We start from the raw sequence: 144,179 nt of genomic DNA on the forward strand, positions 1-144,179 counted from the left end.
GCTAGCATAATTGTATGCATATCTAGATGCTTATAGTACAAAAGGCCCGCTCCACCTAGTCCGAACGCCATGGAGCTCACAAATCTACCTAAGGGCACAATCGGTTGTACCATACTCTATTTCAGATGTATGGTTGCACTCTCTATACTATAACGCAACGGTACCATGCTCTGTAAATTGTTGTATTCGATCGAGGTTTGATACTGTATAATAATATTTCTATATCAATCTAACTGTTTTACCATGATTCTATATTTCTGTATAACCATGATCCTGTATAAACTATATAGCCATAACGTTGTAATGAATATATATCTGTATATTCTGTAACTGTAATTCTGTATTCTGTGTATCATGGCTCTATATTCTGTATAATCTATATTTCTGTATATCATGGTTCTATTCTGTAAATAATGATTCTATAAAATTATGTATGATCATGGTTCTGTATATTTCCGTATAATCATGGTAAATAAAAAACATTGTATAGTTACTTTGTAAAATACTATACAATCATGCTCTGAAATATACTACATAATCAAAATTCTATAAAATACTGTACAAGCATGATTATATAAAATATTGTATATCATATAAACTATATTTCTGTAAAATTCTATATAGTCGTAGCTCTGTATATAAAATTGTATAAGCTATGTTTCATAGCTCTGTAGGCTATATAATCATGCTTCTGTAAAATTGCACAACATATTCTATAATATTCTAGTATTTCTCATGCCACACAATTCAATAAAACTCTATAAATATGTTCTGTAAAACTGTAAAATTTTCAGGTTCTAATCAAATACTATATTATACTAATAATAAGGCTAGCATAACATGCATTCCCCTTACCTAACTATCTAACTTTAAATACTACTCATAATTTCACGCATGCTGCGTTCATAATTTTCAACTCCCTAAAACAACACTCATATAATTCCCAGTCACACAACTGAATTTACCAGAATAATTATCACATTCATATTTTCCCCAGCTCCACATATTCAGCATTTCTAAACTATAATTTACCTAAGTTCCTGAAAATGTACCTGTTGGGGTCCTCAACCCATACCTACAGGGGTCCCAAAAACACCCTAATCCTGAAAACATAATACCCCAGTTTTACTCCACAAAACACCAATATATTCCTATACAACACAAAATCTAAACTCATATAAGTTTGGTAATACTGAAAATACCCAAATATTTACCTTACCCTAATTTTGAGATGGTGCCCAAGTTGGCCTAACCAACAATCAACTCCAACAGACTTGAATAGAATCTTCTCAGGAGTAGCGTGGCGGCTTCCGATCATCAAACTAGCAAAGAATGAAACAGGAATCGTAGAGAGAAGGAAGGAGGGACGAGTATTAGAGAGAGAAGGGATTTTATGCATGAATTTCTCACTGAAACCTGAGTTGGACATATTTATAAAATGTGGATTCATCGATGAGACACGTCACCTCGTCGACAAGTCCATGAAAGGAGTTAGTCGATGAACTCGAATCTCTCGGCGGCAAACTTCAGGCTCTGCTAAACCCCTCTTGGTAAATTCTCATCGATGAGACATGTGTCCACGTCGACGAGCCCAAGAAGTATGCTCATCGACGAACGCCCTACGTTCGTCGACAAGACCCAGTGAGTCCCTTTTGAAATTTTCCTTTTCCTCTTTTTTCTTTCATTATTTAATTACTATAATTCTTCGGGTCTTTACAACAATTTATTTTAAGTGTTTTCCATACTTCACCATAGGACTAAGTGCTGTCAAACCTAAAGAAAAATGTTGATTTTTAGACATACAAACACACAATTATAAGTTCCTTCAGAAATCAAGTCCATACAAATTAGTCTACACAATTCACTATAGATTCTTAAGTTCATGAATTATCCCTCAGATTAATCCACCAAATATACCTCCTAGACAAACAATGTGCTATTAAGCCTCATCCCATGTTATTGTCATGATACCAAGAACCTTAAGGTGGGATGAAATCAACTTACTAGGCCAGTGCATAAAACAAAGGGTTCTCCCCCCCCCCCCCCCGGCGCAAGCTCAACTTCCAAATAGGATATTTGGAGGATATATTAAATATGAGTCAAGAGAGATAAGAGTAAGATTTCAAAGAAATGGATCAGAAATAGAATCAATTTGTTCCAAACAAGCCATTTCTAGGCAAAGAACCTTTTCTATTCCTATACACATAATCAATGATTTTGAAAAATATAGACCATTAACGTTGAGAGAAGATCCCCTTGTGAAAATGAAAGGAATACAAGTAGAATAACAAATAGCCCAACCAAGGTATGAAGAACCCCAAACAAAACCTATTTACAACCCAATCCCAGATTTATGAATGCAATGTTCTAGACAAAGAATTTGTTATAAACAAAAGTAAACTAAGAAAAGAATTTCTATCCGAAAATAATAAGAATATAAGAGAAAAAATTCTTTCAAAGATTTACTAAAGAGAAAAATGAAAAATATGCAAACAAAGACAGTATGAAGACATAACTAGAATGAAACATAATATTCTATTCTTTGGATGGTTTAAAAATAGAAAATAATACAAGAAATGTTGTTATGCTAGTAGGACAAATTTATATCCAAAAACAAAAACTATCTATCCAAGAAGCTGCCAAAACCTTAGTAATGGGATTTGAAGGATCCCTCCACACATGGCGGGAGAATTATCCAATAGAAGACCAAATAAATGTAATAATTTTTTCAGTAAAGACAAGAAGACGGTGAACCAATTAATATAGAAACTCAAAATTTAATACATGAAGGAATAACTATCTTATGCATGATAATTATGCTACCCTTGATAGGAAATCCTACTTTTAATGAAGAAAAATAATATGAACTCCTACAAAATTCAAAGTGTAAAAAATTAATAGACTTTAAGGGGTACAAAGATATGTTTTTGACAAGAGTAATGCAATGAACAAACTGTACAATCTCGTATTGGAAAGACAAGTTTATTTAAGGATTACCCACTCTTTTTGCTACCAAAGTAAAAAATAAAATGGAAGATTATAAAGGAAATAGTGAAAATCAGTATGTACAATTAAACCTAGATGGAGAAATAATACATATTATACACGCAATAGAAAAGAACTAGGAAACTAGTATGAACAGTTTGGCTTTGAAAACCCTTAAGCTTGCAATTTTTTTTTCTCTTTTTTATTATTTCATCATAAGTCATACTATGATGTTTGATCATGTTTCTTAATTGAATTTGTACATTTGATAAGCACGTGGTTCTTCACTAATAATAGATATTGAAAAAGAAAAACAATAATACTTTTACTAAATGTTGCACAAATTACAACTTACAAATTATTGATAAGACTCTAAGATGACTGGAAGAACTAGGAGGTAGACAGGACAAACAACTTCATTTCAGGATCCTTCACATCTTTTCTCCTTTCGAAGTAGTGAATGAAGGAAGTGATTCTTAATGAAGTAAGAAGAGTCCTTATATAGGAAAATTGTTTGAGGAAGAGACAAAACAACAAACAATAATTGTTCTTTACAAAAGGAAAAGAAGATGCTCTGCCAAAGCAACAATAATTGTTCTTCTTTTTCAAAGTGGCAATAATTGTTCTTCTTTTTCAAAGTGGCAATAATTGTTCTCCTACCCGGCCCACTTCACATGGCTTATTGCTAAAATGATAAAATTCCTTTCAATAATTGTTCTGTTAATTGCTTCCAAAAGCCAAAATATCAGGGAATTCCAAAGCAGTCATCTTCATTTTCAGGACCATAATCTTGATATAAACTTCTTGTTGATGAGATTGTTTCTTCATAGTCTTTAAGGATCTTCATTGTTTCTTCAATTGATTTTTCTTGGGTTAGATGGGTCTGGAGCTAGGATTTGTTTGTTAAATACTCCGCTTACTGGGGATCATCAATTTTCTTTGAAAACTGGGGATTGTTTTTAAACCATTTAACAAATTCTTCTTTTTGGAAAAGATCATTAGACGTTACTTTCCACCATCGAACTTTGGGTTGGTGCCCGAAGAACATGATTTCATGATTTTCAATTGTTTCGGTCATAAAGTTGTAATCTATCATGAGAATCCAAGTGAGACTAAAAAAAATCTGAAAAACAAGTAAAGATTGGGAAAATCAAGTCATTCATTAGAGGAACTTAGATTGTCGAGCTAGAATTCATAATTTTCCTTAATCTCGTTGGGCAAGATTTCTTGGACCAGGCCAAACTTTTCCCACCAATCATGAAACCAAATTGGAGCTTATCTAGAAAATTCTTTACCAAAGTAAATGAACTAGGAAAATGAAAATTTGTTGCTCTAAAAAAGGATTGCCTTGTACTAGGCATCCCAATAATCCCAATAATTGAAATATTGTGATTCAAAGTCGATTGAAAACCTTCTTTTACAGATCGGATCACCCCGAGATGATAACAAAATTATCTTGTTGATTTTAAATTTTGAAAACGCAATTTTGGTAGGATTATCCCTGTCAATATGCTCTAAAATCTCAATAGATTTGGTGTCCACCGGAACAAATTCATAAAACATTTGTGTTTTTTTTTTTTTTTTTTTTTATCTTCAGGAATCCTATGAAACTTATAATCAATCATCTTTTTGGCAAAATTTCTTGGATCTTGATCATTTTATGATAAGGCATCCTTGACAGAAAAAAAAATTTGAAAAAAAAATTTCTAAAAAATAAAGATGATTGTAATCTAATGATTGAGTGGGAGGTGGCAAAGCTAGTTTGGATAAAGAAGGAGTTTCTTTTTCAAGAGCAGCTTTAAAATATTGTTTCTGAAAGTTTGAAGAGATTGATGGGAAACCTTCTTTTAACGGAGAAAAACGATTGGCTAATTCAATAGCTAATATAGGCCTTGAGGTAGCCTGGGATTGAGAACTTTTTGGAGACATTGATTTTTGTTTTGTTGAAGAAATTGTTACAAGTAAACCTGCTGGGGAAATTGTTCTTTTGATATTATGTAACTACCTGCCTATTTTATCATAATTAATTAATTTTTTTTTACATTTGAAATAATAATCTTGATAAAACATAATCAACTTGGACCCATGGATACCAGGGATATACCTGAAATACAACTCTGATACCTAAGCAACGGGAAACGTAAAATCATATACATATCAAATCATCCAACCAACACAATACCAAAGTTTTACTAAAACTGCTATATACATATACACATCCCAAAATGACCAAAAAGTGCCCTAGGGTCACAACCTAAAAAATCCTTCAGACCTTGGCTTTACAACTTACCCTTCTAACAGGGTAGGACAGTCAACCTCTAATGCTGCGGAGTTCTATCCTGCTCTTCTATTTGAAGGTCCTGAAATGTTTATATAGGTAGGGTGAGACACCTCTCAGTAAGGGAAATAAACTAACATCAGTGTGTGGCAACTTGATTATATTCATGTTATACATAGAACAGTACATAAATCATATCTAGTAAAATTGTTAGTATCATATCTGTTTAAACCATAATTTATCATAACTTGGTATAACATACTGAGTTTCTATACATGAAATCATCATATATAACTATACATGAATTAACACCCTGGATAGATAGCTGGCTGGGGTCATGTCTTACCCCCACATGATTAGGTTGTGTGGCCCGAAGGCGTCTAGCAATGGCTGGCCGACCACGCTAGATCAACATAAATCTATAAGTACAATGGGTCTGCCCCTCCTGGTCCAGATGCTAGAGGGACACCTACACTACCATAAAACCACATCGACTATCGATCTCTCACTGCCCCTTATGACAAATGGTAGCACTAACATATAAATGATCGTGTTCATATAGCTACGGTACCATGCTTGGTGAAAGCCTAAACCAAGCCATCTGGGTTCTGATAACATATAGTAAATCTCAAATATGATACATAGCTGTTTTATAATAATGTTTTTCAAAATAACATTCTCATGAATTTTTGCATATTATGTATAAATCACGACCCTTACGCTGGCATAGTAAAACATGAAAATCACAGCCCTTACGCCAGCATAGCGTATCATGAAACCCATAGCCCTTACATTGGCATGTCATATTAAACCACGGCCCTTACACCGGCATATCATATCATGAAAAATCATGGCCCTTACACTGGCATATATTTTAACATACATAGTTTGAAATCTCTATACTGTTTTAGTACCATACTTTAAACATAGTTCCTGTATCATTTTTTAATACCTCTGCATCCATGCGCTCACTAGCCTCAGCCAACGCTGCTCTATCAACCAACCTAGCAAAATCTTGTATCTTCAACACTACCACCTGTTTGTATATTCCTCACCTCAATCCTCTTTCCAATTGTCTCTTCTTCTTTACTTCATCGGGAACAATATACGGGGCGAAGCGAGATAGCTCTGTAAACCACACCACGTACTGCTGGACTAACTGTTGTCCCTACTTCAAATTCAGGAACTCTTCCACTTTAACTTCTCTGACAGTGGCTGGGAAATATCTGTCAAAGAATAATTCTTTAAATCGATCTCATGTCATAACTATCGCCATCATCCTCTACTACTCCAGAAGTTTCACGGTAGCCCACCACCTCTCAGCCTCCCTTGTCAATTTATAGGTGGCGAAAAGGACCCTTTGCTCCTCCGTACACTGCAATACTGCCAAAACTTTCTCAATCTCCTGCATCCAATTCTTGGTGACTGCAAGATCAACTCCTCCTGAAAATGCCAGAGGATTCATCTTGGTAAATTTCTTTATCGTGCACCCATGGCCTGCAAATGAGCCCCCTGCTTTCTGGAGCTCCTAGTGATCTCAGCTATAACCTGCTAAGCCACACTACATAATACCGCATTAGTTTCAACCCCGCCTGCACTCAAGGGCCCTGTACCCTCACTACCACTCGCATGGGCACTGCCTCCTCTAGGGTCCATCCTAAAAAGACAATAAACATGGTTCAAAGACCTTATTCTTATTGTCGCGGCGTCCCGGGAGCGCGTGTGCCCCGGGCGGCGAAATAAAAATCATTTTTAACATTTTTAAGGAAAAACATGGAATGTCGGAGTCGCCACTAACCTTTAGTGCGGTTAGAACACATGATTACTACCCCGTTAGGGGTAGAATCGGTCTACATTACCAGAGTTGGGGTCGGGAGTTCGGTTACGCGAGGGGAAGGTATGAGCACCCCCTAGCGCCCGTTCTTACGAACGGTACCTAATTAATTTGAAATTATCCCTAAGTTAATCTAATAATTCTTTAAACTACTCCTTTTATGAATTAATAAACACACATGAAAAATGAATAAATAAATAAATATATACATATATTCCCTCAGAGCTTAGGGTACGTGATGCCCGAAGGCTCATACCCCCGCAGTAAAATCATAGGGATTGAAAAACAGGAAAGTATGTTTTTACAAAAATAGCTCTCAGGTCTTTTGAAATTTGTAAAATTTTTTAAGGAAAAAATATTTTGAAGTGACCTTAGGAGGTTTTTGTTTTTTTGATTTATTCGGGATGAAGAAGCGAGTAAAAACATTTTTCCAACCTCAAAGCATTTTTTTTGAAATTTTCTATGATTTTTTTGAATTTTATGTGCTTTTTCCAAGTATAAAAATAATTTTAATCTAAAAAATATTTTTGTGATTTTTTTTTGTATTTTTTGCTGATTGATTTTTTTTGCAAGTTTTCATATTTTTCCTAAATATTGAAATAACAAAAAGACAATTAACAAAAAATAGTAAAAGTCAAATAATTAAAAAATATATATTTTTAGAATATCATATAACATATCTAAAAAAAAAAACCTAATTAAATCGATATAACAATAACCGCTGTCCTAGGTATATAAATATTAACAAGAACCCCACATAAATATAGATAATAACAAAAAACCTTAAACATTATATATTGAATGAGTATACATCACATGATAAAAATCCGGCCATATCATTTACTATTTACAATCGATAACAACAAAAACTCTGGTAATAAATATTAAGCATTAACATAAATACAACAATAACACTACAAACCTAAATAAATACACAACACTATAAACATGATGATATAATAGCAAAAATGCCCTAAATAAGTACACGATTAGAATAATAATATAACAATGATGGCAATAATACAACTATGTTAAGAATCTTAAATACATAAACCATCTGCAATAGGATAATGAAAACAATAGTTAATAAATCTAAATAGCTACATATATCCTAAACTAAAAATGATGGATGTACGTAGTAAAAAAAAACCTAACGTGAATCATGACAAGAACAATATAATAACAATAAAAATCATAATAAAATTAAAGTACTAAAAATATCACAAAACATCACCATTAATACATAAAAAAAAAAATTCATATTAGCATAAACCTAGAATGCCTATAATAAAAATGAGAGCAACCCAAAATAATATATGGTAAAAATAAAAATAACCCTAATAATAAAATATAATAGTAACATCAACATCCTGACAAATATAGAAACAATAGTTAGTATTGCAAAAAAAAAAAAAAAAAAGAATAAATAAATAAATAAACAAATTTGAAAATAACAATAAACCTAAACACAATAATAAGTCATAATACACAAAATACAATACATACCCTAAAAACCTTACCTTTGGCGATGGAGAGGGATCAATGGTTGGGAGGATGGTGGTGGAGAATGCCGGAGTTTGAGGGGGGCTTCACGACGTCTGAGTGGCTGCAGCAGAGGTGAGGCAGAGGAACTGTGGTTGTGGACTGCTGTGCTCGGAGGGCTCTGCCCGTGCTTGGCGTGGGGGAGATACTGACAGTGGCTTGCAGAGGATTGGGAATGTTGCCGAAGGAGCTGTCCGTTATAGTGGTCGGCCTTGCTGGGTGGAAGAGCTCACGGGGGCTGGTGTGACTGCTGCGCTGGTGTGGGAGAGCCGTGAGGGCTGGAGCAGAGAAGCTGCAATGGTCGTGAACAAAGGGGGTTCTTCTCGGGTGCTGGATGTGCAGCACAACAGCAGCCACAACAACTGTGATGGGCGTGGCTGCTGGTGGTCGGGGCAGATGGTTGCAGCTGTGGAGCTGAGTGAAGAAAGAAGAAGAAGAAAGAAGGAAAAAGAAGAAGAGTAAGAAGAAGAAGGAGAAGAAGGAGAGGACGAAGAAGTTGAAGAGCAGCGGTGCGCCTCCCCTTGGCCTCTCCGGCCCCTTTTTTTTTGTTTTTTGTTTTTGTTTATGCAGCGCCCTTGGCCGGAGTGTGTGCGGCGCACCCTGGCCTCTCCGCCTGCTCCTCTTGTGTGTGAACCCCTATTATATAAAAAAAATATCCCAAAACCCTAAAACAACTTTCCTTCTTTGATTTTCTTTTTCTTTTTTCTTTTTTCTTTTTTTTTATTCTTTTATTCTTATGGTAATAATGAAAAAGGAAGTAATAATCATAATAATAATCATAATAATATAAATATCAATAAGGTAATAATAATAATACTACTAAATAAATAATTCTAGTAAAAATAAAGATAATAAAGATAAAAAAAATAATAATAATGATAATAATAAATAAATAATAGTGATAATAGTAAATTACTTATAATAATGTAAGAAAATAAATAATAATAATAATAATAATAATAAATAATAAACAAATAACAGTAATAATAATAATAATAAACAAATAACAGTAATAATAATAATAATAATAATAATAATAATAATAATACTAATAAGAATAATAAAAATAATAATAAAAAAATAATAGTAATACTAATAATAATAATAATAATAATAATAATAATAATAATAATAATAATAATAGTAATAATGGAAAATAAAATTTAAAATAAAAGTACTAGTAAGGATAATAATAATAATAATAATAATAATAATAATAATAATAATAAATATACTAATAATTTAGGAAAATAATAATAATAAAAATAATAAAAATAATAAAAATAATAATAATAATAAAGTATCAATTTTGAAGAAAATAATAATAATAATAATACTAATAATAATAATAAAATAATAAAACAGAGGGAACCCCTTGTTCTATTTGGTTAGGGCAAAAATAGGGTGTCTACACTTATAATTTACGTGTCTAATTAAAATCCCCTATCTTGACATCCTTATCTTATTTCAAGATCCAGTCCTACACTATAGAAACACAACCCGACAATAGTTTACTATGATTTTCTTAAAATCGTCACTCTAGGAAAGACACAAAAACCACCATGGAAGTTCTACCTTTAAACTGCAAGACAACATCTCAAATCCTTTTCCTATACTCTAATATTGTTTCCGCTACACTCTAGAGTCTACAGAACTTAACAACCTAGGCTTTAATACCAAATTGTAACGACCCGCCTATTTTATCTTAATTAATTAATTTTTTTTTACATTTAATATAATAATTCTGATAAAACATAATCAACCTAAACCCATGGGTACCAGGGATATACCTGAAATACAACTCTGATACCTAAGCAACAGGAAACGTAAAATCATATACATATCAAATCATCCAACCAACATAATACTAGAGTTTTACTAAAACTGCTATATACATATACACATCCCAAAATGACCAAAAAGTGCCCTAGGGTCATAATCCAAAAATCCATCAGACCCTAGCATAACAACTTACCCTTCTAACAAGGTAAGACAATCAACTTCAAACGCTGCAGAGCTCTATCCGCTCTTCTATCTGAAGCTCCTGAAATGTTTATATAGCTAGGGTAAGACACCTCTTAGTAAGGGAAATAAACTAACATCAGTATATGGCAACTTGAGTATTTTCATGTTATACATAGAATAGTACATAAATCATATCTAGTAAAACTGTCTGTATCATATTTGTTTGAAACATAATTTATCATAACTTGGTATAACATACTGAGTTTTTATACATGAAATCATCATATATAACTATACATGAAATAACACCCTAGATGGATAGCTGGTTGGTGTCATGTCTTACCCCGAAGGCAAGACCTTGCAATGGCTAGCTAACCACGCTAGTTCAACATAAGTCTGTAAGTACACTGGGTCTACCCCTCCTAGTTTGAGTGCTAGAGAGACGCCTACACTACCATAAAACCACATCGACTGCCGATCTCTTACTGCCCTTTACGACAAGTGGTAGCACTAACATATACATGATTGTGATCATATAGCTACGGTACTGTGCTTCAAGAAAGCCTAAACCAAGTCATCCAAGTTCTGACAACATATAGTAAATCTCAAATATGATACATAGTTGTTTCATAATAATATTTGGCAAAATAACATTCTCATGATTTTTTGCATATCATAATGTATAAACCATGGCCCTTATGCTGGCATAATAAAACATGAAAACCACGGCCCTTGGCGCATAGCATATCATGAAACCCACAGCCCTTACGCCGGCATATCATATCATGAAAACTCATGGCCCTTATGCTGGCATATATTTTAACATACATAGTTTGAAGTCTCTATACTGTTTCAATACCATACTTTAAACATAGTTCCCGTATCATTTTTAATACCTTCTTGAAAACAGTAATAACATGTTGATTCTGAAAACATAATATTTTGATATTACGTAAAATCATATAATTTCATACTCATGCCACACAAAAGTGAATATTGTTCTATTCATAAAATCTGTACAGAATCATATTTCCTGCTAAATTGTATTAAAATCATTTTCCTCTCAACAGCAGCATTTCCAAACTCAGTTCTATAACATACATAATTTCCTTGAAAATAAAAGCTGAATATTAATAAATAATTTCATAGAAATAATGACTTAGTTTATCCCCTTACCTGACTTATGGAAAAGCCCACAATTTACTCCAAAATTGCACTCGTGTGTTCCCTAGCTCAACACCCTGAAATTGCATTTCCCCCAACAAAACTTCAGCATAACCCATCTAATACCTTTCCTCAACCCATAAATACCAAATACCTTAATAAATATTAAAATAATCAACTTACCCAAATTTTGGGATGGTTCCCAAGCTGGCCTAACAGACGAATCACTCCAACAGATTCGTAGAGAATATTCCCAAGAGTAATGTGGTGGCTTCGGATTGTCGAACCGGTAAAGAATGGAGCCAAATTTCTAGAGAGAAGGGGAGAGAGGTCATAGGACAGAGAGAGAGAGAGAGAGAGAGAGAGAGAGAGAGAGAGAGAGAGAGAGAGAGGATTCTGTAAATTTTCCCTGCAGAAAAATGGGTTCTTGGGCTTATATAGAAAGCTTGCCCATGTGGCCTCATCGATGAGTCACATTTCCTCATCGATGAATCAATGAAGGGAGCTCGTCAATGAACACCTTCTCCTCATCGACTAGTTTCAAAGTCTAAAACAGTCCTCTCGATAACTTCTCATCAATGCGACACATGTCCCCGTCGACGAGCCCAAGAATCCTGCTCGTCAACAAGCACTTCTTCACTCGTCGACGAGACCCTACTAAAATCCTTTATGAAAATTTTTTTTCTCTCCTTTTATTTTTTATTACTATAATTCTTCAGGTCTCTACATATTATTTGAGGGTGAATCCTCTGAATGAGAAAAGGAACGTATTGTTTTCTGCATTGTTGGAGAAATTGTTCCTTTGAGATTGTTAGGAGAACTTTTGCTGGCATACTTGTCTGAGCCAACTTTCCTGGAAGAATATATCACGAAACTCCCTGTAAAAATTCTCTTGTTAGAAAATCTAGAACATAGTTGCTTTCTCCTTTAATATGCTCAATATTGAGATCAAACAAGCTGAGAAGGGCTTGCCATCTAGCAAAAATATGCTTAGATGCCAAGTTCTTCACATCTTTGGTTAAAACAAATTTTCGCTTACTTGCAGTTGACTCTCAAAAGAAATTTTTTATTTAAAAGGTCTTCTTCAAATTTGGTAACGCAAAGGACTATTACAAAGATTTCTTTTTTAACTATTGAATGTTTTTTCTGTGTTTCATTCCATGTACTAGAATGAAACCTTACCAATTGTTCCTTACCATTTTTGACTTGTTTTAAAATTCCACCAAATCTGAGGTCATTTGCATCTCTCTCAACTAATTTAAAGGCATCTCGATCACAAATGTTCATACATCGTAAACTCTTAACTTGGGTTTTTTATTGTTCTTACCACCTTAGCATGCTCCTTGGTCCAATATGGAGAATTCTATTTTAATCTTGCAAATAATGGTCCACAAATAATTCTTAATTCTTATTGACTCACTCAAAAAATGAGCAGTTACGAAACTATCCCAAGTTTAGGAGTTCTGTCATGTAATATTTAGCCCAAGGGCCACATCGTCTCCTCGAGGAATGCAGTTTAACTCCAAATTTTACATAGTTCCAATCAGAAAATAAGAAACAAAAGGGGACTGAACACAGTTCAGATTCGGGTTTTCTAGATTGTCTGAGATTTTATTTTTACAAATTAAAGTAACGTGTAATTTAAACTATTAGTCCTAACACGAACTGAATTTAACAATGAGACACGAGAATCCTACGTTAACAACCGAACAAGAATTGAAACACCCATTGAACTTCGAAATAAAAACTAAAGACGATAACTTTCCTACTTAATTTAAACATTCAATTAAAAATAAACTCATTCAAACATGAATTCAACAATAACAAAATTTCTAATACAATTAAGAATTTAAACCGAATTAGAACTTTAACAACTAAAAAAATACTAAGTACGATAACAAAATTCAAACTTTAATTAAACGAGCTTTATTCTAAATAGATCCTGACAAATTTTTATTTTTAAGAAGAAAACTAATTTAAATCCTAAAGGAGATATATTTTCTCTTTTGTATTTATTTTTTTTTCTTTTTTTTTTCTAAGGAACCAAATCAAACTTTAATCAAACAAAATAATAACTCAAGAAAAAATCGAACCTTAATCAGATAATAATTAAAAAAAGAAGATAAAGAGAATAAATAGACCTTAATAATTGTACCCAAACAAGAGTAAAAATTAAAACTTTAATTAAAATTCACTAAAAACATAACAATTATTCAATGATTAAAAAAAACTTAGAACAAAAAAATCTAAATGAAAAGAGAAGTAAAAAAAGAGAGAAGGAAATAAGAAGAAAGGAAGAGTAGCAAATCGTAGCAGCAATGGAGCCTTCTCTGTGGCTGGTTGCAACAAGGAGCAACAGCAGCGATGGAGCTTCTTGGTGGCTGGTTACAATAAGGAGCAGCAGCAGTGATGGAACAGGGGAAGCTCGACAACACACAGTAGTAGGGACGGAGGAGCAGGACAACAGCAACCATGGAAGTTTGGCAACAGCAAGTAGCAGGAACTCGAAGAAGAAGAAGAGAAAGCAATAGGCTTCTCGGCAGAAGTAGGTCGTCGATGGCTCTTTGGTTCAGTAGGGAGGCTCGGGTGCAGCAAGACAAGAGAAGGAGGAGGAGCTCGGCTAGTAGCAACAGGCTGGAAGAGGGAGAGAAGGGAGAGTGAGAGAGAAGAGGGAAGGAGAGAGGGAGAAGAGCCAAGAGGGAGAGAGAGAAAGGAAAGAGAAAAGGAGGAGGGGGCTGAGGGAGAGGAAGGAAGAAGAAGAGAGGGGGCACAGGTTGTTTGGAAGAAAATATATATATATATATATATATTTGAGGGAGAGTGGGGACGCTGCCCTACACCCAGCGCCAAAGGGGACCAGGACCCGGCTGCATAGCCGGCTTAAATCAGGTATTTATTTTTATTTTTTTTTTCTCTATTTCTTATTTCTTCTTTCTTCTTATTTTTATTTTTCAACAAACAATGGTGATTCTGACCATTCTAGAGCCCATATCTCTCGAAGCTTAAAACACAAAAGTTGTAGATAATTTTCTCATCTTTCCACAGAATTTTGAATCGTCTTGATCGAAGCTCAAACGAGAAAATTGTGTATAAATTACGATGTAGCGTTGGTTTTAGCTTCCAATAATCGCCCTGTGATAAAAAAATTACCAAAAACTCATAATTTACTTAATAAAATCCAAATATTATAAATAAGACACGATGTTGAAATATTGAGAGTAATTAGGTATTTAATTAAAAATGTAAGCTTCAATACATGAATTAAAACACTTAATTACGCAGTTTAAACGCGTAATCACACCCCCCCAACTAACGTTTTGCTAGTCTTTAGCAAATAACGTGAATGAATTCTAGGGCGGTATCCACAAATACTAACTCCAACAAACGGATGCACATGCAAAACAACTATGTCATTTCACATACAAAAATATAACCAAATTTTACACCAACTTGTTCATATTTAATGCACACAACTCTGAAGCACGTCACTCATGCAAGTTTCATCATTATATAGGAATTAAGAACAGTATACTCACGTAAAGTTAACCAATAGTACAATTCAAAGTTAATGTGGTCACATAAATCCAAGTATAAATAGGCAAAGTCTCGAGGTATGTGTAATGTGTGAGACTCATTACACCTAGAATACCAGTGGACACCTACAGAATGGTTTTTTTGACTCAACCTAACTAGTATACACTTAAAAACGCTCAAAAAGAATGGGTTCACTCATTATATGTGAGGAGGAGTGTCGCGATCAAATATCCTACATATTGTAAGGAATAAATGCTAAATATATGGAGTGGACTAGTCTAAAAAAGATCTAGCCTATCTGTGAGGTGTCGGGTCCTTCACCCTAGCATCTTCTCACTTACTCACTATATCTAACCAAGGCCACCCTAGATCAGCTTATATTCACACACACCTGGCATGAATGCATTTGAGGCATTAAACGGTTGAAGAGTCTTCATATGTGGAGAACATGTGTCGTGTCCATGACTTTTTATGCATTTCTATGGAGCAGGTATTAATCTTTCATTTCATGTGCATTTCTAATTTTCTTATTCTTTCTTCTGCTCTTCTTCAATTTTTGTCTTTTCTCAATTAATTAGGACAATGATTACGGTTGTCTTCATACCACCAATAAGAATTAAGCTCGAACAATAGTCCATGAATTAAGTCTATTTCTAAGGGTGGCTCAGCCTTCACATCTTGAGTAGGCTACAAGACCTAAGTTTCTATCTCCCCACTAGATGTCACCTCTAGGCTAGCAAGTCAAAAACCTAGACTAGTGTAAAAAGAATATACAAAAAAAATTGAGTTTCATGAGCTCTAAGCTGACGTCAAAAACTCAAAAGGACGATAAATGGCTCAACAATACCTCACAAGGTGTCATAATCGTCATGGGTGTTCTCTCAATGCTCATAAGGAACCCTAAGTGCTACAAGTCACGTGAACGTGTATTTTCAGCCTCACAAAATACCATGTAAATACAAAAGTTTATATAACCCAATTAACACAAGTATACTACCAATCAATTCTTCATGGAGTTACAAAATCATATAAAGAGAAACTACATATAATTGACTCAAGTGTGTAATTCTTAGGTTATATGTAAGTATGTGAAAGGAATAAGTCAGTGTTAATCATGGCATAAGTTAGTGTAATTCCTCAATACTCTTTCTTTCTGTTGACTCTACGAGTTCAATCCTATTTTGATAATGACAAATCACTTAGTATTTGATATGTGCATTGAGTTTGTGAACATGACCTATATTAAGCATGCACGGAAAGATAACGAGTCATGGAAGCCATATAGTAAAGCTGACACATCTTGGCAAGATCCATGGAACTCAAATAGTACGAGAATCAAGATGCAAGCGGCAAAGTTCAAGAACATCTTGGGAATGGGTATTTAGAACTCATGTACTTACATTTTCATATAATTTAATTTGAGGCTCAACATAACTTAGAATGATTTTAGGATTTATGCATTTCATATACATCATTAGGGGACTTTCATGGACTTAGAAATATTCTTAAAACCTTGGAAAGTACCTTTGTAAAAGAGCCAAGAAAGAAAGTAAAATAGATTTTTAAATTAGAAAAGGAAAATTAAGAAAAAGGGGACTTTAGTAGCCTAAACTCACCCTCAGTAGCCTGAAGAATTTCTTCAAGAGCCTGAAGATTAAGTTCGGTAGCCTGAAGATTTAATGGGAAAACACAGCAAGTTGGCCGAGGTACTTCAGTCACCTAACCCTGGAACCTCAGGCGCCTGAACCACTTCAGGAGTCTGACCCTATCCTTAGGCGCCTGACCCTACAGCTCAACTTGATTTTTTCAAAGGCTTAAAAGACTTTAGTCGCCTGGGCTTTCACCCTCAGGCGCCTAAACCTGCGAGAAATTTAAAAACTTGTTTTTTATTAAAAGAACTCACGAGCTATTTCATTGATCCAATGGCTGAGATCAATCCTAAGGGTTAGACACTATATATACTGAATATGTAAACCCTAGAACGAAGTGAAGACACACAACAAGAGAAGAACACACCTTATTCCAAGAATATAGAGAAACTTGAGCTGATTGTCTGCACTTCATTCTACTTTCATCTTCTTTGGGCAAATCTACTCCAAAAATCACAGGGCATTCATTCATTCAACTATATTTCAATCTAGTATTAAGGTTTGATCATTCAAGTTATTATTCCCAAGAACTTCTCATCCCATTACGTGTTCTTGATTAACTTTAGAAAAGTTTGATCTTGTGTGCGTTCATACATATAAAAAAATTCTTTTTGAAAAGATCATTACTTGAGAAAGTTGTTTAACTATTAATTGATTGTTTTTTGACTCAAGAGTATATATATAGTTTTCATAGAGCATATTATTGAAAAATCTATTTTTTATTAGGTATTAAAAGGTTAATCTTGAAATTGCTTATACATATACGTATTTTTTAAACAAGATCATTACTTGATTAAGGTTGTGTGATTGATTGAATGGTTTGATTCAAGTGTGTATTAAGATAAAAGATTTATATTTTAGATATATTAAAACACTTGAATATATATATCCTTAATATTCAAAAATATCTATTTTATTAAGGGATATCTTGTTTGGAAAATCTTATACTCAAGATTTTGTTCTTTAAATTACATATCATATACATTTACATATTACAAAGATCGAGTTGGGATTAAATATTTGATAGAAAGCTTTTTAATATATATTGATAAAATATTCAAGATAAGGTTTTTATCAAGTTCACATTAGATATATGTGTGCATCTTTACAAAAAGAACTAGAACCCTAGTATACTCCAAAGCATTTTAAATATATCATACATGGGAGTTTTGATTAAAGAGGGTTTGTGTGTTGAAGCATATCATACATAAAACGATTGTATCATTTTCATACATTCATGAGCTTCAATTTTAATCATATGTTAATGTGCTAGGAAATTGAATTGTACTCACAAGCTTTTGTTAGAAGCATTGTTTTGAGTGTTATTTTTCAAATTCTATTGTATACATGGTTCGGTGTGTGAACCGGTGTGTGAGGAGAGAGTTGTATCTCTTGTAAGCAACGGAGTAGGAGGGAGTTGTGCCTCTTGTAAGCAGCGGATTGTAAGGGAAGCTCCGTCCCAATTTAAGGAGGGGGGATTTAGTGAAATCCTTGAGTGGTTGCTCAAGGCGAGGACGTAGGCCAAGTCGGCTGAACCTCGTAAAAACCGTGTTTGTCTTCTCTCTTCCCTTTACTCTTTATTTTCAGCACTGCATTTAAATTGTGTATATTGCATGTATAGGTTAGATAGCCTTACACATAAGTAATTGAGTAACAAGAATTCATTGGTAAATATATAAGAAGGGTTTAAGCGGTAAATAAGTGTTAAAGAATTTTTTAAATACCCAATTCACCCCCCCCCCTCTTGGGATTATACCTGAATCAACACTTTCTTTCTTTTTTTTATTAATTAATACAAAACCCAGCAAGTAGACGTGCACAGTGTCACATGCAAATTCTCATCCCCCCAACTAAAGTGGAACATTGTCCTTAATGTGAAAGCAGAGGGGAAATAGAAAAATTTTGCACGAGTGAATAAACTAATAGAAGAAAAAATACAGAAAATCACTACTAACTAATGCGAAAGAAAAAGAAAAGAAAGATGCGACTAAGAAAAAATAAAACGAAAAGAAAAAAATGAAAAAGAAAAACAGTAAAATAGAAAGGTTAGAGGACTCCCCTAAGGTCTTGCAGAAGCAAGACCTCTTTATTTGGATCGAAGGGGATCGTGAGAGGCTTGAGCTGCTGCTCATTGACCATTAAACCGTTATCATTTGTTGGATCCACAAGTTCTACTATGCCGTGGTAATGAACGTGTTTGACGATGTATGAGCCACCCATCTGGGACCTCAGTTTCTAGGGAAATAGATGTAATCTAGAGTTGTAGAGAAGATCTTGCTAATTCAGGAAAAGTTATCCTTGATTGTATGCAGCAACTTAATCCGCTTCTTCACTATGCGAGTCTTGTCATAAACTTTCCTCTTGGGTTCTTTAAGCTCACACACCTGAAACTTTCTCAAACCTATGGCATTATCAAGTGAAAATTTAATCTCTTTATAACCCATAATGCATAATGCTGAATCTTAACAAGTACATAACATGTCTTACTGTAAATCAACTTGTAGGGAGTCATCCCTAAATTTTTCTTGAATGCAATTTAGTAGGCTCAGAGTGCATTAACTAGTTCCTCAAACCAGGTGTTTCGATTAGGATAGCTCGTCTTCTCAAGTATGATCATGATCTCTGCAAAGAACTGACGCTTATCCCGCGTTATCCCATGTTCTGGCATTCGATCGGTGGCAAGGTAGTTCACTATTAAATCAAACCAAGGGTCGCATGACATGTTAGTAGTAGGATAGATGATGTCTAACATCTTTAGAACTTCTTTCTTTATCACATACGTCATGATTGGGTTCGGTCTCCATCGAGCATCACGAACTGGTATTGCATCTATGTCTGTGGACTACCCCTCTAATTCTAGTAACTCTCTAATTAAGGGAACTTTTTCATCAAATACGTCAGGTTGCTTGGGAGCTTCATTCTCAAATGTACCATCAGAGCCAAATGCTAACAACAGTTCTAACATATCTAGGTCATCTTCCACATCTACTGTGTGTACCTCTGAATCATCACACCCAAGTGGCGTCTTATTAAACACGTTCATCTCCAGTGTCATGTTTCCGAACATGAGCTTAAGTACTTTGCTTCGACAACTAATCAAGGCCTTAGAAGTAGTAAGGAATGGTCGCCCAAGAATAATAGGTGCCTAGTAGATGTTGGAGACAGGCTGCTGAATATCCAAAACCACAAAATCTACTAGATAATAAAATTTGTCACCTTGTACTAACACATCTTCAATAACGCCTCGTGGAGCTTTCAGTGATCTATCTATCAACTATAGCATTATAGGTGTTTTCTTCAGAATCACCTAAACCCAACTGCTCGTATATTGAAAATGAGTGCAAGTTCACACTACTCCCCAAATCAAGTAAGGCTCTCCTAATACGAGATTTACCAATCATAATAGAAATAGTGGGGGAACCAGGATCTCTGAGCTTCTTAGGGGTATGACTCAATATCAACGCACTAACTTGCTCGGTCAAGAAAGCCTTTTTCTTCACGTTCAGTTTCCTTTTCACTGTGCATAGATCCTTTAGAAATTTTGCATAGGCAGGAACTTGCTATATGGCATCCAAAAGTGGAATGTTGATCTTCACCTATTTGAATATTTCTTGAATCTCAGTGTGATACTTATTCTTCTGACCAGATGTCAATCTCTGAGGGTAGGGTACCACAGGTTGATACTCCTTAACAATCTCATCCTCCTTATTATCTAACTTCTTTGAATCTGAGCTCGCTTCATCTGATTTTTCATTTCCCTCATCTGTATCGGTTGTCACTTCAGGAGTTGGAGTAACTGTTTGTTAATCAGTGGGTATTTTAGGATGGGAAACTTCTTTTCTACTCCTAAAGGTAATAACTGCCTTAGCTGTTTCAATAGAATCCCTTGAAACAGTATGCACTAGTTGCTGTTGTTGTCGATATACCTGGAGATTAGGTTGCGATTATGGGAAATTCCTCTTTTTCTAAGATATTTAGTTGTGTACTTATCTTATTCATGGTGTCTCTCAGTTCACTGAAGGCTTGATTATTATGATTATTGGTCGGGACGTGAAGCTACATGAATTGTTGAAACATGTTCGCCATCTGTGTCATATTGTCATCAAAAGATTTCTTTGATGGGATAGGAGCTAAGTTTGGTTGAAATCCCGAAGGTGCGTAGTTCTGAGAAATTTGTTGTGGTTGATACTGCTGTTGAGGAGCTGCAACTGGGTGATATAGCGGCTGCGGAGGTGATACATAAGATTGAGGAACTTGCTGATACTGTGAGGATAATGGAACAAACTTATCATTCCTCCATGATAGGTTCGGGTGATTCCTCCATTCGAGATTATAAGTGTTCGAGAATGTTGATTCTGAGATCTGTTGACCCAATTCACTGATTGTACTCAATCAAATCTACTCTCCTGCCAAACTAGTAGTAAACGACAAGCCTAAATTCTGTGGTCTGAGGTCTCACAGATAGAGCAATCATCAGCTTTCACTTTTTCTAATTCCATAACCTCTAGTTTCTTAGACAACACAGCAACAAAAGCCTATATACTAGTTTCCTCTTTAACCTCGTATTTGCCTCCACCACTGATCGCTCTAAGAGGTTATGCTGCCATTGGTGCCCATTCATGACGTGTGTTCCATTTTTGGGCACTCTCAGCTAAATAATCGAAAAAATATAGAGTCTCATCCGATTCCTTACTGAAAAACTCCCCATTGCACATGGTTTGGACAAATTGTTTACATTCAAGGGTTTAAAGTAGTATAAAAATAATTCACTAACCTCCAAGATTCAAATCCGTGGTGTGGACATATATTCATCAGGTCCTTGAATCTCTCCCTGCAAGCTTGGAATGTCTCGTCACCTCTCTGCATGAACTAACTGATCTGCTCCTGCAGGTATTGAGTTCTTTGAAAAGGAAAGAACTCATGTAAGAACTCACGCTGCATTTCAGCCCAACTAGTAATAGAGTTAGGTCATAGAGAATTAAACCATATGTTTGTCTTATATTTAAAAGAAAAAGGAAACAGACGAAGTTTGCTATACTCATCGGTTCTAGCCCTATTAATGAAAGTGGTACAAACCATCTCAAAATCAGTCAAATGTTGGTATGGACTCTCAGAATCCATCCTGTGAAACTGGGGTATTACAGATAACATACCATAGTTAATAGTGAAGTTCGATGCATCTTGTGGTACACAATACAGGAAAGTGTAGATGTGCGTGTAGGCCATAGAAAATCCTGAAGTGTACGTGGTGCAGGTGTAGCCATAACTTCCTCAAAGAATTCTTCAAACAAATTACTCAAATCAATTTCAGAATCACTCATAAAAGTAACAGGAGAATAATCAGATTATGTGCTCTTTGTATCACTACTGGTGCTAAGTGAAATTTTGGACAGTCTATATGAATTATCTCAGAACCATGACATCAATCATCAATGCAAATAATAGAAATTCACCAACACAACAGCAAACAAGCATGATCGATTTTTTTTTTCAAATTTTTCAATTTTTTATTTTTTTATTTTTTTCATTTAATGAAAAATCAAAAATAATTGGAAAAACACAAATTTTGAAATTAAAACTAGCACTCCCCAACAACGGCGCCAAAAACTTGACTCACTCAAAAAATAAGCAATTCGGAAGCTATCCCTAGTACAGAAGTTCTGTCGTATAATATTTAGCCCAAGAACCAAATTGTCTCCTTAGGAAATGTAGTTTAACTCCAAATTTTATGTAATTCCAATCAGAAAATAAGAAACAAAAGGGCACTGAACATAGTTCAGATTCGAGTTTTCTGAATTATTTTAGGTTTTCTTTTTACGAACTAAAGTAACGTGCAATTTAAACTATTAATCCTAACATGAACTAAATTTAACAATGAGAAACGGAAATCCTACGTTAAAAACTGAACAAGAATTGAAACACGCTTTGAACTTCGAGATAAAAACTACAGACGATAACTTTCCTACTTAATTTAAGCATTCAATTGAAAATAAACTCATTCAAACACGAATTCAACAATAACCAAATTTCTAATGCAATTAAGAATTTAAACCAAATTAGAACTTTAACAACTAAAAAAATACTAAGTATGATAACAAAATTCAGTTTTTAATTAAATAAGCTTGATTCTAAATAGAACCCGACAAATTTTAATTTTTAAGAAGAAAACTAATTTAAGTCCTAAAGGAGATATATTTTTTATTTTTGTATTATTCCTTCTTTTCTTTCTTTTTCTCAAGGAACCAAATCAAACTTTAATCAAACAAAATAATAACTCAAGCAAAAATTGAACCTTAATCACATAATAATTAAAATAAGAAGATAAAGAGAATAAATAGACCTTAATAATATTACCCAGACAAGAGTACAAATTAAAACTTTAATTAAAATTCATTAAAAACATAAAAATTATTCAATGATTAAAAAAAAACTTAGAACAAAAAAAATTTAAATGAAAAGAGAAGTAAAAAAAGAGAGAAGGAAAGAAGAAAAAAGGAAGAGTAGCAGGTCATAGCAGCAATGGAGCCTTCTCGGTGGCTGCTTACAGCAAGGAGCAGCAGTAGTTGGCTTGGGAAAGCTCGGTGGCTAGTTGCAGCAAGGAGTAGCAGTAGCAATGGAGCCTTCTCGGTGGCTGGTTGCAGCAAGGAGCAGTAGCGATGGAGCAGGGGAAGCTCGGCAACACGTAGCAGCAGGGACGAAGGAGCAGGAGAGCAACTGTCATGGAAGTTTGGCAACAGCAGGTAGTAGGAACTCGAAGAAGAAGAAGATGAAGAAGTAGGCTTCTCGAGAGTAGCAGGCCGTGGGTGGATCTCAAGTTCAGCAAGGAGGCTCGGGTGCAGCAAGACAAAAGAGGGAGGAGGAGCTCGGCTGGTAGCAGCAGGCTGGAAAAGGGAGAGAAAGGAGAGTGAAATAGAAGAGGGAAGGGGAGTGGGAGAGGGAGAAGAGCCAAGAGGGAGAGAGAAAGGAAAGAGAGAAGGAGGAGGGGGCTGAGGGAGAGGAAGGAAGAAGAAGAGAGGGGCCCAGGTTGTTTGGAAGAATATATATATATATATATATATATATATATTTAAAGGAGAGTGGGGAGGTTGCCCTACACCCAGCGCCAAGGGGGACCCAAACCCGGCTGCATGGCGGGTCAAATTAGGTTTTTTTTCTTATTTTTTTATTTTTTCTATTTCTTATTTCTTATTTCTTCTTCTTTTTATTTATCAATGAATAATGGCGATTTTGACCATCCTAGAGCCAATATTTCTCAAAACTTAAAACATGAAAATTGTAGATAATTTTCTCTACTTTCCATTGAATTTTGAATCGTCTTGATTGGAGTTCGGACGAGAAAACTATGCATAAATTACAAAGTAGTGTTGGTTTTAACTTCCAATAATCGCCCTGCGATAGAAAAATACCAAAAATTCATAATTTACTCAATAAAATCCAAATATTATAAATAGGACACAATGTTGAAATATTGAGAATAATTAGGTATTTAATTAAAAATGTAAGCCTCAATGCATGAATTAAAGTACCTAATTACGCAATCTAAGCACGTAATCACTTATAATATTCAGAGATACAGTTTACACATCCCAAAAACCTTTGCAATTGTTTTTTATCCTTAATTTCATCCAAAATTTATCAGCAAATTCTAAGCTTTTGTTTATTGGGGTTATTATTCCATTTTCAATATTGTGTCCAAGGAACCTGACTTTTGTTTGGAATAAGATTGTTTTCTTGGCAGAAACTACTAGCCCATTGTCCTTGATAGTCCTAAAAAATTGTTTCAAATGTTTAAAATGTTGGTCAATATTTTTTGAAAAAACTAGAATAACATCAATATAAACTATTGTAAATTGAGTAAATGGATTGAAAATGTCATTCATTATTTTCTATAACTCACTAGGGGCATTTTTGAGACCAAATGACATAACATTCCATTCATATTTACCAAATGGTACCATAAAAGCCAGTTTGTACCTATCCTTTTCAGCAACCTGTATTTTCCAAACCTAGATTTCATATCAAATTTTGAAAAAAAACTTTTGCTTTGTATACTCTTTTTGTAGAGATTTATAAAATTCATTTATGAAGAATAATACAGGTACAGGAATGAAGAAAGGGAAAAAATTTTTAAAAAGCAAACAGTAGGCTTCTTTGACGAATCCCCTGTTTTCGCCGACAAAAGTCCTTTAGTGGTTCGTCGACGAAGAGTTCCCGAATGACAAAAATTTCAGGATTTGGGTTCGTCGACGAAGTGTTTCTTTCGTCTTCAAACGTTCTTCAGTAACTCGTCGACGAATACGTCATCTCGTCGACAAGGTTGGCCGAGTCAACAGCTTACAAAAAGGATTTCTCATTTCTTACTCATTAAAAAAACCTAATTCCTCACTTTATCTCTCTAAAAATGATGCTCCTCACCTTCTCCCTTCGATTTTCTCATCGTTCCTCATCTGATTCGATGATCGAAAGCCGCTACGAGGATCTAGGGGAAATTCTCTACAGGTCTAGTAAAGTGGATTTTCGAACGGGGTATTTCCGAGCATTACCCCAAAGTTGAGGTAAGGGTAGAAATGAGTTGTTTGTCTACTATATGATTATTTAAATGAGATGTATAGGCCTGGTGATATTTAATAGTTGTTGATCTAGGGTTTGAGTTGATAAACTAAGGTTATTTAATAAGGGTTTGGGTGAGTGTCACAGGCATCTTTTTAGGGTCCTTACCGACATAGTTTGGGAAACCAGGTAAGGGGAATAGATTAAGCCAGTAGATTTGAAAATTTCATCAATTAAAATGGAAATTATTTGTATATATGAATATGATTATCCTATGAGTATTGAAAGCCAACCGTTTAAACTGAGATTTTTGAGCCTAAGGCTATAGTTATTATTTGCGAAAATGGAACGATTAAAGTAATGGGTTTTCTGAAATAGTGGAGATAATTTGATGTCTATTTTCAGTAAAACTAATGATGAACATGGGTTGGCTTTTGTTATTTCTGATGATATAATCATGAGTATTATTTAAATTGTGTGGCATGAGTAAAATGAAATTACTGTGTTGAATTATGATATATTTATGAGATGTTGGAAACACTGAAATGTGATAAAAATATATACTGCATGTGAATTGTTTAATCAGAGCAGGATGTGAATGTTAAATTGTAATGTATGATTTGAGAACTCCGATGGACCATTGTGAGGCACAGTACTGTTGCGCGTGATTTCTGCAGAAATTAGTGCACCCACACATCTTACAAAGAGTGTGGAGATGGGATGGTCGATTGGGCTAAGAAGGGTAGAGTCCCTCCTAGAGTCTAGACCAGTATGGGAACAACCAATCTAACTTATGAACTGAAGAGGTTGTTACTGATTTAACTCGGGTGGGCCGACTAGAGTTAAGTCTAGCCTACAGGCCACACAACTTGTCATGAAGGGAAGTATGACAGTGATTATCCATCTGGTAGTAAGTTCTAAATGCATAATTGTTAATTTAACCAGTGAATAAAAATGAGAACAGAATATATGAATGCAGACGAGAATACAATGAAAGTGAAATGTGAATGTGAAATGGGGAAGTAAGATTTATGTGATATGTCATTATTATGAAGGGTCTAGGGGGACGGTGATACGTAACGCCTCAATCTCGCCGAATGTGAACTGTAGTATTGTAAGTATTATATAGAGTAGCATTATATGTACTTGGGACGAAGTATACTCTCCGCCTGAGGGCTTGCTGAGAAAGGTGAGTGCCCTGATTAATATCATATGTAGCCAGACTGGGCTACTTAATGTATTAGGGCAAAGGGAAGTTACTTGTATGGACGGGTAATCTTCCCTATTCTCAGGAACTTCTACCTGTAAACATTTGTATGAATGTGTGTGAATACGAGATAAACTATCCACCTGAGGGCTTACTGAGTAAGATAAGTGTCTTGATAAGCTTTAGTTGTAGCCATAAGTTGCATAAGGTATCAAAGTAAAGGGGTGCTACTTGTATGGACGGGTAATCACCCCAATTCTTGGGAACTCTTGTTAGTAAAATATTTTGCATGTGGTGAGTAAGGATAGAGGATGATTTTATACTTGTGGGTTAATTTGTAAATGATGATTATATTTTGTACACAAACCTCATGATAGCAACACACTGGTGTTAATCTATTCCGTCTTACTAAGATGTGTCTCACCCGATATGAATTTTATCTTTTTCAGGCCCTCCACATGATCAAGCTTAGTAAGCTTGGGGCTGGTGTAGCATTTTTTAGAGAGAGAGGGTATAGACATTTGATTTATATTTTTTGGGGTTTTGTTTAAGTTTTTTGAGATGTATATATTTGAATACTGGATGTTGGAGAATGCCATTTTGGGATATATATATATATATATATATATATATATATATATAGAACTTAGGTATGTTATAAGGGATGTTAGTTTATTTTTCCGCTGCGTAATTGATTTTAGAGTATCAGATACAAGTAAATGGGAAAACGTGGCAACCAGGCCCCACTTGGTGGGTTCGGGGCATCACACTTTTAATTAAATCAGCCTTGTTTGGAATTTGATATCTTATCCATCTTAACTCCTTGTTTAAGGGCATACAGTTAATTACCAAGCGGGGTGCTCCTCGTTCAATTTTCGAAGCCTTTTGTATGTAAAAGGCAGCACAACTCCAGATAGATCTTGATTTACAAATCATATTTTTATCCAATGAATCTTGTATTTTTTTTTTTACAATAATCCAATGTTTGGGGAGACATTTGGATGGGTCTTGCTTTTGTTGGTATATTTTTATCTGAGAAGTCTTGTTCATAAGGCAACTCAATTATATGTTTCTTTATTTCCCAAAAGGCATTTGGTATATCAGAACAAATTTCCTATTTTATTTCTTGTTCTAATTTAAAGATCTTCTTTTTTATTAAGTCATTTTCTAATCTTTTTTAAAAAAAAAAAAATTTCAAAGGGTAGGTCTTCTTTAAGATAGTTTAATTGTTTTTCTTTTTCACAGATTATTGATTGGTCTTTTAGCAAGTTTATATGTTTTTCTATTGGTTCAAAATAAAATCTAAATATTATTTCTTTTTCTCCAAACTTTGTTAGAATCCCTTCATTTGTTATTTGAAAAGGGGTTAAAAGATTCAGAAACTGTAATCCTAATATTACTAGATGCGTAATTGATTTTACCAAGATAAACTTGTTTTGAAACAAACTCCCTGATTGCATATTCATGTAATGGGAACTTTATATTTTATTTGTAATCTTTGCATGTTTGCTCCATAAAGAGCTTCAGATGTTTCTTCAAAATACTTAGTAGGAATTAATCCTTCTCTTATACAATTTAAATCAACACCTAAATCTATTAAGGCAATAAACTTTTGAGAGAAGCTAGACTTTATCCTTAGTTCAATTTCACACAACCATTTTTGTATTATTACCTTGTTCATTAGATTTATAAAGGCATCTTGTTCTTCTTCTTTGTCATAAATAGATTTGTTACTCTCATCTTCTTCACTTAACTCTTTTGATTCAAATGCAAGCCTTTCTTTATGCTTTTGTACATCGCTTGTTACTTGTTTTAATAACTTAATTTCTTGTTCTATGTAACTTATTTCTTGTTGGAGGTCTTGTATAGTAGCTCTTTTAGGTTTTTTTTTAAATTTCTTAAAGACTTCATTAAAATTTGGAACTTGTGCTAATAAAGGGATATTGTTGAACTTATTAAACCTTTCAGCATTATCTTGTTCCTTTAGATGTTTGAGTTTTTTTAAGAATGCTTCTTTTTGATAAGGATTGTCAATATTGTTTACCATTTCTAAAAATAATTTATAATCTTCCTTTTCTAAAACATTAACTTCTTTATTACAAAAAACACAATTCTTTGCCATAGCAGCTTCCTTCTGATTCTGAGGACGATGAAGAAGAAGATCCTAAGTCCATTATTAGAACCTCATTATCGTTCTCATATTCCACCTCACTAAAGGAGGATTCTGACTGATTGTCCAAAAGGGTAAAAAATTTGTTTATAAATTCTTCTTCTATATCAAGATTGCATAATTGTTTCTTAAATTTACATTTATTGCAAAATGATTTTTATTTCCACAAATGTAACATTTTCTTTCTCTTTTCTTTAGGGATATTATTTGGTCTTTCTTCCCATTTTCTAGATTTTTTGGGGTGTTTTGTTTTCCTCATATACCTTTTATAAGGTTTTGGTTTTGATGATTTTGAGTCTTTTCTCTTTGATTTTTTATGACTATGCGGGGGTAGCCTTTCGAACCCGAATTGTTCGCACCAATTTCCTATCTCTTTTCTTTTGGTTAGTCTTTGTTTTTTGAGAAGATTTTGGAATCTTAGGTCATTACACACTTCTATTCCTATTATATTTATTACACGTATGATTTAACCATAAGTCCATTTGCCTAAATCCATTTGATTATAAGCGTCTACATTTTTATATTTAGCCATCTTTTTTCTAACCATAGTTGAAAATAAAGTAGGCAATCCACTAATGAATTTATCTTTCCAATATTTTGCATCACAGTCTTCTTTTAAAAGAACTCTTGTTAAAAAAGTATCCTTATAATACCTAAAATCAATTAATTTCCTACACTTGAGATTGTGAAGGAATTCAGTTTGTCTCTTTTTAAAGAAAGAGGGGATCCCAACAAAATGTTACATAATTGAAAGAGCGAGGGCAGTTATTCCCGCATATTCAGCTTGTCCATATTCATTAAAAATTACCCGTCCATTCTCATCCCCCTTTTGAGCAAACATTATTTCATGTCTTTGTTCATTAGTCATATAGTTAAACCACCAAGAATGTAATTGTCCTTCAAATCATATTACAAGGGCTTTGACTGCTTTTGGAACTATTTGTTTTTGTCTTAGAACATAAATATGTCCACCCATAAACATTTGTCTACAGACATTGACAATTTGATATTCAGACAATCCATCAATGTTCCACTGGTAGCTCATATTGTCTAAATATCCCTCATATGGGATAGGTTCTTCATATTGTAGATTCGAGGAGATGGTTTAGAATAATAGTTTTTTGTTTGGGATATTGGTATTGTAGTATTATCTATTTTGTTAGTAAATCCTATTGGATTAAGGATGTCATTTCATATTATTTTTCATGATCAGAAATTTTTTCTAAAAATGATTCAAGGTTTGAGAATGCCAAGATTTCCTGTAAATCGCTAACTTGTTCATCTAAAGGGTTGACTTGTTTTGAAAAAGATGCTTTATTTTGTTCCTTCTCTTCCATTTTCATGTTTTGAATTTCTTCCTCTAATTTCGTAATTGAATAATTTGGCTTTACTTCATTTTTTACTTTGGCTAACTTTTCAATTATTTCATTAAGGATATCATCATTATCATTAAAACATCCTTTGAGATATGAAGGGTCAGGAAAATTATATTTCTTCTTCAACTTTTCTTCTGGGACATGTTGTTTTAATTTTTCTTTCCCTTTATGCTGACTTTTTGAGTCTGATTTCTGTTTTGATGCTGACAAACCACTAGTGTCTTATGTGTGTATTTAGTATGTGGAGAGGTTTAAAATTCAGCACACATAAGATTTTAGGGAGTTGGAAGCCATGAAGCTTAGAAAGCTCGTATCACACACTTGGCATATTCCATGGATCAAAAGTGTAAGAAAGAAGATATATATATATATATATATATATATATATATCTTATCATGTAAAAGCATTTAGTTTTATATTTTGGTCTGTAATAATTGCACCATGCATGATAAGGATTATATGCTCAAGACCATCGATTGACCTTAGGGATCACCTTTGGTCGACCAACGTTGTATTTTTGGGGTTAACTCTCAAGAGACCTTAGATCGACCCTAGGTCCCTACACATCACTTGCACAAATTCCCTCTATCTTACAAATCATAACTATGCAAATAGGGGTAAACTACACTCAAAATAAGGACCTAAATAAATAATTGAAAGTCACTCGATCGACCGAACATAGCTGGTTATATTCAGCTCAATCGACTGAACCACTCAGGGGTCAACAGTTTGACCAAGCTTCAGCCAACCGAACGGTTTTGAACATATCTTCCATAGTTGATCGAACTGGCTCATGTCTAACACACAACTATTCGGCATACCGAACCTCTAGTTCATTTATGATTGAGTCGACCGAACCATATGAATAGTAGACCGAACTTAAAATATAGTACCGAACCTCGAACACTTTCAAATTTGCCTTAATTCAGTCGACTATATCTCTAGTTTAAAAGTTCCTCGGTCAATCGAACTTGACAATTGGGTCGACCGAACTTAAAATATAGTCGACCGAAACTCTCGGGCTGCCATTTTTTTTAACCAGAGTAACTATAGTTAATTAAGGTTATTTTGGGTTAAACTTTAATTTAATAAATTCAAAATACCCAATAGGTCCCCAACGGTCAGATTTCAATCCAACTCTATATATACCCCCTCATTATACATAATTAGCAAGATGATTAGTGAGAAAATTCTCTCAAATTTTTAAATCTTATTTTCATCTTCCAAGCTTAATTTTTTATCCTCTCTTTGTTATTGCTTTGAAAACCATCTCTCAAAAAGAGTGTTTTATTCATCTTGGGCATTTGTTTTACAAATCAAAAATTTATTTACTCTCACATTACATTTATTTTTCACATCATATTTTGAGAGTATTATTCAAGTTTCTCCCACATTATCTTTGGCAAATATTTTTTGGTGGAGAAATATATTCTTAGCTTGTGAATCTTGCACATCCATTGCAAGATTCAAAGGCTCACTTGATTGCTTTTATGAAAACATTTTTTTTGAGCCAAAAACCCTAATATCTATTGTGCTTGATATTTGAAAAATCTTATTGAGATATTTGTTTAGGGTTGTAGAGTATCTTTGAATATTCATATTGTGATCATACCATTCTGATTCAAAGATCTCACTCACTCACACATATACATATAGATGCACATATTGTTGTGAGTTGATACATTGTTTGACTAGTCTTTCTTGAGTATTAAATCCTTATCATATGTGAGTGTATTTACTGTGCTTTAATTTTTGTACATCATCTTCTTGTATTAGAAGCACTGTATTTGTACACAATATTTGATTATCTGTTGTATTCCCGATGAATGGTCGAAAGAGGGAGACTAGCCCTATGAATAGTCTCGGACTAGTTCAGATCCGGTTAATAGAACTAAGTGTACCAACCTGTAAGGTGTTGTAAACGGTGCCGCTCCACTCGTTAAGTGAGCAATAGTGGTAATCCTTGGACTTGTGAGCTGAGGTGGGGATGTAGGTAGTATTGGCCGAACCCCGATAACATATCGTGTGTCTACTTTTAATTTCCTGCACATGTATGTTATATTCGATATATTGTGAATGTTGTGCATGATTTAATTTCCGCATATTAATTTTATCTGCGTAATTGGTATATGCTTAGAAACACCATAGGTTGTGTATTACTGTCGCAGGTTTAGTTGAACTTAGGAGATAATTTTTTAAATACCCAATTCACCCCCCCTCCTCTTGGGAATACACCAATTCCAACACTTTATCCTTTCTATTTTTCCCAAAGATTGATTTTGGCATTGTAAAAGTGGCTGAGCTTGGGAAACTTAAGGGTGGCTGATATTGTTGATTCTTTGGATTCGACACAGACATTTTAAAAGAAGGGAAAGTTGCTAAGTGATCTAAACGTATCTCTACCCTATCTAATTGTTCCCCTAACATAGTGAGATATTCATTTGAGAAATTATTTTGTTTTACAAGTATTTCTACTTATTGTTGAGTAGCTGATATATTTGGATTTTTAAATTCAGTTTTCACAAAATGTACCCCTTCCACTTCATTATTCTTATATTTAAAATAAATTTTCTCTGGTGAAGGATGGGTGTTGTGTTAGCTACTATACTGGTTGCTGTTTTTTAAGTCTTTTTTGCTTGATCAATAGCACCGCAATTTTTCCTCCTATTACAAAACCATTCAAAAAATCTAATATTTCTTTTCTACTATTAATTTCATCACACCATTCACACTTGTATTTTTCAATTTTTTTGTAAACTATTTTTCAAAAAATTGTTTTCTTAGAGTTTTGTTTCTTTTTTAGTAGAAATCCTTGTTTAACATTCTTTTATTAATTATAAAAGTATTTTGTTCAATAACATTTATTTCATAAATTTGAGATTTAGTTGGAGATGAGAAATTTTATTCTTTAAATACTGATTGAGCTACTTGATTTTCTATTCTTATTCCTTTGATTTGTTCATATTTGGATGAGGAGCTTGATGGGCAAGATTTTTCAGATTCAGAAGTCATTCTTTTAGGCACAGAGTAAGATCTTGTTCTACAAAGGGAAGGTTGGGTTGATTGAAAGTCATCTACTGATTCAACATTCAAGAATCTATTGTTTTGTTGGAATGTAATTCTTAAGTCCCTGTCATTATATTCAATAAATCATTTGAAATGACTACTCGGGACTTCCAATCTTGGGGCAAAAACTTTCAATTTAAGCCATTATTCTGGGAGATCTATTTCATCCCAATGTAAAACTCTTGGAACCATTGTATGACTTTGATTGGTTGCTTCAAAACATATTGTTTGTCCTAGAGGTATGCTTGGGGGTAAAAATGGTGGAATTATTCCTGATGTCATTATTCTATAGTGAATCTGGAAAATTAGCTTATATGGCGAATAGCCATGGCGAAAATTGTAATTTTGAGTTTGAATATCTACAACCAAACATTTTTTTTAATGATCATAACACTTAAAATATACTGGTCTGTTTGTTAAAGATGTTTCTACCATTCCAATTATAGATTGTTTATAATCTAGAATTTGATTATCTCTTAATACTAAGAGGAGAGAATTGTTAAGTCCACTCTTTACCAATGGTTTGAGTCCTATTTGAACACAACCGATATGTAGATCATTAAATCCTAGTTTAGTATAATTTTTTGGAGTCTTTTTTGATAGAAGATTTTTATAATATGTCTTATCTACGAGCTTAACATTGATCTTTTTTGTTTTTTGGCTAATTTTAGACTTAAAATCCAACAATTTTCCCTTTTTGTATATTGTTTCCTTGTTGAATTTGGGTAGTTTCCAATTTGCTAACACTTTGTCATCCCAACATGACTCATGACCAATAATTTTTTAACCAGTTTCACTTCCTTGGGTACTGCTAGTACTTGAGACACTAGCCATTAGGAGACCTAAAACTATTTATTCTATTATGCAATTTCGTAGGTTATTCTGGACTTATCAACAAGATAATTTTGTTATCATCTTGGGGCGATCTGATCTATAAAGGAAGGTTTTTAATCGACTTTGAACCACAATATTTAAATTATTAGGATTTTCGAGATGCCTGGTACAAGGCAATCCTTTTTCAAAACAACAATTTTTCATTTTCTTGGTTCAATTATTTTGGTAAAGAATTTTCTGGAAAAGCTCCAATCTGGTTTTATAACTGGTGGGAAAAGTTTGGTCTAGTCTAAGAAATCTTGCCCAAGAAGATTAAATAAAATTATGAATTTTGGCTCAACAATCTAAGCCCCCCTGATGAATGACTTGATTTTCCCAATCTATACTTGTTTTTTGGATTTTTTTTAGTCTGACTTGGATTCTCATGATATATTACAGCTTTGTGACCAAAACAATTGGAAATCATGAAATCATGTTTTTTCGGGTGCCCACCCAAAGTTCAATACTGGAAAGGAATGTCTAATGATCTTTCTAAGAAGAAAAATTTGTTAAATGGTTTAAAAACAATCCTTAGTTTTTGAAGAAATTTTTTTATGATCCCTAGCAAGCGGAGTTTTCAACAAATAAATCCCAACTCCAGACTCGTCTAGCCCAAACAAAATCAATTGAAAAAACAATGAAGATCCTTGGAGAGTATGAAGAACCAATCTTGTCAACAACAAGTTTATCTTAAGATTATGGTCCCAAAAATGAAGATTACTATTTTGGAATTCCCCGATATTTTGGCTCTTGCAAGCAATGAACAGAACAATTATTGAAATGAATCTTTATCATTTTAGCAAGAAGCCATGTGAAGTGGGCCCGGTAGGAGAACAATTATTCCACTTTGAAAAAGAAGAACAATAATTGCCACTTTGAAAAAAAAAAGAACAATTGTTGCCACTTTAGCAGAACATCTTCTTTTCCTTTTGTAAAAGAACAACTATTGTTTGTTGTTTTCTCTCTTCCTTAAACAATTTTCCCATAAAAGGAGTCTTCTTACTTTATTAAGGATCACTTCCTTCATTCACTACTTCGAAAGGATAAAAGCTGTGAAGGATCCTCAAACGAAGTTGTCTGTCCTGTCTACCTCCCAGATCTTCTAGTCATCTTAAAGTTTCATCAATAATTTGTATGTTGTAATTTGTGCAACATGTTAGACCTAGTGGCTAAGGGTTTTCATTCCAGCCTTGTTTTGATGACATCAACCCATTAGCAGTTCTTTAAGGTTACTAACAAGTTTTCCTCTAGTCCAGCTCAGTTACATAGAACAACTCCAAAGCAAGCATAAAGAGTGAAACAAGTCTCAAATCGGCAAAGAGCAACATATGACATAACCAGAACTTTTGCCACTCAACCAAAGCATTCATGGATCCTGCATAACAAGCACAAGCTTTGGGCTGTGTGTGTGAGATTAGAGAGATTGATATTGTAATCCTTTGTGTATGGTGCGACTCAAAAGTACAAGCAAGATATAGGCAAATAACATATGCATTTAGATCAATAGCACACAAGCACAGTCTCAACAAGTCAAGAAAAACTGCTCAAGATGTTTAAAACCCTTAACTATATTTTACTAAACCCAAGACATCTTGAAATAAATTAAAGATCATCTCTTAAACAAATATGAGAACCTTTTACTGCAAAACATAAACTTGGTTGGAAAAATTTTCAAAGAAAACTAAAGGGCTCATTCCTGAACATAGGGGTTTCGTCGACGAGAACAACACAGCACCTCGTTGACATACACAGCGTACTCGACGAGAATATACTTAGAACACCAAAAAGTTTAGAGCACCTTCGTTGACGAATACATGGGACTCGGCGATGAAGTCTGTTCAAATTCGTCGACGTATATAGGGTACTCGTCAACGAAAAGAAGTCGAGACCTATCTAAATTCAGAACTAATGACTCGTCGACGACCACAAGGCTTCTTCGATGAAATAACTGAAGGGGCTCGTCGACAAAGGTGTGACCTCGTCGATGAACGTCGGGCTGCAGACGACATTTAATGTGCCATAATGGCTAGTTTTCAATTTGTCTCATATCAATAAACTCCCAACGGCTCTCCAGCGCCCAGCTTGCCCCTTTGGCCTTTAAAATAGGTCTTATGCATTGATTTTAAAGGAGATAAGATTATTGGTTGTTAAGAACATTTATTGTGCATTTATTCTAGGGTTTCACTTTGTGCCATTTTGCCCTCTTTCTCTTGCTTTTGTTTAGACTTCATTGACAAAAAGGGAATAGTGTGAAGTTTGCATTAGGATATTCAGCTCAAGAGGAGCATTTCACATTGTATCTACTTCTCTTCAAATTCCTTGTATTGTAAAGTTCTTTGTGAGCCATTGTAAGGTGACTCTAGGTGAGCACCGCTATAAGAGCTCTTTGTGAGCAACTCCTTGTATAGGCTTCTGCCCGAAAGGAGGATCACATAGTGGATTTGGGAAATCCTTGAGTTGGTCTCAAGGTGTGGACGTAGGCTCGGTGCCGAACCACGTTAACATCACTGCACTAAGCTTCTCCTCTCTTTTCTCTCTTGTGTTGCTTTGTCATTACTATTTGCTTTATTATAAACTGTGATTTAATTATCTTGTTCTTGCCAAGACATTTGTGTGATTGTAAAAAAAGTTGCATATCAGTGAAAGACGTCTATTCAGCCCCCCTCTATATATTCGGAGTAACTCCCAAGCACAAAGATCAATATGGCAGATATGTTTTCCCAAGGTCAATCCGTGGATCGTCCTCCCAAGTTATGCGGAGTTAACTACCTGGCATGGAAAGATCGGATGTCAATCATCCAAGCCTATGACTACCGAATATGGAATTTCATCACCGAAGGAGACTACATTTTCAAGAATGAGGAAGGCGATGACATATCGATTGGGAAACTTCCCAAGGCTGATACAAAGCCAGCACAACTAAATTTCAAGACTAAAAACTTCCTTTATTATGCTGTGAAGAATACAACTGAATCTGTGGATGCAACATGGTAAAGGAGATGTGGGAAAAGCTTCAAGTAACGTATGAAAGAAAAACCCAGGTAAAGAAGTCAAAAATTTATATGTTAGTCAAAGAATACGAAATGTTTAAAATGGAAGTGGGTGAGACAATTACTGTTATGTTTACTCGCTTTACACATATCACAAATGGACTAAAAGCTCTTGGTAGAGAATACTCTACGGAAGATAATGTATAGAAAGTCCTTCGCTCTCTACCGACATCTTGGCACACAAGTCCACAACAATTGAGGAGGATCAAAGGTCACTCTCAATGAGCTGATTGGGTCTCTCATGACCTATGAAATCAAAAAGAAAAACGCTACTGCAGAAGCTGAGGCACCAAAGAAGGCTACCGAAATTGCTCTAAAAGCTGGAAAACAAAAAGAGCTCATAGAGGAGGAAGAAAATGACAACAATGATGAAGTCGCTCTCCTCACAAGAAGATTCAGAAATTTTTTGATGAACAAACGAGGTGGCAAACAAAAGGAGAAAGGAGAATCAAGCATAAGGTGCTACAACTGCAAAAAGATTGGGCACTGTATGACCAATTGCCCTCTTTTCAAAAACAAAGGCAACAATCACAAAGAGACAAAAATAAGTTCAAAGCCATGAACGCAACCAAATGGGATGAACTAGATGGAATCTCAACTAACGAAGAAATCAAAGAAGAAGTTGCCAACTTCTGCTTTATGGCGGACGAACAAAATGAGGTAAATTCTGACGATGAATACCTTCTATGAAATGAAGAATTAGAAGAAAACTGTAGGAAGCTCTACATTGAATTGATAGCTGCCAAAAAGAAAAACAAACTTTTAGAAGAAACTCATGCAAGATGTAAGCAAAAAAAAATCTGCTCATGTGATACTTTAAAAGAGGAAAATGCATCTCTCAGTTTTGAAATCGAAAAACTTACTAAGGAGTGTCAAAATTACAAGGAGTCTTTTGAAAAAGAAGTTGGAAGCTTGAAAAAACAGATTATGGGAATTCTTCAAGAAAATTCAAAATTGAAAAAGAAGGTGGAAGATTAAAATAATACAATTTACAAATTTACAAATGGTAAAGAAAATTTTGATAAGCTACTAGGAGTCCAAAGAATTGGAATTTCCAAAGAAGGATTAGGATACGGCTTATCGTCATCCGAATCAATAGGTTTTGCAAATCTTTATGCTAAAAAAAGCTTCGTGTCAAAGAAAATCCCTGCACCTAAACCAAACCCCTTACATGCTAATAAAGTTTGCTTATATTGCGAAAGAAAATGTCATATATGCTTTACTTGCCCCTTCAAGGGATATAGAGGAAAAAGCATGAAATACAAATGGGTGATTAAGAACACTAACCCCATAAGACCCAAGACAATATGGGTACCAAAACAAATCACTTAATGTTGTATGCAGGTATACCTAAAGACCAACTCCACAAGAAATAAATGGTTTCTTAATAGCGGCTACTTAAGACACATGACGCGAGAGCAAGCAAATTCCTCTCACTTACCTACAAGAAGGAAGGATTGGTCACTTTTGGAGTCAATGTCAAAGGAAGAATCATCGGCAAAGGTAAAATAGGTAATTCATCCTTGACTATTGAAAACATTGCTCTTGTAGATACACTCAAACATAACCTATCAAGTATTAGTCAGTTGTGAGATAAAGGGTTAAACATTACATTCCAATTCACCCAATGTTTGATAAATGATTTAAGTGGAAATACCATACTAGTAGGAAAATGTGAATCCAACATCTACACAATTGAGTTTGATGACATTAAAACTTGTGACATTAGATGTTTAGCTGCAACTAATGAAAATTGTTGGTTATTGTATAGAAGACTAGGTCATGCTAGCATGGATTTACTACATAGGCTATCATCTAAGGAACTAGTAAATGACCTACCAAAAGATAACTATGTAAAAGACAGAGTATGTAATGCATGTCAATATGGAAAACAAGATAAATCAACCTTCAAAATGAAGAAAATGATATCCACTTCAAGACCTTTAGAATTGATCCATCTTGATTTGTTCGGACCAAATGATATTGCAAGTATTAGTGGAAAACTATATGCTTTTGTAATAGTCGATGATTTTTCTAGATTCTCATGGGTAATCTTTCTTGCAAACAAAAGTGATACTTGTAATGTCTTCATCCATTTTTGTGGAAAAATTCAAAATGAAAAGGGAATGTCAATTGTTCACATTAAGAGTGATAGAGGAAAAGAATTTAGAAACAAAGAACTGGAAGACTTTTGTAAAAAAAATAGCTATTCTCACAACTTCTCCGCACCTAAAACTCCACAACAAAACAGAGTAGTTGAAAGAAAAAATCGAACACTCCAAGAAATGGGTAGGACAATGCTTAACAACATAATCTTCCAAAATACTTATGGGCCGAAGTCATTAGCACAACTTGCTATGTTAGTAATCGCGTTATCATTAGATCCAAAATAGGAAAAACCTCATACGAGATATGGAAGGGTAGAAAACCAAACATTTCGCACTTTAAGGTTTTTGGATGCAAATGTTTCATATTAAATTATAGAGATCAACTGGCAAAAATTGATTCAAAACCCTATAAGGGAATCTTTATAGGATATGTCATGAATAGCAAAGCATATAGAGTATTCAACAAAAGAACTCAAACTATTCAAGAATCAACACACGTCATTTTTTATGAAACTGGCCTTCACACATCCAAAACAACTATTGACTTGGAAGAAGATGATCAAGTCACTACTATTAGAATTGAAAAGGAATTTGAGCAACTTAAGATAAATAATGATCAAGATAAAAACTGTCAAGACACAAAAATTGATCATCAAGAATCATCACCTCATGAAGAGTCTAGGGAACCAGAAGAAGAAAATTACAAACTCCCTGGAGCTTGGAAATTTGTTAGGAATCACCCAACTGACCTTATCATAGGTAGTCCATCCTAAGGAGTTAGCACTAGATCTCACTTAAGAAGTGGATGTAATCATATAGCTTTCGTATCCCATCTAGAACCAAAGAACTTTAAGGAAGCTGAAAATGATGAGAACTAGATCAATGCTATGCAAGAAGAACTAGACCAGTTTGAAAGAAATAAAGTATGAGACTTAGTTCCTAAACCCAAAAACACTACAATAATAGGCACAAAATGGGTATTTAGGAATAAAAAAAATGAAGATGACAATATTGTTAGAAACAAATCTAAATTAGTGGCTCAAGGATATAACCAATAAGAGGGTATTGACTATGATGAAACTTATGCACCTGTAGCAAGACTAGAAGCTATTAGGATTTTACTTGCATTTGCTTGCTACAAAGACTTTAAACTATTTCAAATGGATGTAAAAAGAGCATTTTTAAATGGATACATAAATGAAAAAGTCTATGTTAAGCAACCTCCAGGATTTGAGAGCCACACACATCCCAAATATTTATACAAACTCTCAAAAGCCCTTTACGGACTTAAGCAAGCACCAAGAGCATGGTATGAACGTTTAAGCAATATTCTCCTAGAAGATGGGTTTACAAGAGGTAAATTTGACACTACATTATTCTTAAAATATAAAGAAAAGGATATGCTAGTCATTCAAATATATGTAGATGACATCATCTTCTGTGCTACAAAATGAGACCTTGTGTCAAGAATTTGCCCAAACCATGCAAAAGACATTTGAGATGAGTATGATGGGAGAATTAACCTCCTTCCTAGGGTTGCAAATAAAACAAACGAAACACAAAATTTTTATTAATCAATCCAAATATGTTAGGGACATGCTTAGGAAGTTCGGTCTTAAAATAGGCAAATCTAAAGTAACCCCCATGAGCATCACAACAAAACTTGACACCGATGAACAAGGGAAGAATGTCGACCAAAAGCTTTACCATGGAATGATTGGTAGTCTGTTATATCTCACTTATAGCAAACCCGATATCATGTTCAGTGTTTGTTTATGCACTAGATTCCAATCATGTCCCAAAGAGTCTCATCTTCATGCCATCAAGAGAATTTTTAGGTACTTAGCAGGAACACATGACTTAGGACTCTTTTACCCTAAGAATGCTCCCTTTGATCTCACCTGCTACTCTGATGCCGACTATGAAGGTTGCAAAACCGATAAGAAAAGCACTAGTGGAACATGTCACTTCCTAGGACACTTACTTGTATCATGGATTTGCAAAAATCAAACCTCTATTGCTCTCTTAACCATCGAGGCTAAATACATTGCAGTCGGGAGTTGCTGTGCTCAAGCCTTATATATGAAGCAACAGCTTGAGGATTTCAAAGTTTTAATTAAGGATACTCCAATTCATTGTGATAACACTAGTACCATCAACATCTCAAAAAACTCGTGCCTACACTCTAGGACCAAACATATTGAGATAAGGCATCATTTTATGTGAGATCATGTCCAAAAGAGGGATGTTGAGTTAGTTTACGTTCCAAGTGAAAATCAGCTAGCTGATATCTTGACAAAGCCTCTCAATGAAGAAAGGTTCAAAAAAATCCAGCATGCCCTGGGCATGTGTACTCCCTCGAATCTATCTTAGGATCTTATAGTTGTCTCTCCTCCTCCGCTTTAAAGCTCAAACTAAGTAAACCTCAGTTTTTCTCCCGGGCCTCGTCTACGAACACAAAGGATTCGTCGCTGAGAAGTCCAATATCTTCTTCGATGAACACAAGGGATTCGTTTCCGAACTTGCCTTAATTTTGTTGACAAACACAGGGTCCTCGTCGACAAAAACTGTCGGGACGCTTCAAATATTAGCTAGCCCGCCGCGCTCATTTTCAAACCCTAACCCTAAGCCTTCAACCCCTCTCCATCCTCTCGCCCCTCTAAAGCCCTCTTCCTTCCTTCCCTCGCACCACACTCTCTCGTTCACTCTCAAGCTCTCTTCCTTCCATCACACCCGCACGCCACTACACTCCACCACTGAAGCCACTTCAGAGTTTCCCTCTCTCCCTCAAATGGCTCCCCGACCCAAACGGCGGGTTCTTCAAACTAAGGCCGATGAAGGGTCTTCTCACCGTCCCCCCACCGATCAACCCCAGTAGGCACCCACTAACATTGATCCGCGATTCGTGTCCACAGAGGCTACCTATCGATATCACAACGATATCGCCAAGCGGCACATCGTCCATGGAAAGATCGTGCCATCCGCGTTCCTTCAGCTGCACTTCCCCGCCTTGCTATCTAAAATCAAAGTCGTCGAATGGGATGCTCTCTTCGACCTGGGGGAGCTCGTATACAAGGAGCTTGTCCGTGAGTTCTATGACAATTTCATTCCATCACATCGCGGCATTACCGCATACTCCACCGAGCGAGGCACCGTCATTCATCTTTCCAAAGACACTTTCTCTCAGGTCCTCGGTTGTAGCCTCTACCCTATCCGAGGCCTTCCCAAGGCCTCCTTGCCCACACTTTATGACTGGTTCGACTCTCATACAGCCCTCAAACTAATAACCGGTAACCCCAATATCCCTCCCATCGCCCAATCGAAATCCAAAGACCTCACGGTCGAGTTTCAGGTCCTCCACCACATGATCACTTATAATTTCTGCCCTCAGACTGGTGGACGTGATTGGGTGACCCTCGGTGACATTTTCAGTATGTACTGCCCATGGGTTGGACGAGGCATCCACGTACCAACAGTTATTGTTTAAAACATAGAAGAAATTCTAAAACAACAATGGGGTTGCATCCCCTATGGTTGCCTCCCCACGACCTTCTTTGATCACTTTGGCCTCATTCGTGCCGGGATGCCCTACATTTGACTTGCACTAGATGATACCTATACCAAGGCCACCCTACGTCGCCTGCACTTCGAAAAAGATAACGACACCAACACGTGGGTCAAAACCCCGAGCAGGGTCGAGCCCCCATTGATGAGGTTGAGGTAGCCATGGAGGAGGACGACGAGGATGAGGATTCTTTAGTTGACCCTATCTTGGAGCGCCTAGATGGCATTCAGCTCGCTATGGCGCAATCCGATCTTCGTACTCGTGCCTGTTTTGACTCCATCGATGCAGCCCTTGCACTTTAGGAGAATAGTAATCATGCACGATTCAACTCCATTGACGCTTCCCTAGCCGCTCTCTTAGCAAGACTTTATCACTCATAGGATTAGTACACAGTGGCATCAACCCCCTATTTTTGATAATGGCAAAGGGGGAGATGAGGCCATCTGTAGGATGTTCGTTTCGGATGTAGTAATACTGTTTTTGGTCTGACTGTAATGCCCCAAAGCTCTAAGTGGGCTCGGAGTGCTACTAATCCATTCATTTACCTGATAATCCATATTCTAATATCATTTATGCAATGGAAAACATAACTATAATCTTCAAACAAATATAATGCCAAAGTCTTATAAATCTGTTTACACACCATAATAAACCATGCTTCGACCTATATTCACATATATACATATCTCCAAAACATAACCTACACTTCCAGTATTCACAAACACCAGTATGTTTCACAACCATCCATTTCTCAAAAGTCTTAAAACATAAAATATTTACATCCCAAAATATTATCAACATTATACCCTTTTTCTCAAAGGTGCTATAACAGCTTGAGCTCTCTAAGCTCGATCTCGTGGAGGTCCTGAAAAATATTAGTTCATATTCAGGTAAGATACATTTTAGTAAGAGAATAAACAATATATTAAAACAATGTGTGGCTAACATAAGATTTATAAATATCATTTTAATAACATTTGTAAAACGTTATCATAAACACTGAAATCATTCTCTAAACTTAATCAAACACATGCAAAATATTTAGCCCCACGAGATTAACCAAGTATAGGGGTGATTACCCGCCCATACAAGTAGCACTCCTTTGCTCTGATACATTTGGCAACCTAAGGGTCGCTACTGAAGCATACCAGGGCACTCACCTTACTCAGTAAGCCCTCAAGTGATAGATTAATCTCATACTCACACAGTTCATACAAAAGTTTACCGACAAAGGCTCCCAAGAATAGGGAAATCAACCCGCCCATACAAGTAGTTTCCCTTTGCCCAAGCACGTTATGCAACCTACTACTACACGTGATACAACCAGGGCACTCACTTTTCTTAGCAAGCCCTCGGGCGAAGAGTTTGCTTCACCCAAACATAACATGTTCTACTAGTATAAATACTTATAATATCATAATACATTATTTTATTTACCATTATTCTGCATTTCTCAATTGTTCATGTTTTCATCTTTTACTTTTCATGTCATTTCACTTTATGTGGCTCTTTCCCATTTTACATTATTCACATTTCACATTTCATTTTCATTTCATTTCATTACATACCCAACATCTTTCACCTGTTTTACCCAGCATCTTTCAATTGTTTTACCTAGCATTTTTCGGCTGTTTTACCCAACATCTTTTAACTATTTTACCTAACATCTTTATACTATTTTACCCAACATCTTTCAACTGTTTTACCCAACATTTTTTAGCTATTTTACCCAATATCTTTTAGCTGTTTAACCCAACATCTTTCAACTGTTTTACCCAACATTTTTCAATTGTTTTACGTAACATCTTTCAGCTATTTACATGGTTACATTAACACACACAAGCAGCATAATTCATATCATATTTCATTCTTAATAAATTACTTACTTAACCTGCATCTCATACATTTAACATATATTTGCACAGAATTTACATTTACTCATGCCACGAAATTTAGCAATAAAATTCATACATTGCCTGTAAGAAAAGCCAACTAGCATTTAACGTTTATTTGCTCAAAATACCTTTCATTTCTTACATAATTATCCTGAAAATATTTTCCACTTTCATTAGTTCATTTTCATATATACGTATCTAATAAACAACCCTAAATTCGGACAAATATAATTTAAATGGTTGACATTTTAAACTCATACAAAGACACATAAACGTATATATAACACAATTCAATTTTCATTAAATTCATAAAAATTCTCGTTTAATATATATTTTTCCCCTTACCTGATTTCTTGAACTACGCCAACAGGGACCTCGAAAAATACCTGTGGCGCTCACCCAAATCCTGAATTAAAAATCCTAATTCCACTAAATCAACCCTAAATAAAATAATATTTAAATATTTCCTAAGGTCATAAATTCCAAATAAATAGTTATACCCTCAAATATAACCAATTCACCTAATTTCCCGAATCTCACTCTCACTTTGGAGTGGGGCCTAGAAAATCCCAATTGGAAATTTACCCACGCCAAAATGACGACAATCACGACTAGGACCACATGGTGGTGCCCGATCGTCGATTTAGCAGTAAATTTAAAGCGAAATTGAGAAATTAGGAAAAAAGTTACCTTACCCTAGGAATGGTGCCTATGTCGCTCCTATGACAAATCCGCTCTAGTAGAAATGTCGGTAGTAGAACTAGAAATCCAACGGCACCTTCCGTTTCCCAATCCGCCACAAATCCGTTGAGAAATTGAGAGAGAGAGAGAGACAGAGACGGAGGGAGGCTGGGCGCAGGAGAATTTTCACAAGGGGGGATGCAGCCTTCTCTAGTACCTCCTGAAGGTTTATCCTTCAGGAGGTTTACTTATATATATATATATATATATATAATATTTAATTAATAATAATAAATATTTAATTAGTTAATTAATTAATTAAATTTTTAAATTTAAATTTATTTATTTATTTTTTTATTACTTTTTGGATCACTACATTCTCCCCTCCTTAAGAAATTTCATTCTCGAAATTTTACTAACTAATCATCTTTTCACATCACTAAAATTTATCAACTCATGCAGTTAGTATATATCACCAAAAACACTTCTGTATCATCTAAAATTAAATAAGATCATCATTATCTTAAACATAAATTCATACCTGCCCCATTGGCATTCACTGGTTCAGGTTGGATCAACGAGTAAACTCGTGCTGGACTACCCCTACCAAGTGGTATTGGCTGTTTTCCTCAATCCTGATTTTGTGCAGGTACTATAGGCAACGGTTCCTGACAATTCTTCTTGACATGCCCCGGTTTACCGCAGGTAGGAGTCTTAAACCAAAATTCTCCCCTATGTCTTTTGTTACATGTCTGGCATACGGGGTAGGACTGATTACCCTAATAATCAGGATAACCTCGTTCTTCGGCCTCCTACCTTAAGCCGACTGCCTCTTCCCTTTCTTTCTTGATTCTTGACTCACCAATATACATCCAAGTTCCCCATATAAGGACCAGGCTCACAGCTCAGAAACAATAAATCATCTAAGGTTTACCATGGCTTTTCTCAGGCCGTCGACTGCTTCAAAAAATCACAGGAAATCATTCACATATTTTGGCCTCTAAACTACAAAATAAAATCCTATACTTCCCTACACCAAACTTACTTCTAAATACCTAACCTAGCATATCCATCTAGCATCCTTATCCTAATTGTTTCCTATACTCTAATATAAATCATCTCTAACCTAATACTCTAACATTTCCATATCCAGGCGATGTGAAATTAATCACACATCTGACTGGGAATTGCTCTAATACCATCTGTAAAGCCCCGACCCTCTAAGTGGGGTCGGAGTGCTACTAATCCATTCATTTACCTGATAATGTACATTCTAATATCATTTATGCAACAGAAAACATAACTATAATCTTCCAACAAATATAATACCAGAGTTTTCTAAATCTATCTACAAACCATAATAAACCATGCTTCCACGTGTATTCACATATATACATATCTCCGAAACATAACCTACACTTCCAGTATTCACAAACACCAGTATGTTTCACAATCATCCATTTCTCATAAGTCTTAAAACATAAAATATTTCCATCCCAAAATATAATCAACATTATACCCTTTTTCTCAAAGGTGCTATAACAGCTCGAGCTCTCTAAGCTCGATCTCGTGGAGGTCTTGAAAAAGATTACTTCATATTCGGGTGAGACACATCTCAGTAAGGGAATAAACAATATATTTAAACAACGTGTGGCTAACATGAGATTCATAAATATCATTTTAATAACATTTGCAAAACATTATCATAAAAACTAAAATCATTCTCTGAATCTAATCAAACACATGCAAAATATTTAACCCCACGAGATTACCCAAGGATAGGGGTGATTACCCGCCCATACAAATAGCACCCCTCTGCTCTAATACATTTGGCAACCCAAGGGTCGCTATTGAAGTATATCAGGGAACTCACCTTACTCAGTAAGCCCTCAAGTGATAGACTAATCTTGTACTCACACAGTTCATACAAAAGTTTACCCGCGAAGGCTCCCAAGAATAAGGAAATCTACCCACCCATACAAGTAGTTTCCCTCTACCCTAACACATTATGCAGCCTACTGCTACACGTGATACAACCAGGGCACTCACCTTTCTCAGCAAACCCTCGAGCGAAGAGTTTGCCTCGCCTAAACATAACGTGTTCTACTAGCATAAATACTGATAATACCATAATATATTATTTTATTTGCCATTATTCTGCATTTCTCAACTATTCATGTTTTCATCTTTTACTTTTCATGTCATTTCACTTTACGTGGCTCTTTCCCATTTTACATTGTTCACATTTCACATTTCATTTTCATTTCATTCATTTCCATTTTTATTTCATTTCATTACATACCCAACATCTTTCATCTATTTTACCCAGCATCTTTCAACTATTTTACCCAATATTTTTCGGTTGTTTTACTCAATCTTTTTCAACTGTTTTACCTAACATCTTTCAGCTATTTTACCCAGCATCTTTCAGCTATTTTACCCAGTATTTTTCAGCTGTTTTACCGAGCATTTTTCAGCTGTTTTATCCAACATCTTTCAACTGTTTTACCCAACATCTTTCAACTGCTTTTTTTCAACATTTTTCAACCATTTTACCTAACATCTTTCAACTGTTTACATGATTGCATAAACACACACAAGTAGCATAGTTCATATCATATTTCATTCTCAATGAATTACTTACTTAACCTGCATCTCATACATTTAATATATACTTGAACAGAATTTACATTTACTCATGTCACACAATTTAGTAATAAAATTCATACATTGCCTATAAGATAAGCCAACCAGCATTTAACGTTTATATACTGAAAATACCTTTCATTTCTTACATAATTATTCTCAAAATATTTTCCACTTTCATCAGTTCATTTTCGCATATACGTATCTAATAAACAACCCTAAATTCAAAAAAACATAATTTAAATGGTTGGCATTTTAAACCCATATAGAGATATATACACGTATATATAACACAATTCATTTTCTATTAAATTCATAAAAAAATTGGTTTAATATATATTTTCCCCCTTACCTGGTTTCTTGAATTACGCCAACAGGGATCTCGAAAAATATCTGCAGCGCTCATGCGGACCCTGAATCAAAAATCCTAATTCCATTAAATTAACCCTAAATAAAATAATATTTTAATATTTCCTAGGGTTATAAATTCCAAATAAATAGTTATACCCTCAAATATAACCAATTCACCTAATTTCCCAAATCTCACTCTCACTATGGAGTGGGACCTAGAAAATCCCAATTGAAAATTTACCCACCCCAAAATAACGACAATCGTGACTAGGATCACGTGGTGGTGCCTGATCGTCGATTTAGCAGCAGATTTAAAGCGAAATTAAGAAATTAGGAAAAAGTTGCCTTACCCCTAGAATGTTGCCTACGCCGCTCCCACGACAAATCCGCTCTAGTAGAAATGTCGGTGACAAAATTAAGAATCCAATGACACCTTCTATTTCCCGATCCGCCACAAATCCGTCGAAAAATTAAGAGAGAGACGAAGATGAAGGGAGGCTGGGCGCAAGAGAATTTTCATAGGGGGGGATGCGGCCTTCTCTGGTACCTTCTGAAGGTTTATCCTTTAGGAGGTTTACTTATATATATATATATATATGTTATATTATATCATATTATATTATATTATTTAATTAATAATAAATATTTAAAAAATTGTAATTTTAATTTTAGTTTAACTTAATTAATTAATTTTTTTTTCTTTCTTATTTTTTTGGATCACTACATTCTCCCCTTCTTAAGAAATTTTGTTCTCGAAATCTTACTAACTAATCATCTTTTCACATCACTAAAATTTATCAACTCATGCAGTTTAGTATATATCACCAAATAAACTTCTGTATCATCTAAAATTAAATAAGATCATCATTATCTTAAACATAAATTCATACCTGCCCCATTGGCATTCACTGGTTCGGGTTGGATCAATGAGTAAACTCGTGCTGGACTACCTCTACTAAGTGGTATTGGTTGTTTTCCTCAATCCTGATTCTATGCAGGTACTACAGGCAACGGTTCCCGACAATTCTTTTTGACATGCCCCGGTTTACCACAAGTAGGAGTCTTAAACCAGCATTCACCCCTATGCCTCTTGTTACATGTCTGGCATACGGGGTAGGACTAATTACCCTAATAATCAGGATAACCTCATTCTCCGGCCTCCTGCCTCGAGCCGACTGCCTCTTCCTTTTATTTCTTAATTCATGACTGACCAATATACATCCAAGTTCCCCATATAAGGACCAGTCTCATAGCTCAGAAACGAGAAATCATCTAAGGTTTACCGTGGCTTTTCTGAGGTTGTCGACTACTTTAGAAAATCATAGGAAATCGTCGACGTATTTCTGCCTCTAAACTACAAAACAAAATCCTATACTTCCCTACACCAAACTTACTTCTCAATACCTAACCTAACCTTTCCATCTAGCATCCTTATCCTAATTGTTTCCTATACTTTGATATAAATCATCTCTAACCTAATACTCTAACATTTCCATATCCAGGTGATGTGAAATTAATCACACTTCTGATTGGGAATTGCTTTGATACCATCTGTAACGCCCTGACCCTCTAAGTGGGGCCGGAGTGCTACTAATCTATTCATTTACCTTATAATCTACATTCTAATATCATTTATACAGCGGAAAACATAACTATAATCTTCCAACAAATATAATACTAGAGTTTTCTAAATTTATCTACACACCATAATAAATCATGCTTCCACCTGTATTCACATATGTACATATTGTAACGACCTGCTATTTAAATGGGTTATATATATATATATATATATTTATATATATATACTATGAAATTTATAATGTTCTGATACTAAACTAGATTAAATCCAACCATTCACCTAAGCAGTGAGAAGCGGAAATCAAATAAACATAACCATATATAATTACATACAATACTAGAATGCTAAATTGTTTCCCAAAATATACATATATAATTGTTCCCCATAAATGTCCTCAACTGGCTAGGGCTATACAAAAATACTCACTCTAATATCAGGGCAATACTGAGGCCCCTCTAACTGCGAGCCTGATCTGTTTGCCTACCTGGATCACCTGAAAAATGTTAAAATAATTGGGATGAGCCAACGCCCAGTAAGACGAAATATACTATTGCTAGTGTGTGGCAGATGAGTTACAATATTATGAAAATCTGTTTCTATAAAATCATGTATAACTGGATCTGTAAATACAGTACAAGTAATAGAAACCACCACCATTTCCATGTTGCTTAACATATCAGTATTTTAGGGTACTATTTCAAATACTTCTAATGTACATAAGTATATTCTCTATCCCTGTAAATCTGTATATACATAATAATAACTGAAAATTTCCCTATGGATAACTGTGTGTCATGATTTAACCCCTCATGAGAGAGTTGTGCGGGATCTACTCTGGCGGGCCGACCAAAGTAAACCACTATACTCCCTCGGTCTGATCTACCCTCCTCAACCCATATCTGATGGGGAGCATGTTCACGTCTGGGGCACTATATGATCGACCTACTACGACGTATTATCTGAATAGGTGGTTGCACTCCGTAAACTGTATGTAGCTACGGTACCGTGCTTTGTAACTATATGGTCCAACAGGGTCTGATACAATATAATACCTTTCTATATACAACTATTTGATTTACCATGATTATGAAATAACTGTAATAACCATGACAATGAAATGAACTGTAACTGTAGCATCTGTATTTTTAAACTAAACTGTAATCTGTAAGTCATGGTACTGGAAACTGTATAATTATGATACTGAATACTATATAATCATGATACTAAATACTATATAATCATGATACTGAATACTGTATAATCATGGTATTCTGTAATTATTATAAAACATACCCACTGGCTGTATACTCTGTAAATCATATCCTGAAAATACTGTAAAACATGTTTCTTTACTATACTTATATTCTCAAGCCACACAAAAGTTTTAAACATATTATACATAAATAATAAACTGTATAAATTTCTATCATGAATAATCATCAGATAAAAAAGTATAATTTATACTGAAACATGGTAAAATTGCCTAGCATAGCATATTTCCCTTACCTGTTTCTTGCTAAAAAAAATCCCTTACTATAATAGGTCCAACACCCGCAGGGTTTTCCACTCAACACCCTGAAAACCATAAATCTCATAACAAAACATCAATATTTCTTGACCTACATCATTTCCTACAACTGTTAAAAAGCCAAAAACTGAATAAAATATCTTACCTTGGATTTAGGATAAATTCCAACCCGTTTCACCAACGATCTGATCCGGCAAACTTGAAGAGAACTCCGCCAGGAACGTCGTGGTGGCCTCAGATTGTCGATCTGGGAATTGATGGGGCCGAAATCGAAGAGAGAAGAGGGAGAAGCCATAAGGCCAGAGAAAGAGAGGGTTTACAACAAATTTTTGCAATTAAAAATAAGTTTAGGGCTATTTATACTGCGGGATTCGTCAACGAGCCACGTCATCTCGTCGACGAGTCCTTAAGGAATTTCATCGACGAACCTTACCCTTCGTCGACGAAATTCAGAGTAGCCCAAATTCCTCTCTCGGTATTTTCTTGTTGACGAAGCTCGCCCTCATCGATGAGGCCCTGATAAATTTATTGGGTATTTTCCCAAAGTGCGATGTCGTTGACAAACACAGAGCGTTCGTCGACGAAGTCTACTGCCTCCTTCTGTTCTTGTTTCCTTTTCCTCCCTCTTTATTATTAAAATACTATTATTCTTTGGGTCACTGCACATATCTCCAAAACATAACCTATACTTTCAGTATTCACAAACACCAATATGTTTCACAACCATCCATTTCTTAGAAGTCTTAAAACATAAAATATTTATATCCCAAAATATTATCAACATTATACCCTTTTTCTCAAAGGTGCTATAACAGCTCGAGCTTTCTAAGCTCGATCTCGTGGAGGTCCTGAAAAAGATTAGTTCATATTCGGGTGAAACACATCTCAATAAGCCAATAAACAATATATTAAAACAACGTGTGGCTAACATGAGATTCATAAACATCATTTTAATAACATTTGCAAAACGTTATCATAAACACTAAAATCATTCTTTGAATCTAATCAAACACATGCAAAATATTTAACCCCACGAGATTGCCCAAGGATAGGGGTAATTACTCGCTCATACAAGTAGCATCCCTCTGCTCTGATACATTTGGCAACCCACCCTTCCCTGGTTTCTTGAACTACGCCAACATGGACCTCGAAAAATACCTGCGGCACTCACCCGGACCCAGAATCAAAAATCTTAATTCCATTTAATCAATCCTAAATAAAATATTATTTTAATATTTCCTATGGTCATAAATTTTAAATAAATAGTTATACTCTCAAATATAACCAATTCATCTAATTTCTCAAATCCCACTCTCGCTTTGGAGTGAGGCCTAGAAAACCCCAATTAGAAATTTACCGACGCCAAAATGACGACAATTGCAACTAGGACCACGTGGTGGTGCACAATCGTCGATTTAGTGGTAGATTTAAAGTGAAATTGAGAAATTAGGAAAAAAAGTTGTCTTACCCCAAGAATGGTACCTACGCCACTCCCACGACAAATCCACTCCAGTAGAAATGTCGGTCGCGAAACTAGGAATCCAACGACACCTTTTGTTTTCCGATCCGCCGCAAATTCGTCGGGAAATTGAGAGAGAGAGAGAGAGAGAGAGAGAGAGAGAGAGAGAGAGAGAGAGAGAGAGACAAAGATGGAGGGAGGCTGGGCGTCTGAGAATTTTCATAGTTTAGGAGGTTTACTTATATATATATATTATATTATTTAATTAATAATAAATATTTAATTAATTAATTTAATTTTTAATTTTTTTAATTTAAATTTAATTAATTAATTAATTAATTTATTTATTTGTTATTATTATTTATTTATTTATTTTTGGATCACTACGCTAACGATGTAGTAATACTTTTTCCGGTCTAACGACATTTGACATATAGCAATAATGTAGTAATGATGTAGTGACGGTGATAACTTTGCATTTTATTTTGATTGCAATACATGAATTATGAATGGACTTGTGTTGAATGCAAAATGAAATATTTATCATGAAAATGCTTGTGTGGAATACTGAAACGCTTATATACTGAACTACCAAGTATAGGATATTAAATTCATGGAGGTTTAAAAATACGTAAAATGCTTTATTTTTAGACAGCATGCTGTCGAAAATTTAATTGAGCTCTAAAAATAGTTACCATAAAGTGCATACATTAAGGGGGAGGAACTGTTAAAATTTCAAATATTTATATATAGTGAGGGGGAGCATCTTTTCAAAAGAACACTAATAGATTGTCATCATAAAAAATGGAGAGAATGTTAGACCTAGTGGCTAAGGATTTTCCTTCCAGCCTTGTTTTGATGACATCAACCCATTAGCAGTTCTTTAAGGTTACTAACAAGTTTTCCTCTAGTCCAGCTCAATTGCACAAAACAACTCCAAAGCAAGCATAAAGAGTGAAGCAAGTCTCAAACTAGCAAAGAGCAACATATGACATAACCAGAACTTTGCCACTCAACCAAAGCGTTCATGGATCCTGCATAGCAAGCACAAGCTCTGGGCTGTGTGTGTGAGATTAGAGAAATTGATATTGTAATCCTTTGTGTATGGTGCGACTCAAAAGTACAAGTAAGAGATGGGTAAATCATATATGCATTTAGATCACTAGAGCACAGGCACAGTCTCAATAAGTTAAGAAAAGCTGCACAAGATGTCTAAAACCCTCAACCATATTTTACTAAACCCAAGACATATTGAAATAAATTAAAGATCGTCTCTAAAACAAATATGAGAACCTTTTACTTCAAAACACAAACTTGGCTGGAAAAATTCTCAAAGAAAAGTAAAGGGCTCGTCGATGAACATAGGGGTTTCGTCGACAAGAACAATACAACATCTCGTCGATGTACACAGGGTACTCGACAAGAATATACTGAGAACACCAAAAAGTTCAGAGCACCTTCATTGATGAATACAGGGAACTCGACGACGAAATCTGTTCAAATTTCGTCGACGTACATAAGGTACTCGTCGACGAAAAGAAACCGAGACCTATCTAAATTCAAAACCAATGACTCATCGACGAACACAGGATTTTGTTGATGAAATAACTGAAGGGGCTCGTCAACAAAGGTGCGACCTTGTTGACAAACGTCGGGATGCAGACAACATTTAATGCGCCAGAACGGTTAGTTTTCAATTTGTCTCATATCAATAAATGCCCCACGGCTCTCTAGTGCCTAGCTCACCCCTTTGGCCTTTAAAATAGGTTTTATGCATTGATTTTAAAGGAGTTAGGCTCATTGGTTGTTAAGAACACTTATTGTGCATTTATTCTAGGGTTTTACTTTGTGCCATCTTGCCCTCTTGCTCTTACTTTTGTTTACACTTCATTGACAAAGAGGGAATAGTGTGAGGTTTGCAATGAGATATTCATCTCAAGAGGAGCATTTCACATTGTATCTACTTCTCTTCAAATTCTTTGTATTGTAAAGTTATTTGTGAGCCATTGTAAGGTGACTCTAGGTGAGCACCGCTGTAAGAGCTCTTTGTGAGCAACTGCTTGTATAGGCTTCTTCGCCGGAAGGAGGATCACATAGTGGATTTGGGGAACCCTTGAGTTGGTCTCAAGGCGTGGACGTAGGCTCGGTGTCGAACCACGTTAATATCGCTGTGTTAAGTTTCTCCTCTCTTTTCTCTATTGTGTTGCTTTGTCATTACTATTTGCTTTATTATAAACTGTGATATAATTCTCTTGTTCTTGCTAAGAAATCTATGTGATTGTAAAAAAAGTTGCATATCAGTGAAAGACGTCTATTCACCCCTCTCTAGATGCATATCCGGGCCAATACAACATTTAATAAAAGTTTTGTTGTTTCTTTTTTGTTTCAAAATCTATTATTATCCCATTTCATTATTAGAATATCTTCCACATTTTTGTGATGTTTGATCACATTTCTTAATTGAATTTGTACGTTTGATAAGCACGTGGTTCTTCACTATTGTCAAATTATGCAAGTAATTTTTCTAATCTAAAAGTTGTAATTTATAAGACATCTTTTTCTTTTTTTATCAACTCGTTGCTTTGACAGTCCTAATAAGTGGAAGGATTATGATTGAATAATTTGGTTACGTTAGTGGGTCTCCTAGGTTTGTGTTAGACAAAGTACCGATGTGGGTCTGATCTTTCAAATTTTGGCATATCGGGGTGGATTGGTCTTTTGAGTCATAGGTTTTGTTAACCATATTTTTCCTATTTTTTTTGGGTGTAATCCCATTCCATCTAAATTTTATATTTGTTTAAAAAATATTTTAAAATAACTATATAATATATTTATTCATTGCAAACAACTTTGAGCATTACTTTTTTATAAACTTTACTTCAACATACTAAAAATCATTTTAAAAGAAAAAAATCTAATATATTGAGTAATAATATTTATTCACTATGATCTCAAATGCGCATAAAATGTGTATTAATTAAAGAAATTTCATAAATGCGGTTCACGTTTTTAGATACTCACAAAATAGTATAGTTTTAATTTGAGTCTCCATTTTTTTTGTGCCTGTACTTACTATGAGCAATTAATTATACAAGAAATATAAAAATTATAATGCCGTTTCATAGATTTAAATTTAAAATTTTTATTAAAAGCTTGGTTTGTTTAAATTAATTTGCAGCATCATTCACGAACCATCATCATTGTAAGGTAAGTTAAAAATAAAAACGTTAAAAAGAAAAAGAGAGGGAAACGTGTTCTCCTATTTTCGTTATTTCCAAAATACAGAAACTAATATATTCCAAAACACAGAAACTAATATAAAAATCAGAGAGAGAGAGAGAGAGAGAGAGAGAGAGAGAGAAGGAGAGGGAGGGTTTTCGGTGAGGAAACAGCGCTTGTATATCTTCTTTTGTCGCGGCGGAACCTATCGCGCAGCCGAGATAGAGAACGGAGAGTTGGTTTTGTCAGATCTGAGGTTTTAGAGAGAGAAACAGGAGAGAGAGCAGCGAGGGCAAGAAAGAGGGGGAGTGCGAGTATGAGTAGCCGAGGGGGAAGCGGCGTGAATGGCAAGGGCAACGCCGGCGGCGGCGGAGCGCTGTCATCGTCGTCAATCCCAGCGGCGTCCCGGAAGATGGTGCACAGCTTGAAGGAGATTGTCAACTGTTCTGAGCCAGAGATCTACGCCATGCTCAAGGAATGTAATATGGACCCCAATGAAGCCATCAACAGGCTCCTCTCCCAAGGTTTATTCCTAAATCTCCATCTCCTTTCGCTTTCTTCTTTATCTCCTTCGATTTGGAAGAAATTGATTTTTTAATGAGAGAAATTTGTTTTTCGCGTTGTGTTGGCGAAGAAAGGGAGTGCTTTAATCTTTTGTTACTTTTGTTTCGTTCTCAGTTAATGAAAACCTTAATTTAATCGAGTCGAACAGTTCTAGCTGTCTTGGACGAGTGAATCCATATGCAATGTCTGCTAATCGAAACTTTGGACGCAATTTTTCATATTCTTTCACTTCTCACTCTTACTTGGCAGCCGAAAAGAGAGCCTAAATTATGTGCTTAGTGATGTTTTTGGCCTCTTTATGTTCCCAAAAGCATTTGTTTATTTTATTTTTTTCTATGAGTAAACAATTGTTCGCATGGTTTTATATTTATGTTAGACGTTATATTGTTGTGCTTCTTCATATTCAGTCATGAACATCTGTGTAGATGTTCATGCCTTTATGAGCATTGTTATTTATAAGTTTAGTTCAACGATGATAAGCTTAAAAGTATTGTTTCTTCTGCCCTATGCTGTGGTCACTTCTTGCCTTTTAAAAGTTCCAATGACATTACTTTTATTATTTTTTAAGAATATTTTTTATAAATTCATGAATGGAGATATGTTGTTTCTGGAGAGCATTCATGTGTTATATTTTAGAAATCAGACTTACCCATGGAGTATTTGATTGAAATAGTTAGCACTGTGAAGATGTGCAATAGGGACAAGGACTAGCCTTACACTTATTTTTTTGGCGGCAATAGGGAAAAAGACTAGCCTTACACTTATTTTTTTGTCGGCACCTTTTTACTTCATGAAGTTTCCTCCTGAAGTTGAAGGTAATTAAAGTCCCAGGGAGCAAATATTAATTAGTGTTTTCATCAAAATACCTGGGTTTAGAATTTTCCAATTATGGTCGTATATTTTTGTCTTTGCTGGGCTTTTAAATACCACATGCAGACAAACATGCATATAGAAACGCACAAATGGTATGTATATTGAGGAAGGTGATTTTCATTTGTGATGAATTTTGCTGATTTCTATGTGACTGATGGGCAGGGCTGGCAAAATATGTCAATGCCCAATGAGTGACTACCATTTGTTTAAACCAATTGAGGTTCTTTAAAAAATGACCCATGTAAAACTAAAATTAGGTCAACACAAATCCAATTCATAAGATTATGGGTAAAGCAGGTTTGAACTGAGTTATGTGTCAGGTTACCAATATTCAGAAAAAGGAAAATGTCTCCCTAATTTTTATTTTGAAGAAATTCTTTTATTGAACACTTAGTTTTTTGAGATTGTATTTAAGAGAAAAATGGCGATGGTGCATGCAGGTCCTAACCAAATATGTTGAAATATTAAAGAAAAATATGTGACATTAGTTTATTATAATTCTTTAACAGGTTCATGTTTGCAACCTATTAATTAATTGGACACGTACCATCATACTATTGATTCATTTAAAGCTACTAATGGGGCAATGGTGTGTCGACAGTTTGTTATCAAAATAACGAAAGTAGAATGAAGAGTTGGTTTGCACTAAATTATTCTTCTTTTGAATTGTTTTTCCCATACTTTCCCTTTTTTTGTTGCAGAAAAGTGCCACTTTCTGATTGGGGAAAAATGATTTGTTTTAAAGTTTGCGTATGTCTGATACTAAATTGACATGTTTTTTTCCATCACTACTCGACAGGACAATAGTGTTCTTGACATTTTGTAATTGAACAAAATAAGTAGAATGAAGAGTTGATTTGCATAAAATTGTTATTTTTTTGAATTCTTTTTTCTTATACTTGTTCTTTTTCATTGCAGAAAAATACCTCTTTCTGAATAGGTAAAAAATAATGATTTGTTTTGACATATGCATATAGTACTAATTTCATACATTTAATGGAGTTATCCGAAGAAATCGAATTGCGCTGCTGATTTGCTTATCTGCTGCTGTTCTTAGAAATGTTGTACATGGATGAGTCTTGATATGTATCTCTAGAATATTTTTGGTTTTGGATGAGATATGGCGTCCTAAACTTTTTATTTTCCTTTTAATGGGTGAGAACTTGTTGGCATGTTTTATATAATGGGACATTGGATTCATTTGTTGAAAACAAGTTAAAATTTTAAACACAAGGGCCTCTTTCTGTTTGTTTATTCTTGTGTTTTCATGATCTCATGGTCTTCATCATCACACTCACATTTTTTATCTTTTGTTCACATGTTGGGCCACTTGCTTTGTAGATCTCTGTGTGTGCATGCATTTTTATCGATTATTTTCTACGTTTGTGGATGAGTTCACAGTCACCGTGTATTGACAGGGAGCATCTACTTTGTGGATCTCCGTGTGTGTTTGTAAACATTTATTGAACATAGAATATATAGCGTAGCTTGTGAATGATGGCTGGCCACCTTATGTATTAGGTTTCAAATTCTTTAGCTTCAAGGAAAATATTTCCCTTCTTGCTTTCTAAATGAGCAAATCGGAAAATGTTAGATGATGGAAACATTAATTTCTTTATGAAAGATTCCTCAATCCACAGCATGTGTGGATGTGTTTGTCTTTATGTGGACAAGTTTTTGGTACAGTAATGGTTTATGGGGGGTTGTGTGATACTATTGCATGCAGATTTTCCATTTTGTTTGTCTTTGTTTTCCTTTTGGTGTGGTCATTACACTACTTGGCATCGTATTCTCTTCACTAGTTTTGATTCTTCTAGCAATTTTTAGTGTCTTTTCATTCAATGCAATGATGGAGGTTTTAAGGCTTGGATCACTCACTTTTTGTCAATATTCATTCTCATGTCTAATTTGAAGTTTATGAAATGTGTAGATCCTTTTCATGAGGTGAAGAGCAAACGAGAAAAGAAAAAAGAGGTGCGTGCAAGTGAAAAATCCATAGAATTTTGCAATTCACATTGTTTGGTAGTTGAAATTCCAATTGTTGACCTTGATTTGGTTGGTTACCATTCCTTCTTGGTTGGTTTTGTTGGATGTTACATAAGCGACCGTTTAGCGTGTCAAGATTTCTCAATAGAATACAAATATAAGATAGTTGTTTAGATGCACAGGAACACATGCTCACACAGATATTTGTATATATGTGTTTATTTGCTGCTTTGTCGGACTTCTAATTTTCCAAGTGGTGAAAGATATCATCTATAAATCACTTGCTTAATGTGCTTGATTAAACCAATTAAAGCACTGCTAAGCTTATCATTTGTTGTCACTGTGCTACTCCAAATACTTGTTTTAATTTCATACTTCTCTTTTCATTTGCCTCAGAGCAAGGATATAACAGAACCTAGATCTCGTGGCATTAGTAGCACTTCAAATCGTGGCAGTCGGGGTAGTACAGACCGTTATGTTGGGCGTAGTGGCTCAAACCAATTCAGCTCCACTGGTATGTGTATGTCATAACACAATTGTATCCTGTTTATTGTGTTTTGATCTTGTAAATTAATTCTTACTATCTTTTTCTTATATTTTTTGGGGTTGTGGTGGTGTCAGAGTCTGTTGTTTCATATGGTAAACCAGCATCCAAGAAGGATAATGGACCAAATGTCTATTCAAGTTCTTCATCTTCAGCATCTGCTTTGGCAGGAAATAAATTGAGTTGGCGATCATCTGTCATCGGGTTGGTTTTGTTAGGCCTTCCTATTTGTTCATTTCTTCTTTCTTTGCTACTTTTGAAGTTCAATAGAATTTTGTGTTCAGTTTTTAAAGTTCGAATTGCATAGTATTCTCTATGTTTTTATGCATGTGCATGCTTGTAAATGTCACTGTACTTGTGATGGAGTTCTTTCTGCTGGAACTTGTTTTCTTGAAGCTTGCTGATCAAATAAATGCTGAAAAAGATTTGATGCTATTCATTATTATCTTTCCTTGGAACCATACTTTTGTTTCTACCTAGTTATTGTCATGGGCTTTTGTTCATATCTCACATTTAAGGAATTTAGTACTTTCCAAATAAAAGACTACCATGTAGCAATACACAAAAACACACAGAGAGATGCATTTGGTTTTTTTTTTTTTGGTTTTTCTATCTTATGCAGAGAAATTGGACTAAAAGATGTGGATTACAGTACATACCATGTGGTACTGGTACGGTGGTATGTGAGTTATGTGCATATGCGCATATATACATATGTACACATGCACCCATGTATAAATATTTTAATCTTAATAAACATGTTAATGGTAGGCTTCTGAATGTTGTAGCACTGCTGGAACAAAAGATATGGATTACAAGGCTGAGGCAGATATAGTGAATGGCTGCTTTAGTGTTGGACTTTAGGAAAGATGGTTCAAGTTTTGTCTGATGATTGAAAGAAACCAGGGAGCATTAACAGGGTTCTGACAACCACAACTAGAGGTTGCAACTTTTACTTTATTGTCTTGATCTGTAGTGACGGTACAGGCTGCTTGCGGGGCTTTGTATTATCCAAATCTGAAAAGGTTTTGATATTTCAACTGGGGCTAGTTTATTTCAACTAAGTGCTTTTCTGGCTCACGCCCCCCTCCCCAACCAAAAAAAAAAGAAGAGAAAAATCTCCCTCTTTTAAGAATTGTTTAACATTTCTCTCTTCCGGACATCTGCCTTGGAGGTATTTAAAATTTATAATTGGCTTGGGTCTATTGACAACATGAAACTCCATTTGTAGGGAAATGATTTTATTTTATGTGAAGAAAATGATATCATTTTCTAATTTATTTAATAGACTATAATAGATACACCTCAATGTGTAATCCTAAGTGCACAAGGCTCATGTCCTATATCCTATCTCAGGGCTTTGGGGAGGACATCCTTCACGTTTGGATATGCTGTTTTCTGCTAAACCTAGGCATTCAGCCCTTTTTTTTTGGGTGGGGGTTCTGAAGTTGTTTGATTATCAGTGTTATCAGTTGGAACAAGGCCAGGTTAGGAGTTGCTAGTGAGGGAGGTTCTGATTCCAGGGTATTGTTTTTTCGTCAAGAATCTGAGCTCGATTTGTGGATGGGGGTGTTATTAGGAGTATTTGGGGGGTTAGATTTAAGGATTGGGAATTTCTCTCAAATGGTGTAACAAGGGTGAATTATTTGTTTGATTTATGTGATGTATTTCTAGAGTTTTGGTTGATTTGTTTTATCTTTCAATTTTTTAGAAGTAAAAAAGAGCTGTTAGTGGTGTTTTACCTTGGTTTATGTTGCTTTGGGACCTACTCTTTAATCTCACTTTCGGGATGAGTCGTGTGCTGTTTATGGTCTTTGTTTCTCTAGGTGGATTGTAGGTGGTGATTTTAATGTGGTTAGATTTCCAATAGAGAGGAGAAGGGGCTTTAGGTTCACTTATAGTATGCAGCAGTTAAACATGTTTTTAATAGATTCTGGTTTGAGGGTGAAGGCTGCCTTATTTTCTTGGTCAGTTTCTGGGAAGCAGTTGATCACTTGCCATTTGGATAGGTTTTTTTGTTAATTATTTCTCAAGAACGTTATCTAGATCAGCTTGGGATAGTATGGATGGTATTGTACAAGGGATACTAGGATTTGAACAAACATTCATAGGAGCTAATTTGAATTGATACATTGGAAAGGACAATAAGGTTATCAGAGGATACATTGAGGCCGTGGATATGGAGAAAATGAGCTTGGTGATGTGATTTTAAATTTTTCCATGTCTTACAATTTGGTTATTAAATACTTGCTTTAAGAAAAGAGAAGAACACTTAATAAGTTTCAAAAGTGGGTAAAATAAAAGCCAAATAGATTTTTTCTTGACCAGGAGGGGGATCGTCTTTCATGTAAGGAACTGTCAAGTTATCATAGGCGAAAGTTTGAGTGCACAACATAGAGTCGTAATAGATATAGGTACTAAAAGATGGTAGAGAAAGAGCAACATAAATCAATGTAAGAGGACTCGGTGGCGGAGCTTGAATTTAGAAACTAGAGTAAATTTTAAAGATAAAATGATCAAAGAGGGTGATTGGGCAATAGGGGATAAAGTAGATGCGAACATTGTGGAATGGGATGGGTAGCTTTATCAAAAAGATAGCAAAAGAGATTTTAGGTGAATCTATAGGAAGATCCTCGGGTAGTAAAGAAAGTTGATGGTGGGATAAAGATGTCCAAAATGCTGTAAAGACCAAAAGAAGTTAGTATAAAACATGGAAAATTTGTAGAAATATGGAAAACTTTGAGAAGTATAAAGAGGTATGATGAAATGCAAAAAAAGGCCATTAGCGAAGCTAAGCATATAGCTTAGGATACTTTATATGCTAGACTAGATAAAAAAGAAGGGGAAAGAGACATATAAACTTGCTAAAGCTAGAGAAAGAAAGTGCAAAGATTTAGGTAATATAAAATGTGTAAAGGTTGAACACGCTAATGTTTTGATTAAAGAAGACATAAAAGAGAGGTGGTGGAGATAGTTTAATAAATTGTTTAATGAAAACCGAACTAAAAAACTTGAACTTAGAAGTGACAAATAAGGAAAAGACTAAAAATATGAGATTTATTTGCAAAATTAGAGTCATTGGGGTGAAGATGGCTTTAGAAAAGATCAAAATGGGAAATATATATAGTATCAGACAACATTGCAATTGAAGTTTGGAAATGCTTAAAGGATAATGAAGTCTATGGTTAACTAATTTATTCAACACTATTATAAAAACTAGGAAAAGATTGGAGAAATGGAGGAAAACCACGTTAATACCTATAAACAAAAACTAAGGCTTTTCAAAATTATAATAACATTGCAACTGAAGTTTGGAAATGCTTAAAATATAATGAAGTCTATGGTTAACTAATTTATTCAACACTATTATAAAAACTAGGAAAAGATTGGAGAAATGGAGGAAAACCACGTTAATACCTATAAACAAAAACTAAGGCTATTCAAAATTATAATAACTATTGCAGAATTAAACTATGAGTCATATGATGAAACTGTGGGAAAGGATAATTGAATAATGAATAAGATTAGAATTGAGGGTTTTAGAGAATCAATTTGGTTTTATGCCCGAGAGATCGGCAAAATGTGCTATTTATCTTTTAAGAAGATCAATGTAAAACTTTATGGAAAAGAAGAGGGACTAGAATGCCTATGATAGAGTACCTAGAGAAGTTATTTGGTGGATTTTAGAAAAGAAGGGAGTATGCAGTAGATATACTGAGGTCATTAAGGATATGTATGATAGAGTAACGACTAGCATTATGACTGTAGGAGGAGAGTTAGGCATACATCAAGGTTCTACTTTGAGTCCATTATCCTTTTCTCTTTAGTGATTGATGAACTCATTAGGAGTATTCAAAATGAGATCCCTTGGTGTATGTTGTTTTGTAGATGATATTGTCTTGATTGATGAAAGTAGGAGTGGATTAGAATCTAAGCTAGAACTATGGAGAACAACTTTAGAGCTTATAGGGTTTATGATGAGTAGAAATAAGACAAAATATATGAAATGTAATTTCATTCATGTACAGAGGAATATTAGAGATTCGATTTAAAGTGATACCCATGAAATTAATAGCAGTAGTAGATTTTGATACCTTAGATCTATTATGCAAGCGGAAGGAGAAGTTGAAGAGGATGTAATGCATAGAGTTGAAGAAAGTTGTGTAAAATGGAGAAGTGCTTCAGGTGTGTTGTGTGATTGTAGAATACCCTTAAAATTGAAGAGGAAGTTCTATAAGACGTCTATAAAACCAGCCATGTTCTATGGGTCAAAATGTTGGGTAATCAAGAAACAACATGTTCAAAAAGTAAAAGTTGTTGAAATGCAAATGTTAAGGTTGATGAGTGGTATTAACATTAAAAGATCAATTAAGGTACGGACATATTAAACTAGGTATACTACCAGTAGAAGATAAGATGAGGGAGGGGTGGCTTAGATTGTTGTTTGAACATTTGAAACATGAGCCAAGTAGTGCACCTGTGAGGAGTAAATGAGTTATTATTACTAGTATTAGAATGGATAGGGGTAGACCTAAAATTACATGAAACGAGATAGTGATGAAGTACTTAATAGCTCTTAAGCTAATTGAGGAAATTGCCATCGATCGACTGAATTGGTAGAAAAGGATTTATATAGCTGATGCCACCTGGTGGGGCTTAAGGCTTGTTGTTGTGTTATCTCGATCAATCTGGTCATTTCATTATTTTTCAATTTTTTTTCTTGAAGTCCAATAAGGTTAAGCGGTGTCATGCTGAATTTTTGTGAATGTATAGTTGGATCATCGCTCTTTTCATTATTTTGTTAGGGATATTGTTGGGTGAGGGGGTTAGTTTAGGAAGAAGCTTAAGCACCTTATAGAGGTTTTGAAGAAGTGGAAATTTGAGGTTTTTGGTGATATTAGGGTTAAGAGGGTTACGTGGTGATTTTTTTATGTGATATTAAGGGTTTTTTTGGATCAAGGATTCTGTGTAGGTAAAGAAGAGTAAAGGAAAATAGGAAGAAAATTTTTAGATATCTTTTCTCTCAATATTAAATATTGTCAAAACTACAAATTTATGCTAATATGATTAAAAATTAAGAAAATATCAAATGCTAACATAATTAAAATTTTGTTCATTAGTTTGCTATATACTTTATTTTCTTTCTCACTTTCCATAATGTTTTCCAAATTCAAAATGAGGCCTCAGTCTTTGATTAGAAAAGAGGATCTTTTTTTGGCTAGGCGGAGGGGGAGGGCGGAGTTTGCTTGATTGATTGTTGAGGTGATTTGTTAACTTAAAAATATCTTTATTTTTAGGAAGATTGATCAAGGTCTGTGATTGAGGGTTGGAGTGGTGTCCTTTTTCTGATGATCATGGGTCTTTGCTGGAAAGGCATTTTGAGGAGGATGAAGTGAGGGCTGCTATGTTTGGGATTGATAAGGATAAGGCTGCTGGGTTTAATATGCTTTTTGCTCTTTGGATTGTTGGGATGTGGTGTGGGTTGATTTGAGTTAGCTGGAGGTGTTTTTTGGTTAGGTTTTAGCTAAGAAGCGTTTTGGTCATTGGTGGAGGTCTTGTGGATGAGGGGGTGTGTGTCTACTGCTTCCTTCTCAGTTATTGTAAATGGGGACCAGAGTGGTGGCTTAAGGCATCGAGGGGTGTCACACAGAGGTATCCACTGTCACCTTTTTTGTTCATGCATGCTGTTGATGTTCATGGTAGGTTGATGCTGTGGATTGAGGTTTTGTGAAGAGGATCGTTTTGAGGAGTGGATGGGTGATTGTTTTTCATATGTAGATGATGCTATCCTTTTCTTATCTGATCATAGTGAGCCTTTCATGAATGTTCTAGTCGTTCTGCACAAGTTTGAGAAGATGTTTGATTTGAAATTGATATAGGTAAGTTGTATGAGTGGTATTGTCCCTTATTAAATTGAGTGAAGATAGGTATTCAGCTTTGGCTTCTTTTAGTTATTTATGATGTTTAAATTTAGCTAGGTCAAGAGTTCCTTTGGTGGTAATCCTAGGTCTTCAGTCTTTTGGATAATTGGATCCCTGGGCTGGCTGAACTGTCTAACCGCCTTGATGTGTGGAAGGGGGTTTTATTCTTTCTGAGTGGTTGTATCACATTCATTCATGTTTATTCATGTTCTTCTTATGCTACTATCCTCATTGTTTGCTTTCTATTTACGATTCCATGGGTAGTTAGTATAATGAGAAGATTTTGAGGATTTTTTTGGGTCAATGATAGGAGAGAGAGATCATTTGGTTCGTTGTTGTTTGTAGGTTCGATGCTGGTTCCTTGTAAGTTGGTGTCTGAAAACATGGTTGTGATGGGTAAATGGTTATTACAGTTTTCCTTGGAGGTGAAACTCCCTTTGGCACAAATTGAATAGGAGTAAATTTGGCTTGTTGGAGAATGATTGGAATGCTAACATGAGAATTAGGAATGCCTGTGAGAGTTGTTGGAGGTTCATTTTGCAGATGTATTCTTCTTTTCTTTTTCTTTCACTGGATATAAATTTGGGGATAATCATTTTTAGGAGGATATTTTTTGTGTGGGAGATGTTTCTTTGTCTATTATTTTACCTTATCATTTTCAACTTTTCACATTTATTTTATAATGTTTCTATTTCTTGTTTTGTGTTAGATGATGATGATTGTCGTTTTCGTTCTCACAAGAATCTAAATGATTAGAAGGTTGAGGAGATCTCTTCATTGTTTTCTTTGTTGGAGGTTTGTTGAATTGTTGCCCTTCTGATAGAAGGGATGTCTGGGTGTGGGTTTTGGTTGCATTGACAATCTTTTCCTAGGGTTCCAAATTTTGCCACCCTTGTATGAGTGAAGAAAAGAGGAAGAAACAAATTGTTGAATCAACTGTGCGATTGGATATCCAAAAGTCAAATATTGTGTGTGTTTCCACAATGCGCAACCCACTAAACCAGCTTGGAAGAGTTTTAAGCCATCTGTCCTTGAGGATTGTGGAAGAAGTAGTTGTTCCTTCAAAAGCTCTCACATTTCTGTCTCTACACTTTAAAAAATAGTGAGTGGTATCAAGGACAGGGTCTTTGTATTTTCCCTGCTTGTCGGTATATCGTATACCCCTTCCATGCCCAGATGTCCTTTCCCACATTTCGGCAGTGACCCAGTGCTGGCTTGTAGGAACAAAGATTCTAGTCCATTTGTAAATATTTTCTGTTCATTTGATTTATTCTTCTACATCTTTTACTATTCATTGCAGTTTTTGGAAGCATGGTTTTAATACCCAGACTGGACTGGCTGAGCTTGACTGGCTGGGCAAGTTTTAAGCTGAACCAGTCACTTGGCCAGTTTGGGGTCAGGTTAAAACTGGGAATTAAGCTAACCGATGGTCAGCTAGCTCAACTTGGTGCAATCTTGCATAAGCCAGCCAGGCCCTGGGTGTCGGCTGAGTTTACCTGGTCACAAAATCAAAGAATTAATGAAATGTGAAGGCAGCAGGGCTTGAACCCTCCACCTTCAATGCTGAAAGGAGAGTGGATATTTCAGTGCCATGCTTTAGTTTTTGTTAAGAAGAGGAAATAACTTAATATGTTTACTGCTTGATGCGATTTTACAATTTTGCAATTTTTTTTTGTAAAACATTAAACTAATATACATTTTAAATCTAATATATTTAAAAAAAGTATATATGAAGTATGAAAATACATTCCCATACATTTATAATTATGTCAATTGTTATGCCGATGTCACCTGTTAGATTAACTGATTGATTCACCAATCTGACTGGTTTGACCATGAAACTTTTCCTGGTTGGTCACTGATTAGGGTTTTAAAATGATGTTTTGTAGGCAAAAATTTCCTTTAGGGTTTTTATTTAGTTAATAGCCCATATCTCTTAATAGACTTTATACTAGTCACCTGCAATTTGCTGCAGAGTCGGAAGCCTTTGAAAGGCATCATCCTTGGATTTGTGTGTTTTATGGCCTGACATTCTAAGACTAATATTCACATATTTTTGCATCCAACATTTGATTGGGTTTTGTGGACTAAATTGTTTGCTTTGTTTAGAGAGAATTGGGTTTGTCCAGAGTTGGCTTAGGAATTTTTGTTTACTTAATCTTTGGTAGGAGTAGAAGCCCAAATGGAGGTGTGCAGTTTTTGCTGCTTTGTGTGGGATTTGATTGGAAAGGAATGCTATGATTTTCAATGGAAGAGATTTGGCATTATCATTGATCTTTTTTTTCTTTTGGCCTCTATTTGGGTTTTTGCTGCATGATCTTTTAAGGGGGACGTATTTTCTGGGTTTCTTGGCAGGCTTTACTATTTTAACTTTCTTTGTTCATTTTTGCTTTCTCTTTGTATATTTAATTTATTTTTTCTTGGGGGATTTATTATCCTTTTCTTTAATGAAATCTTTTCTTGTCCAAAACAAAGGAGATCATGCTGATAGTATTATCGTGCTAAAAAAGAAGAAGCTAAAACATGCTTACCTGCCATTTATTTAGAAAGTAGTAGAACACCCCAAAAATTGAAATTGTAATGGGTTTGCATTTGGGATGACCTCCTTAGTTGCTTTATAACACTGTACTGAATAGGGGATGAAATCCTATGGAGTTCACACCCAATGAAGGGGATAGCCAACCCGAATAAATTCTGAAACATCCCTGGATCAACTCATATGTAAGCAATGTTTAACATCAAACACAATAAATGCATGAAAGCATTCATCCAAAGATTTGTGCATCCATAGAGTCCATCATGATTCAAAATAAATTTAACTCCTAAGCATGCTCATGCCTATGTCCGATAATTAAAACTCAAAGTCAATTTACATACCTCATAGTGAGAAAGAGCACCGTTTGAACCTTTAGAGCTTGTAGAGAATTAAACCTTCCTTCTAGTGGTGAGTTTTTGGCTGCATTTGCCTTACTATTCTGCTCCAGTTGTTTCTCTAGCACTCTTTATCTTCCCTGTCCCTTCCCCCTAGGGGCACACTAGGGTAATATTTATAAGCAACAAGAGCTTGAGTTTCGAATTTTGCATGGGGGACTAAGAAACCCATTTGAGGGGGCCCAACCCTATAGTAATCGGAGGTGCACAAAAGGTGCGAGGCGCACTGGAGTGATGAGGCATACTCCTCGTATGAGTTGAGGCGATGCAACCATATAGAGGCATGCTGAGGTGCACTGAGGCGCAGACTGTGAGGTGTGCCTCATTCATGTTTACTTTGTACTTTGCTTCCCCCATCTCAACCATATGATTTGTGTGTATTGGTATAAAAAATGGTGAATCTACTCTTATCTTGCATCTAATGTCTCTCAAATTTCAGCAAGTCAGCATTCTCTTGCAAAAAATTAAAAAAGATTCTCAGAATTCAGTTAGACAGTCGTAGCTGTGATCAGACTTCAGAGCCCCATTCTCATTCTCTTCTTCTTTGATTCCCAATGCACACTCAAGCTTTTTTTGATTGAAGGCCAAGTCTTGTTCTCTTCTTCTCCTCTATTGACTAAAGTCAGCAATTCTGCTGCTCAGCCGCTATCAGTTAGGACTGCTGTAAGCTTTCCTTTTATTTATTTATTTATTTTTTTGGGGCGTTTGTTTGGAAATTTTACTACTTTTTCTGGTAAATATTGCTTTGCTGCTTTCAGTCTTCTTCTTTTCTTCTTCTTTCTTCTCTTCTTCTTTCTTTGGCCTGCCCTGCTGCCCACTGTCAGAGCTGTCTTTTTGATGTCCCTGCTCCCCTTTGCTGTCTTTTTCAAAAATTTCTGCTCTGCTGCTCCAGATCCTCTTCTTCTTCTTATTTGTGCTGCCACTGCTGTCCTCGGTCATAGCTGCTCAGAGATCCCTTAGGGCTTTCTTTCTTTTTTCCTGCTGTTTTATTTGGAAACTCTGCTGCTTTTTCTGGAAACATTTCATTTTTCTTGGCATTTATGCTTTTATCTGGAATCTCTGGTATAAAGACTGAGTGCTGTTTACTGGTATTTCTTGGTTGCCGCTGTTTTGCTGCTGTGTTTGCTCTCTCTCTCTCTCTGTGTTTGTTTCCTGCATCTTTATTTCTTCTTTTATTTTTTGGAGTTATGGCATGGACAATGTATGGTATTAAGAATTTGTAATATAGTATTATTATTATTATTATTATTTTTATTTTTATGTTCTAGTACTAAATATTTGGTATTTTAAAATTCAAATATTAGTGCCAATGTGTTCATAAATCAGGAATCCGTTGTATAGGCATTTGCATCTCACCTTGGTGAGATGTGTGCCTTCAACTCGTGCCTAGGCTCGAAGTACGCTTTGCACCTCAAAATGGAATGGCATTTTGAAGAGGGAAAAACATGCAGGAGGTTTAAAAAACAGTAACTGGAGAGCAAGGGTTATTGAGGCTGCCTCTCTAACTTTGGTGGGTGAGTGTTCGTTGGAGTTGATGGTGCCTTGCTTGTTTGAACTTTATGCACCTATCACCGCCTTCTTTTCTTTTGAGGGGACTCTTTATCATGGGGTTTCTGCTTTTTGAGGAATCTCAATGGAAGAAAAGTTGATGAGATGATTACTTCACTAATACTTTGAACCATTTTGTACCATTCAGGAGGGGAGATGAGAGCGTGGGTGGGCGTTAGATTAACACCCCCCCCCCCCCCCCCTTGAAATCTTTTTTTCAGCATCTCATCAAATTCCCTTCACCTAGGCTTGGAAAGCTGGAGTTCCCTTCAAGATCTGTACCTCCATCTCTGACTTTGAACAGGATTAACACGCATGATTTGCTTCAGATCAGAAGGCCTTACAAAACTCTCAACCCTGACATGTGTGCTAATGTGCTGCAGGTCCAATGAAAAAAATGCTCGCCTTTTTTTCATTCCAAGAATGCTACCCTTGCTGGAGTGCCCTCTTTTCCTATTTTGGTGAAGCTTGGGTGCCAAGGGTTTCGCCAGAGCAGGACGGGATAAGTGCTTTGGCACAGTGCAGCTTTTTCTATTTTGTGAACCTTATGGATTGAAAGGAATGTGAGAACCATCAATGATCACAGAACCTCCCTGGTTCCGTTATGCAGTGTTCTTTGCCGCTCTTTAGGTCCGTTCCTTTGGGTTTTTTAGGGGTTTGTTGCTGGCTGATCTTGTTAGGGATAGGCAAGCAGCACTTTTGTAATTTTTTTGACTGTTTCCATTTTGTTCTTGGGAGGTCATCTAGTCTCGTTGTCTGTTTATTCTTATAACAATAAAATAGCTACAAGAGTCTTTTATTTTAAAAGTGATTTTGGCCTTGAGATGATGCAAATAGAGGATGGGCTTAGCAAATATCCACCTTTAAATTTAAATGCTCTTGGGCTTGGTACATGAGTTGTTTAACATAAAAAATCAACCCAAGAATGGTGGGAGCACCTGGGCCAAAATGGGTTGTCTATACCCTTGCATTTCTCTCTCTCTCCCCAAACAATCCTGAAATTGCTTCAAATGCGGCACCCCATAACTCCTTCCCACTCTCCAGCGAGATCCTCCTCAGGCTTGCCGCTGTCACTCTAACCACCTCTACACAGGCTCCGTAACACACTGATCCATTTGCAGTATAACAATGCATGGTTCACTGTTTTCTCCCTCTCTTTGCAGAAAACATGTGTTGACTGAACAATATATGGTTCAATTTTGATTAGTGTCAATAGCTGGAGAAGAAAAAAACATAATAGTTTCTTGTGATTTTCTTGTATTATCACTGTTATCCATCTTGGAAACGGTTAGACTTCTTTTAATTATTTGTTCATTGTTGTATCTCAGAAGCCTGAGGTGTAATATCTTCTATTTCTTTTTGCAAAGTTAATTTATTTACAAATACTTCTGATATTATTTGCAGTGATCCTGTTCCTACAGAAAGTAAAATGTCTGCAATAGGAGCTGCTGATGGTACTTCTTCATCTTCACAGCCTTCATCTGGGTTTCAACCTGCATGGTTGGGGGTACCTGGTCAGGTATCAATGGCTGACATTGTTAAGATGGGCAGGCCGCATGGCAAGGCTTCAAGTGAATCAAATCCATCTCACCACAGTTTTAATAATCACCATGTATTGGCATCTCCATCTGCAGCGGCACACCATGATTTGCATTCATCTCAAGACCATTCTTCTAAGGTGTCAGAGCTAAATTCTGAGCCTGGAGTTGTCATAAGTCACCATGCTCCTCCAAATGATGAATGGCCCTTGGTTGAGCAGCCACCAGCTGCTAGTTTGTCCTGTGTCTTGGAGCCACCTGAAGATTCTGAGCTGTATGCGGACTCATCTAACTTGCCTACTGATATGACTAATCAGCATATGAAGTCTCAGTCCCATGAGGTTCGAGTCGTCGAAGATGGTGCTATAGAGAATCTCAATTCAAACCATGTTGGATCTGCTTCTGTCTCCACCTTACAAATACAAGAGGATAACTCTGGAGCGGCTTCTCTTTTTGATAATGGTTTGTATGAGAACATGAGCTCCTATGAACCTCACAGACATCCTTTTGAGCCTCAAGAAGGTGATCACGATGCTTTAAGTTTGTATGTGGCCTTGGCCAACAATTGTATATATAAATTGTAGATAAATATTTTTATGTTCCTGCAAAATTTACAATCCACTTCCCATTTTAATTAGAATTATGGGTTTTAAGGATTAGTGTTAGTGTTAATTCAAACTTCTTGTTGCATTTCTTCACATTCTTGACATGGAGTAGATAATCGATCATGCATGTAGTGTTTAATAGCTCTTAGTGAGAATGGGTCAAATAGCTCTTAAGCTAGCTAAGGAAAAAAATGTTGTGGATCATGTGAATTGGTGGAAAAGGATTCATATAGCTGACCCCACTTAGTGGGACTTCAGGCTTGTTTGCTGCTGCTGCTGCTGCATGTATTGTTTAAGAATTTTATTTGGAATTGGATACGATTTCTTTGTAACTCTTGCAGGATACTTATCTATTTATTTTATTTATTTATTTATATATTTTTTCTGCACACAGTAATATCTGTGTTGGGAATCATGTGTTTTTTCCCTCTCCATATAAGATCTCTTGAAGATTTGTTTTGTTATTTTGAATGGTAATATGATGGTTATTTCAATGTTTTTAAATGCATATATGTGCCTAATCACTGGAAATGGGAGTTTCTGTAACAATGTTGTTATTTATGGTAGTCTGGTATTCTGGATTTTGGATACAGACAAGTTTATGCCTGCACAAGTTTATCTTGCCACAGGTCTGGTAAAATTCTTTTCTTAAGATATTTTACAGGCCATTGCATAGAAAAATTTGCAATTGGGGGCGTTATCTTTGTTCTCTCTCTCTCTCTCTCTCTCTCTCTCTCTCTCTCCACATCAAATCATTGATATCCCTGCTAATTGATCCCACTAGTGTGTTTTGTTTCTATTTTCCTTCTGTTCTAGCTTGCGCTCGTATTCTTCTTCATCAACATTTTCATTTGATTAATCTCGATTTATTTTTTCTGTTTTTCTATCTCTATGGTTGTCCCCTTCTTATTTTAGCTAGCAAGGTTATCTTTGATTGGCATTGTTCATAGTCTTTATCCCTTGGTCCTGTGGTAGTCAATATTGTGGTGGTATTTTACCATTTAGTTCCAAAACTGCAGCAGTGATATTTCTATAGCAATTTCATTTTGTAGATATTTTTGGGTGATTGATATTATTGCCTGCTTTAGAAGCTTTGGTAGTCGAAGCTTCTTATGAAATCATATCCGCATTTGTTTGTAATTTTTTGGTATCTATCTGGGTAGATTTTATAAATGTTATATGAAAACCACCACTCAGGGCTAGCTTTATGAATCCTTTTGTCATTCTACTCAGTCTTGGACAACCTCATGTGGAAGCTTTTACTACCTCAATTTTGGTTTTTTCTAGCACCATCTCTCTCATATTTCCTCTAATCTTCGTAAGTGAAATCATTCTTCCATCAGTGCAGTATCCAGTCCATGTTGCAAGTGCCCAACCTGTCTTATATGCCTCTTATCTTGTCTTCTGCAAGCCAAGCCTATTCATAACTCATTGCAGATATCTTCATTTCTTACATCCTCTCCGCCCACCCTCTCTCTGGGTTTTGTAACATTCTCATTTTACCTCCTCCTTTTTGTATATGTTGATTTTTGCTTGTTCAATATTTTCCAATAAAAAATTATTTAGTTCTTGAGATATTTGATGGTTACGTAGCACGGCTGATGCAATTCCTCATTTTGATAAACTTGCTTTAGGCCTTAAATTGATGCATTCTTGAAGCATTTGTATGCTCTTGGTATGCTAGTGGATTATTGTGTTCATAAAACATATGTAACTAAGACATAAGTTTTATACACATCTAGTTAAGTTAAGTAAACTGAAGAATTTTTTAGTAAGTAAAAGGAATTTTTCTTCAATAAAATTTGAATAGGGGATCACCTTTTCATAAGAAGAGTTTCCTGAACCTGCAAGATACAAATAACCTGTGTTAACAGGTTTGACATTAGTATGTGAATGAATAATCATGAACTTTTACAGACAATGATGAGAGTGGGACTGTTAGAAGTTCTAATTTTATGTTGCTTATGCATTAGGGTGGGATGTGTATCTTCTTCTTCATCCTTTTCCCCCCTCTCGTCAATTATAATAGGTTGCTAAATGTTACTTGTCTTCGTGTATGCCTGATTAGAACTCTCCATGAACAACTGAGATGTGACTTAATGGATTTTGTGATCCCTATTTTTCTTCTCTTTTCTTTTGAAGATGTAGGTGCCCCTGTATCATCAGTGGCTGAAAACCTGCAAGATTTAAGTTTACAGGAGGATCGACGGGCACAATCTGAAGAGGACAACCAATCTGTAAAAATTCCAAATCACCTTCAAGTTCAAACTGAACACTTATCGCACTTGAGCTTTGGTAGTTTTGGATCTGGTATTAGTCCTGCTTTTCCGGGATCATTTGCTTCTAGGCCATTAAAAAATGAAGATGTGTCTTCTGCTGTGGATGCTTCATCTGTTGGGCACTCAGACACTAGGTATCCTGTCCTTTTATTGTTGCTTTAACCATGCTTGCTTATTGTTGTTGTTGTTTTTGTGGAAACTGTTATTGTTGGTTCTTTGTATGCCTCAGAAAACCTATTTCCTTGCAGAAATACCGAGTACTATGGGGATGAGCATCTCAGAAGTACCTCAGATGGAAATATAGTTCAGAGGAGTGGTGCGGGTGGTGGTAGTTATGATTCTCCTTCGGTTTCACAGCCTGAGGCTTTAAAGCAGGAAAATCCAGAACCTGTTCAGGGAAATCATTACTCGTTTCCTTCTTCTGCACCTGGTTATACCTTTGAAAGCACGCAGCAGTTGAATCCAGCATTCACTCATTCACAGACTAGCACACAGCAGTTGAATCATTCTCCATTCTCAAGTGTAATGGTACCAATAACTTGTGCTGTTTTTCCTGTTTTCAGTTACAAGGAAAACACATGATTTGTGCGTCTGATAGAGTTAATATGTTCATATGCTCGCGTTAAGTAAAATGAACATTATGTATCTGGAGCACATCTTTTGGCGATTCTGAAACAAAAGTTGTTCAGGCAATCATGATTCAAGAAAGAAGCTAAACGAATGTCCCATTTTGACCGATTTCAGGAAAATAAAAATTAAAATGTTTTGCCCTTGTGTCGTTCCTTGAAAAGTTGGCATGAACATTGATTTTTCATTAATGTGTGGAACTTTGTAAGAAGTTGGAGATAAATTGAAAAACTATTGGACATTATTAAGGTTATATCAATATAATAATAATAATAATCAAGTAATAGCTTTTGTGATATAATTGTACACAAAATATCTATGACATGTGGGTCCCTTGTTTGTTTGGATTTGGGTTGTGTTTTCACATGGATGGGGATTTTAGTACTTGGTTGTGATGTTTCTTTAACCCTTGGAGAATGGGATCAATCCAATATGCACAGGCAAAGCTAGAATTTGTGCAAGAATGTAACTTGCCAATTAACTTGCAAGAATGTAAGGTTGCTCCTTTGTGACTGGTTGGTCATGGGTTCAAGTCCAAGGAAACAGCCTCTCTACATAAAAGTATGGGTAAGGCTGCGTACACTGTGACGACCCTCCCTTTACCCTCGCAAAGTGGGGAGCCTTATGATCCGGGGATGCTTTTTTTATTTTTATTTTTTATATTAGTTGTGTTGAACATTGGAAACTGACAGCATCATATTGTTGCTTTGTTAAATTATTCATGCTTTTTTTTTTAAAGCCTACAACAAATACCCTGAATCTTAAGCATTTAATTATAATAATGTTGTTCTTCGATGCTGTTATGTACGTTATGGATTTGTCATTCTTTTTGATTTTCCATTGACAGAAACCAAATATCATGTTTGAACTGGTCTTCACATCGTATATTTTGTTATGACAGGCTTATACAAATTCATTACCCAGTGCTTTGTTGCCATCAACCATCCAGCCTGTGAGAGAGTCTGACCTCGCCTACTCACCCTTCCCCATCACACAATCAATGCCCCCAAAATACAGTAATACAGTCTCTTCCATCAGCGGTTCAACCATTTCTATGCCAGAGGTATTCCTTCCACTTGCTTGTTGGATTTCTTCTCCCTGAGTTTGTTTATATTGAAAGATTTTGTTTATCTGGAATTAAATGTTAATCCTCACATAACTTCAAATTACCGGAAGGAAAGGGAGCATACCTTGTCTCTGCACTTAATACACTTGATTTAGTGAAATGAAAAAAACATGTGAATGATTTGCATTTTATTCCTGCAACATCCTTGCTAATCAAACTTGACACCTTATGATATATTCAGCTTAACAGGGTCTATTCATGGTCCAGCAATAATATTTTATTTATTTTTATATTTATTTTATAGAAAAAGAAGAGATTTCATTAAAGAAGAAAGAATGCACATCAAGGAGCATAAAACAATCCTCCTATGAAGAAAAGAGAAAAAATAAGAAAAAAATTACAATCATAATAACGTAGCCAGCCAGTCTCGCTGCAGATCTGCAATACACACCCCTTTAAAAAACAACCAGCGGCAAAAGGTCACATTGAAGTTTGTACCCTATCCTAAAGCATATACCATGTCTTATTCTTCCCCATGAAGATACTAGCATTTTATTCCAACCAAATGCCCTACAGAATGGTGAAAAACATACACCTCCAATTAGATGAGCCATCTCTACTCCTTGCCTCCACCTTCACATTGTGTGCAGGCTCCGGAGATAAAGTCCTAGCAGGCCTCCTACTGTGCAACAGAGTGATTGTGTAAACTCTATTAAGAACTAGCAAAAATCTACCTATGTTTCTTTGGCTAGTTTAGTGTCATCTTAGCCTCTTGTATACTTCTCTTTTCTTCTCTTTGCCGTGGAGCCTCTCTCTCTGCATCACACAAAAAGCAGTCCTAGTGCAGTCTTTAGTCTTTTTTGGGCACTGCTTTCTTGTAGAACTAGTTGAGGCATGTTTTGCTTTCTATTGTTCTGGTAATTTCACCTGGACCTTCTTTTTACAAAGGTTACAGATTTTTGTTAACTTATATCATGGTTGGGCTTTGTGAATTCTACAAAAATTTCCTTGTTTTTTTAGGAAGTTGATTGCATCACACATTGCACAAGCACCTCGCCACTTCATCATCGACTCCTATGTAATGGGCAGCATTCTCTTCAATCATCCCTTACGGTTGTTGTATTTGTGCATAAACACTTCAAGTGCTAAAGGCTAAAAGCACTTTCTTCTCAAGTGCTGTCAAATGGAGCTCAAAAATATGACTTTTAACAAAGCTAATTTTTTTCGATCTGCTCATACTGATCGTGCGTGCACTTGTGTACTTGTGTTATACTTCCACTTTTCCTAAAGCTTTTTCAGTGTAGAAAATCTCAATTCTAGTTCTAGTTTAATTCGTCAACTAGCAGTGCACAGCATGGGATTCGATCATTGGAAGTATGACAAATAATTCTACCAAAAATTTAGTGTTCTAGGAAACCTCTGCATGACAATTTCCTTGCAACCTCTTTGAGGCACATTTTCCAATAGTCAAATGAACTATTTAGCATACCTGTCCATACTGTGGTAAATAATATTAAAAAACATGGCAAACTAAGCTCTCTCTAAAATAAAGAAACAACTTATTCTAAACATCCCCCATGAAGAACAATGCAGGAAATGATGAGAAGCAAATTCTAAACTGTCAAAACATTGAGTACAGATATCTGCAGAAAAAACTTAGGAAGGCCTTCTACTCTTCCAACATTTTGTTGGTGTTGACTCTATTGAAAACTGCCAACCATCTATCTATGTTTTCTTTGGCTAGTTGGCTATCTTAGCCTTCATGTACTCTTCTCTTTCCTTTGGCTGTATTAGCCTTCTTGTGTACTTTTCTTTCCTCTCTTTGCTATGGGGCTCCAACCACCACCACCACCCCCAACTCCCCAAAAGGGAAAAAAAAAAAAACAGTTCTAGTGCAGTCAAAAGTATTTTTGGGCTTTGGTGTCTTTCTGAACTAGCTTAGGTTAAATCATATTGTTTTGTCTCAACTCTTGTGACAATTCTCCCTTTTTAACATGTTCACACATTTTTGTTAATTGTTTGTCATGCTTGGCCTTCTGAAAATCCATAGAATTTTCTTTGTTTTGTTTAGCAATTGCATCACATTGCACAAGCACTACACCACTTCATCATCTACTACAATGTAATGGTCAGCATCCTGTTCAGTCTTCCATTATGGTTTATATATCCAATATTATCACTTTTAGTGAAGCTAATTTTCACCATCTGCTCATAATTATCACCAGCCCCTGTAGCGCACACATGCTCTTGCTTATCATAATCCCATTTCTCCTAAATTTTTTTTGTTATAGAACATCTTATTGTTGTTCTAATTAATTTATCAAAAAGCAGCACACAGTATGGGGTTCAATCATTGAAAGTCTGACTAAAAATCTACCAGAAAGGAGCATCCTATGAAACTCTCAGCATGTAACTTTTGGAAACCAACAGAAAATAAGTTCAACAATTTGAGTTTTGACAATTTTTGATTCAACTATACATTCCAAAAAAAAAAAAAAATAGTCCTCTTTAATTGTTATTTTAACCTGCCTTGGGAATTATCACAATTGTGTGCAACCTCTCCTCTTTGAGGCACATTGTCCGAATAACTAGAAATTGAATGATATGGCGTACCAGTCTTGTATTGTGGTGCAGAGTGTTTTAAGAGGCATTATTTCGGTGGTTTTTCTGTCCAAAATGCACCAATGTGCAACTGCAAAAAAGGTGAACATTCTTAAAGGCGCATGCCTTCTCATGCTGAACATACACACCAAAGTAAAGAAAATGCCTTTTATGCCTTTACCGAGAAGCATGCACATTATGAGCCCTCTCATTTAGGGCTTCTTGCTCATTCACTTGTTCAGAGTCTTTAGGCAATGAAGCCTCCATTGACGAATGCTCTTCCATCACGAACTTAATCAATGCTTTAGATGGTCAATCAGCTCTAGATCTTCATATTCTGGTAACTTTCGTCGTCTTAGATGACCTCTGTCCCTTGTCATTTACCTGATTCAGATCCTCAACCCTCAAGCTACTTCAAATCTTCTCCTAAGTGCGGAACTTTACTCTGACATCTTCTCTTGCCTGTGGAGACCCCTCTCTTATGCAATGCCTCATATCCGTTCCATCATAGTGGAGATTGTTTGAGTGATTCTATTGGGAGACAAGGGATATGCTAGATGAGGGAGAGGAGTGAAGAGATGTTGATCTGTTATTGTGAGATTCAACAGAGCGAGATGAGGGAGTGAAAAATCGAGGGATGTGGGGGATCTGTTTGAGAGATGCACAGAGAGATGTAGGGTCTAAGAGACGATGGAAAGAAGATTTGTTTTGAAATATTTTTAACACATTACGTGGTCCCTTTTAACCAGGAAAGCGCAAAAGGCACATGGTGGGATCTGAGGGTCTGAGTGTGGCCTATCTCTAAGCTATAAAGGGCTATAAATTATGTAATAAATTTTATTTTAATAAAAAATTTATATTATTGTAGTGTATACAATTTATTTATATACATGAGTTTAAATAAAAAAAATTCTTAGAAGTCTTTCGCCTCAACACCTTGAGGTGTATGTCTTGCCTCACCAGGGGCAAAATGCCTTAGCCGTATGCCTTCACCTTTTAAAACACTGGCGGTACATTCTATGAAATCCTATGGTCAAGGCAGATCCATAATGCATGAGAGCTGGGACATCCAGAAACGAACTCTCATGCGTTGAGTACTTGGCTGCGAAGGAGCACCTCCCCTCCCCTGAAAAAAACCAAAAAGTAGCTGGTTTGTTTTTATTCCCCCCCACCCCCTTCTCAAGTGATGAACAGTAATGTTGATTACTATGAAGTCTTTTGATGATTTGATTTCACTCAGTTATACATGTTCATGCACAAAGTTAGTGTATCAGTCGCCCACCTAATTTCTAGCTGTCTCTTGTTTTATCAGTTTGCCATTAAGAATGATTTGAGTATACTTGGTTACTCACCTAATTATCTCTAGACATATCTTAGCTGTCCCATCCTTTCCTGATAGCAAGAGAAGTTTATCGAGAGAGATAAATATTATGATCTAGGGGAGGACAAGAAGTTCTTGGAAGAAAATGATCTAGAAGCCTAGAATCCAAAAAAAAAAAACCTTAAACAACTAAATCAAAAGCCGCTCTTTAATCCCTTTCCATTATAATTTATTGAACACTTTCAAATTATCTAAGTCATGTAATGTAGGACAAGAAGCAAGGCCTTGGGATGATCCTTGTTGGAGAATTAAGAAGAATTGAATCAAGGGATTGTTGGGTTCAGTTAGTAGTTTATTATGTGTTTAGTTTAATAGTGTAGTTTTATGTGTGTTTGGGTGCTTGCTTGTAATATTGGATATTGGTGTATTCTAGGGGTATACTTGTAATGTAATGTAGTTTTAGAGGTACATGTGTAATTTTATGTAATAGGCTTTTTTATAAACAGTGTGTGAGAGCCATGTCATATGCATTTGATGAATTCGAATTGAGTTGAATGTGTGATTCCCTCTTCTTGTATCTCCTCTCTTATCTTCATTTTCCTTCCTCTCTTCAATTTATTCCTATCTCTCTTATGGCTACTGATCCTTGATGCTGCCCCTGCACCATTATGCTACCCTTCCCTGTTCAAGTTGAGTCTCAAACTTGTCCGTTGGAACAGATAAATCTGCTACTCTGCCTTTGGGCTTAAAATATGAACCTGACTTTGTAATACTTCCTTCTCATTTAACCTCAGTAGTTGCTGGGTTTCTGCTTTATTATGATCTTTTACTTCCCTTTTTGCCTTTAGCAGAAGCAACTGGAGAGATGCCTTTTCCTGGATGAGAAAGCAGTGTGTTGAGAACCCAGCTACTCCAACTTCGTTGCAGTGCTATCAAAACAATACAACTGCCCCAACTTGCCTTATAATACTCGTCTGAGCCTGGCTTTTCATACTTTCATACTTTCCTATACATTAAGCTATGGGTTCTCTTTGAGTGATCTCCTTTATAAGGGGTCTGGACCAAGATTTCTGGGGCCTTAATACCATATCTTGCTCGTATTATGCATTTGATGGGCCTCGGTTGAAGATAAACCTTATTCAATAATTGCCCAACTAAAGGAGAAGGATAAATTACTTGACCCAACCATAAAAACCCATTGCCTTAACCACTTGAATCTTCTTCTTCATTGCCACTCAACCTGGAACCCTAGTCGCTATGCTGCTGACCATTTTTATTTCCTTCACCCACCTGCTTGTCACCCAAATACTGTAATTTTTACCCACAATGGATACTAAGATTTCCATTGTTGGAGAGTGATGGCTTAGCCACTCCCTTCACTTGTTCCATCCAACTTTCTTCTCCACTTTCCAAATTGACAAGGGACCCTTGACACCTCCAATAATGAAAATGGAGAACCCTTTTCTCTTCACACTCTTTAACTTCAAAAATTGTCCATTTATTCTTGTTGACCAGAGCACCACCCAGTTCCAAAATTTCCTTATTTTCTTTTGATGAGTAAAGTGCACAGCAGCTGACAAAAGACACTTTGAAGACAACCTAACTGCTGTCAATGAGACCCTCATCGGACAATTCACTTGAAGATTTTTGCTCTAATGAGAAAACAAAAGCCCTATCCCACCCTCTTCCAGTCTCAGATCAAAGAACTTGACTATTGACCATTTTAGGGAAATTTCCTAGCCTCTCACCTTTGAAAATGATTGCCATGAAATTATGTCCTACTATCATTGCTAGGGTAGTGGGAGAGAGCACTTTCTATGAATAGACTGATTATTTTGGGAGTGTAGACAGGCTTCTAATAAACTTTTTGGTTATTTCTGTTATAGGTGCAACTTGGAAGTGGAAAACATGCTGGCAACTTGTAGAGTTGTGCAGCCTTTGTGGTTTTAGACATTTGGTTGGAGAAAGTTCTTGTATTTTTCCTATCTGTGCAGTTTCTTTGTTAGATAATAGTGGCCAGTTTAATTGTAGTGAACAGTTTCCTTTGGGAGATGATCGGCGGGATTGGTTGGCTTTGTTGGATCAATGCCATTTTATTATTTTTTTTATCAAGTTATTTATTTATTTTGATAAATGAAGAAATATTTATGAAATCAAAGACAGAATTCAAATGGGAGAATAAGGAATCTTACCTATACAAAGGAAAGTAAAAGGGGGGAAAAAGCTAAAAAATACAATATTCAATCCTTTTGCATATTGGTCAATGAGATACCTCAAAAGCCATTCAATGATGTCCAAAGTGATGCCAAAAATATCACCATGCACCACCCTCGACTAATGATCAAGAGAAAGTGAGATACATCTGAAAATACGAGCATTACACTCCAATAAAAGCACAACGTGATTGTGAAAATAGCACTTGTATGAAAGTAGCCACCTTCCTACCTTTTCAAAGCTCTCCGAGGGGTCGTTTGGTTTATGGCTGGAAAAATATTCCCATGGAATGACATTCTTAGGAATCTCATTCTTGGGTATAGGGTGCTTGTCTCATGGGAACGTTTTTATTTGGTTTGTGTTGTAAGATTCCCAGGAATGTAAACATGATTCCCTTGTCATTGTTTGATTTAATATGGAAAATCATAGCAAGTATTTTAAGAAGATGACCATTATATTGTTGATGTGTGCGCCACTAATATATGAAGAATAGTTATATTTTTCAACCCAAAAACCTACTAAAAATACTTACTTGAATAAATCTATATCCTAAAATTTTCAACTATTATAAATTTAAAACGTGTAACACCTAATAATTGATTAACCAAAATAATTGAGGGTAATATAGTGTCTAAATATTAACTATTATATTATATTATTACAAGACAATAATAGAGTGATTATATTATATTATAGGGTGATTATATTATATTATAGGGCTCATTGTTGTCCAAAAGCAAAAATAGTGAGGGCAATTTGGCCCAAAAAGTAGGATTCCCTTTGGAATGAGATTCCCATGAAACTTATCCATGGGTGAGGTGGGAATAGGATGCCCATGAAACATGGGCATCAACATAGGCATCCTTTCAATCCTAGTGATGTGAATATTCCCACCACATCAGATTCCCATGCTTCAACAAATGCGGGAATGAGATGCCATGCCATGGGCATCACATTCTTAGGAATCTTGAAAGATGTTTCGAACTAAACGTCCCCTAAGAGAAATAGCAAGCATGTTCTCTATAGTACAAACTCACTGCCCACCAAACACATGAAAAAGCTTATTTCAAATCTCCAATGGATATTAGCCGTGCAAGAATGAACATGAGATTGCCTTGCCACTTTGATAACAAAGTAAACATACATCAGGAGATAAAGCTTTTGTTGCCTTTTCCTCTGAGGGATATCATGAGTATTTAACTTTTCCTTTGGCTGCCCTCCACTTAAAAGCCTCGACTGTGGAAGGAGCCTATGATTCCCAAATAAAGTAATGTAACTGAAAATGAACAATACTATGAACATGTGCCAGATGAATAAAAAACGATTTGTGAAAAAAAATCCCCAGAAGAATTCAAAACCCAGGATCTTTGATCACTTTGCACTGAGAACAGTAAAAAGCACTTTGTCTCCATCTCATTTATGAGAAAAATGGAAGTTCGAAGAAAGCACTTCGTCTGACAGTTTGACGAAATGGAAAATCCTCAGTGGGAGTATCATGAATAGCTAAAAAACCAATAAAGATGGTGAAGAACTTCAAAATAAAGGAATTTGTCAAACCGAATGATCTTAAAACTGAACCCTCTCCAGAACCAGCTCTGGCTCAGATGACGAAAAACAGATGAATAAAAAACAAATGCGGAATCTGGGAAATAAATTTGCAATGGCTGGCCTAGATGCCATCAACCCTAGCTCTAACATCCCAGCAGTTCTGTTGGAGCTGTACTACCTTATGCCTCAAGGAGCCAGATTCTAAAGGGGACTGCTATAGCCACTTTTCTATCAAGGAAATATTTGTAGACACTCACTTCCTCAGGCCAAAATCGGCCTTACCTTATAGTACTCGGAGCTCTCATCTTCTCATAGTATTTTTTTTTCCCAGTTTAGGAAAAAAAATGTACGGCCCCGGGCTATGGCCATAGTTATAGTCTTACAGTTCAATTCAATAGCTTTCTAAAACACCACTTTCATCCCACTATTGTGACATGGTAGTTTTTCCCTTTCATGGAAATTGTGGACCTAACAAATGTTACGAGATGAATATAACAAACAAGGGTTCTACAAGTTCATTGAGAACTTATATTGTAAGTTGGTTAATCTCTCAATTATTGGAGTAATAGTACCAAACAATAAGACATTTGTGATGAAACATATTAGCTTGAAATGTGTAGCATCAAGGCTATCTTAGTTGTTGGGCAAGGGCATGCAATTTACTGAGCATGTGGACCATATAATAAGGCAGTTGTTGCCGAAAAATGTGCCTTTTTTATAAGCATATTGGTTTGTGATTGGCATTTCGGCATAAATGATGTCATATTAGCAATATTTGTTGCCTCTTTGGATTTTGTTCTTTTTCGTCAATGTTTACTGCAACCAAAAATGTTGTACTGGTGATTAAATGTTTAATTATATTCAAACCAGAGGGATGGTAATGCAACCAATCCAATAATAAAATTGTAACTGATGATGTAATGCAACCAATCCAATAATAGAATTGTGATTGATGAAACTAGGGTGTATGGCAATTTTAAGGGTGAGTTTGGCCCCTTTTCTTTGGATGAACTTCTCTTTTCAGAATGTTAAAAAATGGGTGTACCATGTTTGGTAATAGCTGGATTTTAAAAGCTACAAATCCATAACTTTTAAAAGCCAAAAGCTAGCTTTTTCTTAAAAGACCATTCTATCCAAGGGTATTCTTGGTTCCCCCCCCCCCTCTCTAATATTATGAAGTCATCATGCATTAATTACGTATCCTAAAATGACATATTTTTCCATTTAAATATTTTAGGCACCTTGTAATTTTTTTTCCACCACACGGAATCAGTTTTTGCTTTCTAGCGACTTCTTTATCATGTAAGAACAAATAATTTTTACAACCTGAATAAGATCCTTTCTATTAGTTCCTTTTTAAAAATTTGTTTTCAGCAGCTACAACACAGCCAAACTAAGCCTAACTTGGGAGTTATTTAGTATATTTACAGATGCATTAATATCTAATAGGTTTTTGTTGAAGTTGTAAATAAAACAATGTAAATTCAGGTTGCAGAAATAAGGGAAAATGAGGTCAAGGTCATGGTGATAGCCAAACCAGAGGGATGAATTGTATTTTATTGAATAATTTGTACTTTTATGAAACTAGGGTGCAGGATAGTTCTGAGTTTGCCTTATTGAGGCTTGAGAGAGGCATTTGTATCTAAAAAATTATGTAGTAGTAAATGAAAAAATGTACAAATGTAGGTTGCTAAAATAGAGAAAATGTATGTGATGTGAACCAAGAGGTATTCAACCAGTCAATTCACTAGTATGGAGTATATTTTGATTTAAGTTGACTGCCTAGAAAGGTCAAGTTAATCGAAGAGAATGTAGTTGAGTTATGGGTAATGACGTGGTTGCCAAGGACTAATGGTCAATATGACTTAGATGGAACTGAAATAGATAGACTTGTTCGATGGCCTCATGTATTTGGGATGAAGGATTTGAGGCTTTCTGGTTGCCAAGGACTAATGGTCAATATGACTTAGATGGAACTGAAATAGGTAGACTTGTTCGATGGCCTCATGTGATTGGGATCAAGGATTTGAAACTTTCTTGGATTGAGTTTTGGTATCCAATCCAAAAAGGTGTTTGGTATATCTGTTCAAAAGTGAAGACTCTGTTTATATGGTCGCATGGTTAAGATCAATGAATTAGTCGACAAATGATCAAAAACATTTGTACGAGGCTATTTATTATATCTTTGGAACTCTTAAGACCCAACAGTTTTACAGTATGAAGTTATGACATGCAAATTTATTGTTCTTGATCTATTTATAGTAATGTCATCTGATATCATGAAGAAATGTTTGTTTTTTTGTTTCTTTGTTTTTTGGTTTCTGTGATGTTATCTATAGCTTAATGAATATATTCTGTTTCCATTGATTTCAAAATCTGCTGGACAGTTCGAACTTGTAAGTCTGCAAGGGTTTTTTTTTTTTGTTGATAGGTAATAATTTTATTGATATCATAATGAACACCAAATACACAAGGGTGTACATGGGGTAAACAAATCAAAAACAGAAATTACAAGAATCTAGTAACTCAAAAACAGAAGAAAATGATTGGTTTCACAAAGCAGCCAACCAATCCATCAAAGTTGTAAAGAAAAATAGCTTCAGGTCTGAAATGGATCTTTCCTTATCTTCAAAACACCTACTATTTCTCTCCCTCCAAAGACACCACAATAAACAATGAGGAACTATCAACCAAATAAACCCATTTCGATAACGACCAAATCTACCTTGCCAACATGCTAGGAGTCCCACTACAGATTGTGGCATAACCCAGCTCACTCCAAACAAATCCAACACCATAACCCCCAAGTCCCTTGCAACCGGACAGTGAATAAAAAGATGATCAACCTGTAGAATAACAACACCAAGATCTGTTTTGAAGAAACGATTGAAGAGATAACACAAAGTTTTATTACAACAATTGGATTACAACAATCTGTCCAACCATGCACTCACTAAATGAGCTTTAATGGCGAAAGGACAACATATAAAAAAACAAGAGGACACAATCTTGCAGTCGAGATGTGTGGGGTACTCCGGTTGGGGGGGGGTCTTATTTATAGCCTCTGGTCCGTAGAAGAAGCACATGAGTGACTCACCTACCATGGTAGGTGGTGGTAGCTCACCTATCATGACCGACTTTGACATTAGTGGCCGACTTTGACATTAGTGGCTGTCTTTGACATACTATGCCCACCGTTCATACTGGATAGGTCATACCGTCTTGGGGGGCGTTGTCCCCGGACCCCTGTGTATCGGAGGGGAACGTCTTCTGTCTTCGTAATACCATTGTGGTCTATCGTTTCGGCCTCATCTGAACCATACATCAGGTAAGTGTGCCAATTAACTTGTGGGAGGTGGGCATTGCACACATATACACCAACACCCCCCCCCTCCGCCTACGTTCTTGAACCAATACCAAGAGCATCCCGATGCTTCAGGAAGTCGGAACTACCCAATGCTTTGGTGAAGATATCTGCATGATTATCTTCTGTTGGACAATACTCCATCTCAATAACCTCATCCTCAATAAGTTCTCGTATGTAGTGATACTGAATCTTAATGTGCTTGGTTCTTGCATGGAACATAGGGTTCTTACTGATAGCTATGCAACTTTGATTGTCACAATGAATCAGAGTTGCAGCTTTTATCGTTATCCCAATATCAGTAAGAAGTCTTCTTATCCAGACAGCTTCACATGTGGTGAGACAAGCTGACTTGTACTCGGCTATCTGTGGATGATAGCGACACTGTTGGTTGCTTCTTGCTTGTCCACGAGATAATTCCATTCCCAAAGAGAAAACAATATCCAGAAATTGGCTTTTTGGAATCAATATCTCTTGCCTAATCGGAGTCACAATATCCAATTAGGGAGTTCCCTGATGTATAGAGATGCCAAAATGAGGAGTCTCTTTTATATACTTGAGGACCCTCATTCCAGCCTTCCAGTGAATTTCTTGTGGCTTATTTGCAAATCTACTCAGAATACCAACTGCAAAACTGATATTGGGTCTTATGTTGCACAGGTACACCAAACTCCCAATTAGGCTTCTGTACTTCTTTGTATCAACAAGTGGAGAAGGATCTTCAATGGAGAGCTTAATGTTTACTTCCATAGTTCCATTGGAGTAACCACTGGAGTGCATTCTGCCATCCCAAATGCCTTCAATAACTCTTGAGCATATCGTTGCTAAGAAATAAAGATTTCTCTTGGATGCTGCCACACTTCAATGCCTAAGAAGAAGTGGAGTAGCCCCAAGTTTGTCATCTCGAATTTTGAGGATAGGCCTTCACAGATGTTGTTAATCTTCTCCTTGTGGTCACCTGTAAGCACAAGATCATCTACATATAGTACAATTATTACATACATCCCATTCTCCTTCAGTACATATAAATTTGCATAAGAGGTACTTCTACAAAATTCATAATTGGTGAAGAAAGAATCAATCCTCTGGTACCAAGCTCTGGGGGCTTGTTTCAGCCCATACAAGGCTTTCTTCAACCTGCACACTTTGTTGTCTGAATTTGGCAATTCAAATCCAGGTGGTTGCATCACATAAACCTCATCTTTAAGATTACCATTGAGGAATGCAGACTTCATCTCCATTTGAAATAACATCCAGCTTTTGTGTGCAGTAGTAGCCAAAACCAGACGGATTGTTTCCATGCGAGCTGTTGGTGCAAAGGTTTCAGTAACATCAAAACCTTCCACCTGAGAAAATCCTTGTGCAACAAGGCATGCTTTGTACTTATCTAAAGTACCATCAACTTTATATTTTACCTTTCATATCCACTTTGTGCCGATTACCTTCCTATGAGGGGGATGATCCACAATCTTCCAAGTATCATTTTTCATGATACTTTCATATTCAGCTTCCATAGCCGTTCTCTACTTCGGATCAGCTAGTGCTTCATCTAGGCTACTTGATTCCTTAACTGTACTGATTATATCAGCCACCAAGTGTTTTGCTGATCGTTGTTGTTCCTCTATTCTCTTCGACCTTCGGTCCATCAGGTTGTGAACTTTGATTCACAGGTTTTGGATTGCCTTCGTCAAAGAGCTATTGTACCCACCTAGGGTGTGGCTTCTGAACAGGTGCTACTGGTACAACAGGTTGGTTTTGAATTTCTTCATCATTCACCTCAATCTGCTACTCTGAGTGAAGGCACATGGTGGGTTACTTTATCGGTTGATGATAAAGTGGGCCGATCTCTATCTCCCATTGAGTGTGGTCCTTCATCAAATACCACATCTTGGCTTGTGACGATCTTCTTTGCCTCTACATCATATAAGACGATATGCCTTTGATTCTGTACTATATCCCAAGAAGATGCACTTTTGACTCTTGTCATCTAACTTCCTTCGACCGTCATCTGGAACATGCACAAAACATCTGCAACCAAATGTTCTAAGATGAGAAACGGAGGGTTTCTTACTAGAGTGAGCCTCGTGAGGTGTTTTGTTCCCCAAAGCTTTGGTGAAGCATCGGTTGAGGATATACACAACTGTATTAACAACTTTTGCCCAAAACGATTTTGGAAGGTCTTGTGCCTTCATCATTGCTCTGGCCATCTCCATCATAGTGCGATTCCACCGTTGTGGAGTTTTTGGTGCTGACAATTGACACTTGATGCCAAATGTATTGCAATAATTGTTGAACTCCCTTAATGTGAACTCGCCTCCTCGATTTGTTCGAAGTTTCTTTAACTGCAAACTTGTCTCATTTTCAACAAGTTTATGTCACACTTTAAATTTTACAAAAGCCTCAAACTTATCACGAAGAAAGTACACCCACATCTTTCTACTATAATCGTTGACTAACAACATAAAATAGAAAGATCCTCCTAGTGCAGGAGTAGTCATTTTACCGTTGAGATCTACATGTACCAACTCTAGAGGAAGCTTTGATTTGTTGTTGCTTTCTTGTGGAAATGACATATGATGTTGCTTGCCCAACATGCAAGCTTCACAAGGCTTTGCAGTATCAACTACTATAGGCAGATCAACCACCATTTCCTTTCTCTGCATCTCCTTCAAAACTGCATAGGAGAAGTGTCCATACCTTTCATGCCAAAGTCTGCTTGTTGTATCTCTAGTTGTTGCGGCAAGTGCCCCAAACTCATACATGTTATTCTTTCGAATACCTTCGCCCACAATGCTGCCATTGCTATCAATTATCTTAGCTTTTGTTTTCATAAATCGTACTTCATAGTCACGGTTAGTAATAGCAGCTACAGATAAAAGATTCCTCTTAATTTGAGGAACATAAAAGACATCTGAAAGAGTTTTAGCTTGGCCATTCGTGGTTTTTAAGGAAATGGATCCAGTGCCCTCTACTCTACACTTTGCATTATTTTCGACAATCACATTCATAGGTTCATGTAGAGACTTAAGGGAACCATACCAGTCCTTTTTGCTGGTCATGTGTCGGGAAGCTCCACTGTCAAGTACCCATGAGCAATATCCTGGTATTGTTTGAGCAGTTGAACACATTTCTTCTGTAACCAAGAAAAGATCTAATTATGGTTTAGCACAATTTGCTACCTATTTGACATTCCACGTAAGCTTGAACGTGCCATTCTTTTCATCGTGGATACGCTTTCTGCAATCCTTGGTTGCATGCCCCTTTTTGTTGCAGTAGTAGCACGTACCAGAAAATCTCTTCTTGTTCTTTCCCTTCTTCTTTTCAACATTATTATCCTTGCCTTTGATCTGCACGGTGAAAGCATTACTGCTTTCATTTTCTTTGGTTCTCAGTCTCATCTTCTCCTCTAGCAGTAAGACACAGAATTCCTTAAAGGTTAGTGCAGGAGTTCTAATCTGCGTGTTAAGAGCAGTTACCTGATTGTCATATTTTGATGGCAGCACTCGAATACATCTTTGAGCTAACTCCTCATTGGTCTTTGTTATGCCCACTCTCGCCATCTGATCACACATTTTTTGATTCTGGTGATGAATACTTCTGCCAATTCTCCGTCATGTAGCTTTCTTGCAGCAAGTTGATTCTTTAAGTTCTGAATGCGTGTTTGGTTCCTTGTTTCATATTGATTTTTCAGACCATTCGAAGCATCTGCAGCCTTGGATTTATGCTGGATCAATGTAAGTACAGAATCAGATACCCTTGTGACAATAGCACAAAGTGCATCTGCATTCCACCTTTTCCATGCTTTGACAAGGGCAACATCTGGAGGGATGATAACCTTACGATTGGTGGGATCAGGCGTGCTAATCGGTTCTGGATCCATACCTTGAGCTATATCAAGTAGTTCATATAAATCCAGAATAACACTCATCTTGAACTTCCACAAAGTGTAGTTCGTTCCATCTAGCTTTCCTTCTGTGAATGCTGGTGGACGTATCCGAAGTGTTGGTGGAGATGCAGTAGCTAAAGATGAAGTTCCTACCATTGCAACGTTTCGACAATTATAGTTGTTTCTTCTTTGTAGCCTTCAGCTCTGATACCATGTAGAATAACAACACCAAGATTTGTTTTGAAGAAAAGATTGAAGAGATAATACAAAGTTTTATTACAACAATCGGATTACAACAATCTGTCCAACCATGCATTCACTAAATGAGCTTCAATGGCGAAAAGATAACAAATAGAAAAACAAAAGAGGACACAATCTTGTAGTCGAGATGTGTGTGGTACTCCGGTGGGGGGGGTCTTATTTATAGTCTCTGGTCCGTGGAAGAAGCACATGGATGGCTCACCTACCATGGTAGGTGGTGGTAGCTCACCTACCATGGCTGACTTTGACATTAGTGGCCGTCTTTGACATACTGTGCCCCACTGTTCACACTGGATAGGCCATACGTAGTGATATTGAATCTTAATGTGTTTGGTTCTAAACCATACGTCAGATAAGTGTGCCAATTAACTTGTGGGAGGTGGGCATTGCGCACATATACACCAACACAACCGTCTCATTATTACACTTGCATAGCACCAATCTAATATCCAAACCTTTCTTTTTTGTTAATTGTCAATCGTTAAGCATTTCCCTAAGCAGCAGTCCAAACAAAAAAAGCTACTCTAGATGGAATTTTTTGTTTCCAAATACTTTTCCCAGGAAAGCCACAATCTTTGGAGTCCATTAAAATATCATAATAACCTTTAACCAAGAAACCCTTCTCTCTATCAGATTTTCAGCACATCTTATCCTCACCGAACCCCTTCACCGATGCACCATATATGGTATCCATAAAACCAGTCAAGGCTTCTAAATTCCGAAGATGCATACCTTAAAGAAACTTACATACCAAAACAAGACTCCATTATCAAACTTCATAAGCTCAGCCATGCTAGCTTCTTTATCTCGGCAAAATCTATACAAATCAGGATAGCTGACTGCAAGAGACGTCTCACCACACCAATGGTCTTGCCAAAATTTCACCTTAGACCCATTTCCAATATCGTATAGTGTGGCCAGAAAAAGGTCATCCCTGACTAATATTTTTCCACAAGCCAACACCATGTGGACCATTAAAAGGCCTAGTACACCAACCACCCCATTCACAGCCGTATTTCACCTCTATCACTTGCCTCCAAAAAGCAGCCTTCTCCATCCCAAATCTCCATAACCACTTCCCAAGCGAAGCTTCATTAAACTGTCTTACCTTCCTTATCCCCAAACCACCCGAAGAAATGGGAGAGCAAACAGTATCCCATTTAACCAAATGGAATTTTGGTTCATCACCAATGCCACCCCATAAAAAATTCCTTTGAAGTTTCTCAATACGGTTTGCCACAGCAGCAGGAATAGGAAATAAAGATAGAAAGTAAGTGGTTAAATTAGATCGAGTGCTTTTAATTAACGTAACTCTACCTCCCTTAGATAAGTGCAAACGTTTCCTCCCTGCTAGCCTCCTTTCTATCTTTTCTAAAATTGGATTCCATATTGTCTTATCCTTGAATTTGGCTCCCAAAGGAAGACCCAAATATTTCATAGGAAGATTACCTTGTTTACAGCCAAGGACATGCAAGAATAAATCAAAATTAAACACCGTACCAGCAGGAACCAACTCTGACTTGCGCAAATTTATCTTTAAACTAGAGACCGCCTCAAACCACATAAGAATCACATGGAGAAACAAAATCTGATCAAGATCAGCGTCACAAAAAATTAGAGTATCGTCTGCAAAGAGAAGATGAGACACCACCAAAGCTCTTCCCTCTTTACGCCCCACACCAAAGCCTGACATGTGACCATCATGGACAGTTTTATCCAACATTCTCCCCGGGGCTTCCATAACCAGGACAAACAACAGAGGAGACAATGGGTCACCTTGTCTTAACCCCATAGAGCTCTCAAAAAACCCACAAGGAGTGCCATTTATCAGAATGGAGAAACGAACTGTAGATATACAAAAGAAAATCCACCGCCTCCATTTGGCAGAGAACCCACCCCGTGTTTTTGTTGTTTTTAGTAATATATCTGATGTAGGAAAAAAATAGAGGAAAAAACCTCTATGCTGGAATCAATTTAAAAAAACCTGAGAAGTGTTAACATGATAAGAAATTTTGCTTGTTCAAATAATTATTTGTTCACATGCAGGGCCTGAAGACAGGTAATTTTTCTACGCAGCCAACTGCTCAGACCTTGCCTGGAACTAGTGTTGCCACAGGGCCTGCTCTTCCTCAACACCTTGCTGTACATCCATACTCTCAGCCCACCCTTCCTTTGGGACATTTTACCAACATGATTGGCTACCCATTCTTGCCTCAGAGCTATACATATGTGCCGTCTGCTTTCCAGCAAGCATTTGCTGGTACCAGCTCATATCATCAGTCTCTGGCAGCAGTCCTCCCTCAATATAAGAATAGCGTTTCTGTCAGCAGCTTGCCACAATCTGCTGCGGTTGCCTCTGGCTATGGGGCCTTTGGAAGTTCAACCAGCATTCCTGGGAACTTTCCACTTAATCCGCCTACTGCCTCTGCTGGCACAACAATTGGCTACGATGATATAATGGGCTCACAGTACAAGGATGGAAGTCCATTGATATCTCTTCAGCAGGTAATGATTTTTCTGTATTGACTTTTTATGTTTGTTTTTTTCTGTTTTTTGATATTAACACTCATTTTAGAGGGCTAGTAAGGGAATAAAACTTTTAACATATAAACTGATGTTCACATTAAATATTGTGTGTGTCGTGGGTCTGACATTTTTCGGCTGATGATTTCTTTCAGAATGAGAACTCAGCAATGTGGGTTCATGGGCCTGGCTCGAGAACAATGTCTGCTGTTCCACCAAGCACATATTACAGCTTCCAGGGGCAGAGCCAACAACCTGCTGGATTCCGGCAAGGACAACAGCCAGCACAGCACTTTGGAGCTCTTGGATACCCAAATTTCTACCACTCTCAAGCTGGGATTTCACTGGAACATCAGCAGCAGAGCCCTAGAGATGGGTCTCTCGGCAGTTCCCAAAGCCAACAGTCAAAGCAGTCCCAACAGATATGGCAAAACAGCTACTGATCTTATCATCACCTCGGTCTCCAAGGTCGTGCAGTGCTTGAAAATGGAGAATCAAGGATTGAAGGTAGTCCAGCGGCTCAATAACTAACCTACTTGAAATGGTCCAAAGAGGACTGGACTGCTACTGCCCCCTGCCTTGAGGTTGTATTCTAGAGTATTTATTGTCATTTATGTTAACATAGGAACATGTGTGCTAATTTGGGTTAGTGAACATTTTCTTCTTCCCCCGTTTCACCCTTCACCTTTTCCGTAGTAGTGAGAAATTTGATTCTGTTCCAACAATCGTGTTCATTGTAGTTTTTCTATTGCTGTGCTTGGCAGATTCCCCCCAGCCACCCGTTTTATGTACTAGTGGTGTTTTGTCCCCCCTTCCACGAGTTCTTTAATTTTTATTCTCATTATATTTTGCTCTTCTTCAGAAGCCTGCTTGCATCCAAAGCAACCTGTGTTGTTTAGGGTTTGGAAAACATGAATGGAGAGAAATGCAAAAGAATTTACTTTGGAAATACTTATTGAAAAAGAAGTGAGCAATGAAACAGTAATATGGTCAGAAATATTTGGTTTTGCATGGCAGTAACCTTTATAAATTTTTTCAATCCCCACTAAGCTATGCGTTTGTTTGGAAATACCTTTTTGGTTTTGCTCTAGTTTTTGCGTCTCAATATGTTTATTCTAAGAAGAGTTAATACTTGGTTTAACGTTACAAACCAAAGCAGAAATCACTACATTTGAAGCCAAAGTTCCCAATGCACGCCACACGGTAAGGTCTTTACCCCTAAAGAGGAAAAAGCAGAAAAGAAATATAATCCTTTCTAAACAAGGCGTACTTGAGCCAAACACGCTGCCAGTGAACTTTTCACGGAATGAAGATCACTACAAGTGTACGACCCAAATGCATGACGTTCATTACTGTGGCTTTCCTTTTTAAGACAATTTGCTTTCGCAGTGATGGTGAAGCTCGCTGTCATGCTCCTTCGCTGTAAATCCTGATGGAGGTGGTATACGCTCTTGGCACTGCCACCGTCCTATTCACGGTCACTGTGCCATTAAGTTTGGTAATTGCAAGGGAAGGACACGATGCAAGGGTCGTTCCTTTTGGGCATTTGAAGGAAGGATCGACATTCTTTAGTCCAATGCCGCAGAGGTAGAGAAGGTAGTCGGGAGTACGAGGATCGGCCGCTTTTTGTGGGCTGTAAGAGTCCTGTGCCGCATAGGAAGGGATCTGCCAGATTCCCAAATGCATTGCATCCATAAGTGGAAATCCTGCTCTACTGGAGTCTGGTGGTGTTGGCTGCACTCCAAACGCATGTATAGAGAACATGAGAAAACTGCATACAGCATTGTTAAATATCTTGATTCTTGTGACCCGATAACATCAAATATTGATTTTTTTTTTTCCTTACAGAAATGTTGAGGAAAAAAAAACATAAAATACAAATATAAAGGAAATGGGCAAAAAAATACGGAAATGTATCCAACTGACTTTCAAAAGTCTATTTGGGCTTAAAAAAATAAAATAAAATAAAAACTTTGCACAGAATATTCTGTGCACAAAAAAAAAAAAAAAAAACTAAGAACCGACTTTTCACTTGTGCCCACACACGCGCACAAAGCCCAAAGCCTGCCCCCCTGCCTCCTCCCCACCCCCACCAAAAATCAAATCCCAAAGACACCCCCCCCCAATCCCAATCAATTTTTTTTAAATTTAAATAATAATAATATATATTATTTTTCAAAATTTTAAGTGTGACGTCCTGATTTTCGTACCATTTTTTTTTTTCCCATTTTCATTTCCAATAAATTGTAAATATTAATCAAACATTGGCTACGTCAAATACTCTAATACCACTTCAACACAACCCGACCCGAAGTGGGTATCGGGTAAACAGTAAATCTCATATACACAAACCTAACAGCAGAAGTCAATATATACAAATCATCCAGAATACAAATAACCAGAGTTCTAACCATCTATATATATATATATATATATATATATATATATTTGTTTATTTATAAATCTAAATGCATTCCCAAATTAACAAAACACTCTAGGGGAATCATGCATCCCTAACTCATATCACTCACCCTGTCTATCAGGGTACCAGCTCCGTTCTATCTCAGAGCTCTATCTACCCGTTTGTCACGGTTTCCTAAAATATTAGATATTTGGGTGAGACACCTCTCAGTAAGTGTAAATAAATTATTATCAATGTGTGACAGTGAGTTTCAATGTATCATATCATGTTTATAAAAATAATTTAACTGAGGTATCATAGGAATTTGTACTCATATCCATAACATATGAGTGTATCACGTCTGTAATGAGAAGACCCATTCATATCATCGTCATGTAATAACCCCACATGACTGGGTTATGCGACCTGAAGACGGGACTTAATCTTGGTTGGCCTATCAGGCTAAGTCAAAATATCTCGTCCGTAGTACAATTGACCCACTGCAGCCTGGTCCGGACTTAGAGGCAGTCAACATCTCTCCGAAGGCCTAATCAATAGCAACGGTACTGTGCTCTCATATCATTAACCAACCAGGTTCTCATTTCCATCACTCATTGTACATAAAAATCTATTTCCCAAAACTTTCAATTCTCATAAACATATTCATTCTTATAAGTATCCATGTGTAACACATCTCGTCTGTAACTCATGGCGCTCAAGCTCATGAGTATCCATATGTAGGTAACACATATCGTCTGTAACTCATGACTGTTCATCATATCAGTAATTATAAAACTATCGTGTATGTGTATATCTCAAATCATCATATCATATCTGATAAAAATCATGTCTTTTTAAATCTCATATCAACATAACCTTTTATAACATATCTGTTCATATCTCATCATAAACGCCATTCATCATATAAAATATTCATAGATTCATTTTTCAGTAATCACAATCATTTCTCATGCTACACAGATTTTCAATAATATTTAACCATATAATAATTTATCCAGTAATATGTTGGATATTTCCAAAATTACAATTTCAGATATATTTATACCTGATAAGTCAGAAAATTCACACACACACACACACACACACACACACACACACACACACACACACACACACACACTATATTCATATCATATTTTAATTTAATCAATTAATTTTCAAAAATTCCTGACATAATTTAATTCCCCTTACCTGGCTTGCTGAAAGGCCCGCTAATAACCCTACATCCACACCCGCGGCACTTGAAATTCAAAATCCTGAAATCACATTTCCCCCCCAATTAATCAATTTAACTCTCTAGAATAATAATTGTTTTAATATTTCCTAGGCCCACACACTCCCTGTCGCAACGTCTCGGACCCGCCAAACACTGGGATGGGTGCGGTTGCGAACTAGGAGAAATGGTGAATTTTGAAAAGAATATTTTCGTGAAAATCATGGTGTATGGTGTGACGCCCCAAGCCCGTTAGGTGGGACTCGAGTGCCACGCTGTTCAATCAGCCATCTCTGATACCATAATTAACATACTTGCAGTGGAATATAAATAAATAACCTCAAATAAATACCTGAGTTCTATATAACATCCCACAAATGAACACTACATCATGCAAATATCCGTATCCACAACCAGCATTTAAAACATAACCCTGTACAAATATATTTGTATATATACCAGTATCTCACAATATTCCAAAAAGAAAACTACCAAAATAGTCCCCAGCCAAGGCCTTCAAGCCCGATCTCCAGAAGAACCTGAAAAGTTGATAATCCAATAGGGTGAGACACTTCTCAGTAAGGATGCAATTATAACAGTATGTGGCAGATGAGTTTTAATATATATTTCAAAATAAATTGTTTCTCATATAATATCAAAAACAGCTGAGAAAACGCATCATTAATAACATCACTGACATCTGATATCACATACACATCTAATATGCACAAGTACATAATTTTTATGCAAGCGAAAGTCTCCGAAGATAGGGAAGATTACCCACCCATACAAGTAACTTCCCTATGCTCTGGTACCCAAAAGATACCTACCAGAGCACTCACCTTACTTGGTAAGCCCTCAGGTGAAGAATTACCTTGCCGCTAGCATACATATCTTTATTATTTAAAAGACGAAGGTTTCCGAGGATCGGGATGACTACCCGCCCATACAAGTAGCATCCCTTTGCACTAATACCAAGAAACTACCTATCAAAGCACTCGTCTTTCTTAGCAAGCCCCCGACTGTATGTTTATCTCGCCGCATGCACACACATGCATTCACAATATGCTATGCCATTATTATTATGTTATAATTAAATTCACATGCGCATAATACATCCACACAGGAATCACGCATCTCATACTTCACCTTTCAATGTCCTCAGTACGTGGCCCACATAGGCACCTACGTACTTCTTATCTACACGTAGCTCACACAGGCACCACTATCTACACATGGTACATAACATGGCCCACACAGGCGCCACCATCCACACAGGATACATAACATGGCCCACACAGGTGCCATTATCTACACTAGATATAACGTGGCCCACATAGATACCACTCCAGCTTCTGTGACACGTGGCCCACACAGACACCCCTATTCACCAGTATCCAATCCCCATAACCTACCCGTAGTACATCAGTAGAACAAGTTTCTCGACCTGCCAATGTCCTACCCTATATAAATGACAATATGATGAGCTCCTCGACCTGCCAACGTTAGAATGATTTATATCTAGGCAATATAACAACCTCCTCATGCCAACGTTATACTAAGGTGCATACGAATAACCACACTAGTTAATTCCCAAGACGCATTAATGCATTACCACACAGGTATCAAACAAATCAATACATTCCCACACAATAATCCAATAGATCAATACATTCCCACATAGTAATCCAACAGATCAATACATTTCCACACATAAGTCAAACATAACAATTCATTCATCATGTCATAATCATTCCAAACATCCCCACATGCAAACCCAAATACCATAGAAATTCATATTCAATTTATTAGGAAAAATTGTTCATGCCACACGGATTTAATGTCATATGTAATTATCCCAAATATAACCTTAAGAAAAATCATAATTTTCTAGTACTCAGGTTGTTCTGAAAATCATATAGATATATACTAGGTTTCATATGTTTGTAAATATAGGGTTCACCTTGATAAAATACGGATATAATTTATTTTCTTTTACCTGATTTCCTAAACCATGCCTGCAGAGTTCTCAAAATAATACCCACGGCGCTCACCCGAACCCTGATTCAATCAAATCAGCTGCAATTAAATACTATTTTAATTTTCCGAATCTACAATAATTAAATAACAATTAATTTCTAAATAATCTCTTTATCCTAGTTTTGGGGCTATGTTTACAACAATCCCACGAGAAATCCGTTCCGCTAGACTTGTAGAGAATCATCCCTAGATTCTCGTGCTGGTGTTTGATCGTCAATTTGACTTAAAATTTAAGAAAAATTGAGGTAAAAGTGAAAATTTGCCTTACCCCAGGAAATTTGCCTACACCACTCCTACGACAAATCCACTCTAGTAAAAATGTCGGTGGTGGAAAATGGAGTCCAGTGGTATTCTCTGATTTTCGATCGGCCGAATATTTGTCGAGAAATTTTAGAGAGAGGAGTGGAGAGCATGAGGAGAGATAGAGTGGCATGAGAGTCTGAGAGAGTTTTTTTTTCTTCTTCTTTTTGTTCTACTAACTTACCGAGGAGCTTCAAGGAATCTTAAACATTAAGCTTCTTTATCCTTTTCCTTTTTTGTTTTTTTTTTCCTTCACTTACTTTAACATAATATCATGTTATATTATACATAACCATCATTTTACCCAATTTAATTAAACCACTTTAATAATAATAATAATAATAATAATAATAATAATAATAATAATTATTATTATTATTATTATTTTGGGTCGCTACATATGGAGTCGTCACTAACCTTGTGAAGTGTGGTTAGAACACTTTATTACTATCCAATTAAGGGTAGAATCGATCTGCGCTACCAGAGTTGGGTTGGAGGATTTGATTACGCGAGGGAAAGGTATTAGCACCCCCTACGTGCCCGTTCTTTCGAACGGTACCTAATTAATCGAAAATTATCCCAAAATAAATCTAATAAGTCTTTGAAAACTACTCCCTTTCAAAAATCAAAGAAAATGCACAACATAAAATACTATATAAGTATTCATTTAGAACAGAGGCATACTGGACTCTGAAGAGCTCATGCCTCCCTTTTAAATCATAGGGATTGAAAAATCGAGAAAATAAGGTACAAAATATGATCCTGGGATTTTTTTGAAATTTGTAAGATTTGTCTAAGTATGAAAATAATATTCTGGGAGATTTCTGGACTCATTCTGGACGACACAGACCTCAAAATTTTTTTTATCGTTTTTCTAAAAATTTTCTGAATTTTTTGTGATTTTCTCAAGTGCAAAGACTTTTTTGGAAATTTTTGATTTTTGTGACTTTTCAATATTTTTCCCGAAATAATTAAATAACAAAAAGGGAATTAGGGTAAAATCCGTGATAATTGAAAAAAGATAAAAAATAAAATGGAAGGTTAAACCAGTTTCATACTAGTTTAGAGGACCCAAACCGGCTCGGGAATGAACCGGTTAAAGGGGGTTGACTAGTTTTAGGCCTGGTCAAGGTCATGTCAACACGTAGTGCCTATGGGACACACGAGTTAGCGTGTGTTTTGGTGTGTGCATGGGATGTGTGTAAAAGTGTGTTTAGGTGCGTGTTGCATGCATGCTTAGAGTTTGTACGTGCACGGGTGTGTACGTGTGTGCATGGGTGTGTACGATGAGTGGGTACGTGCATGTGAGTGTGTACGTGCATGAGTGGGTGTGTGCATGGAGTACCCATTAATCACTACAAAAAGTGATCAATGAATAGTGTGTAATAGTGTAATAGTGTGTGTAATAATGTATAATAGTGTGTAATAGTGTAATAGTGTATAATAGTGTAATAGTGTATCAGTGCGTGTAATAATGTAATAGTGTGTAATAGTGTAATTGTGTGTAATAGTGTGTGTGCAGGTGAGTGTGTAGGTTGTGCGGTGATGTGTCGTGGTGTGTCTTTTAGTGTGTGTGTGGCAGTAGGTGTCGGAGTGGTGCATGAAACGGTGTGTGTATGTGTGTATTTTAGTGTGTGTGCAGGTGTGTGTATAGTGTATGTGGCAGTAGGTGTTAGGATGTGCGGGAGTGGTGCTTGAAATAGTGCGTGTGTTTGTGTGTATTTTAGTGCGTAAAACAGTGTGCATGAGAGGGTTTTTGAGTGCGTGAAATAATATGTGTAAAAATGTGTGTTAGTGTAAGCTTCTGTATGTGGTTTAGTGTGTGTAAAGGTGTGTGTTGGTGTGAGTTTTTTGTGTGTGTAAGCGCATAAATGGTGGCCGGGGTTCAAAGTGTTGGGTTATTTCCTTCCATGTGGAGGAAAGTCCAAGTGGGCCTTATTAAAAGACCAAAGCCTAGCCTTTTTAGTGTGAAAAATCTAAAGGAAGTTGTAAAAAGAGAGGGGAGAAGAGAGGAACCATCACTTCTCAAAAGAAAGAGAGAAAAACGTGGTTTTTTCTCATGCTACCCAAATTTCATCAAGACTCCGATCCCGCTTCGTCTATGGTCCGATCGAGCTGAAATTTGGAGGAGAGGTTCACGACTCAAGAAGCTACAATCTGAACGGTGGAAATCGGATTTGGTGCTCGGGAGTTGGGGTTTTTGCCTGTGAACAGTAACCACGAATTTTGTATATTCTCTCCAATTCTCTTTGTATTTGCCAATATTGTAGATATCTTGATGGGAGATTTTTGTATCCTCTAATTACGATTAGAGAAGACTTTGTGTACCCATTATTTAATTGATAGTGGAGATTTTAACTGGACTAGGTCCCGTGATTTTTCTTCCTCACACCGGGGAAGTTTTCCACGTAAAAAACTGCTTGTGTTCTTGTAGCTTGGTGTGATTGATTATTTCTCTTATTATTTCCAGCACGTATAAAAGTAGAGAAACACTATATTTGCTTGTATATAGGGAGAAGAATTATTCTGCTGTGGTTATTTATTGATATCTCTCCCAACAAAGTGGTATCAGAGCTCGGTTTCCAGATTGTCAGATTGGCAGTTTGAGTTATGGAAGCAAATACTAGTAGAATGATTAATCTTAATGGTTTAAATTATCACATATGGAAAGGAAAAGTGGAGGATCTTCTTTATGTGAAAGATTATTACCTACCGGTATTTAGTGCTGAAAAACCAGAAAAAAAGTTTGATGTGGAATGGACTTTGTTACATCGACAGGTGTGTGGGTATATCAGGCAATGGGTAGATGATAATGTTTTGAACCATATTAGTGGAGAAACAAATGCACGTTCTCTATGGAATAAGCTTGAACAATTATATGCTAGAAAGACTGGAAATAATAAGTTGTTTCTGATTAAACAAATGATGACTTTGAGGTACCAAGATGGGACTCCTTTATCTGATCACTTGAATACATTCCAAGGAATTATTAATTAGTTGGCTGGAATGGGTATTAAGTTTGATGATGAGATACAAGGGTTATGGTTGCTTGGTTCATTACCGGACTCGTGGGAGACGCTTAGAACTTCATTGTCTAACTCCGCTCCAGAAGGTGTAATCACAATGGATATGGCCAAGAGTTGTTTGCTAAATGAAGAGATGAGAAGAAAAACACAGGGGTCCTCTTCACAGTCAGAGATCTTGGTTACAGAAAAGAGGGGGAGAAGTAAGAGCAGAGGTTCGAAGAACAGAGATAACAGCAGAAGCAAGTCCAACAAGTTTGCAAATGTTGAGTGTCATCATTGCGGGAAAAAAGGACACATCAAGAAATATTGCAAGCAATTGAAGAAAGAAAACAAGAATGAGAAAGGGAAGGGAATGAAGAATGGAGATGACAAAGATGGTGATGATAGAGTTGCTACTACCACTCCTGCAGAATTCCTCATCGTTTATGATGATGAGATGATAAATGTTGCATATCATGAGACCAGTTGGGTGATTGACAGTGGTGCCTCCATTCATGCTACGTCTCAGAAGGATTTCTTTACATCCTATAGATCTGGTGAATTTGGAATAGTAAAGATAGGAAACAATGGCTTGGTTAAAGTCATTGGAATTGGGGATGTGTATCTAAAGACAAATAATGGCACGAGTTTAGTTCTTAGAGATGTGAAGCATATTCCTGACATTCGTTTGAATTTGATTTCTGCAGGTAAACTTGATGACGAAGGGTACTGCAGCACTCTCAGTGATGGCCAGTGGAAGCTCAGCAGGGGTGCTATGGTTGTGGCTTGAGGCATGAAGCACTCTGCATTGTACATTCTGCAAGCAAAGATCTCCAACGACATTATTAATGCAATGGAGGATAATGGTATAGCAGAGTTGTGGTACAAGAGACTGGCTCACATGAGTGAGAAAGGATTAGCTTTATTGGGGAAGAAAAGTCTACTATGTGGACTGAAAAGTACACTTCTGAAAAGGTGTACTCATTGTTTGTCAGGGAAGCAGAGCAGAGTTTCCTTCAAGAATTCCCCTCATTCGAGAAAGTCAGAGATATTGGATTTAGTACATTCGGATGTGTGTGGCCCTATGAAGACGAGAACACTTGGTGGCTCCAGATACTTTGTGACCTTCATAGATGATCATTCAAGGAAGTTGTGGGTATATATCTTGAAGTCAAAAGACCAAGTGTTGGCTGAGTTCAAGAAATTTCAAGCCCTAGTTGAGAGACAGACTGGGAAGAAACTGAGGTGGATCCGAACTGACAACGGTGGACAGTATTCTGGTCCATCTGATGAGTATTGCAGACAGCAAGGTATTCGGCATCAAAAGACTCCTCCAAAAACTCCTCAATTGAAGGGCATAGTAGAAAGGACGAACAGAACACTGCTTGAGAGAGTGAGATGTTTGCTTTCACAAGCCTAGTTGCCAAAATCCTTTTGGGGGGAGGCATTGAGCACTGTAGTTCATATGTTGAATCTTACACCTTGTGTTCCTTTATAGTTTGATGTGCCAGACCAAGTTTGGATAGGTAAGGATGTTTCCTATAATCATTTACGTGTTTTTGGGTGCAAAGCATTTATGCATATTCCAAAAGATGAAAGGTCCAAATTTGATGAGAAAATGCGACAGTGTATATTCCTTGGCTATGGTCAAGATGAATTTGGATACAAGCTTTATGATCCAGTTGAGAAGAAAATTGTGAGAAGCAGAGATGTCGTGTTTGTAGAAGATCAGAGGATTCAGGATATTGAGAAGGCAGAGAAACCTATGTCTCAGCAGGGTGACAGTTTAACTGATGTGGATCTAGTTCCTTTGAAGAATTTTTCTTCTCAAGTTGAGGATGATGTTCAAGATGACCACCAGGGTAGAGGTGATGTGGATGTTCCCTTACAGGTTTAGGGAGATGTTGAGACTGATGAGCAATTGATAGTGCCAAAGACTCCACCAGAGATTCCATCCAGGAGGTCAGCCAGAGATCGACATCCTTCCACTTGGTATTCAGCAGAACAATATGTGTTATTGACTGATGGGGGAGAGCCCCAATATTTTGCCGAAGCCATGGAAGATGAACACAAGACAGAGTGGGTTGAGGCCATGCAAGATGAGATGCAATCATTGTATGATAACCAAACCTTTGAGTTAGTGAAGCTGCCTAAAGGAAAAAGAGCTTTGGAGAACAAGTGGATTTACAAGAAGAAGCCAAATGAGTTCTCTTCACGACCACGGTACAAAGCTAGATTGGTTGTCAAAGGGTTCGGTCAGAGAAAAGGTATTGATTTTGATGAGATCTTCTCTCCAATTGTAAAGATGTCATCAATCCGTACAGTACTCAGCTTAGCAGCTAGTCTTGACTTGGAAGTTGAGCAGATGGATGTGAAAACTGCCTTCCTTCATGGTGATTTGGAGGAAGAGATTTATATGAAGCAGCCAGAGGGTTTTTGAGTGAAAGGGAAAGAGGATTATGTGTGCAAACTGAAGAAAAGCCTATATGGTTTGAAACAAGCACCGAGACAGTGGTATAAGAAGTTTGAGTCTATTATGGGGGAGCAAGGCTACAAGAAGACAACTTCAGATCACTATGTATTTGTTCAGAAATTCTCTGATGATGATTTTATTTTCTTACTGCTTTATGTGGATGACATGCTAATTGTTGGCAAGAATGCTTCAAAGATTGACCAGTTGAAGAAGCAATTGAGTAAGTCATTTGACATGAAGGACTTGGGGCTAGCAAAGAAAATTCTTGGCATAAGATTCAGTCTTGACATGAGTGCCAAGAAATTGTATTTGTCACAGGAGGAGTACATTGAGAAAGTGCTTCAGAGGTTCAATATGGACAAAGCTAAAGTGGTCTCTCCTCTTGCTACCCACTTCAAACTAAGTACAAAGGAATGTCCTTCTAGAGATAAGGAAAAGGAAGACATGGAAAGAGTTCCTTACACCTCAGTAGTAGGAAGTTCGATGTATGCAATGGTTTGCACAAGACTAGATATAGCCTATGCAGTTGGTGTTGTTAGCCGATTCTTGTCAAATCCAAGAAGAGAGCACTGGAATGCAGTGAAGTGGATCATGAGGTATCTTCGAGGCACTTCCAGTTTGAGACTTGGTTTGGGAAATAGACAACCATTATTAGTTGGCTACATAGATGCAGATATGGCTGGGGATGTGGACACTCGTAAGTCTACTTCGGGCTATTTGATAACTTTTGCAAGTGGGGCTATAGCTTGGCAATCGATACTTCAGAAGTGCATTGCTCTTTCTATGACAGAGGCAGAGTTCATTGCAGCAACGTAAGCAACTAAAGAGTTGTTATGGGCAAAGAAGTTCTTGAGAGAACTTGGTTTCGAGCAGCAGAGGTATGTGTTGTTTTGTGATAGCCAGAGTGCTATTCATCTTGCTAAGAATTCCAGTTTCTATGCAAGATCGAAGCAAATTGATGTACGATACCATTGGATCAGAGATGCGTTGAACGATAAGTTATTGGAACTTGAGAAGGTTCACACTGATAATAATGGTTCTGATATGTTGACAAAAACACTACCAAGGGAGAAGCTTGAAGTTTGTTGTTCGATCGTCGGGATGGCGATTCCCTCCACATTGTCAGAAAGGGGGAGATTTGTTGGGTTATTTCCTTCCATGTGGAAGAAAGCCCAAGTGGGCCTTATTAAAAGACCAAAGCCTAGCCCTTTTAGTGTGGAAAATCTAAAGGAAGTTGTAAAAAGAGAGGGGAGAAGAGAGGAGCTGTCATTTCTCAAAAGAAAGAGAGAAAAACTTGGTTTTTTCTTATGCTGCCCAGATTTCATTAAGACTCTGATCCTGCTTTGTCTGTGGTCTGATTGAGCTGAAATTTTGAGGAGAGGTTCATGACTTAAGGAGCTACAATCTAAACGGTGGAGATCAGATTTGGTGCTCGGGAGTTGGGGTTTTTGCCCGTGAACAGTAACCGCGAATTTTGTATATTCTCTCCAATTCTCTTTGTATTTGCCAAGATTGTAGATATCTTGATGAGAAATTTTTGTATCCTCTAATTACGATTAGAGAAGACTTTGTGTACCCATTATTTGATTGATAGTGGAGATTTTAACTGGATTAGGTCCCGTGGTTTTTCTTCCTCACACCGGGGAAGTTTTCCACGTAAAAAACTGCTTGTGTTCTTGTGGCTTGGTGTGATTGATTATTTCTCTTATTATTTACAGAGAGATACACTATATTTGCTTGCATATAGGGAGAAGAATTATTCCGCTGTGGTTGTTTATTGATATCTCTCCCAACACAAAGGTGTGTGTGTTGGTGTGCATTGCTGTATGCGTGAGTTGGTATGTGGTGTGTGCTTTAGTGGGTAAAGGAGTGTGTGTTGTGGGTTCGTGGCTGCATGCGTGTGAGGATGGAAGCTATAGGTGAGGTGTGGAGCCGTGCAGTGGGTGAGAGGTCAAGGATGGTGGTCGCAGCCGTGAGGGGGGCTAGGTATGTGTTTTAGTGTGTGAGGAGTGGCTAGAGAAGGAGTTGCAAGCCATGGGTGGGTGTGTGTTTTTGTGTGTCGGGCTATGTGGGTTGTTGTGTATAAAAACCATTTGTGTTGTGTGTGCATAGAGTGAAGGGAGTCGTGAGGATGATGAAGATGGTCAACTGCGATCGCAAATGGCCGGAGAAAGATGGTGGTGGCAGGCCATGAATGTGGTTGAGGGAGAATGAAGGTGGCTATTCTGGTGGATTGCGACCATGAGGTTGCAGGAAGGTTGTGAGGCAGAGAGATGGTCTAGGTTTGTTGTGGGCTTCTGGTTTGCCGGTGGTCTGCTGTTGCGGTGAAACCGAGAGGGTGACAGAGGCTAGAGTACCGGTCGGATGATGTGAAGGTGATGCCGCCGAAGAGGGTGTGGTAGGTCAGAGGGTACGGGGTGGCCGGAGATGGTAGATGTTCTAGGATGGTGAGGTGGAAGGTTGGTAAGATGGGGATGGTGGTGCGCTGGGTGAGTGCTCAGAAAGAAAACCTGAATAGTGACTAGAGAGAAAACCCAAACAACATATAAAGAAAGAACGAATGAACCCAGCATCCAAGCTCAAATCAACATATTCCTAACAAACTAACAACCGACACAATGTCTGCTCCGAATCAAAGAGTGGGACTGCACCATGCCTAACACTGATACAACCAAAACTCCAAAATAACAAACAATACACATATCTGACTTGAACTGTATCCAAAATTGTGAGTTTGCCTCACATTTCATATTTTAAATCAGTATCACCCAGATCCGGACCTTCCTATTCTGAAAATGATTCTGAACACCTACAACACTCCGGTGGACATGCAAGAATTCAATCAAAACTTAAGACTTGAAGCAGATCCAGAAGGGAACTCACCTAGAGAGACGCAGATCACTCCACCAAAAATCCAACCAGAACACCAGAACAACACAACAGCGTCTCCGGCCGAAGTGAGTTTGACTCACTGTTTAAGCTCCAAATCCTCCGGGACGAACAGTCGAGAGCATAGGTGTTGCCGGAACAGGGCCATCCAAGAGGCTGTTATGGGAGCAAGGCTTGTTGTGTTTAGGCGAGTGAGAAGGAAAAAAGAGGGCAGGCCGTGGGTGGCTGAGAGTGGTGGAGGGACTCTTACGGCTATTTTGTGTATCAGATCTTTGGTGAGAGAATGGAGGGTGATCCCTCTGTGGCTGTGCTCTGGTGTGGCTAAAGAAAGTGAGTGAGGAAGATTAGAGGGAGAGAAAAGAATGGCTATGCGTGTAGGGCCTCTCTCCTAAGGCCGTGAATTGGTGAGGAAAAAGTTGGAAAGAAAAAAGAGCTGTGTGTGAAATCTTGAGGCCCTGCAGATCTGCGGAAGGATAAAAGGGAAAAGGAAAAATGGGGACGAAGATCGCGTGGGTGATGGTGGTGCGGTGATAAAGAGGGAGTGGAGATGATGAGAGAGGGTAAGGATGAAGAGTCGATCCTCCCCCCCTGCGCACATAGCCTTTATAAGCTTATGGTTTTGTTTTTTATTGGCCAATGCATGTACCTTTGAGAAAAATGGGATGCACCCATCACTTGAGGTGTACAAACTCTTTTAAAAAAAAAAAAAAAAAATACATACCAAACATTTGCCCTATAGTTTTTTATGTATTATTATTTTATTTTTTTTTCTTGTCCAATGTTATTCCCCTAAAAATGAAAATTAAAACTTAGTCTCTGGACATTGACGGACCCGGACTTGACTACTTTAAAAAAAATGGGACTCAATTAAGATTCACTGGGACTTAATTAAAAATTCCAGGACTTGATTTAAAACACCGAGACTCAATTTAAAATACCGGGACTTGACTTAAACCGAGACTCGATTTAAAATATTGAGACTCGACTTAAAAATATCGGGACTCGATCGGGTTTGTCAAAAAAGGTCCTCCAATTTTTGGGATTCAAAGTCAACTTTTATTGTGACGGGTCTTCTTGGGGAGGACTGGTTAAAATTGGGGCGTCGACAGTTGCCCCTCTTTGCAGGCTTCATTGCTTCAATGTAACAATAGGATCTTTCCTGTGTTATTTGAAGTAACAAATCTGCAAAGATAAAAGACACTTATTTTAACTAGGCTACAACTTTGGTCAATCAACTGCAACTGGCTTCGGCCAACGAGGGAGACGTTTTTTTTTTTTTTTTTCTCCTTTTTTTTGAGGTAATGATTTGCATTGGATGTGATTAATTCAGGTGGTAGCAGGTACACTAATCCAAGCCAAAATTCTTCAAAATGGCTTGCTACGAATGTGATAATCCGAGCCATGGAGGGTTCGATGACCTGACCCAAAAATTTCCTCAAATGGCTTGCTACGAATGAGATAATTCGAGCCATGGCGGGTTCAATGACCCGGGTCAAAAGTTTCCTTGAATGGCTTGCTACGAATGTGATAATTTGAGCCATGGCAGATTCAATGACCCGAGCTAAAACTTTCCTCAGATGGCTTGCTGATAATTCAAGCCATGGTGGGTTCAATGACCTGAACCAAAAATTTCCTTGAATGGATTGCTACGAATGTGATAATTCGAGCCATGGCAGGTTCGATGACCCGATCCAAAATTTTCCTCAAATGGCTTGCTACGGATGTTAAAATTTGAGCCATGGCGGGTTCGATGACCTGAGCCAAAACTTTCCTCAAATGGCTTGCTACAGATGTGATAATTCAAGCCATGGTGAGTTCAATGACCCGAGCCAAAACTTTACTCTGATGTCTTGCTACGGATGTGATAATCCGAGCCATGGCGGGTTTGATGACTCGAGCCAAAACTTTCCTCAGATGGCTTGCTATGGATGTCATAATCTGAGCCATGGCGGGTTCAATGATCCAAGTCAAAACTTTCCTTAAATGACTTGCTACGGATGTGATAATTCGAGCCATGGCAGGTTCGATGACTCGAGCCAAAACTTTCCTCACATGGCTTGCTACAAATGTGACAATCCGAGCCATGGCGGGTTTGATGACTCGAGTCAAAACTTTCCTTAAATGGCTTGCTACGGATGTGATAATCTGAGCCATGGTAGGTTTGATGACCTGAGCCAAAAATTTCCTTAGATGGCTTGCTACGGATGTGATAATTTGAGCCATGGCAGGTTTGATGACTCGAGCCAAAACTTTCCTCAAATGGCTTGCTACGGATGTGATAATCTGAGCCATGGCGGGTTCAATGACTTGAGCCAAAAATTTCCTCAAATGGCTTGCTACGAATGTGATAATCCAAGTGACGACGAGTTTGATGACCCAAGCCAAAATATTTCTCAAATGGCTTGCTATGGATGTGATAATCCGAGCCATGGCGGGTTTAATGACTCGAGCCAAAAATTTTCTCAAATGGCTTGCTACAGATGTGATAATCCGAGCCATGGCGAGTTTCATGACCCGAGCCAAAACTTTCCTCAGATGACTTACTATGGATGTGATAATCCAAGCCATGGCGGGTTCGATGATCCAAGCCAAAACTTTCCTCAAATGACTTGTTACGGATGTGATAATACGAACCATGGCAGGTTTGATGACCCGAGCAAAAAATTTTGGGTATTTAGGTAGGAAATATTGTGTTTGAAAAATGGTTACTTTGAGACTCTTTGGAAAATGAATTTTTAGGTTTGAAACATATTTGACCTGTTGGGGATGATCAATTGGGATCGAAATCTCGAGATCTTTTGGGAAAGTCAGTATTTTGGAAAATGGTTACCCTATTGAGGATGATCAATTGGGTGCAAGATCCCGAGATTCTTTTGGAAATTGTACTCAAGTGTAGGGCTCAGAGTTACTCCACTAGGGATGATCAATCGGGAACAACATCCCGAGATTCTTTGGCTGTTTTTAGATTACTTGATTTGAAGCTTAAAAACCAATGCCTCAATTGGTTCTTGGGATCAGCTGCCCCACTTTCAAAGTATGTCAATCTGTACATGGGGTCAGCCACCCCTGTTTCAAAGTCTGTCAATTTGTGCTTGGGGTCAGCTGCCCCAGTTTCAGACATCGGACAGACAGGAACGGTTCAATCAAGGAAGCCAAAGGATTATTTACAAGCTTATTTTACAAGACAAGTATGAATGGATGTTTTTTCATTGCTATATGTATACATGTTGCTAAATGGTGATGCTATATGTTGCTATATGTACATGTGCATGATGATGCATGCTACATGATATGTACGCATGCTGCTACTTATAATGCGAATGCCTTTCCTTATTTTGTTTTCTACGTAATGTATGAGATGCATGAGGATGCAAGAACTTATTTTTACAATGTGCCTGTAATCAGCCACCCAATCCCTGATCTTGGCCATGATTTTAAGTTCCAATTTGATATGAAGGCACCTGACTTCGCTCTAATGGAACTAAAAAACTGTCCCAGTTTCATTCATCAACCGCTGATCTTTGCTATATTCTCCATTAGTATTCTGACATGAATGTGCTTGACCTGACTCCAAAGAGACTCAACACGAAATTTGCCCCAGTTACATCCTTTTGTAAATGCTCTTGGCCCCATTTTCAAATTCCACTCGAGTAAGCAAATTTGTGAATTGGCTTTCCTGAAACTTGACATGAAATCTACCCTAGTTGATGTATTTATGATGGGTACTGTTCATTTTGCATTTTCCAAACGAGGGATTTCTTTGGATTACGTTCTTAATGTTTTAAAATCGATTTGAAATTTAAATGAATAAACATACAATCAGATAACTCAATCTCATTAAAGATATGAATGAAATGCTCAAGCTTGCTTGATTTTGCTTGCCCTTTTGTGCTTGCTTAACAGGAAACAACTTTACCAGTATTTTGTAGCTTTGCTATTGGCTTAGAGAATCACACCAATGAGAAAATCCCCTTTTTTCTTTTTTATTATTGACCCCCCAACCAGAGATCCTTTCCCATTTTGGGATACCATATTCGCAAAGTGTTGACCGAACTTGTTTTTTGAACAAGTGGCCTACGTACCTTTTAAGGATTAGGTCATTACGTAGTTCAGACTTAACATTGAGTTAACAATTCATTTGAAATAATAATGTATGTACCAATATGGTCAGGTCTTTTGATAGGATCGTAATGTAGGCTTAGAGGATAAAGGTCCAAAAAGAAAGAGACGTAATAAGGCTCAAATATTTTTGATGTTGTCAGGGGTAGTCATTGGTCAAGGATCACATGTGATGTATGTCCCTGATTTTTCTTTCTTTCTCTTTTTTTCTTTTTCCTCTCTTTTAGGCATCCTCTTTTTATTGCACCTTTCATCATATTTTATGGAGGAATCTTTAGCTCTAATTTAGCTTGAACTCCACTTGGGAACTAATCCCTTTTAAAACTGCCCTAGTGTGGGTTGTGATCCTTTGACGGGTTAATCAAGAATTGAATTTTTTCCAGGCTCGAAAGGTCTATAAAGGGGCTTTTCTTTGAATTTCTTTTTGGGTAGCAAAAAGGAATGGCCTGCCATCACTTTGGCAGTTAATTATTGTCTCGCATGATTCGCCAGACCATTGAAAAATCTTGACCCGACTCAATTTTTTGGAGATGACTTCTTTGAAGACAACGGTTTAATACTTAGGCTTAAAGAGTTTAACAAATGATAAATGAGCATTCGGTTCTTTTTAAGGGAAAACCAGTCAGCCAAGAATGACCACCCTTCATTTGATTGGAATATAATCATCATATTTTTAAGACATTAATCTCACAATGGGGTTCCTAGTAAACTTTAGCTTTAAGGCTTTCACTCGCCATCTTTTCTTCTCCTTTTTTTTTTTTTTTTTGTTTTGTTTTTTTTTTGGTTGCTAACTCCAAGTCCCTTATTCTGGTAGAATTGTTCCCTGTGTCGGTGTGAAAAATGTAAGCAAAAATGGACAACATTTGGAACAAAGAAATGGGATGAGACTGAAATGCATTTCATTTAATTCAAATTTCAAAATGTTCAAAGCAAAATGATAACATTCTCCTATTTCATGATCTCCCTTTTTCATTTTTCTGATTGGCCCTTCGATCCATCGGTCTTAACTGCACCTTGCGCCATGGTTAGGTAGTGGATTCTCTATGTATACCAGGCTCTTTGTCATTGAAGGCCAAACATAGAACATCTCTTAGTGACTGTACCTTGTGCTAAAGTGCCCAGCAGCGGTCAATGGCGTGACCAGATGTGTTAGAGTGATATGCACACCGGGCATCTGAATTGTACCACTGCGGGAGGAGATGTCGTGTAGCTATTCCGGGGATGACTGAGATGAGCTTTCTTTTGAGCAGTAAAGGGAACAGTTTTGAATAGGCCATGGGAATTGGTTCCACTCTATTAGGACCCCCTTCGTGTTTTTGAAAGTTTGGGGGGGGGGGGTGGATGAGGGCCCACAAGAAATGATCTAGGGTTTCGTGCTGACATGTGTGGTCTGCTTGATGGTGGGTCCCCGTCCGTTATGCTCTTTTGTGTCAAGCACCAACCATCTGACATCTCTTAGCGATTGCACCTTGTGCTTAAAAGGCCAATATTTTTCAATTGAATGACCTATTGCTCCAGCGTGGTACTCGCATTGAGCACTTGGATCATACCACTTTGGGAAAGGGGTTGTGACAGGAGTCCCTGGAATAGTTAAGATTAACCTTTTTGCCAACAGCGAAGGGAATAGCTCTAAATACTTCATCGGGATAGGGTATATTTTCTGGACTTTCCTCTGGACATCTCTATCCTTGTGTCTGAATATTTGGTGGGGCAGGTATAGGCCCGAAAGAAACAATCAGATGTTTTACACATGCCAACGCTGTTTGGTCAACGTTTGGTCTGAAGATAACATTGTTAGGCGTACAATGATGACTCCCCTGATGATATAGCCCATGGATCCTCTAAGCTTCCTTTACCTTCTTTTTTCCGTCCTTTCTTAGAGGGCTCTGTTCTGACTCGGTGCATCTTGCTTGCCCAGTATTGATTGTCCCTTCAATTCTTCCTTTGGTGACTGCCTAATCAGGACCACTCCGGGGGGTGCTTATGAGGAAACAGACAACACATGTCCTTTTGATAGGGTCGTCACATAGATGAACTACCTTCCCTTTTTTAGTTAAAAGGTGACCCCGTGCTATCGCCTCTTTCCTTTGATGAGAGTTCTCGCTCGTTCTCTCCTCCATGCTCTTTGCAATCGAAGTTGCATCATGACTGTATTGAGTAATAAAAGCACGAGTCAAATTCTTCCAGGTGCAACCTTTTACTTGGCTACACCATGCTAGAGCCTCCCCTATCAAACTATTTTGGAAGCAGTAGGCGAGCAAATAATCGTTGTTAGCATGCGCCGCCATTTTCCGGACATACATCCCTAGATGAGCTAAGGGGCTTTCAGACCCACTGAACTTCTCAAAGTCTGGGATTTCAAACTTCGAAGGTAAAATAGAATTTTGTAGTAATATGACATTAAAGGCCTCCTCCGAATTGGGATGGGTTGCTTTCTTTGTAGCCTGTAACTATTCTCCCACTATTTTGTTCTTATAGTTCATTTCCAAGCTAGGGGTTTGTTCCTCATCCATTTCTTCAGTCAGCTCCATTTCTTGGGTACCGGGGTTGACGACTGGTGGTGCATGGTCACCTCTATCTAGCTGGAAACATAGGTCTTAGGTCGTTAGAACGAATGTGCACAGGCTGGGGCCCAAGCCAGCCAGTGAATCCATTAATAGTGACGAAGGATGCTCACTAACGACCTATTTTTGGGATTGCACAGTCATGCACGAGGAGGTGGTTATCCCCATAAATTTGACTACCTGATTATTAATCTCTTGAATTTCTTGATGGATCTTCTCTTAACTCTTATCAAGAGCCTTCACCCGGCTTTCCAACGGATTCCGCATGATCTCTTCTTTCCTTCTAATGTTGTAAAGGTCTGAATCCTCCTTGTCATCTTGTACTTGCACAACCTTCCCCCCTTGTTTAGCAACAACTCCAGTATTCTGTTCAACTCACTACTCAATTCCTCATGCCCCTGCTTTATGCCCAGGATCTAGTTTTCCAGCTGTTCACCCATGATTGCTTTGCTTATGGTATTGTAAGGGTGGGTAGAGGTGGGCTCAATATTGGAATTCTGGATTTTGGTTTGGCTTGATTTTACAGGAAATTAGAATATGATTACTAGCCCATTAGAGATGAAAACTCTGCAAGGATTATGTGCAAATTTTTGTATAGATGCATGTGATGCAACCTAAAATAATCATTTGGCTAGAGTTTCGGGAAAAACCTTATCAATTAATATTCCAGGAATGATCCATTTTTCCCTTGACAGGGTACTTTGGGGGATAAAATTTTGACTCTTTCACAAATGAATTGAGCTTTTTTCGAAACATTAGTCAAGTGATATGGATGCCTAATGGATGCAGAACGTACAACACAAAGCATTTCAAAACATATATACAATAGACATGGATTACAACATGTGGAGAAGGAAGTGGCTTCTGTTCCAACCTCGGGGTAAGTATGTACAGGGTTTTTCGAGGCTCTATCCTAGGCGGGGGATTCTGGATGTGTGGTTTAAGCTCTAATCCGTATAGACAAAAAGGTCCCTAGATTGAAACTTCATCCTCCCTTATAGAGGTCTGGACAAAACTCACACTAAGTGGAGTGGTTCGCGGGTCCTTATAAGCCCTGCCACATAGGGACTTTCACTAGTGCATTCCTTTCTACTCCTAATAGTGAAAGGCCGGGTATAGAGCTGTGAAAGTGTGTGAATCTTTCCAATTTTAACCTAATCCCTCACCCCACATTCATCCATTCATTATTCAAAATTAAGAACATGCTTTAATCAGACAATCATGGAAATAAACAATCTCATGCTTATTCAATCATGGAAGTAATCACATGCTTATTCAATCATGGAAGTAATCACATACTTAATCAAGTGATCACATGCTTATTCACAGTAGTCACAAGTAATATATGCTTACTAAGTTAATCACGAGAACAAGTTATTCACAAGCAAAGGCATGGTTGAACAAAATATTGACAAGTAATCGCATGCTTATTTAGTAAACAAAACAGTCACAACTAAAGCCAGGTAATTCACTTATTTAATCATGCTTACCATAACACTCACGAAATACCTGCAATCAAACAATCGTGTGAACAACATGTACAAAATGGAAGGAGTAATCAAGAAGGCTTATTAGATTTGAGCTTAGGGATAATCTTCAATTAACCATTGGCTCAACTCTTGATCTTCCCTAGTGGAGTCGCCAAGCTGTTGCGATGTCCTGGACTCGCTAAACACTGGCACGAGTGTGGCTGCGAACTAGGAAAAATGGTGAATTTTGAAAAGAATATTTTCGTGGAAATCATGGTGTATGGAGTCGCCACTAACCTTTTGAAGTATGGTTAGAACACTTGATTACTACCCAATTAAGGGTAGAATCGGTCTACGATACCAGAGTCGAGCTTAGGGGTTCGATTACACGAGGGGAAGGTATTAGCACGCACTCGTTATTACGAACGGTACCTAATTAATAAAAAATTATCCCAAAATAAATCTAATAAGCCTTTGAAAATTACTCCATTTCAAAAATCAAAGAAAATGCACAACATAAAATACTACATAAGTATTTCCTCAGAGCCGGGGCATACCGAACTTCGAAGAGCTCATGCCTCCCTTTTAAATCATAGGGTTTGGAAAATCGAGAAAATAAGGTACAAAATACGCTCCATGGATTTTTTTTTTTGAAATTTGTAGGATTTTTCTAAGTATGAAAATAATATTCCCAGGAGGTTTTCGGACTCCTTCGGGACGACACAGACCTCAAAAATATTTTATGATTTTTCTAAGAAATTTATGAATTTTTTTTTGTGATTTTTTCAAGTGCAAAGACATTTTTGGAAAATTTTGATTTTTGTGATTTTTGAATATTTTCCCGAAGTAATTAAATAACAAAAAAGGAATTAAGGCGAAATTCGTGAAAATTGAAAAAAAGATGAAAATAAAATGGGAGGCTAAATCGATTTCATACCAGTTCAGAGGACCCAAATCAGCTTAGCAATGAATCGATTAAAAGGGGTCTACCAGTTTTAGGCCCTGTCAAGGCCATGTCAACACGCGATGCCTATGGGACGCACGAGTTATCGTGTGTTTTGGTATGTGCTATGTGCATGGGATGTGTGTAAAAGTGTGTTTAGGTACGTGTTGCATGCATGCTTAGAGTTTGTATATGCACGGGTGTGTACGTGTGTGCATGGGTGTGTACGTGCATGAGTGGGTGGGTGTTGTGCCTGGGTGTGTGCGTGGAGTACCCATTAATCACTACAAAAAGTGATGAATGAATAGGGTGTAATAGTGTAATAGTGTGTAATAATGTATAATAGCGTGTAATAGTGTAATAGTGTATAAGAGTGTAATAGTGTATCAGTGCATGTAATAATGTAATAGTGTGTAATAGTGTAATTGTGTGTAATAGTGTGTGTGCAGGTGGGTGTGCAGGTTGCGCAATGATGTGTTGTGTGTGTCTTTTAGTGTGTGTGCCGGTGTGTGAGCAATGTGTGTGTGGCAGTAGGTGTGGGAGTATTGCGTGAAACAGTGTGTGTATGTGTGTATTTTAGTGTGTGTGTGTATAGTGTGTGTGGTAGTAGGTGTTAGGATGTGTGGGAGTGGTGCATGAAATAGTGTGTTTGTATGTGTGTATTTTAGTGCATAAAACAGTGTGCGTGAGAGGGGTTTTGAGTGCATGAAATAGTGTGTGTAAAAATGTGTGTTAGTGTAAGCTTTTGTGTGTGGTTTAGTGTGTGTAAAGGTGTGTGTTGGTGTGAGTTTGCTGTGTGTGTAAGCGCATGAATGGTGGCCGGGGTTCAATGGTGTGTGTTGCTGCATGCATGAGTTTGTATGTGGTGTGTGCTTTAATGGGTGAAGGAGTGTGTGTTGTCGGTGCGTGGCTGCATGCGTGTGAGGATGGAAGCTACAGTTGAGGCATGGAGCTATGCAGCAGGTGAGAGGTCAAGGATGGTGGTCGCAGCCGTGAGGGGGGCTGGGTGTGTGTTTTAGTGTGTGAGGAGTGGCCAGAGAAGGAGTTGCAAGCCATGGGTGAGTGTTTGTTTTTGTGTGTGGGGGTGTGTGGGTTTCTGTGTATAAAAACGATGTGTGTAGTGTGTGCATAAAGTGAAGGGAGTTGTGAGAACGATGAAGATAGTTGGCTGCGATTGCGAATGGTCGGAGAAGGATGGTGGTGGCAGGCCGTGAATGTGGTTGAGGGAGAATGAAGGTGGCTGTTTTGGTGGATTACGGCCATGAGGTTGCAGGAAGGCCGCGAGGCAGAGAGAAGTGTCACGGTTCGACTAATTTCACACCCTTGTGAAGGGCCGTGCAACGCTAGCTAAAGCACTCTTGCTTAACTAGCTAGCCTATCGTTTACCAACATTCATCCACGAAACACTTTCATTAGCATTCAATCAAATGGCAGCGGAAACAGTAATTAATTCATGAAAACCATGGCAAGCAAGTAGTAAACATTGAAGCAAATGTAATTCACTAACAACACCTCCGTTGACATCGTGTGTGTAGTGAGGGAGGCAAGTAGGCTAAACACACTGACAATAACTAGTGAGTTTTACAACTGATGAATACTCACCTGCTCCTAAAGAGGTTTTTATGTAATTATCATTGTCGCGACATCCCGAAGCTCGTGTACCCTGGGGCAGCGAAATAGAAAATTGTTATTTAAATTTTCGAGAAAAACAGGAATGGAGTCTTCACTAACCTTTTAGTGTGATTAGAACACTTATTTACTACCCAGTTAAGGGTAGAATTAGTCCGCGTTACCAAAGCTGGGATCAGGAGTTTGGTTACGCGAGGGGAAGCCATGAGCACCCCCTATGCGTCCGTTCTTACGAATGGTACCTAATTAATTACTAAATTATCCCAAAGTAAATTTAAAAAGACTTTTAGGTTGCTCCTTTTGTGAATTTACACATGCAAAATGAATAAATAAATAAATGAATAAATCATACAAAAATATACGTAATATATATATATATATATATATATATATATATATATATATATATATTCCCTCAGAACTAAGGGTATGAAGCCCGAAAGCTCATACCCTCTCATTAAAATCATATTGATTAAAAATCAAGAAAATATTTAAGAAAATACACTCCCAAATGTTGAAATTGTATAGGATATTTTTTTATAGGAAAATACTAGTATGAGAGGTTTTTGATCATAGAATATATAAATGAACACTAAGTAGCAAACATACCATATTAAACCTACCACATGAAACTTTGCATATTCACATACACACAAGCAAACCCGAAATAATAAACCCACCACATAAACCTTGCATATTCAAATACATTCAACCAAACCTTGCGTATTAAACACCAGCCAGCCCTACATATTAAACATATCATGTAAGCATTGCACATTTAATAATAATAATAATAATAATAATAATAATAATAATAATAATAATAATAATAATAACGTGCTGATTACAATAACAATGATGATAATAACAATAATACTCCAATAATATTAATAATAATGTACAAATAATATACTTGTGTTTATAATAATAATACATAACCAATGTAACAATACTACCAATAATAATGTACAAATAATATAATATTAATACTAACACAATCCATACAATAGTAATACTAATAAATTAATAATAATATACAAACAACAGAATATTCATGTCAGTAGTGCGGCCTGCGGGAGTGCCTTTCACGAGGTCAGGTGTTCAAACCAGCGAAGGATCAACATTAGTGAGACCGCAAAGGGTTAATAGGAGTGGGACCGTGAATGGTCAATAAGAGGGGACTGCGATGGGTCAATAAGAGTGGGACCATGAAAAATCAATAAGAAGGGACCACGAAGGGCCAATAAGAGTGGGACCGCGAAAGGTCAATAAAAGTGGGACCGCGATGGGTAAATAAGAGTGAGACCGTGATGGGTCAATAAGGCGGGACCGTGATGGGTTAATAAGGTGGGACCACGAAGGGTCAATAAGGTGGGACCGTGAAGGGTCAATAAGGTGGGACCGCGAAGGTCAATAAGGTGGGACCGCGAAGGTCAATAAGGTGGGACCGCAAAGGGTCAATAAGGTGGGACCACGATGGGTCAATAAGGTGGGACCACGATGGGTCAATAAGGTGAGACCGTGATGGGTCAATATGGTGGGACCACGAAGGGTCAATAAAGTGGGACCGTGAAGGGTCAATAAGATGGGACCACGATGGGTTAATAAGATGGGACCGCGATGGGTCAATAAGGTGGGACCGCGATGAGTCAATATGGTGGGACCGCGATGGGTCAATTAGGTGGGACCGCGATGGGTCAACAAGGTGGGACCGTGATGGGTCTATAAGGTGGGACCGCGAAGGGTCAATGAGGTGGGACCGCGAAGGGTCAATAAGTTGGAACCACGATGGGTCAATAAGGTGGGACCACGATGGGTCAATAAGGTGGGACCACGATGGGTCAATAAGGTGGGACTGCGATGGGTCAATAAGGTGGGATCGCGAAGGGTCAATAAGGTGGGACCGCGATGGGTCAATAAGTGTGGATCGTGAAGGGTCAATAAGGTGGGACTGCGAAGGGTCAATAAGGTGGGACTGCGAAGGGTTAATAAGGTGGGACCACGAAGGGGTCAATAAGAGTGGGACCGCGATGGGTCAATAAGGTGGGACCGCGAAGGGGTAAATAAGAGTGAAACCGTGAAGGGTCAATAAGAGTGGGACCACGATGGGTCAATAAGGTGGGACTACGATGGGTTAATAGGGGGGACTGTGAAGGGTCAATAAAGTGGGACCGTGATGGGTCAATAAGGTTGGACCGTGAAGGGTCAACAAGGTGGGACCGCGAAGGGTCAATAAGAGTAGGACCGCGAAGGGTCAATAAGACTGAATAAGATAATCAAAACAATTTGAATGAAACTACTCGCATTAATGAGATAATCAAGAAGGCTTTGAGGTGATCCGACACCTCAGTTTCATCGTGAACAACACAAATTTTGGATGCGAGGGTCTGGGCTTTAATTTCAAGGTAGATGACTCAATTTGGACCGAGGGGATGGTTACTCTATATGGGGGATGATGAATCAGGTGCGAGGTCTCGAGATCTTTTGGGAAGTGTCCTCAAGTGTAGGGTTCTAAGTCTTGAAGAATTGCTCCGCTGAAGATGATCCATCGGGTTCAAGATTCCGAGACTCCTTGAAGAATAAGCTCATGTGCAGGGTTCTAAGTCTTGAAAAATTGCTTCACTGGGGATGATCAATTGGGTGCCAGGTCTCGAGATCTTTTGGAAGGTCAGTATTTTGGAAAATGGTTACTCTACTGAGGGTGATCAATCAGGTGCAAGATCCCGAGATTCTTTTGGAAAATGTCCTCAGGTGTAGGGCTCAGAATTACTCCACTAAGGATGATCAATCTGGTGCAAGATCCTGAGGTTCTTTTGGCTGTATTTAGATTACCCTCTTTGGGACTCGATAACCAATGCATCAATGGGCAAACCCTTTCCCTTTTTTTTTTTTTTTAATTTTTTTTAAGCCTTATAACCATAACTCGTCCACTATATCACCACTTAAAGATTCTTTCTTACTTATTTCAAGCTTATTTCAAACTTTCTGTCTTGAATTATAACTAGTGTCTCATTAAGTAGTTTGATCAATATTTCGATCTCAGGGTGGACTTTAAGACACGAGACGAAATGTAGGCTTAGGATTTAGGTTTCACCAAGAACAAGGAAACTAAGGCTAAAAAATCCCATTCCATAACTAAAGTTTCTACCCCAATTTGTGGTATTGTATTCGCAAAGTATTGACTGAACTTGTCATTTGAACAAGCTGCCTTCATACCTTTTCAGGATCAGGTCATTATGTAGTTTAGACTCAACATTGAGTCTGACAAATCATTTGAGACAATAACCAATATGGTCAAGACTTTCATTTGGACTGTAATGTAGGCTAGGGGTATGGGTTAAAGAAAGAAAGATTTAAATAAGGCTCAAAATTTATTAATCTCATCACAAGTATTCGCTAGTCAAAGATCACATATGAATCATGTCCCTTATTTTTCTTTCTTCTTCCTTTTCTTTTGCTTTCTCTTTCTTATTTTTTTTTTCTTTTGCTTTTTTATCATCATCATCTTCTTCTTCTTTTACCACAACTTTTGCTTTTCCTATTATGAAGGAATCTTAGCTTCATTTTCATTTGAATTCCATTTGGGACTGATATCTTTTTTTTTTTTTTAAAAACTGCCCCAATGTGGGGTGTCATCCTTTGACGGGTTAATTAAGAATTGAACTTTTCAGGCTCAAAAAGGGCTTGCAAGGGATTTCTTCTTTGACTTTTTTTTGGGTAGTAGAAAAATGGCTTACCATCCTTTTGGTAATGATTATTGTCTCAAATGACTTGCCAAACGCTAGGGGACCCAAACCCAAGTTAAATTTCTGGTGAATTGACTTTTAAGAAAAAACTGGTTTAACATTCAAGCTCAATTTGGTTAACAAATGGTAAATCATTGTTTGATTCTTTATGGGAAAACTGGTAGACCAAAGATACCCACCTTTCATTTGATCAAAATATAATCATTATACTCTTAAGACACCAATCATAATTTAGAAGACAAAGACAGGAGACTTTGTTCGTCGATTTCATCCAGCAAATGCATGATAAAGCTTGATAAGTCGTTTCCATCTACTGAGAGCATCTTGAAGTGAGGTCCTTACTAAATCTGACTTGGAGGCTTTTCCTTCATTTTTTTTCATCATTTTTTTCTTTTTTTTTGTTCTTTTTTTTTTTCTGCCACATTGAATAGATTCCCAAAACCAACTAATGGCTCCAAGTTCTTTGTACAGGCAAAACCATTTCCTATGTCACTTACACAAAATGCAAGCAAAAATAGACAAAATTTGGCATACACAGGGTGATGATTCGAGGAGGGTGGGATGAGATGAAATTGAAAGACATTCTTATTTCATTCAATTTCAAAATGATTTAAATACAAAGCATGGATGCATTCCTCTTGTTATCACCCTTACACCACAAAAAAACTGATTTTTAGTGACGAAAGTATTAGTGACGAATTCAATTTCGTCACTAAAAGTTGGTATTAGTGATGGTTTTTAAGAACCGTCACTAATAGTCTAAGCATTAGTGATGGTTTGAGCAGCCATCACTAATACGACACTATTAGTGACAGTTTTAAAACCGTCACTAATACTTTAGTTACTAAAAACAGTGCAGTAAAAATTTCTACTAGTGTTTTACTAGGAAAATATTAGTGACGATTCTAGTGTATTAGTGACGGTTTTGAAATCGTCACTACTAGTGTTTTTATTTAAAAAATATTAAAAAAGAAATGGTTAAGGGTATTAGTGACGGTTAGAAAAAATCGTCACTAATAAGGGGGTATTAGTGACGGTATTGAAACAGTCACTACCCGTGTTTTTATTTAAAAAATATTAAAAAAAAAATAGTTAAGGGTATTAGTGACGGTTTGGGAGTACCGTCACTAATAAGTGGGTATTAGTGACGATTTTGAAACCGTCACTACTAGTGTTTTTATTTAAAAAATTATTTAAAAAAATTAGTTAAGAGTATTAGTGACGGTTTGGGAGAACTGTCACTAATAAGGGTTGAAAACCGTCACTACGTGTTTTTATTAAAAAAATTATTTTGAAAAATTAGTTAAGGGTATTAGTGACTATTTTGAAACCGTCACTACTAGTTTTTTTATTTAAAAAAATTTAAAAAAAAATGGTTAAGGGTATTAGTGACGGTTTTGAAACCGTCACTACTACTTCAGACTTTAGTTCCAAAAAAACCCTAATGGCCCCTAACCCGCGCCGTGGCTCTTACCCTTTCCTCGCTCATCTCTGACCTCTCAGCTCTCACTCTCTCAAATCTCAATCCTCTCCTCTCCTCTGGTGCGCTACTACGTGCCGGACCTGCCGGTGCTGCGAGCCTGCGAAGTGCGAACGATCCCCAACTTGAGTCATCGTCTTCTCCAAGCTCCACGGACCACAGCCACAAGCATCAGTCATCCCCAGCTCCACAGACGACCTGACTCCACACCTCCAGCCTCCCGCTGCTCCACAATAAGATACGACGCATTTTATGTTTTGTTTTGTTCTTTTATTCCGTTTTTCCTTTCTATTGATGGTTTGGCTGGAATAAGGATTTATGGTTGCTCTGTAAATTGATTATTTTGTGTCCTAAAGATCCCAAGTATTGCTTGCCTAAACCCCTTCCTTGTTTTGTCTAAATTTATCACGTGCCACCAAGGAGGCATTCATTCTTAAAACACCATATCATGGTAGGCTATCAGATCCATTTCATGAGATCCCTTTTGCAACCTTTCTCTTTATTTAGCTTGTTTAGTATGATGATCACCAGTTTCGATTGAACCAAAGAAATGTCAAAACCTGAATTATATTCTTTTAGAGTGTGGTGACCTCAATATGCATAGATGTAATCAATTCTACCTCTTCCTCTTGCTCCTACTCCGGCTCCATTTGATAGAAGCTACCTTGGATAGGAAAGTTGTAAATTACTTTCAAGAGTAAGGGAAAAGCTTGAGCAAAAGATCTTGTTGATTAAGGTGTAATCCCAAGAGGAGGGGTGAATTGGATATAAAAAAATAATCCACTTAATTTCCTTTTACACACTTCTTATAAATTTACCAACTACTTCTAGTTGCTCAATTATGTGTGTGTGTGGCAATCCTATCTATGCATGCAATATACTCAATTTAAATATAATACGGAAAATAAAGAGTAAAAGGAAGAGAGAAGACAAACGCGATTTTACGAGGTTCATCCGACTTGGCCTACGTCCTCGCCTTGAGCAACCACTCAAGGATTCACTAAACACCCTGCTCCTTAAAGTGGGACAGAGCTTCCCTTACAAACCGCTGCTTACAAGAGGTACAACTCCCTCCTTATCTACTGCTCACAAAAGGTACAGCTTTCTCCTCACACCTGGTTCACAACCCGAACCGTGTTTACAATGAAATCTGAAAATAACACTCAAAACAATGCTTCTAACAAAAGCTTGTGAGTATAATTCAATTTCCTAGTACATTAACATATGATATAACTTGAAGCTAAAGAATGTATGAAAAACGATACAATTGTTTGATGTATGATATGTGTCAATACAAAAATTCGTATTTAATCAAAACTCCCAAGTGAAAATATATTTGGAATGCTTTGGAGTCAACTAGAGTTCTTGATTCACTTTGTAAAGATGCACAAGTATATTTGAAGTGAGCTATTTAACACAATCTTTGTCTTGAATACAAACTCAATCAAAATCACAAAGCTTCTTTCAAGTTCCAATATTTTAATCAAAGTAGGTTTTTCAATAAGAAGCCCAATGAACAATATATACAAACATGTGTTTATATACTTCTTGAATCGCAAATCAATCAACCAAGCTAACAAGCTTTTCTCAAAACATGATCTTTTCGAAAATCAGTTTTTATATGTGAATACACACTCAAGATCAAAACCTCTTTCTAATGATAAACACGTAAAGAGATGAGAGGTTCTTGAAAAGTAATAACTTGAAAGATCAAACCTTAATACTGGATTAAAGTTTAGTTGGATGAATGAATGCCCTTTTGATTTCAATAGAGATTTGCCCAACGAAGATGAAAGAAGATTTATGTGCAGAAAATCAGCTCTAGGGTTCAAGTCTTGCAATGAGATGTATATTTTTCTTATTGTATCTCTTAGCTTGTATTCTAGGGTTTAGATATTCATAATATATATTATATTACCCTTAGAATTAATCTCAACCGTTGGATCAATAAGATACTTCGCGTGTCTTTTTAATAAAGAACTGATTTTTAGACTTTCGCGCAAGTTCAGGCAACCGAACTTGACTTCAGGCTCCTGAAGTGTCAACTTCAGGCGCTTGAGGTTCCAAGGTCAGGCGATCGAAGAGCCTCGGCCAGATTCTATCTTCTCCATTTAATTCTTCAGGCGACTGAACTTAATCTTCAGGCAACCGAAGAAATTCTTCAGGCTACTGAGGTTTGAGTTCAGGCGACCGAAGTTTGCATTTTCTCAAATTTTCATTTCTAACTAGAAAATCTGCTTGGCTCCTTTTCTTGGGTCTTTCATAAAACATATTTTTTTCATGATTTTGAAAACATTTCAAGGTCCATGAGAGTTTCCTAATTATGTACATGAAATGCATGAATCCTAAAACCATTCTAAGTTATAATGAGCCTAAAATTAAATCATACGAAAATGTAAGTACGAGAGATCTAAATACCCATTCCCAAGATATTATTGAACTTTGCAGCTTGCATCTTGATTCTCGCACTCTTTGAGTTCCATAGTGTTTTCCAAAATGTATCAGCTTTACTTTATGGCTTCCATGACTCGTTATCTTTCCGTGCATGCTTAATATAGGTCCTGTTCACAAACTTAATGTACAGATCAAATACCAAGTGATTTGTTATTATCAAAATCGGATTGGACTCGTAGAGTCAACAGATCTTATTGTGGCAGCCGGAAGCAGCTCATCAGCATGTGATTCGTCACAACTGTATTGGAATTATCCTCGTGCAATTAATGGAGTTAGTAAGTCTTAATTTTTATTGGAGTTGAGTTGCTCACTATTATTTTGCACTTCTCTAATTTTAATTGGAGTTGGGGCTTGGTAGAAAGTCTTAATTTTTATTGCTGTTGGCTTTCAATTATCTAACACATTCATGGCCCACACATCATTAGACGAAGTAGCTTGATGCACATGCTTATGCAAATGATTAGTAACTTTCTTAGTAATTTCAAGTGAAGCTTCAAGGCATGACTTCTTTATTCATAGATTCAATCATGTCTAGCTTAATCTGTATAGGGGAGATATTCCACTTCATGTTCTCGATGCATTGCCATATTTCTAAATTTGGGATACCTCAGAAATATTTGCTAGCTTTTGTAACTACATTGTTCATTGTGGTCTACTTTGCCTTTGTTTTTCTGTATTTATGTAACTGTACCACCTCTTAAATGGTTTGACAGGGATAAGGACTTAAGGATGTCCTTTAGATGGATTATTTTGTGTCATATTGCTTGCTCAATTGCTCCTTTTGTGTTATTCCTAATCTAGGAAGCACCGATACCATTACAGGATATGAATACGGCAAAAGACAGATACAACAATATGGTGATTTTGTAAAAACAATGATACAACACGATTGGGATATTTTATTTAATATAAAATATATATATATATTTAGACATGTTTTTCCTTTTAAATGAAAAATATTGAGGTAATAGGCATTATTCATGCTCAGTTATGAACTGCATAATCATTAACAACACTCATATTAGAGAACTTAAGAAACATTCATCATTCATCAATTGTCAAAAAATGGTCGAAGGCTTCAAAGAAAAATACAAAAATTTTTGTTCAACTATAAATCTAATTGACAGAATAAGAGTCATAAGACATCCATCAACCATGCATGCATCATTATTGTTACCATCACTGTCTTCGAGGAACATGGAAAATAAGATCCTTACATCAAGGGAGAGTCCCATCTAAAGAGGAAAAACCAAAGAGGGAGGGAAGGAGGAGGGAGGGACACATATTAAGGAAAGAAAGTCTTCAAGCCTTTGAGAGAGAAGAGGCTTTGATTCGTCAAGTATCATTAAATGTGGCAGAGTTTTGACTGAGGTGGAGGTTTATTGTTGGATGATATTTGGAAACAATATAGGAATAATTGGGAGTTGTATCATAAATCTTGAAAGTAATATGAACTTTGCAATTTTATAACTTTCTCTTGGCTTGATTTAGTTAAGGAATTTAAGTTAGTATTTTGAATGACTAAAAAATAGTTTAAAAAGTATATTTATTTTTTACATTGCATTTATAATTATGTAGTTTTTTCCTTATTTTTAAAGTACATGTAATTTATTTATGTATTTTTTATCTAAAAATTGAAATTCTCAAAAGGTTTACACCTTAATTCCATATGGCTTATGCCTTGCCTACTTATCATGGGCTTCTTATGCAAAATTAATTATTGTCATTTCATGTGTGCATCGAAGCTTAGACCCGTTCAAGAATGGTTACTATACATTCATGCCTCATTGTACATGTGGGACAAATTAATTGTTAAAATTCAATTGATTATTAGTCATATTATGTAGACTAATAATCAATTGAACATGTCAATTATTTGTTTCATTTACTATTAGTCATGTTTGTATTTCAACCATTATTGAATTGTCCAATGTGGACAATTTAGAAAGTTGTATTTACATTCTTGTCTTCACGCTTTCGTCATTGTCATTATATATTTCGATCGTGTCTTTACTTGTGTTCTCTGGGTGCATAGTGGGGTGTGGTGACAACTTGTTAGTGATGGAAAACTAGCAGGTGATGTGCACTTCCCCCATCTCGTGTACTTGGAGAGCTATGGGGAGATATTGTTGAAATTTATAATGACTACGACGAAGGAATTTGAGCGATTGATCGCAATGTAATTGCAACATTCCTGAATGGGATAGGATCCATACCCTTTAGACGGAAGGTGGTTGATTATAAGATTCACGATGCATGCGTCATAAACATTCTGAAAATGTAATCAACACCATTTACTTGAACATGTTATAGGGAACTAATGAACATGGATAAGAGTTGGATGAACGCTTGGGGTAGGTTGCCAGAATACGTGAAAGGGGTACATGATTTCATAGAGTTCGCGCGTCCTTATGCTGACGGTGCTAGTAGAATAAGGTGTCCTTGCAAGAAATGCCAAAACATAACATTCAAACACATTGATTTGGTCCATTCACATTTATTAGACTTTGGAATGGAGAAAAAGGTACACAAGATGGGCGTTCCATGGTGAAGATTACGCAGTTCAGAGCGATGATGACGATGAAGATTAGGGGGCAAATATAGTAGGTGGTGATACACATTCGGAAGGGTTATTCAAAATGTTAGGTGACTTACAAAGGGGGATTGCAGTGGACACGGAAGATTTCAGTGTGTCGCATACTGGTGATGAATCTATTTCAGCAGGTACCATACCTTGCGATCCTAGTACGTTAAATCGATTTGGTAAACCATTTGCCAATCTCGTGAGGGATGCACGAGTGCCCCTATATCCAAACTGTACAAAGTTCTCAAAATTAGAGTTCCTGATAAAGTTGCTTCATGCAAAGATAATGCATGGGTTATCTCAGAGCGCATTCAACATGCATTTAAGCCTCATTAAGGCAGCACTGCCTGATGGTGACACACTTCCCAAGTCTTTTTATGAGGCAAAGACATACATGCATGAATTTTGTCTCGGTTACACTACAATACATGCGTGTAGGTATGATTGTGCACTCTTTTATGGTGAACATGAAAATATGAATGGGTGTCCAGAATGTGGTGAACCGTATACAACTAATCAGAAGAAAAGTAAAAACATCCCCCAAAAAGTTTTGCGATATCGTCCATTAATCTCGCGGCTGCAACGATTGTATATGTGCAAAAAGACTGCTACAGATATGAGATGACATAAAGAGAAATGTCTTCAAGATGGAAGCACCCTTAGCCATCCAGCGGACTCCGAAGCTTGGGCAGAGTTTGATAAAATGCATCCATGATTTGCTAGTGATGCTCGCAACATCAGACTTGGCCTTGCTTCAGATGGGTTCAATCCTTTCGATAACATGAACAACCCATATAGCATGTGGCCAGTTATGATGATGCCATATAATATGCCGACATGGCGATGTATGAAAGAAACCTTCATTTGTCTCTGCTTATTCATGGACCGTGGGCACCTAGTAATGATATTGATGTTTACTTAAGGCCATTAATTGATGAGTTGAAAGAACTATGGGAAAAAGGAGTGGAGACATTTGATGTGGAAACCGGGACAACATTTTTTATGCATGCTGTATTTTTGTGGACAAGTAATGATTTTCCCGCCTATGGCAATCTATCGGGCTGGGGCACAAAAGGTTACTTAGCATGCCCAGTGTGTAATAAGGATGCTGGGTCCTTATCCTTAAAGCATGGACGCAAGTTATGTTTTATATGTCATCATTGTTTTTCACGACCTGGACATCCTTGGAGGACTTGTGGTGTCAGAAGCTTTAATGGAAAACCTGAACGAAGGTTGTAACCAAATCGAATAAGTGGGGAAGAGATATTAAATCACCTCAAGTTGATCAGAGATATGAAATTTGGGAAATCACCTAGTAGTAGAAAAAGGAAACGTGCTGAGTGGGAGTTAAATTGGTCAAAGAGAAGCATCTTCTTCGAGTTGTCGTACTGGAAAGATCTTCCACTACGCATAACCTGGATGTCATGCACATCGAGAAGAACATTTGTGAGAATTTCATTTGTACATTGTTGGATATAAATGGGAAGACAAAGGACAATGCAAATGCTCGTCGGGATATGGAAGATATGGGATTGCAGCCTGAGTTGCATCTGATTCATGATGGGGACAAACTTTTTATGCCATCAGCCTGTTACACATTTTTGAAAGATGAGAAGAATAATTTCTTCGAATGGTTGAAATCAGTGAAGTTCCCTGATGGATATGCATCGAACATATCTCGATGCATAAACATGAAGGAAGGGAAGATGTTAGGAATGAAAAGTCATGACTGTCACATCCTTTTGCAACGAGTTCTGCCTGTTTTCCTTCGTGGACACTTGAACGAAGATGTTCGCTCGGTGCTGATTGAATTGGGCATCTTCTTTCGACAGTTGTGCTCCAAGAAATTGAGCGTAAACTTACTTGAACGGTTAGCAGAGGACATTGTGATCATACTATGCAAGCTGAAGAAAATATTTTCGCCAGCATTCTTCGATGTGATGGTCCACCTAGCCATCCATTTACCAATGGAGGCCATAATTGGAGGATCGGTCCAATATCGTTGGATGTATCCTATTGAGAGGTAAATTATAAAGTCCTACAATGTTCTCGTGATTTCCTTGTTTTTTTTTTTTTGTGTGTACAAGTCACTAATGCTATGTAAAATGCATAAGTTTTTATCCACTTTGAAGGGGTATGTGTGCAATAAGGCACGACCGGAAGGTTCAATCATTGAGGCATACATTGAAAGTGAATGTCTTGCATTTTTCTTAATGTATCTACATGATATTGAAACAATGTTCACTCGTGAGGAGTGAAATGCATATGTTCATGCTATTAATGCCGAAGATGAAGAATTGAGGAGTTCTATATTCCAAGGAAATGTTCGGCCATTCGTTGCACAAGTTTATGATTTCATTGATATGGACGACCTACGAAAGACACATTTTTACGTCCTCAATAATTGTGATGAAATTATTCCATATATTGAGTACGGGGTTCAAAACTCCTTACTTTGCATTGTATTTACATATGCATATATACTTAGTTGACATTAACATGTACTATTGTTGCATATAGCGAACATAAAGCTGAACTTTTGGCTCAAAATGAAAGGAATGTTGACGAAAGACATAAGAAGGAATTTGTCAATTGGTTTGGGTGCCGTGTAAGTAACAACTACTGCCTGAGTTCACTACAATGTACAATTTCAATATTGACGGTTTACTCATCTAAAGTCCTTTGTAATTAATAGATGAAAATCATGTATTATAATAAAGAACCAACAGCAAATAAAGATTTGTACACGTTGGCATGTGGCCCAGATCAACGAGTTAAACGCTACAGCGGTTGCATTGTCAACGGCTTACGCTTTCATACGAAGTCCCTCGAACTACATAGAAGAACCCAAAATTGTGAAGTTGCGGTGCTAGGCACAGAAAGAGATGAGGGAATTGACTATTTTGGTGTGTTGGATGACATTATAGAGCTTCATTATGGAGTTAACAAACTTGTCCACATCTTCAAGTGTACCTGGTGGGACATTAGCAATAAAAAGAGTGGGATAAATATAGATGCGTACTTTACTAGTGTCAATTTCAGTAAAACATGGTATCAAAATGACCCTTTTGTGCTTGCGACGCAGGCAGAACAAGTGTTATACCTTAAGGACACAAAATTAAAGGGTGAATGGCATGTGGCCTGAAAAATTCCTCCTCGAAGTTTGTATGATATTACATAAGTCGCAGATAGGGAGAAGAGTGTCATCGATGATGCTTTCCAAGAAGATTAGCCATCTGATCCCATAGCAACGCAATCTGCTATCAATGTTGCTGAGGAAGGAGCTGATCCTATGCCATTAAATAGGGTTGGTGCCACAATAGAACACATAGGAATTGCTGACATTAGAATTGAACCCTTTGTACATGTTGACTTCATTGACAGTGATGAAATTGATGGGGAAGAAGAAACTATGGTTGAGTACTGCAGTGAAGAGGAAGACACTCTAGAAAGTGAGTATGTACTGATATTGATGAAGTATAGGGGGTAAGCGTGATATGTTGTCACCGTGTATTTGACATGTGAAGATAAGTGAAAATATATTTACTATGCATCCATCTAATATCCAATCTTCTTATATTTACTTGTGAACTATTTTGCAGACATGGCACCAGGAGGTCGTCGTCGCTTACTTCAGTCTAGGCTATCGACGACATCATCCCGCGAGGATGATGGGTCATCCTCGAGAGTGACTGAGCATGTTGGGCTGATGCAGCACCATCTGAGCCCTCGGGATCCCAGTCTGACATTGATCTATCAGTTGGGGATCAAGCCCAGGGTGAGTTGCTGTCTATAATGAGCAGCGTTGGTAAGGTTACGATTATTTGATTTAGAATAATATATTTACTGTCATTTCATGTGTATGATTATCTTATTGTTCTTTAACTCTTCTTTCAGCATCGACCTCTATGACTCAAACGAGCGCAGGCCATGGTGCAGCGAAGAATGTTGTGCTAAAGAAGCATCTGAAGAGGACTGGGCGGTGGATCCATATCGACATTCCTCCAAGCTTTACGGCCCCGCTTGACGATTGGTGCACAGCCTGGTCATTGGAGCTTGGCATTATATGTCGCCAATATGCTCCAATCACTTGCTTCACCTGGCCAAAGGTGATGGAGGTTCAGTGCTTGGTTCTATATGAGTGCATCTTGGTAAGTAACCCTAAAACATTTCTTTCACTTTTAATATATTACCCAAAAGATTCTCTAACATTCAATATATATTTCACATGCAGGAAGAGTTTGATATGGAAATTTTCATTGCATACCATGTCAAAAAGGCGGTGAACACGCAGTTGTGCTCTCGATTTAAGACCTATCGCAGAAAAATGCGCAACCATTTTAGGGAGATGGGAGATGAGGCAGAAGCGCACCCATACAATAAGATCTCCCTAGAGGATTGGCGGGTGGTGTGTCGCCATTTTCGCGACCCTAACTATCAGGTGATGTGTTCTATTAATTACAATAACTACTTTTTCATATTTATGTGAATAATAAAAAGTCATTACATTTATTTTGTAGGCTATCTATGAAAAAAATCCTGCGAATCGTAGCAAACTAGATACGACGCATTCTGGTGGCTCGAAATTGTTCGTCAATCATCAAAAGGTAATTGCTATGAAACTATCTGACCATTACCTGACAAGTGTTATTTATATTGACACCGCTGAATTCATATTGATGAACTTTTATATGATAATGTAGCGTGATCCCGTCATTGGCGACCTGGAGTCGAGGCCAGATCTGTATCAGAGAACACATCAGAGGACATCACAGGAGTGGTGCCAGGGTGTCTAGATGAAACATGTAAGTCAAGCAGATTATTTAGTTCATTATCTTATTCAAAACGTCAGTTTTATCCTTATTTCTTCATTTTCATCATTTTCATGACTGAAAATAGGCAAGGATGCTTGAGCTGCGGGATGCACCCGTTGCAGAGGGCAGTCAACCAATGACGGATGACGAGATCTGCACTCAGGTGCTTGGGCAACGATCAGGTGGCTGGTTGAATGGTCTTGGGAGTGGATACGTCGCCCCAACATCATCATCTTCTTTCAGTGCGGCGCCTTGTGCTAAGATTGACTAAGAGCGTCGAGCCGCCGAGGCTTGAGAGGAGGCGATGGTTATCCGAATACAAATGGTGGAAGCAGAGAACCAGCAATTGAAAGAAAAGATGTCAAACTGGGAAGCGGAGATGCAAGCCATGAAGAATTGGAAAGTGCAGATCAAACAAATGATGCGCCAATCCTGTCCAGATGATGTGAGTGACTCCTCTCATTAGAAGGTATGTAAAAGCTAGTGACAATTAAATGAAATAGAAAATGCATGAGGATTTCAATTAGAATAAATACTTTATCCTTTTTTTTTTACTTTCAAAATATATCAATAGATATTTAATAATTATTGGTATAATGTTATGGTCTGCTTGTCTTATCAATGACCTCATTAGAGTGACTTTCATTTTTGTGCATGATCCACATATGATAGCATCTCTAGGGTAGTTTTGTACCAAATGTAATAGTCTCAAGCCATATTTTGATGAGTATTTTCGCCATTTTAGTCCCCAATCTCACAATCCTATAAAAGGTATCTCACATAATAGTAGCATGAACCGAACTTTCAAGTACACATTCAATATAGAACTATGATATGGTAGACATATCAAATGGATATGTACAGAATGGTCCTCTGCATCTATGCCAAATGAGACAATCCTTGGCCTCTCATTGGGTCAAAATAAATTATTAAATTAGGCTTCCTAACCTTCTAAAAGAGGTGGAGAATTATGGAAGAATGGTAGGTATAAATTTGGGATCTTCAATCCCCTTATGTACAAGATGTCCTATGTAAAAGCTACTATTCCCAAAATTTGAGAATATCTATTTCTTTCTTATTATATGTTAAATAAAATAATTAAAAATATACCAGGAATAACTATTCCCTTAATTTCCAAAATTTAACTATTTTCCATCTTATTTGAAAGAATAACTATTCCCTCAAACCAATCAAACCATAAGAATATTATTATCATAGGAATACTCCTACAATACCGAATCCCCAAAATTTTAAGTTAACAGGCAGGATCCAACAGTATATTTATGGAATTCAAGAGAGGATGGAAGTAATACAAAATTAGTACAAGGATAGAAAATTAAGTCAGAGAGGAAGTACATGAAAACTATCAAATTCACAACAGTAAAGTATTCATTTTATAACAAAGTTCCTAAATTAGCAAACTACTGAAGAAGTTAACAAATAGCAAGCAGTTCATCAATCCAGCTTAATAAGCATGCACATCCAAACAAACTGCAGTAGCCACGGAAAGAACCCCAAGATAGGTCCTAGCCTGTCCAAGAGCCTCTTGTAGATTCACCTGAAGCATGAAGAATAAACAAAATCTCATATAAACATCACCAACTCAGGCCTACTGTATATGTTGCTCACCTCATCCTCTAGCACAGGATAAGTAACCACCAGTGCATCTTGAGCTCCAATATACAGTGAGTTATAAATCTTCTAGTAAACTTCCCTAACCTTTCTTGCAGGATGGAAGAGCCCCTGCAGACAATAGTTCAGGACTGAAGCTGCACCCAAGGCAACCCTCATCCCTTCTATGGCTTCCATGACAGCATTAATAACATGCGGAAAAGTCTCAAATATGTTTGGCCGTACATAATTCAGCAAGTGTACTAAAGCATCCTCATAACCTAAACCAGCCACTCCCAAAGCCATGTGCTTAATAGTAGATGCAGCAGTTTGCCTATGTACCAAATCTCTATCCATGAGAGCATCCTCAAGTAGTGGAGTGACTGCATAAATGTAATCTTTACCCATTTCACCAATGTACTCAAAAAGAAAAGAGAGTGATTTTAAAACACCATTCTGCATATTGAGTTATGGTATATGATACTCATTCATTAATGCTGGTAGTACTGTAAAAGGAGAACATGTTTTTGCAACTACTGCAATTGCCACGGTAGTACACACGCGGTTCTGACGCTCCTGCACTTTGAGATTGTTCAATAATGTTGCAAGGACATCTTGTGGTCCAATGGCTTTTGCAATGTAGCCAAACGTGTTCACAATTGCTCGTTGAATACTTTTTTTTATGGGCTTTAAGCATCTCAAGAAGCTCAAAACAAATCCTCATCCATTCTCTTTCTGGGACAAATTCAGCTTCACGGTCAGCAATTCGACCAACAATATCAATACAATTTTCCTGCACCTTCTTATGCCGATTCTTCAAGATTAGGGTCAGTCGAGGAAGCAAATCCTTTATCATAGGAGTCATTTTTGTCATACCAATAACATTGACAATAGCTTTGAGCGCCCCCAGTATTGATCCCAAAACTTCTGGATACTTTTCTCCCAGATATTCATACAAGACAACCCCAAGATGACCCATCAGTTGTTCTTCTTGGCACTATTTCATGACAACAGCAATCACCATGAGTAGAATTGTAATGATTCTACAATTCTGCCTGGGTCTTTTATTCCTATTCAACTCTAATTGGGTCAAACTGTTGCACAAGGGTCTTTAATAGGTTGGGAATGCTTTGCAAACAAGAAAAACATATTAACAAATTTAGAAACCTAAATAATCACAAATACAACTTTACTAAATTGTAATACACTAGAATCTAATTGACTGTCATAATGCTAAATCAAAAAGAATGGTAAACAAATAGATGTTCACATTTTGTAATCTCCACTAGTTAGGAGGCAAAACAAAACCTTGCCTTGGAGTTGAGAGGAAAACATGCAAACACTAGCCATTCAATACTCTTTATCCTCATACCCAAACTATAACTCCATCCACAACCTAATCATGGCACTCTTGGGTATTGACTCCCTTTCTTTGGACATTCCAATTGGAAGCCCCTTTTGACCTCTTGATATGAACTCCAAAAAATTTATTGTTGCTCATTTCCCTTGAAGGAACAGTGAGCATCAGCAACCTATTGATAATCAGGCATATAATTATTTTTGTTTTTGTGTTAAAGTATGTAATACATTGTTGGCCCACTACATAGCAGCTTAAGATTTAAGATAAATTGATCGTTTAATGTGGTGTACTCAAGCCATGGTTTCCATGAGGTTGTGTTCTAGTATTATTTCCATGTCCATTGTAAGTAAAAGCACTATCTTGTTCCAAATATTGTTGTTCTTCATTGTTCATCTCTCCATGTGCAATTGGGCTGCATGTGCGAGAAGTATGGCACTATGAACATGAATTTAGGTTGTAGTGCTTAGAGTAGCATCTATGTCCAAGAGTTCCTCTTTGTTTTCTATCTAGACTAGGATAGTTATGAATCTTATGGTATTTCATGCATGGATTCAACGGCTACATCTTGGAATCAAATTTATTTTGCAAAGAAGAAAATTGAGAATTGAAACTGGCAATTTAAGAGATTAGTTCATCCATATATGTCTTAGTTCTTCCTTTCTGCTTATATATCTAAACAACATTTGAGAAACTAGACCAAATTGGCTCTTTGTTTCCCTTGTTTCTTCAATTAAGAACTAAATAAAATTTAGTTTGGACACAACATCTGGTGAACAAGGCTGAATTTATTGTAGGAAGAGATCAATTTTTTTATTGTTTGAAGAAAAATATCACATGCACAATTCATGGAGACTGGGTGAATAATAAGCTCATTTTTTCCCAAATTCACCTTCAAATTGGAGACTGCTTCAAAACCGGGGATGCACATAAGATTGAGGATCTAATGAGGGTCTTTTCCACAAAAAAAAAATGGTTTCACCCACGAACAATAGATGGGAGACTTCCATTTTCCTCCTGTTCATTCCAATGCAAAGATCCTCGAGGAGAACTCCTTCATAAGACTTCTCTCACAATTTCGCTTAAAATTTATATATCCAAGAGAAATAATAAGAGGGAGAGGGGATCCCATTGCTTCAAGCCTTTGGTAGAACAAAAAGTATCTAACAGGTGGCCATTACAGGCACTGAGAAGGATGGAGTCGAGATGCATTGATGAATCCACCCACACCACAAATCCCCAAAAGCCATTTTAGTGAGAATATGGAGGAAATCCCAGTTCACGTAATCTAAGAAATTTTCCAAGTCAAGTTTACAAACCACCCCATTCTTCCTTGTCCTTTCAAAGGCATCCATGACCTCATTAGCTAAAAGGGCAACATCCATGATCTGCCTTTCTGCTACAAAAGCATGTTGTTGTTGGCCAATGACCTCTGAACTTACTTTTTCACACCTCGTAGCAACAACTTTGGATAGGATCTTATAGATACTACCACCCGACTAAGAGGGCAAGAATCCTTGATGTTGCACAACCCAATTTTCTTGAGGATCAAGGGAACAAAAGTGGAGTACAGACTGCTCATAAATCTTCCTGTGACATTAAAGTCGTTAAAAATGTGGATAATATCCTGCTTGAGGAGACCCTAATCAGCTTGAAAGAAAGCCTAAGTAAAACCATCAGACCCTAGGGCTTTATCTCCGTCACTCCCCTTGCTGTCCTGGAAGATTTTCTCCTCATCAAAGAGTCTTTTCAGCCACTGCACGGTGGAAGGGGATACTGAAAGTGATGCCTTCTACTGCTGGTCTCCATGGCACTAGTTCAGTATAAAGATCCCAACTGCTGAGACCCCTTTTAATATCCTCCACTTCAACTAAAGTCTCGCCCTTAATTTATATTCTAGACAAAGAATATGGTCGGGAATACATTCCCGCAAGGCTTATGCGTCAATGCCTTGAGGGTCTGAGGCTTACGCATTACCTTATGCCTAGACCTTTTACAACATTGATTTAAACTAAGAAGTCAGAATATAATGAAACACAATACATAAAATGATCACGGTTCGTATAATCATGTAAATGCGTGGCTATAGACTGTATTTTTATCTCAACATCAACAGTAAGAAAAATATTTTAAATTTTTTTTTAAGGAATTTACAATATACAAATATTTATGTCATTTCAATGAGAAAATAAAATGTATTATTTAGATGCTAGTTATAAAAAAAATATACAAATCAAACATAGTGTGAATTAACCTAAAACTGAAAAATTTAAAAAAAGTTAAGATTTAAAAAACAAATAAATTTAAAATGGAGTTTAATTTTAGGACCGCACAGACAATCGAGCAGCAGAGTTGCAACTGGAGATCTATAGTGCTCCATAGCAGTCTATAACAACCATTAAAGTAAGTACCATGCTAACTGGGATGTCTTCAACATATTACAACTTCAGGCTTGCAAATACCATCACGTAATGGCTAATTCAACCATTATTATACACTAATTTTTTAACCTATGCCAGTAGTGTGATGATTTAAAAAAAAGAAAAAAAAAAGCTATTGACCTTATTAGTCACGCTCAGTTTTGATTATGACAAATACTCATTGTATCTAATGAGTGTTTAAGGTTTTGTGTAGGAACTAAAATTGTCAAAGATTGAGATGTGCACAAAGAGGAATTAAAGCTGAAGACCCATTTATCGATTGTATTGTATTTAATTCATTTGCAAAGGGTCTGTAATAGTAAATAGGTATTTGGTTTGTAATAAGCTCACACACATCACATGCGTGATAATACGTAAGCTCAAACCAACCATAACAAAAAATGACCTTAGAAAGACCTTAGGGTTTACCCTTTGGTTGACTGACACCGGACTTTTTCGGTGTCTTTAAATTGGACAAAAGTGACCTTAAGACACTCACCTTTGTACTTGCATGTATTAGGAACTTGAATAGGGTGAATGTATATAGAAACTGGACTGAAATGCACACATTGTGCACTTTCGGTCGATTGACCAAGGCAGTTCATTTTGCCCTGGTCGACCGAAACAGGTCTGGGTCTACAGTTGACCAAGGCCCTGGTTGAACGAACCAATGTAGTTCAAAAAGCCCTGGTCGATTGAAACCCCATAGGTCAACAATTTGACCATCTGGTTGACTGAACCAATTTTGTACTCCAATTACCCGGTTGATCGAGGGTCCTCGGGAAAAATCCCAACAGTCTGGCCGACCAAACCATCCAGTTCAAAATGGCCCGGTTGACCGAACCTCAGAGAAATGAGAAATCGCCCACTTTCGGCCGATCGAGCCTTCAGGTCAAAAACCTCCTGGTCGACCGAACCATATGAACTCTAGTCGATCGAAACTGTTCTGGTCGACCGGACCTCTCCGGTTGCCCTAATTTTTACCGCTGTTAAACATCTTTTAAATAGAGTTAAAGTATTTGAAATGTCATTAAACTTCCCTAATAATACGCAATAGGTCCTTAATGGTCATATCTCTTCCTATGTCTATATATATGAGATCATTTGTGCAAATTAGCAAGAGATTAGCCACTTTGATTAGGAGAAATTCTTTGAAATTTTCAAATCATATAATACTCATTCCTAAACCCCAACCACTCATACTTACCTTCTTTTATTGCTCAAAATCTCTATAAGTTGATTGAGTGCTTGATTAGAAAGGTTTGCTCTCCCATTTTGATGAGATTGATTTGATTTTTTACGAGAGCTAAACCTAAGTGTTCTTAGAAGACTTTGTTAATAAGTCTCTCCTAAGAAGACTTATATAAAACTTCAGAGTATTGCATATTCATTGCAATATCTTGAGAAGTTTGTATTTTTTTTTGGATTGCAAAAACTTGTCAAACATTTTCAAATATTTATTGTGCCTTTATCTTGAAAAATATTTGAAGAGATATTTGTTTATGAGATAGTGATCTTTGTTGCAATATTCATTCACTCATATATTATTTGCTGAATACAAAGATTACACATCTTTTGCAAACCAAGCATATACATTATTTGATATTTACATGCTTGAAACATCCTGGTGATTGGAATATTTGAGACTTGATATATTTGTGTGAGCTATTATATTGAACACATATAGCGATACAAAGATTATATTAGTTGACACTCTCATGTACTCATTATACTGATTGCAAATATTTTGAGAGTTGAAATATTGGACCACACCGAGCTTACATATTATATCATTTGTGATGTATGTAATTGCCCGTATTTTGGTACATATCTGCTTTATATGAAAGCACAATCATTGTACCATTTGATTGTAATACACATCTGTTGTATTTCTAGGCACGGGCCTGAAGAGGGAGACTAGCCCTGGAATAGTCCCGAATTGGCTTAGACCCGGTTAGGAAAGTTAGGTGCGCCATCCTGTTAAAACGTGTAGGTTGAGGTCAGCCCCTCTAATTGACCTGGTTAAGGTTGAGGTCAGCCTTGTGCTAATTGACCTGATTGTAATCGGTGTCGCTCCACCCTTAAGTGAGCTATTAGTGGAATCCTCGGGCTTGCGAGCTAGAGGCGGGGACGTAGGCACAGTTGGCCGAACCTCGATAACATATCGTGTGTTTGTGTATATTGTCGTGCTTTATATTTACCACACGTGTATGTTATTATGTGAATGATGCGCTTGATTTAAATTTCCGCATATTATATTCATCAGCATATTTGGAACTAGATAAAAAGACCCTAGGTTGTAATACTTAGCTGACATCTAGTTTAACCTAGGAGAAAAGTTTAAAATTCCAATTCACCCCCCCTCTTTGGAATACACCAATTCTAACAAAAGCAACCCACAAAGTGGCAAGTTTGAAACAAGCAAATGGAGAAGGTTTCATTATAGTTGATGTGCTAAGTAGGATGGCGATGGATGCTCAGGGTTGCAGAGTTAATGGAGAGTATTAGATGGTGGATGTTTCTCATTTACAAGTTGTAGATGTTTCTCAAACCTTTTTTTTTTAATACAAACTAAACTTCTTTAGAACAGCAAGGAGAGAATATTACAAAAAAGAGGACAACGAGCCAATGAGGAAAGGGAATAAACAAAATCAGCTCAATAATGCCACCCAATCATGGTTGACATCCTCAAAGCAACATCTCTAAAACAACTTGCATTAAAAGCCCAAAGAGATGCCAAATACATGCACCCCGTCCCAAAAGTAAATCTAGTGACAACCACTTACCATAAAATATTTGAGCATTACGATCCAACCAAATTCCCCATAAAATAGAAAAAAGAGCACACTTCCACAGTCTCCCAACATCCGTGTCCTTCCCAAAACTAAAAGAAATACTCAAAAGCTCCTCCACCAACTTCTGGCAAACACAAACTTCATTGAGAACTCCAAATAATATATTCCACAAACATGAAGAAAATGAAAAATGTGAAAACATATGGGGAACATTCTCCGAGCTACTCTCATTTCTAAAAGCACACAAGGAGATAACACCTTAAATTGTCCTACTCTATAGTAGATTGTTCATGTTAATTCTACTAAGGGCCACCAGCCAAATAAGCACCTTCATCTCAGAAGCGACTTAGCCTCCCATTTGCACCAATGAAGAATTGTCATAAAGTAATCTTATTAATTGAATTATTAATTAAGCTTATTAATTAAGTTTATAGTCTTAAGAATTGTCATAAAAATTCATATACATTTGTCTAAAAATATTTTTTCACACTGAAAAAATAATCTTACGCTTCTCGATCCGATTATACGATCTGATCCTGCAGACCCCTCCAACGATCCTACGTAGAATCCCTATTTTGAAAACCTTGCTTGACATTTGCTTTCAAGAATTGCTTACTACTTCTACTACTTTGCTTTTGATTGCTGTGAATGTTCTTGTGGTAAACCGTGGTATACTTTGGCTGACCAGTTTAGCAAGGGTGCTTTAGGTAGTGTTGCAGGACCCGACATGAGGTGTGAAATGTTTTACTTGTGACACCATGGCTAGTTATGGCTGTTGTTGAAGTTGCTGCTGCTGCTACTATTATTTGGAAATGCGGAGAGCGCAAGATGTTTTAGTTATGGTAGTGAGTTCAAGATTTTTTTTTTTCATTTGTTTTTTAAAATTCTTTTGCTCTGTTTCTAAGAAATAAAACTGTTGGTTAATCTGTAGACTTCCATCTATTCATATCCCCAATTCATATTCTTTGCAATGTTTGCAATTGAGATTTTTTTTTCATAACCTTTCTTGATTGGGATTGGTTGACTACCATGCAGATTTTGTGCCATTATCAGGTTCGCAGTGCAATTTAAATACTCTCAGCTCTACTTCTGAAATTTTTTGAAGCAACAAATTTTGAGTTTTCTCCGTGGTTGAGTCTGGTAGGGATGCATAAGTGAATGCATATGTCAATTTAAATGCTTGTTTGTTCCCTAAAACAAGTTTCAATGGATAAATTTTTGTTTGTGCAATAACAAAGTTTTGTACCTCCCATATGGGTAGCAGTCGCAGCCCATGGATTGGGTTCACAAACCCAAGTAGCTTAAATGCCACTTCTATTGTTTGCATATGCTCTGCATTTCAGACAAAGTTCAATTCTCACACTGCCCAATTTG

At 36.9% G+C, this 144,179-nt stretch overlaps 1 protein-coding gene and 1 pseudogene across 4 annotated transcripts; one reads left to right on the forward strand and one right to left on the reverse strand.

Moving 5' to 3' along the window:
• Positions 1 to 56,317: 56,317 nt before the first annotated feature.
• LOC131144215 (signaling mucin HKR1) lies at positions 56,318 to 95,200 on the forward strand. 4 transcript variants are annotated; one of them, XM_058092699.1, is made up of 10 exons: positions 56,318 to 56,802; positions 59,646 to 59,689; positions 60,098 to 60,215; positions 60,323 to 60,449; positions 72,050 to 72,705; positions 74,931 to 75,201; positions 75,316 to 75,589; positions 76,596 to 76,757; positions 94,002 to 94,460; positions 94,634 to 95,200. In XM_058092699.1, exons 1-10 carry the CDS (start codon positions 56,595 to 56,597, stop codon positions 94,919 to 94,921), a joined length of 2,607 nt encoding a protein of 868 aa, XP_057948682.1. In that variant the 5' UTR covers positions 56,318 to 56,594; the 3' UTR covers positions 94,922 to 95,200. The 4 variants fall into 4 exon arrangements, with proteins under 4 accessions (XP_057948682.1, XP_057948680.1, XP_057948681.1 ...); XM_058092697.1 differs by having other exon boundaries at positions 56,376 to 56,802; positions 75,316 to 75,595; XM_058092698.1 differs by having other exon boundaries at positions 56,376 to 56,802; positions 74,937 to 75,201; positions 75,316 to 75,595.
• Positions 95,201 to 136,206: 41,006 nt separating this feature from the next.
• Positions 136,207 to 137,098, reverse strand: LOC131144216 (uncharacterized; annotated as a pseudogene).
• Positions 137,099 to 144,179: the final 7,081 nt, after the last annotated feature.

Source organism: Malania oleifera, chromosome 12 (genome assembly GCF_029873635.1).
Source record: "Malania oleifera isolate guangnan ecotype guangnan chromosome 12, ASM2987363v1, whole genome shotgun sequence".
Classification (NCBI taxonomy): domain Eukaryota; kingdom Viridiplantae; phylum Streptophyta; class Magnoliopsida; order Santalales; family Ximeniaceae; genus Malania; species Malania oleifera.

Bases quoted from the DNA above. Each gene is read 5' to 3' on its own strand.
- LOC131144215 (XM_058092697.1), top strand. From the start codon at position 56,595: ATGAGTAGCCGAGGGGGAAGCGGCGTGAATGGCAAGGGCAACGCCGGC. The intron at 60,216-60,322 runs GTATGTGTATGT...TGGTGGTGTCAG, and splicing joins AAACCAATTCAGCTCCACTG to AGTCTGTTGTTTCATATGGT. The intron at 76,758-94,001 runs GTATTCCTTCCA...GTTCACATGCAG, and splicing joins CAACCATTTCTATGCCAGAG to GGCCTGAAGACAGGTAATTT.